The 144,179-nt window shown below is 42.4% G+C and overlaps 1 protein-coding gene and 1 long non-coding RNA gene across 2 annotated transcripts; one reads left to right on the top strand and one right to left on the bottom strand.

Moving 5' to 3' along the window:
• Positions 1–40,823: 40,823 nt before the first annotated feature.
• LOC147630267 (uncharacterized) lies at positions 40,824–41,350 on the top strand. Its single transcript, XR_015267599.1, has 3 exons — positions 40,824–40,958; positions 41,042–41,125; positions 41,218–41,350. It is a non-coding gene; the product is annotated as an uncharacterized LOC147630267 (long non-coding RNA).
• Positions 41,351–81,770: 40,420 nt separating this feature from the next.
• Positions 81,771–132,112, bottom strand: LOC147630266 (U2 small nuclear ribonucleoprotein A'-like). The gene is made up of 8 exons (XM_086810108.1): positions 131,914–132,112; positions 98,998–99,038; positions 98,736–98,865; positions 98,412–98,617; positions 83,136–83,303; positions 82,956–83,006; positions 82,472–82,651; positions 81,771–82,270 (listed from the first exon to the last, which is right to left on the bottom strand). The coding sequence occupies exons 1-8, from the start codon at positions 131,993–131,995 to the stop codon at positions 82,265–82,267; spliced, it is 864 nt and encodes a 287-aa protein (XP_086666234.1). The 5' UTR covers positions 131,996–132,112; the 3' UTR covers positions 81,771–82,264.
• Between the last annotated feature and the right edge of the window lie 12,067 nt (positions 132,113–144,179).

Here is a 144,179-nt window from a genome sequence, read left to right as displayed (position 1 = left end):
GACTTGAGAGAACCAAATGCTTTTGTTACCTTCATAAAACCCTTGGGCCACTAGTATCGGGGTTGGCTGGTTGGTTTTCATTGCACTGCCTTGGGTAGCCATAGTTGTGTGTGATCGGCATAGTCACACCTGGGCTTCCAACAACTCCTTTTTGACAAACCATATTTTTTGGTTTGGGGTTGGGATTTGGTTTTTGCAACACGATCCGGATGATGGCATGGTTATTATTAGTGTATGTTGGACCTTTCTCTTGGGTATCTAGATTTTCTTTTGCCCTTCATAGTAACCATGTGCCTAGAGCATGTCTTTTAGTATCCACCATTTATCACCCCATCATAAAAACATTGGTGCTGCTGGGAACTTGTGAGTAGCACTTGTAGTTTTGATTCTGCAAGGTTAAATTTTTTTACAATGTTGGTGTTTGTTTGGTTAGCTCTTGGAGAGGCCACTTATGTCGGGCGGGTACTCAATGGTGAAGGTTAACCCTACGTGGGTGAGGTTTTTGATGGATCTTGGTTACTTACCCCTACAACCAAGTAAATGATATGCCTCGTTTTAAGTTGCATGGTCAAAGTGTGGGCTACCTTTCGATGGATTCTAGCATTTCTTTAATTGGAGAATGGTTCTCTAGTGTTGAGGTTTTGCAAGATATGGACTCCTCGTCTGCTGTCATCAAAATAGTTATCTATCCTAAGGCTAGTTGTTGAAAGGTAGAAATTTTTATTTGACATCAATGTGCCCCATCCATCCTCGTCCAAGAAGCACTTCTTCATGTATGGTACCTATACAGGCATGCCATAGGACTTCCCTTCCAAGGGATTATTTCCAATGTGAAACATTGCATGAATGAACCCATGCATGTGGTTTTTAATGCATTTACTCCTTCCACTCACACTTTTGTGGGAGCCAACAATGGTTTCTATAGTGCGCAGCACGAGGGCGTCTCTCATGGGACATTAGGTTATTGCTAGCACTTGTGTCAATGAGCACTAGCTTTTGTTCTAGACTAGTGTCAAGGGGCATACAAGAGACCATAAGCCAGAGCTGCTCCAATCTCACACACAAAATCATGGGTGAACAACCTATGTGGTGGCAACCCTACCTTGTCCAAGCCAAGTATTGGAAGGAGTAATACTATGCTCCCAAGTACCTCAAAATCAACCCTATTTATTTCCCAATCAAATGAAGATGGGCTTGGGACCTATTGGAGCAAGAGCTAAAGAAGAATCCAAAGCTATAGTTAAATTTTCCTTAGATACCTCCACCTTGACCACCCCTCCTTCTCCATGAAGACTAGATACTTCGGGGAATGCACAAGTTCATCTACGACTATGATGAGGTGCCTGACCCTCGCATGGTCATTACCATTCACCTTTTTTGGCTCATTATTGTCATTTTGGTGGAGTTCCTAGAATGGCATGCATTGGATGAAGGTCTCCAAGGCATGGTCTTTGACATCAACAAGGGCCCAAATCTTCGCTAGATACTTAGCTACTACAATGGATGCAAGGTTGGTGAATGCTCACATTGAAGATATGTTCAAAATAGCTTTTTGGCCATCTTATAAGGCCTTCCACCAAACCACCCAGTACACAAAGCCCCTCTTCAACTTCTACTAGAACTTCAGTGGCTTCTTGTTGTCACGTGCACGTCTGTGCCATGGCTAATCCGTGGCATGAATGTCAGTAATCCTTGATTAAGTTAAGACATCAAAAGCATTACCATCATTAGCATAAGGATCAACATCATCATCAGCACGGTCATCCACTTGATCATCATCACCATCAGCTATACAGCATAGGCATCTGCATGTAGGGATGGGGACCCTGTCGGCAGCCAGTAGAGCTACTGTCGGCGACAACCATCAAGGGTCCCACAACAGGCGACTAGAGCATCAGAAGACGGCAGGTGTGGGCAGCACAGATAGCAAGTGAAGTATTCAGCAAAAGGGCTTAAAAGACATGAAATATGTCCACATGATCAAGCCAACACACAGGCAGTTGGCTAACTAGGATCATAGCATAATATATAAGCATCTCAATCATTTTCAGCAAAGTCAAGTCATTATTCAATTATCATTCAGTCTAGTAGTCACAGTAGAATATCATGTAGAAGGGCCCAGGTTACCCCTACTACAGGGCTAACCATTGGCCTACATCATGTACAAGCAATAAGCAACCATTTTGTACCATAGTGATACAAGAAAACTTGAACACTAATCTCTCTCTTCTTCTCTCTCCTCTCTATCTTAATCATATGATAATTAGCATCAATGTTCTTAAGTATACTTAAGGCTGTGGATCAGTACAACAAGGCTTCCACGCATGCAACATTGTTATCAGAGCATTCAGGCTGAGCCCGTTAAGCTATGTCCCAAGGAAGGTGCACAGTTCCAGTAGGAAGGATGCAACAAGGTAGCAGATGGAGTGGTCTGCAGAGCAACAGGCGAAGCTAGAGGATGCAATCCCTGAGGGTAGGTACGCAGACCCAGTACTTCAGTAAGCTCTCAGATCAATTCCAAAGGCCTAGCAACATGCATCATTAGTTCTGGCAGGTGACCCGATGCTGTGTCAAGGTTAAGGGAAAAAAGCAAGCATGGGGACAATAGTGAACAGATGCTTAGCTCTTCATCAAAGACTTGGAAGTGAAGATCAAGAGTGAAGGTGTTCAGAACAAAAATATCAATTAGTAGAAGTCAGTAAGAAGTAGAAGTTAAAGCAATAGAAAAAGTTCAGTAGAAGTCCAGGGGGGGAAGGATGATAGGTCTCCACTCCATCATCAAGTTTACCATGAAGTTTACCAAAAGGGAATGTCAACACCTGTGCCATGGCTAATCCCTGGCATGAACGTCAGTAATCCCTGATTAAGTTAAGACATTAGAAGCATTACCATGAGTAGCATAAGGATTGACATCATCATCGGCATGGTCATCCACTTGATCATCATCAACTACATCATCATCACCATCAGCTATAGTATAGGCATTAGCATGTAGGGATGGGGACCTTGTCGACAGCCAATAGAGAGCTGTTGTTGGCAACCATCAAGGGTCCCACAGTAGGCGGCCAGAGAATCAGAAGGCGACAGGTGTGGGAAGAACAGATAGCAAGTGAAGTATTCAACAAAAGGGCTTAAAAGACATGAAATATGTCCACATGATCAGGCCAACACAGGGACAGCTGACCGATTGGGATCATAGCATAATAGATAAGCATCTCAAACATTTTTCAGTAAAGTCAAGTCATTATTCATTCATCATTCAGTCTAGTAGTCAATAAAATATCATGTAGAAGGACCCAGGTCACCCCTACGCGACTGACCATTGGCCTGCATCATGTATAAGAAGTAAGCAACCTTTTTGTACCATAGTAATACTACAAGTTCAAGGGTGAAAGCATGATAAGGTGGACTAAAAACCTGTGTCATGGTGGACAATGGTTTACAACTGGTTGTGAAACACTTTTATGTAGAGTTAGAGAATTAAAACATGGTTGTTTAATCTTGTTTCACATTTATTATATCTAAAAGGCACTAGATAAATTGCTAAATACATCTTATGATGATATTAAATCCACTAATATTGGTTGTCTTCAAGTATGGTAGCAACCAATGCAACTGGTAGAAAGTGTACCACCTTATCATGCTTTCAACCAGAAAACCTGAACACTAATCTCTCTCTTTTCTCTCTCCTCTCTGTCTTAATCATATGATAATTAGCATCAATGTTCTTAAGTATGCATAGGGTTGTGGATCAATATAGCAAGGCTTCTAGGCATGCAACTCTTCTACCACTAGCCTCCCATTGAGCTTCACTGTCAATTTTGAGGACGAAACCGTGATTAGGGAGGGAGGTATACTACCCACATTGGCTAACATTACTTCAAATGCATGGCAACATTTTGAGCCATATTTTTCATACTACACAATGCGCTTCATATAAAATGATTATGGAATATCTCTCAGCTTACGACTTGTGTAATGACAGAAGATAGTCAAAACCAAGCTTACAACTTGTGTAATGCCGGTAATGTATGCTTAGACTGGGGAATTAGCCTAGACTAGCTTATTGGGTCCAGGACATTACTGGCATCACATAAGTTGTAAGCTTGGTTTTTAATAATAAGAAAAGACATAATCCCATTCTCACAATTGAGTTTGAGCCTCTTGCTCTTGTGATTGAAGTTTCCTACATGCTTTCTCTTCTTTGTTGCATGCATGCTTAGGAATTGTGTGGGTGAGTGATATATGCTCTCTTCTCCCTGTTTCTCACTCACCATGGCATTGGAGTAGAGGTTAAGCCCCTCTCCCAATTGCAAAAGCTCCTTTGTGGTGACAAGAAAGAAGGCAAGGTTGAGGACCCTAGCTCTCCCTAAGAGAGGATTACTATACTGAGAGTGGCTTGAGGCTATTGTATTCTTCCTCTCCTTCTCCCTATCTTGCTTGTAAGGCTCAAGTTTTCTCAAATTGGTGAACACTTGGGTCAAGCCTCAAGAGGGATTGAAGACACTCTCCTACAATTTCTTGTGGAAAGAATTGATTTCAAACCCCTTATATGAAGAGGTTTGATACAATTAACTATACCTTGAACTCAAGATTTAAATTCATGACTACAAGGGTGCAAGCTATGGAGGATAAATTGGCTCACCCATAAGTCAACACCATGAATATTCTATTGAAGGGAGAATCGGTGGTATGTTCATGATGGCAAACAAGCTATACATGAAGCTTCTTCTTATGATGGTCATAGGGAAGGCAAGCAAACTATGCAAGAGACTCTGATGAAGACTATGCAAGGGGATTCTATGAAGACTTCTTCATTTGGATTCATGATGGATGCTAGTAGGCCTCTCATGAAGGATCTAAGGCCATCTTGATTTTAGCTTGGTCCATCTCATTTGAATGACAAGCGACTGAAAACTTCATTTAAGAAAATGGATTCATGATTTGGGGATGACACAAGAGGGTACCCACTCATCCAAAGGAAAATCAGCCCATAATAGGATGAAGAGATGTATTGGGATGAGGAAGAGGTTATGCATGATTGGGAGCATATGTCCTTCACACAAAGGCAAAGAGAAGCACATAATAGATGGATGGAGTTGCTTTCTTTCATAAAAAAGTAGTATAAGGACTTTGCCTAATTCATGAATACCTACATACAAATGCAAAAGTACAAACCCTCCATTCATCCTGGAAGTCCATCTTTACACAAAGGAAAAGAGAGGCACATGATAAATGGATGGACTTGACTTCTTTCATCAAAAAGGAGTATAAGGACTTTGCTTAATTTATGAATTCCTACATACAAATGCAAAAGTACAAACCGTCTATTCATCATGGAAGTCCATCTTCTAATACTTCAAAGGATATCAAATACAAGGTTTCCCTCTCCAAGTTTAAGGGGGATGGTTCAACTTTACATGAGCTGGAGGAGAGGATTACCAAGATGGAGACCTATTTTTAACTTTTTCCGAAGAGTGAGCAAGATAAGATACAATTTGCTTCATTGCACACATGGAGGATTTTTCTCACCAATGGTGGAGGCATATGATTAAACAAGGAAATATGTCTTATGGGAAGTTTGAAAAGGGAGATGAATTTGGCTTTCATTGCACACTTGGTGCTTGATAGATACCATAAGAAATGGTATATGAACTCTCTCAAAAGGGCATGGTGGTAAGAGAGTACATCAAGAGTTTCATGAAGCTATCCATGGATGTAGAGGGGCTAAATGAGGAAATGAAGATGAAGAAGTTTGTGTATGGATTGGATTCATTCATCGAGGTGGATGGGTCAGCTTAAAGGCCAAACACTCTCAAAGAGGCTATGAGATTGGTGGAACTTTGTGAGCTCAAATATAGGAAATCTCAGCCCATTTCACTCATGAAGTACTCACATAAGCCACCCATTACTTCTTCTAATATGGGTAGAAACTCTTGTCCTACACTACCATCTTTCATTCCCATCTATAGGGGTGGACAAGCCAAGAGAGTGGAGTTCATTTTGCCAACACTCCAGCAATAGTTGCATGGCAAAACCTAGTAAAGATGTTCTAGACAAATATAAAGGCAAGGAATCTGTAGCTAAAATAGGAAGCTTCATATAGTGGAGAAGAAAAACATGTCTATCCAAATGAGTATGCATTGAAGATTAAGGGTATTGTTGAATCCCTTGGATCTATTAATGTCACAGTGGAAGATGATGACTTGGTGATGAGTATCTATTTGAATGGGCTTGGCGACAAAGAATACAAGCCATTCAAGACCTCTATTGCTATTTAAGAGAGAATGTTCCCAACTTTTAGGATTTGGTGTCTATGTTAATCATAGAAGAGAACTCTTTAGGTGAAGACTCTTCCTCCCAAAGTAGAAACACTTTAGAACAGGCCTTCTACTCAAATTCAAGTAGAGGTCGTGGTTGAGGCCAAGGTGGTCATTGTGGAAAATCAAAATTATGGACATCAACAGTTTAATGATTCGCAGTGCAGCAGAAGCAGGCAAACACACATGCGGAAGAGACCAGTTTCAAGGTAGATGGAACCAAAGAGGTTGGGCAATTCGCAAAGACAGCAATCAGGATGCAACAAAGGGATTTTAGAATGCACATGTCCATGGGGGATGAGCCTAGCACATGGGGCTTAGGGACATTTACACATGTGTTAGGGCATGTGGACCTTGGGACTATAAAAGACACCAACCATAGGACTATTGTATGCTTTTTGCTATATTCTTGATCATTTGATATGATAGACATCTTGTCTTCTTAGAGTACTTCCACCCTTGGGCTTTCATGGGATCTAGCCTATAACCTTTCGTATGTAGGTTAACACATGGCTTGGGCTTTCATGGGAGCTCGCCTGTAACCTTTCACCTGTGAGTTAACACATGGATTCTCATGGATATGGGTTAGATCCATTTCCCATATCTCATCTTGGTTATGATCCCTTATTTACGAGATCAGGTTCAAAGGATTGCTTTAATTGTTGCAAACTAGGTCACTTTGCAGAATGCGTAAGAAGCAGAGTGACATAAGAAGTGACAGGTTGCAGCAAAACAATTATGGATCTTCAAGCAAGCAGGTTGAAGATAGATGTGAGCAGTTATTTGTTATACAACACGTTGAATTTTACAGATGTATCCACAAACGGTGATGATGTATGGTATATGGATTTGGGAGCCTCTAACCACATGGCTTGTCATGGTGGTGAGTGGTTTAAAGATGTCAAGAATTTGAAAAAACTAGGTTATGTAGAGATGGGGGATGTGCCATTCTCATCCTATTGCTCATATTGGGAATGTGTCATTGGCTATGCACGATGGCAAGATGAGGTACTTGGCTGATGTACTTCATGTGCCTAACATAACAAAGAATTTGGTTTCTATTGGGTAGATGGGTGAGCAAGGCTTGCAGGTACGCTTTAACCTTGAGGGATGCTATGTTGAGGACTTTAACAACAAATGTCAGTTGGTTGCAAAGGGAAAAAGAGTGGACATAATGTTCACTTTGGATGTAAGCATGCATGAGGTAAAAGCTGCTATGTTTGCACAAGGTGCAGGTGTTGTGGCCGATATAGATATCTGGCACAAACGTATTGGTCATGTAAATGAGCAACAATTGAGATATTGTCTATGTAGAATTTAAAAATTGTTACAAGTTTGCCAAAGTTTAATGTGGATGGAATGCATAAAGTATGTGAAGCATGTCAGTTTGGAAAGCAAACAAAGAATGTATTTTCACATGACAGGAACGTAAGTAAGAGAGTGCTTGATGTGGTGCACTAAGATGTATGGGGGCTGACAAAGACAATATCAATGGGAAGATTTCATTACTATGTATCTTTCATTGATGACCACACAAGAAAGGTGCGGATTTATTGCATGAAAGAGAAAAGTGAACTGTTTACTCACTTTCAAAATTTTAGAATGTTGGCCAAAGTGCCTAAGGTCAGACGGATGGGGAAAGTACTTCTCCAATGAGTACAATGAGTACTTGAGAAAGCATGGAATTTAGAGGCAATTCACATGTAGGTACACTTTGCAGCAAAATGGTATTGCTAAGAGGAAGAATATGCACATGCAGAGGTTGATCATGCATTGATGATGGTTGGGAAGAGCATGCCTCACCATTATTGGGCTAAAGTAGCACGACTACAATTTATATTATGAACAAGACCCCCACATGTAGTGCATGGTGTGACTCTAGAGGAGATGTACACTAGTAGAAAACTAGATTTTTCACACTTAAAAGTGTTTGGATGCATTGCATATGTCATATTCCTGATGAACTACACAGTAAGTTGGATCCAAAGGCTAAAAAATGTGTGTTCATTGGTTACTCCCTTTAGCAAAAAGGGTACAAATGTTATAACCGTGTTACACGTAGATGAGGGTGAGTAGGGATGTTGTCTTTGATGAAATGAGCAGTTGGTATGATGCTATAAAGACTTGATTGGGGATGATGCACATAAGCAGGTGGTTGCACAAAATACAGGTCAGAAAACCACAGTCATTGAGTGGATCGAGAGAGTCCTCTAGCAATGGGTCTATTGATAGACCATGAAGGGCATGCTATGCGAGAAAAAATAGTCCTACATGTTCAGTAAGTGTATCACATAAAGGTAAAGAGAAGATTGATGAGTCTCTTGGTATGCCTGACATTTCAATATGGCATTCATATGATGATGGAGAGTCTACTGGCTCAAAGCAAAGCCTTGATGAGGAGTTTGAGATTCCAAATATCAGGACACCTGGTGTAAAGAAGGCTACGAACAGCAGCCTGCAAGGACAACACCAAGGACCACGCAGGTCGAGTAGGGTCAAAAACCTTGTTCAGAGATTGATATATAATGGTTATGTAGCTCAGTATTATGCATACATGGCAAAGGTTGTGTAGGAGATTGAACCCACTTGTTTTGAGGATGTTGTTGGGCATGTATATTGGGAGAAAGGCATGGATGAATAAATGGTTGCATTGGATGCAAATAAGAAATGGAAATTGGTGCCCTTTCCTGAGGGTAAAAAGGCTATTGGAAAGTGAAGCACAACTTAGATGGAATCATTAGTAGGTAGTACAAGGTGCCAAAGGTTATGCTCAGACCTACGGTATTGACTATGAGAAGACATTCAGCCCCGTTGCCAAAATGGCAACTGTGAGAGCTGTTATTACAATAGCTATGTCATAAGGTTGGATTTTGCATCAAATAGATGTAAAGACTACGTTCTTGCATGGTGAGTTGTAAGAAGAAGTATATTTGGAACAACCACTTGGTTATAAGAATTTGAGTCACCTAGATTATGTGTGCAGGCTATGTAAAGCCTTGTATGGCTTGAAGCAGACACTAAGAGCATGGCATGATAAGATTACACAATATCTTATCACCATTGGCTTTCATATGGTAGAGATCATTCACTCTATGTGCAAAAGAGTTTTAAGGGGATTGTGGTTATCACCATCTATGTGGATGACTTAATTGTTGGGGGTGACAAATGAAGAGGAAGTTGAGAATGCAAGGATCTCCTCAAGACAAAGTTTGACATGAAGGATTTGGGTGACTTGAAATACTTTCTTGGCATTGAGGTCATCAGGACACCTGAGGGCATATAGCTATCACATCAGAGACATAATATATTGGACATGTTGTCCAAATATAGTATGGCTCGCTGTAAGCCCATCTTTGTACTGTTGGATCAGAATGGCAAGTTGAGTGCAAACGCAGGTGATATTTTGGAGAATGCCACTATGTACAAGAAGATAGTGGGTAGCTTTATTTACATGACGATCACCAGGTTATACATGAACTACACAGTTGGGTTGGAGATCCAGTTTATGCAAGTTCCTCGAAAGCCACATTTGGATAGTGAAAGATGCACACAACGCTATGCGAGGTCCACAGTGGATTATAGCCTCTTCTATGAGGTTGTAAGGATACACTGATGTAGATTGGGCTAGTAGCATCTTGGACAGAAGATCTACTAGTTGGTTTATGTTTTTATTTGGGAGTGGTGCTGTTACATGGGGAGAAGCAAGAAGCAGCCGATAGTTGCATTGTCAAGTACAGAGGCAAAGTACATGGTTGCAATGGTAGCATGTGAGGTAGCTCGGTTAGGTAAGCTACTTGGAGATTTGTGGGGCTGCACATGTGGACAAGCAGGTTGTAATTTATTGCAACAACCTTAGTAGCATACAGTTGGCTAGGAACCCAATGTGTTATACACGCGGACCAAACACATAGAGGTCCATTATCACTTCATTAGAGAGAAGGTCTTGGCACAGGAGATGTTGATCTCGTGTACATCAGCACAGAGGAGCAGGTGGTGGCTGACATTTTCACCAAGGCCTTAGGAGCAGAGATGCTTTGCAGATTCTTCACTATGCTTGGAGTCTTGGAGATGGAGTTGAGCTTGAGGGGGAGTGTTAAGATGTCAAGCTCAACACAAGCTGAGACTCATGACGCTTTGGGTGTATTGTTTTCCACATTTACACCACTAGCGTGTTTGATAGCTGACATGATGGATCTTCACCAGTGATTCTACAGCTAGACTACACCTACCTAGTCTAATCGAGTTGTGGCACATACTTATCTTGCCAGCTCGCCATGTTCACATTATGGACCGCTTGTACGTAGTCCTCTAGTACTTATGTTGGTTTTCACTTATCTTTCATAGACGTCTTTTGAAAGCAACAAGAAGAAGAAGATTCTAGCCTTCCATCTTTATGTGTGTGTTATCCATTGTTGTGTGGTATTTAGCCTTTGTACTGGATAAAACAACATTAGGTTGCTTCTTACTGCTCCAACTCACCACTGCACTTCCAAATGTAAAGGCATAACCAGTAGTGGACCTCTTGTCATACGAGATACCTGCCCAATCTGCGTCTATGTAGCTGTGTACATCCAAGCCTTTACCATGCTCATAAAGAAGACTATAATGTGCAGTGGTCTTTACATAGCGCATAATGCGTCTCACTGCATCCAAATGATGTTTTCTGGGGCTTTGCATAAATTGGCTTACTATTCCCACAGCATAACTTAGATCCGATCGTGTGATAGTCATGTAAATAAGACAGCCAACCATCTTTCTATACATAGATGGATCATCTAACTCCACCAAAATTAGCCCTCGCAGCTTCACATTGTGCTCCAAAGGTGTACTCATTGGCTTACACCCTGTCATCCCATATCTTGCCAACATATCCAATGCATATTGGCGTTGCACTACCCATGTTCTTGCATGGTCTTTGATCACTTCAATCCTATGAGATATTTTGATCCTGTGCATACCCAACAAAATTGCACTTTTCTGCCTTAGGATCTAGCTTCTTTCTTCTCTCATCTGGCACATGCACATAAGCTATGCTACCAAACACTTTGAGGTGTTGAATTTCTAGCCTAAAACCTATAAGATGCATCTCTAGGTGTAATTCCATGTATGGCAGCTGTGGGTGTCTTATTAAGTACATACACTACTGTGGTACACGCTTCTGTCGAATAATAGTCTGGCATGCTCTTTTCATTAAGCATTGCCCTAGGCACATCACCAAACAATGACTCTATTTTTCCTCTCAGCAACACCATTTTGCTGAGGTGTGTACCTACAAGTTAGCTGCCTTCTTATGCCATTCTTTCTCAATAAGTTCTTAAAAGCATGTGAGGTGTATTCACACCACCTCCATCTATCCTCAAACATTTTATCCAATAGCCATACTGCTTCTCTACAAAAGCTTTGAAGTCCAATAGCCATACTGCTTCTCTACAAAAGCTTTGAAGTCCATAAACTTTCCCAACACTTCACTCTTCTTTTTGAGAAAGCAAATCCAAGTCATTCTGCTAAAATCATCAATGAATGTCACATAGTACATGCTGCCTTTAATGGATGGGTTTTGTGAAGGACCCCATATATCACTATGAACAATCTCAAGTGGCCTGCTACTCATGTTGCCTTCTTTAGGAAATGGCAACCTTGCTTGCTTTCCAAACTGGCAAAATCATCACATACATGCATACTCCCATCATACTTGAATCTAGGCAGCCCACCAACAATGCCTCTTGCTTGCATGTTCTTTAACTTTTGTATGTTCACATGTCCAATCCTTTTATGCCAAATGTCAATGTCTTGTACCACATTTTGGCTTTTAGAGAACATAGCCGATTTCAACTCAGGAATCCCAGCATCCAATTTGAATAACCTGCCTTCTTTCTTGCCTTTGGCAATGACTCTACATCCATTTTTGAAATCCTCAACAAAGCAACCATGCTTGTTGGAAACGAACCTGTAAACCTTGCTCAACCATTTGACCAATTGAGACCAAACTCTTTGTAATATAAGGCACATATAAGATGTCTGATATAGACTTCATTTCACCATTGTGCAGCAGCATCACCAATGGCACACTCCCAACATGAGTGATAGCATGCTGAGAATCATGAGTGATAGCATGCTGAGAATCATCACTGTCTCCACACTCCCAACATGATTGAGTGATAGCATGCTGAGAATCATCACCTGTCTCCACATAGCCATTAGGGAAAATTTGGACTAAAAAAGGGGCCTTGTAAGAGATCCCTTGGGATGGTGATGTGGACAAACCAAGCAAATAAACCCACATATAATATTGGAGGGTACGTGCATCATTTTTGAGTTCTTTATTCCATTAACTGACATGTAGGGTGTTTTTTAATTCAAAACAATGCCTCTGAAGTATAGTTTTTTATTCCCACTATGGTGCCTTATTTTATTGAAAAAAGTCACCACTCTCTTTCTTCATTACACTTTTGAATGGAACCAAGCCAACTTTGCTTACCAAAATTGAACCAAACTTGGTCCCTGCAACCCATCATCTTGCATTGTCTCCCTCATTGTCTTCCCGACTCCACAACCACAACCACTCCAAATCCGAATTGTTTTGAGCGGGAAGTTTTTGATTTTCTCTTCTTCTCAAGGCGGCAAGTTTTTGGATGGAAAAGTATTTGTTCTTCATGCGCCATACCTGCTTGTGCATGAATAACAATCCCATTTCTTACCTTTTTCAAGTGAGGGTTGTGCTTACAAGTATTGTTTACATTTTGGTGCATCCAGGATAACAAAAATTTTGTTTGATGGACAAGGAGGTATTATTTAGTGATGTTGTCTTTTGGTTTTAATGAAGCAATCTTCTTCACGGGAGATAAGTGTAATATCTTTGGTTTCTTTTGGTTAAAGTGTAAGTTCATGATGCTTTTTGGTGTTGTTAAAGCACAGAACAATGCAATGGAACCTGTGAAACAAAAGAAGAAAAAGGTGGACATCCACTTCCAAGTAGAAGCCGATTATGCTCCCTGCAATAAGAGAAATTGGTCTAGGCTAGCATGCGAAGCCCACATTACTGAGCTTCGAAATGAAGGAAAGAAAAATATGGACCTATGGTTGGATGGTAGTATTTACCCACTAGATCCAACCTCCTCTCAATCTCCATCATTCTTTGGGTTGACAAGTTTCTTCAAGTTTGTGTGTGAGGGTGAAAATGGATTGCTTGGATATTGCAAAAGATTGTTTGGCCAATGTCAAAGTATCTTTGAAAGACATTTGAGTGATAGAGATGCCAGAATAAAAATGCTTCAAGGTGCGAATTTTTACTTGGCATCGATCACAACAGCTTTGCAAGCTTCAAATGAGGACAAAGCAAAAGTTTGTTCTGGGTTACAAAAAGAGATTGATCATTTGCAGCAGACTATTTTAGGCAGTTCGAGAAATCAATAATTTCACATTGGAGAGTGAGAATGCACACCTTCGAAAACAACTTGAAAAGTTCAACAAAAAATTACAATATTTAAAAGACACGCCATTGGGTGCTCGATTACGCAAGAGACAGATCAAACCATTGGAAGAACTCAATGTTGGAGGTGGCCAATGGAAGCGTTGTGTAAAAGCTTGCAGGTATTGGGATCTATAATTTCTTTGAGCACTCACTTTTCATTTTCATCTTTAATTCATTTTTTGGAGATGGGGGATCGAGTCTGGGGGTGGTATAGTTAGATGAATGATGGATTGAAATAGCTATCGTTGTTGCTTCAGGATGGTCACAGATGTTGTGGGTCCAAAAGAGCAAGGTTCTGATATATTTGGCAAAGTTCTGACAAAAGACATTGTGGAGTCAGCAATACATTATCCTAAGTTTGCAAGACTTCGATCAGACATAGCAAAGTAATCCTTGCAGGAGGTGAGTGAAGCATTCACTCCTGCAGATGCACAAGGTATATGTGACATGGCTGGCATAAGCACAAAGTCTTACAGGATGTTGTTTAATAAAGTTAAAAGAAGGTTTCAATTCTAAGCTTGGAAAAAAAACAGTAATTCCCATTCCAAAACCATTTCACATGAACAAAGCTCAAAATATTCTCAACTTGGGAATGGTCGAACTTGTTGGAGAGCCTTGTCACGTGTCTAGTACATTGACAGTGACTAAAAAGAGCGGGGAATAGAAAATCATAGAGCTTACAGAGTTCAACAATTTCATTATGGATGTTCAGAAATTACAAATGGCTATGGTGAAATTTTATGACATCAGCGTACATGAGTGCAATGGAAGGTTGATATTTGTTTTAAAACTTGATGAGAGTGAGGTGATCAAAGGACACAAGCTGGAAAGGGTTAGCATGACTTTAATGAATAGAGCTTTGGATGCAAGTATTAGTAATGCTGATGAGAGGCACTTTAGTGTACAATCCAAAAATGAGATTTGGTGGGGGCTGGCTGCATTTGAGGTGACGTGCTATCCATTTTTAAAAAAAGTATATTATGTTGCTATCCTCTTGTTATGATGTTGTAGACAATTTAACTGGCCTCTTGTTAACAGGTTCCAACAGAGACCCATGAAATTCTAAAGTGGTACTTTAACTAGACTGAGCTTCCTTCCACTATCCAGCAGTCGAATGGCGAAAAGCTTTATGTAGAAGGATATGGTGAATATGAGGTTGAATGGCACCTGGCTGTAGATCTTAAAACCTTGAAATGCATGTTTGGTATTTCCCAAGGAGCAATGGCCAAGTATCCTTGCCTGTATTGCATGACCGACGAGGTGTCTCCAAAGGAGGAAAAGAGAGAGAATGGAAATGCCTAAATGCAATCAGTAATAGGCGTGAAGCCGCAAATCGTGATGCTCCAGGAGTGGATCCTAATTGGGATCCACTTCTTCCTATCCCTTTGATCAGAGTTCATATTTGTGTTTTGCATGTGCTGGTTAGAATAATTGAGAAACTAGTCTACATGTACATCGAATTTTCATGGAATATGAAACCAGCATTAGAGAGTGAAAGAACTATTAAAAAAATAGAGCAAGTGCTTTCAGATGCAGGTTTACATTGTGGTCAAGTGAAGATGCAGGTTTACATTGTGGTCAAGTGAAGATTGAGAAGGACTTGAGAATATTAGGGAAGACCGGAAATGTTCCTAGCAAACCATGTTTTGGAGGTGCAAAAGCCAGAAAGTTCTTATCTAATCATACCCAGAGAGGTCATCTGGGTACAGATTTTGAGGTGTGGAGGAAGCTTCATGCAGCTGTACCTGATCGAAGCTCTTCAGGACAAGCAAGGGTGGCAAAGGCCAAAGCGTGGTTGGCACTTGATCGCCTAGCACCTTTGTTACAAAAAGCAAGGTTTGAAGATGGGGATGTTAAGAAATTTGAGGCAGTTGTGACAGAGTTCTACACTAGCTATGAAAAGGCATGGGGTGCGACAAACTTGACACAATACATGATTATTACTTGAATACCTACAGCTTTGAGTTTTTATTGTTGTTCAAAATATATTGTATGATACTAAATGTCTTGTTGTTGTTGAGCATTTGTAGCACATTTTGCATGCACATGGAACCTTTTTTGCGGAAGAGTTTGGAAGCCTTGGGATTTGGTCTACCCAAGGCATGGAAAGATCTCATTCGCAAGCACATTGTGCCTATCAAAGGGGCACTCAACATGGAGGAGGAGTGAAGAAAAGTAATCCCATGAAGCAACTATCTCAGTGGTGGTATAGGCGGATTCAAGTGAGGGCTCGTGTGAAGATCAAATAGTCTGAATCAGCTGTGTCATGTGCAATAAGAAAGATGCATGCTGAACGGAGACGATCAATATATGTCTCCTCATCATAGGGAAGGCAGAATCATGCTGAATGGCTAAGACAACAACAAAGACAATGCAGAGTGTGGAAGAAAATTGATCATTGAAATACATATTATAAAACAATGATGTAAGTGTAAAAGATTTTTAAAGAACAAGAGCTTTCATCTATGTCCCATATAAATGTTTTCAATATATATACATTTCATAGTTTTTAATGGTAAGCAAGAAGAGTTTGAGAAATATGAAGAAACTTCTTAGCAGCTAGAACAATCTAAATCTGTTAATCTGGAGCAGAGACTTCCCCCAGCCAAGCCCTTTTTGATGAAGTTTCTACATCTTCTTCATCCTCTATCAATGGCACAACAGGGACCTTTGGCCTTGCTGTTCTAAGAAGATGCTTCTTCTCGCAATCATTCAACAGATTAGGATCTGTGAATCCACATGCCAAGCCATAAGCAGCATATGTTAAATAATATTTATATCTCAACGAATATACTCCAGGTCCCTCCCCAAAAATTCGAACAGCTGCTTGCCGCTCCAGAAGTATTGCCTTGTTTGCATTCAGCCTTAAGTGATAGCCACCTAAATACCTGGATAGAGTCTTTATCGCCATCAGAGGAAAACTTGCATTGTCCTTGGAGAAGCCAGCGTGAAATATCACAATTTGAGGGAATTTTAGGCGATGTATATATGTTCCTAGTGTCGAATCGTGGCCCAATCCCGCCATACGCTTGCCTGAAGCATGTTTGAGGAATGTGTCTTCATATATTTCCAACTGAAAAAACAAAGGAGCATTAGCCAGAAACAACATCACCAAACATTTTAAGACAAAGTTTATAAAGCCAAATCCGCAACAAAAGTATGAAAACACAACAAAAAAAAACTAACCTCTTGGTTCTCATCTGCTTCAAGCAAGGCGTCTTGTCATAAATTAGTGCTCAAACTAGGAACAGTTTCCGCTGTCTTACTTGGCACATCCCTAAACCCTCCCATGTTGGTAATATTCAGTCTTTCCCTTGCTTCTTGTAGCTCTTCCTCTGTGGCATCTTTTCCTTCATATTTAAGGGCATCAGCATAGATCATCTTTAGTGTTGCTGCACAGCAGATAGGAACTCGGTGTCTTTCACATGGCTATCCACTAGTAAGTACTTATCTATCCCATCATCATCTATAAAATTATCATCGACCTCCAGATTTTGGGCTATGAAAGCTATGCAATGGTCCTCCCTTAAGTTAAATACATGTTGTATGTCTGTCAGCCATATATACTCTGAATCTCCTACTTGGTAGGAGGGGAGTAATGGCGTTGGAATGGGGGAGAAGTCATCTGATTCAATCACAAGTTGACCTACATCAGTGTTTTGTTCTCTCACTGCCCCAATATCAACCGCCGAACTGAGTTTCCTCTCTTCTTCAACATTGAACTCCTCAATCACATAAGGAGTGTCCTCCTCTTCAGCAACATCCTCAACGGTGGGACTAGCCTGACGAGAAACCGTGTCTTCACTTTCATTTGTTGCATGATGCGGCTCTGTACATTCTTCATCTGTTAATTGCACGTTCATGTGCAAGAAGCATAAGAAGGCATAAGAGTATTCCATCAAGCGACATTTTCTTTTGTGAAAAGGGCATGGCAAAGCTCTCTTCTTATCACATGGTACCTTGTGCCCATCCCTGTTTAACCTCTGCTTCTTCTCCGGCGACACCTTGAGATTAAAATGAATGTGATTTTTCCCATCAATCATCACTGGATCTTCATTTGTGAGCTCATCAAACTCTTGCTTTGCCTCTTCAAAGTATCCGGGATGGCTAGAAAATGTATCCTCCAGAGAAAAATCGCAATTGAACATCAACGAAATTGAAGGGTGCAAATCATGACGTCGACATTTGTAGAGGAAGTCATACAACAGAGTTGCAGGTGTTTCTTTAATCTCTTCGTCCACATCAAACTCGACTTGAACATGTGCCATGGCTGAATTCAAGGGTGTAGATAAGACATGGAAAATATTAGTTCAAGCAATGAATCAAGAGACAGTCGGTCTTAAACACCAAATCTCTGTGTGGTGAATGGATTCAACATAACGCAAGAGGAGATGCCAGAGGAATCCAGGTATTCCTCCTCACGTTGTCGTGAATCAATTTTCCCTAAAGCAAATAAAATTGCAGCTTCGTCAAGAACCTCTTCTCGCATTATGGTGAATTGATTCACCATAATGCAAGGAGGAATATTGTGCTTCCTATGGGACCTTCGCTCGCATTATGGTGAATTGATTCACCGCAACATGATGACTTTTTCATCCTTTGGCGCCGCCTCTCACGTTATGGTGAATTACAAATAAAGATACTTCTCATGTACCCATACTGCGAGAGGAGGTGCCAAACGAATTCAAATAGTCTTCCTCGCAGTCAATTCACCATAATGCAAGGAGTCATAGGTTTTCAATTCACCTTAACGCGATGAAAAGACAAAGCAAGGAGTTCTGCAAGAATGAAACCAAAAGAACGAAATAACAAAAGAAGAAGGAAGCACAAAAGAGATAAAAATACCAGGAAAACGAATTGTATACAAACATCACAGGAGATGGAGATGAAGGAGGTTGTCGTTATCTTTGTCTTTGTCGTTTGATACAGGAGGATGAAGGAGGATGATTGATGAAGGAGGGTTGGAGGAGATAGTCGTCGTTGATAGAGATGAAGGTTGTTGGTGGGGAGATAAATGAGAATATGAACTCCAAGAGAGGCAATAAATGAGATGGGTATCCTAGAGAAGCAATTAAAAACCGTTTTTAATGCTATGCGACACTTCAGCGCGCGTTTTCACCCGCCATTCTATGAATGCCACGTGGTAGCCCGCCGTGTACCTAACATGTGTACACGCTATAAAGACTAATCAAAGCAAGAGAGGCAATTAAAAACCCTTTTTAATGCTATGCGACATGTCAGCGTTGCCTAGTCGCCCTGGCAGCCCGCCAGCACGTGTGTTTGCTCTAAAGACTAATCAAAGCCGTTAATCACGCCACCTTTTCGTCCTCTTATCGATTTCGCCTTGTCCGTCCTCTTGCTTGCCTCCAGGTGACTTCTGACTACCCCCACAGTATTGAACCAATATTCCACCTCCTACACGACAGTCTCCATCCATTCCCATGCATGAAATGTGAGTTTTTGTATATTACTTGATTGTTTTGTAAGTTTCTTGTATATTGCTTGATTGTTTTGTTTTTTCTTCGACTGTTTGCCCTCTGCCATTGTTTTTTCTTCGACTGTTTGCCTTCTGCCATGGTGATTCGATTCACCTTAAAGCACACGACGGGCCATTAGAATCTCAATACGGCTCCATGTGTTATGGTGAATCAAATCACCAAAATGCAAGATGGAATGGTAAGAGATTCGCGATAATCCTCCTCCCGTTGTAGTAAATCGATTCACTATAATGCGAGGAGGATTGTTTTGCTTTGACTGGCCCTTAGTCTCGCGTTATGGTGAATCAATTCACTATAACGCAAGATCAAAGGGCAAAGGATTCACGATAATCCAATTCGTGTCAATTTATTCACCTCTGTGATGGACATGTATTACTTGATTGTTTTGTGAGTTTCTTTTATATTCCTTGATTGTTTTGTTTTTCCTTCGACTGTTTGCCCTCTGCCATTGTTTTCTCTTCTACTGTTTGCCCTTTGCCACGGTGATTCGATTCACCTTAAAGCAGACGACGAGCCATTAGAATCTCAATACGGCTCTATGTGTTATGGTGAATCGAATCACCAAAATGCAAGATAGAATGGTAAGAGATTCGTGATAATCCTCCTCCCGTTGTAGTAAATCGATTCACTATAACGCGAGGAGGATTGTTTTGCTTTAACTGGCTCTAAGTCTCGCGTTATGGTGAATCAATTCACTATAACGCAAGACCAAAGCTCAAAGGATGCACCACCTTATCATCATCATCTACTGAAACGCCAATAGATGCAAGGGATTCCACAATACCCTTGATCTTCAATGCATAGTCATTCACAGACATACTCTTTTTCTCCACAGTATGAAGTTCATTCTTCAATTGTATCTTTCGTGCCTTGGTATTTGTTTCATAGAGTTTTACCAAGGTGTCCCACGCCTCCTTGGGGGACTTGGCATCCTCCTGTATGTGCCCAATCATGGTGTCCTCTATACTAATACAGAGCCAATACATAACTTTTCTGGCTCCTTGGTTCCAATCCTTGAACTCTTTCACATCTGTAGTAGTCGAATTGATCTCCGGTATCTCCGGTGCCTCTTCATGCTCACCTTCTATGTAGTCCCAGTAACCCTTTCCCATCAGGAAATTTGTCAACCTAAAACCTCCAAGCATGGAAGTTGTTCTTATCAAGCTTCTCAGTAACAATCTGGTTTATGCCATCATTTGACATCTTGCCAAACACACAAATTTACAAGAAAGCACTAAGGTTTATCCTGTACAAATTGCTGTATTTTCTGCAGCGGTACTGTACTAGACTCAAATGTCACACAAGTACCTCAATGTGCATACATACACCCAATGGCAAACTGTTGACCTCCTTGCAGCACACACAATGTCTGCACAACCAATCTTTCTTCTCGTAGTTCTTAAAACAGAGTTTTGCAGAGAATCGATGACTTACCCCGCAGTGCTCGAAATCGCCTGCTTTCCGAAAAAAATGGAGGTCCTAACGTGCCCGAATCGCGTTTTCGGCCTGAAAAATTTATCCAATAGGACGCTATAGTTGCCCTATAGCTTTACTCCCGTGAAGAAAGCTCCTCAATTAGAGATCGTTTGTCGATGCCTCCCGTAGAGCTCCCGACAAGGGTGTAGTCGCCAACACAAATAGGGAAGAGTAGATGCAGCTTTTCCCCTCGTACCGCTTCTTGTGCTTCTTTTGCTTGCAGCTCAGCCCTTACCATGAACCAGGCTCTGATACCATGAAAAGATGTAGGGAAGATGAGAGCTTGAGGTCTTGCAAGCACACACATACTCACAAAACCCTAAAAGAGAACACACAAGGTGAGAGGCTGAAAATCTTCTTCTTCTTCACACAACACTCAACACACCATATACAAAGATAAGAGTACACACAATGAAAAGGTACTCAACCAAATACATACTAGGATTCTCTATAGTGTGAACCCAACTAAATGAGCTGGCGCTATAACTATGCCAGTCTCTAGAATGGCTGTCACACAACCTGTCATCCCACTGGCCGCATATCACCCATGATCTCACCAACCATGCCAGTGGTGTAAGTGTGGGGCCTATCCCCCAGGCGGGTCATCAGTGTCCACCGCCTCACTAGATGAGCTCTATATCTCAACAGACATATGGTTAGTGCTTATGTGTGTTGACCCTTTTCTTGCTAAGATACATTGAAATCAAACTTCAGAATAATCACACTTTGTGATCCGCCCTTGTGTGGTACATGGTTTATTCACCAAATAGAGTAAGGCTTGATGGTCAACAAAAAATACAAATTTATTTGTCAAAAGATAATGGCAAAACTTCTTCATAGCATATACCATCAACAATTCTTCCCTCTCAGTGGTGGTCATATAGTTATTCTTTGGCTCGTTCAATTACCTATGCCTACTAGCATAGCAAACTAGGAAGTCCGTGTTCTTTTCTCTTGGTCAAGCTAATATGCATCCTATGGAATAAGCTAATGCATCAATGCACACATGGAAAATAATATCCCATCTTGGAGCTCTTAGAATTAGAATTGAGACCAAAGCTTGCTTTAACTTATGGAATGCTTCCTTGCATTCCTCTGTCCACATAACACATACTAACATGTTGTATATAGAGGCCTAGAAATTTTAGCATACATTAATATAAACCTCCTATAGTTCCCCATAAATCTTTGGAAAAACTTTGGGCTTTCTCGTCTAATTTTTGCTTTTTTTTTTTGGGTTTGGGCATAGCCTAATCGTTGCATTGTTGTTGATGTGGAATATGCTTTCTTGTCAACTTTTTCACATAGAGGTCATCCATGGAGACCTTTGGGCTTTCTTGTCTTTTTTTTTTTGGGTTTGCTAATCCCTTCATTGTTGTGGATGTGGAATATGCTTTCTTGTCAACTTTCTCACATAGAGGTCATCCATGAAGACCTCTAAATGTTTGTGTAAAAAATCCTTATATGTAGACTTCAATTATCATTGAAATGTAGTTGGTGTGTCTATGAGTCTAAACAACATCACTTTAAAAGAAAACGTCCCATCCTCTGTAGCAAAGGTGGTCTTATGTTGGTCTTTAGGATCAATGGATACTTATTTGTACCTAAAAAATCTATCCAAGAACTCTACTACCTTTCAAGCACATGTGCATTGTAAGAGGTGGTGGGTAGTGATCCCTCACTATGCAACATTTACCTTTTTCAAGTTCACACATATGTGGATCAAGCACATGTTTAGTGTGAGGTAGTGAGTAGTAGTGATCCCTCTCACTATGCAACATTTACCTTTTTCAAGTTCACACATATGTGGATCAAACACATAGTGTAAGGCAATGGGTAGCAATCCCTCGCTATGTAGCATTTACCTTTTTCAAGTTCACACATACGCAGATCTTGTCATTATTTTTTGAGTAACGTTGTTAATTATGTATCCTCCTCCTCAAGGATTAAGTCAATAGAGATCCAAACTCTTTTGGACACTTCCCTTGGTAGTGCTAAGTCAATTTGTTTGGCATCTTTTGGTCCATCATAAGATATTGGTCCATCTTTTGGTCCATCATAAGATATTGGTCCATCTTTTGGTCCATCATAAGATATTGGTGTTTCTTTTGGTCCATCTTTTGGTCCATCATAAGATATTGGTGTTTCTTTTGGTTTTTCTCTTTTTGGTGTTGGTGTGCACATATTGTAGTTCCTATAAAGTGAGAAGACTTGTCTCTTATCCTCTTCTTGGTCACTCTTCTTGGTCATTGTCTCACTAGAACTAACTTCTTGAGATTTATCATTGGTTTGTGCCTTGCGTATAGCTTTTTTCTGTCTTCTTGTTCCAAACTTGGAAGTCAACTGAGGCTAAATCAATGGAATTCTCCTTTGCTAAGGTTTTATCAATTTTAGGATCTATTTTCAAGACATCATAACATTTTTTCTTCAATGTATTCTTCCAATTAGAACATAACTTCTCTATAGCTCTCTCTTGGTGAATTAACGTCATTTAATGCATAAAAGGGCATCCAAGAATGACATCATAATTAGTGGGCCTTCCAACGTCAACAATAGCAAAGGCATGTTCATAAGCTAGGCTCCACGACATTACTCCCACTTCCTTTAGGATTCCTATAGGCATTCCTAAATTCTTCACCACATGTTTTTGGTGGCTATGCTCACTCCTACTCTCCCATCTTGTGGTCATGCCCTCCATTTTGATCAGAATAATGGCATTCATACGATCACCTTTGTAGTACTTATCCACTACATTGGTAGTTATCTCTTTGTATAACTTCAATAGGTTTTCCTCGGTTTCTTGGCCAGTCTCACTTGTATCTTCTAATGGCTTGTTTTGATTTTTTATCCATTGGGTTGGAGTTCTTTCTAGGCTTTCTATTACCCTTTTAAGTACTCAGCCATTCATAGGAATATAGAGAATTGCTCTAAAGGCTCTCATTAATTCTTTAAGCTTTGGCCTTATTGAAGGAATGTTGGCTATGGTCATAGAATCATCTCTTGAGCCGATGTACGAAGGCATGGTCCTTAATACATTTGATTTAGACTGTCGTGGCACCTGCGCACACTTTGACTCAATTTTCTCTGTGCTCTCTCCTATCATCATAGACTCTTTGAGCACAAGCTACGTCTTGTGAATCTCTCGTTTTCTCTAGACATGTTATTAGCGCTCTCAAGTTCCCTATGTCTTCTAGCTCTAAGGCTCATTATAAGTTTTCTCTTTGGTTCTAAGCTCATTTTGTGCTTCCCTATTTTCCCATTGTTATCCTGTGAGTGATCTATTTGTGATTCTTAGCTTGTGACACTACCCTCATGAGATGCTTCTATGATTGGCTCTAGGGGTCTCAATGTAGGAATCTTTTGTGGAAACGTCATGATAGGTCATGCTCATCTATTTATTTTTAGCGAGGCCCACAATACCAAGTCATGTGCTTCACTCAACCTCAAGTTCTCCTCTCTTGGTTTAGGGTATTCTTGTAGCTTCTTGGGAAGGGGTTCCTCATACCTTGATGAAAAACTGGTAGAGGGAGAGGGAACACACACACAGGAGCAAACCCTAATGTATTACTCAAACCTTAGCCATAGAGGGAAGCCATGTCCCATCACCCACAATGCATAAAGCCATAATCCAAAAGCTACAACGTGATACATGTGTACCTGCATCATTCCTTAACCTGCCTGACCATGGGCTAACGTTGGATCCACTGCTCGAGGACTCCCCAGGTACACTCAGCACCTGTGATTGCTGCTCTTCATGTGGTGCGACATCAGCACTTCTTACATCTGCATCTTCTGTTGCCTTCACTACTAGTGCATACCAGCTACTCATCTCATCGAAGACAACATCTTTGCTTACTCGCATCTCACGAGTGGTAGGGTTATAGCATCTATAACCTTTTTGCTCCATAGCATAACCAATGAAGATGCATTTCTCTGCCTTTGGATCCAACTTTGTTCTCACTTCAACAAGAACATATACATATGCAATACACCCAAACACTTTCAAGTGAGACACATCCGGTCTTATGCCTGTAAACTTCTGTTCAGGAGTCATACCATGAACAGTTGCAGTGGGTGTCCTATTCATAATGTACACAACAGTTGCTACTGCTTCTGCCCAAAAGTAATGTGGCATATTCTTTTCAGCCATTAAGGCATGTGCCACTTCTGCAATATGCCTGCTTTTCCTTTCTGCAGTACCATTCTGTTGTGCGGAGTGTACTTGCACGTAAACTGCCTCTTGATTCCCTGCCTTCTCAGGAAATCACACTGAACTCATTGGAGAATTATTTTCCCCCACCATCTAATCCTAGGCATTTTATTTGCATGCCTTTTTCCTTCTCGACCAAGGCTTTAAATCTCTAAAAATGAGCAAACACCTCACTTTTCTCCTTCATGAAATAAACCCACAGTTTCCTAGTGTGGTCTCATCAATGAATGTAACATAATACTTGCAACCTACAATTGTTGCAGTCTTGGTCGGTCTCCATACATCTGAATGTATGACATCCAATGGCCTTGCACTGACATGCTTTTCATGTGGGAAAGCATGTTTGGCCTTCTTACCAAGTTGGCATGCTTCACATACCTTATGCATACCGTTAACCTTAAACTTTGGCAAACTTGCAATAATATTTTGGACCTGCATAGACTTCAATCATTGTATATTCACACGACCAATGCGCTTGTGCCATATATCAATATCTTCAATGACACCTGTTCCATGCGCAAACATGGCTACCTTTATCTCAGGCATGTTCATATCCAAAGTAAACATGCGCAAACATGGCTACCTTTATCTCAGGCATGTTCATATCCAAAGTAAACATCCTGCCATTTCTGTTATCCTTTGCAACCAAACGACACTTATTTTTAAAGTCTTCCACAAAACATCCTTAAGGATCAAACCTCACTTGCAGACCCTACTCAACCATATGCTCCACAAAACATTCTTAAGGATCAAACCTCACTTGCAGACCCTACTCAACCATATGTTCCACAAAACATCCTTAAGGATCAAACCTCACTTGCAGACCCTACTCAACCATATGTTCAACAGAAACCATGTTCTTTGTAATATTCGAAACATGAAGTACATCAGTCAAATACTTCATTTTACCATTCTGCATAGACAATGGCACTTTACCAACATGCACAGTGGGATGCGTAGTATCATCACCTGTTTCTACTTAACCTGGTTTTTCTATTTTCTGCATATCTCTAAACCACTCAGCATGAGTGGTCATGTGATTAGAGGCACTAGAATCCACATACTATATATCTTGATATCCTGACACATCCCCCGTTATGGAACTAAGCATGTGCTGCATCATAAACAGCTGCTTACTTCTGTCATCACCTCCATGTTTGGATGCATAGTTGCCTTGCTGTAACTTCCCACTTTTAATGTCATTCTTCTTTTTGTAGCAGTCCTTTGCCATGTGTCCTGGTTTGCCATAGTAATAGCACTCTATGCTATTTGCATTTTGATTTCTTTGCCAACCACCTCGGCCTCTTTGGCTCCCCCTGCCTCTAGACTGGCCTCTTCCACGTGTGTATGATTGCTGCTGTGAATCATTGGACTATTGTTGTCTAGAATTCTGATTTCCTTGTCGGCCACCACCTTGGCCTCGACCACGGCCTCTACCTCTTCTTCAACCTGAATTAGAGTAGAAGGCATGTTTCGATGGCCTATTCTGATGACCTATTCTTGCGATGTGAAGAAGAATCCTCACCTAAAGCCTTTTCTTCTATGATCAGCATAGATATCAAGTCCCGAAAGTTGGGAATATTCTCCCTAACTGCAATGGAGGTCTTGAATGGCTTTTGTATTTTGCCAAGGCTATTCAGACAGAAACTCACCAAATCATCATCGTCCACCACTGATACATTGATAGACCCAAGGGATTCAACAATGTCCTTGATCTTTAAGGCATATTCATTGATGGACATGCTTTTCTTTTCCACAGTATGCAACTCTTGCTTTAACTGCAACTTCCTTGCCTTTGTGTTAGTCTGGAACATTTGAACAAGATTATGTCATGCAACTATTGGAGTGTTTGCATCCTGTATGTGTCCTATCATAGTGTCTGTGACACTAATTGAAAGCCAGTACATGACTTTCTTGCACCCTGATTCCAATCCTTGAATGCCTTTATATCTGCAAAAGTGGCATTCTCCTCAGATAACTCTAGAGGCGCCTCATTGTCTCCTTCTACATAATCCCAAAATCCTTTAGAAAATTGGTCATTTTGAACTTCTAGGCATGGAAGTTATTCTTATCTAGCTTCTCACTAACAATCTGATTAATTATGTCAAACATGTTTTCCTGCAGCAAATCAAATAATCTGCAAACAGACAACTTCTATATGCAACCTGTAATACAACAGTATCTCCCCTAACTGTTGCATAGCGATACTTCAACATAGCTTGTGTGTCACCAAATGTGACCAGAGTACATGTACATACACCCAGTATCAATAATACATGTGCAAACTCTGTCTGCACTTCCAAAATGCACTGTTGCACTGCAATAACTAGATTTCGAGCAAAAACAGTTCTCTACCAGAACTTCCAGAAAACTGTAAAAAATACCTTGCAGTGACGAAATGGGCCCATAACGCGCCCGAAACGTGAATCTGGCTGAAAAACTTTGCCCAATAAGAAAATATACCTACCCTTTAGCTCCGCTCCTGCGAAGACAGCTCCTCAATCGGAGATGTGTAGCTCCCAGAGCTACTGAGGGGGTGTTGTACCTAAACCAAGAAGGGGAAAGAGATGATGGTGCTCTTACTCGTGTAGTATCGCTTCTTTCCTTGCTTGTTCTTGCCTCCTTAGCTCTCACACGAACTAGGCTCGGATACCATAAAGAGAATGTGGGGGAGAGGGAGAGCTTCAAACCCTAGCAAACAATCACACACACACACAAGAGAGAGTAAGACACAAGAGAGAGATGGATAGCTAAATTTTCTTCTATCTTCTTCTTCTCTACTCAACCAACATAACATAAAGATAAGAGTACACACTATATAGGTTAATACTCAACTACTATAACATACAAGGGTCGGTCCATAATGTGAACCCGACTAAATGAGCTGGTGCTATAACTATGCCAGTCTATAGTAATCCAAAATGGCTGTCACACAGCCTGTCATCCCATTGGCCGCATATCACCCATAATCTCACCAACCATGCCAGTGGTCTAGATGCGGAAGCTATCACCCATAACATAAAGATAAGAGTACACACTATATGGGTTAATACTCAACTACTATAACATACAAGGGTCGGTCCATAATGTGAACCCGACTAAATGAGCTGGCGCTATAACTATGCCAGTCTATAGTAATCCAAAATGGCTGTCACACAGCCTGTCATCCCATTGGCCGCGTATCACCCATAATCTCACCAACCATGCCAGTGGTCTAGATGCGGAAGCTATCACCCAGCGGGTCATCAATGTCCTCGTAGCACTAGTTGAGCTCCATATCTCAACACACAATCCTAGTCATAGAGTACTTGAGTGATAGCAAAGATGCTAGCTTGAGTGAGACCTACTACTGGGACCTTGTCGCTTCAGAGCCTTATATGGACCAAAGAAGTTGGTATACTTGACTCTCCTATAACCACTCAAAGGAGTTTCATGGACATGATTAGAGACATTATCACCAGGAGGTCCAACCATTGAAGGAGTATGGTTAAAGAGTCTCATGGCTGATTTGGGTGAGCCTATTGATGGTTGTCATTCATTGTGACACGAGCAGAGCATACAGTTAGCCAGAATCCGGTCTTTCATGTGTGAACCAAACATATAGAGGTCCACTATCATTTTGTCAGAAAGAGTGTTGGATAGTACAATGGATTTACAGTATGTGAAGACTGAAGAGCAGGTGGCCGACATCTTTACAAAGCAGGAAAAGGTAGATCAACCTTTTGTGCCTGATCTATCAACAGGTCACTCATATGTGGAGCTTGGCATTTCGTTTGTGGTTACTCCTGGTGTAAGGAGAACCAGGGTTGTTTTGAGGACACCTAGCAGGGGTCCAAGTGTGCGCAGGTCTACAAGGGTTAGATACCATGTTGACAGGTTGAGATATGATGGATATACAGTCCATCATTATGCTTACATGGTAAAAGCAATACAAGAGGTTGAGCCCACTTGCTTTGAGCAGGCAATTAGAAATAAGAAATGGAAAGATACCATGGATGAGGAGATGGCAGCATTGGATGCAAATGCAACATGGGAGTTAGTGCCTTTGCCTAAGGAAAAGAAGGCAATTGGATGTAAGTGGGTGTATAAAGTCAAGCACAATGCTAATGGTTCAGTGAGCAGGTACAAGGCAAGATTGGTTGCCAAGGGCTATGCACAAACTTATGGCATAGACTATGAGAAGACATTCAGCCAGTTGCAAGAATGGCAACCGTGAGAGCTGTCATTGCTATGGCTGCAAAGCGAAGGGTTGGTCTCTACATCAAATGGATATAAAGAATGCTTTCTTGTATGCTGATTTGCAAGAAGAAGTGGACATGATGCAGCCACCAGGTTATGAGAGTGATGCACATCCAGATTTTGTGTAGGTTACGCAAAGCCTTGTATGGCTTGAAGCAGGCACCTAGAGCATGGTCAAACAAGATCGGGGAGTATCTTGTTACCATTGGATTTCAGATATCCAATGTAGATTTTTTACTATATGTGAAAAAGACAGATAGAGGAATCATGCTATTAGTCATCTATGTGGATGACTTGATTATCACTGGTGATAGTGATGTAGACATACGTGATGTCAAGATGCTTTTGAAGCAGAAGTTTGAGATGAAGGGTTTGGGTGAGCTGCGGTATTTCTTGGGCATAGAGGTGGTGAGATAACCTCATGGCATTTTGCTATTACGGAGACAATGTGGCTTGGACATGTTGTCCAAGTATGGTATGACAGGCTGTAAGTCTATTTCAGTGCCATTGGAGCAGAACACAGAGATTTCCGCAGATATATGTGAGCTTTTGGAGGGCCCCATTACATACAGGCGCATAGTGGGTAGTTTGATCTACATGACCATTACAAGGCCAGACTTGAGCTATACTGTTGGACTTGTGAGTTAGTTTATGCATCCCCCTAGGAAGCCACACTTGGATGTGGCTAGACGGATCCTCAGGTACATAAAGTCCACAGTTGATTATGGACTTTTCTATGAGGTTGGTTGGTGCAGAGATACAATTGCATGGATACACATATGCTGATTGGGCTAGTAGTATTGCAGACAGGAGATCTACTAGTGGTTTTATGTTCTCATTTGGGAGTGTTGCTGTGAGTTGGAGCAGTAAGAAGCAGCCAACAGTTGCCTTGTCGAGTACAGAGGCAGAGTACAGGGGTGCTGCTATGGCAGCTTGTGAGATAGCTTGGTTTCAAAAGCTACTTGGTGACATAGGAGAGCCCGTGGATAGGACAGTTGTCATATATTGTAACAACATGAGCAGCATACAGTTGGCCAATAACCTAGTGTATCATGCTAGAACGAAGCTTATTGAGTGCATTATCACTTTGTGAGGGAGAAGGTTCTAGCAGGAGATGTAGATCTGGTATATGTCAGCATAAAGGATCAGGTGGCTGACATCTTCACGAAGGCATTGGGCACAAAGAAGCTCCACAAGTTTAGGAGCTTACTTGGAGTGCAGTGTATGGAGTTGAGCTCGAGGGGGAGTGTTGAGATATCGAGCTCAACTAGTGCTGAAGGTGCTCTTGATTCAGTGTCATTTGAGGTACTCTCTTCAAACAAGTGAGGGATCGAGTCCAAAAATCCTTTTTGACCTTGTGTACATGTAAGCGTGATTGGCTTAGAGCACACCCTTTACTGACATAAGTCACATGGTAGCCCAAGATGTGCCTAATCTTGTCCTATGAAGATCCTGCTATTTATGTTGATACGCAAGTCGTATTTTCTTACACAGCAAAGAATGCCATCCCGCCAGTTCCAAAACTAAGGTCATCCCGCCAGTTCCAAAACTAAGGCAAGTAGCCAATCTCCTTGCATCTAAGACACCATCTTGGAAGCCTCGCCCGCCCCTCCCTTCGGTGGAACAATGTACCATTGTTCTTAAAAATAATCCCCAAGGGGAGAAGTCGGCTAGTCACTTCCTTCAAGAGAACCAATGCCATGGCGTTGAGTGACTCTTGCACCATGTCAAGCCATGGTCCTGCTACCATTACCAAGGGAGTACAAACACTAAATTTTGCCCCGAATACAAAGAATTCCTCTAAAGCCGAGCTGCGTAGTGTCCAGCATCATGAATCGAAGGAAACCTCAACAAGCACAGACGGTGACAGAAACGCCCAAAACGTCCCCTACTACAGCCCTGTCTAGGAGATATTGTACTACTTTCTTAACATGTTGCTTGTCCTGAGGCACAAGCGCAACCTTGACAACAGTGGGGATCGATGGAGTGGCCACAAAAGCCCCTTTGGAGGCATCGTACAAGACTACTCTTGCTGCTTGGAAAAAGAGTTGGTGGTAAGGCGGGGAGAAGAAGAGGGAACAACCCGATAGTAGGCAGCTCAGCAATAAGGCAAGCGAACATACCACAGGTGGGGAAGAGGCTGGCTGGAGGGGAAGTGCAAAACGCAGACATGAAGAGAGAGTAGAGAGAGAGATATATGCTGGAAACTCAGCATATTCATATAGTGGAAAAAGGTACTCCTAATCTACAACCCTTGGCTGCCTTCATAAAAAGGTGGGAAACACCCAAAATCTGGTCCTAATGCTGGACCCTAGGACCCATTCCCTAGAGGAATGAATGAGTTACTCAATGAGCACACTTGCCCTTTTATAGGCATGTTGGACAACTGCAACGTTGGCTGACTGCTGTCGGACCAACTGACTGGGCATGAACTCCAACAAATCGCTGGTCGGCGGGCTGTGCCTCTCCATGGACTGAAGCGCCTGCTGCAGCCGACCCCTTCTGGTACAGTTGACTCCATTTTCCTTGCAGCCGACTGAGTCCTCCAAGTTCTCCAAGCCTTGCATTGTCCACTTTTGTATCTTGTACTCCAAGTCCTAGCTCTAATGGTCTTTTTCTGGATGCCCCTTCTAGATTAGCCCTGAGAAGGTACATGAACATGTCATGCACATGACAAAAAGGAGGGGGGATGGTGGTGGCGAACAGTCCACAAGGTGTAGGAAAAGGCCGTCGGCTGGCATTTCCCGGGAGGAAGGGGCGCCACCGGTGGAGGCCGGGAGCCCCCTTCCAACCAGAAAGGCCTCTCGATGGCCTCTCCCCGTTGTCATGCATCCAGGGGAGCCAATTAGAAATGTCCAGACTAGCAAGAATGAATGAGGGCATGACCATTCAGCGCTTAGAATGAATAGCAAAAGCTCAAACTTTCCGAGTGTGACGCATCAGCAGGCGGAAGTGATGGTGACATGCAAGTGAAGGAGATTTGAGTTCTCATTCAGAATGGTGACTTGATTGTATGGTCCGGATCTGCTCTCTGGCGACCCTGGACCATGACGGGGATGGGACAGATAGAAAGGGTGGGGCAGGGGAGGTTTGGAGGAGGGATGCTGCACAGCTGAAAGAGGGAGGGGCAAGCCTGAAAGGGGGGGGGGGGGTAAAACTGAGTACGGAGAGGAGGGCGGAGCTAACTGGGAGGCAGAGCTAGGAATCGAGAGGAAGATTGACCTCAAAGTGGTATAAAATCTAAGAAAAAAATAACAGCCAACCCTAAAGACTAGAAAGAAGGTGGGTTTTGAACCCCTCTAGATAATTTTTAATTGTGTTTGATGATGTAAAGAATACAACAGAAAACATGGAAGATAGAATAAGATCCATTGCATTGAAATCACAATTATAGCAACCAAGGACATGGATCTTCGTCTTCTAGACTTTGTATTATACTAAACCTCAGTATAACAACCATATGAAGCTCATCCCCCAGGCAGCTCAAATCAGTTCTTTCCTGCTCATATCTTGTCAATTCAGTCAGCCTTATAACATAGCAAGGTCCCTGCTGGTGATTATATTATCCGCTGATCAGTACCAACACAATCTCCTGTCTCAGGATGAAAGAAATGTCTCTGTTGTACTGCACTGGCAATTATGTTGAATTGCAGCTACAGTTAGATCATGCGGGATATGTTGAAGTGCTACTGGACTAAGGCATTTTTTGGCTGCAATGGCATCTATAGCTATGCTGTGGGACAGTGGTTGATGCACACAGGAAATTTGGTTGTCCTTTTGGACCTACTAGTGGATGAGGCAGAACATGACTGCATTGGAGGTATAGTTCCTACTACATTTGCGTTCTAAAATCTAAGGTGCTGCAAGGAAATAAGAGTTGAGAAGATAAGCGAGTTGTGATGGTGAGGCAAAGGGAGACGAGTGAGGCCTGTAGCAGGTTGAGATTTTTTTAATTGCCTCCACATCATCCCCCTAGCGCCATTACTATTTAGACCAAATTCAAAAGGCCATCAGGTATCAACTCTCCAAATCCACTCACAGTCAATCTCTCCCATTCTACTGACTCTAGATCATCTTTCCATTCTGCCTCAAGTTCTTCTTCCTCAGCGTTCGATTCTTCCTCCTCCTCAACTTCTGAATCTTCATCTCCATTTTCCTCCTCAACATTCAACTCTTCTTCTTCATCTTCCATCTTAAACTCTGAGTCCTCTGTTGCTTCCACATTTTCCCACCCAGGCCCATTAAATAAGAGTCCAATTTTATGTAGATTGAATTCATTTTCACCCATGCATATCATAAACAAGCCATAGGGCTGTGAGCCTCGTGACAATTGATCTCGTCCTAATCGAAGGAGCCATACACTGAATGACAATGTTTTTAAGTAATTGCAAACCTCAACGGCTTTCAGGCGCATGTGGCAGTTAGGACGAGCTCCACTGTAAAAGAGTATTTCATCACCATTGTGATCATACTCTATCCAAAGTAGCACTGAGTAATGTTCTCTATCTACATCAAGCACAAAATCTGTGATGGAATCCTCCTCTGCAGACGGGTACTTACCTTTATAAGACCTGCATATGCTACAAGTATTGCACTTTTTCCTGTGTCGTACAAATGGGAGAACCTTACCCTTCATGACGGGACATCGGAGGGTCAAACCAGACTCACTTACATCTTCAACAACTGCTACATCTGAGAAACGCTTCAGCATTGAAAGATTCTGCAGGTAGGTGGCTGCTGGGACGCGTTCACGAGTGAGAGAAGGGGCCCATGACATAGCCACTCTAGGGTTGCCATAAAATTGAGCAAGACATAGCAGTACTAGCAGAATGTCCCCCCCTTCAGATCTTCTCAAGCTGCTTCTGGGACTGATGAGATCCTCATTATGCAGAGGCAGCCTCTTGCCCTTCAGCAAACCCTTTGCTACATCCAACATCTGCTCTTCCAAGCTTCTCCCTGACCTCAATTGCACTTTTCCTTCCACTTCCAGGAGTCCCAGAATCGACAACAATCGATCCTCATCATGACCTTCAGAACAGTCACGCTCACTGATCTCCCGCAAAGCCATCAATGCACGCTGGTTCCTTGTTCTCTCCATAACCAGCATATTTTCGAGGCGCTGTATTGAAATGCAATCAGATTCCAAGAAGCTGCCCCATATCCTATTTTCCAAGATTGAAACCGAGCTGCTGTCAAACATCAGCTTCACATATTGATCCCTTTCAACGTAATACAAATCATGACTGCAATGTGGATAAGAAAGAACGGTGGGCCAAGACTGATGAGCGGAGGGACAAAACATCTTGTACGAGCACAAGGGAGCACGCCCTTCTTTGTCCATCGCCACTATGAAAGCCAGCTTCTTGGGCAGCAAGAACTCCTGCAGAGTCCATACCCTAAAGAACCAACGCGGCAATCGAGACTCGTCTTCTCCTTCTTCCTCCTCCTTCCACAGACTGAAGCCTCCACCCACACCATGAGCCCAGACATAACAACCTGAGCTGCCTGAGTAGTATGCGCCCATGTGCGCTATTTCCCTGTCCTTCTCCATGCAGTCCTCTTGGTTGATACACAGAGCGTCAAACCAAACCTTCTGCACCCCATCTGCTTCCAGGATCCTCAAAAATTCGAGGAAGTCGCAGTAGCCGTTCTTTTCCTTGAAACTATCCAGCTCAAAGAGCTCAGCGTAAGGATCATCAGTCCCATGCTTCTTCTCACTTCCCTTTCCCTCGTCTCTCGGATTCTTGGTCATCCTGGCGATGTCACAGGACCACTCGCGAAGAACCTTGGACCATGTATGAGAAATGACATGGAAATCTCAATCCTTCGGCACCGTGAAGCAAATCCCCCCGGCACTAGCAAGAGTATCTACTATACTGATTAATCTGAGCGGAAGCACATGCTCCTGCGCCTCATCACTCATGGCTGCAATAGATTTTGGAGCCCTTTTTCGGGATTGGCAGGTAGAGGTGCTCGCAGCGTAGGCAAAGGGCAACCCGCGGGCTCAGGGGTTGCTGACAACCAAGCCGACCAAGAAGACCCTGCAGTTCCGCGCCTTTATTAGAGCAAAATTCCCGCAATCATATTTCTCACTTCCGTGAGATTCAGAATGTATTTCTGTAGTTCTCAGTCTTTGAAATGCACATCTATTTCCTGTCTTTTTCTAGGCGTTCTTTGTGGATTTGTGGATTTGGCTGATCTTATCTTGAAAATCCTCTTGAACCCTGTTCATTTGAATCAGCTCTTCCATCGCATTCTTTGAGTATTGTGCTTTGACTACTTGCATGCTGCCTTTGTGAAGAGTTCTCATCTGCAAATTCAGACCATCTCTCAGACTAGGCATCAGATTGATAAATTTATGATTAAAAATGCATTCATTTCGGTTTATCCAAACATCCCACGATATTCAGCACAAATAGTATTCCATAACTCTATAGAACACTTAATTGGCTTTGTGAAGAGTTCTCATCTGCAAATTCAGACCATCTCTCAGACTAGGCATCAGATTGATAAATTTATGATTAAAAATGCATTCATTTCGGTTTATCCAAACATCCCACAGATACTCAGCACGAATAGTATTCCATAACTCTATAGAACACTTAATTGGTTGACCTAGGAGGATCTCTATCCAAGTCAAGTCCCAAGATTGGACCAGTGAAATACACTAATTCAAAAATTTTAGAGCACCCGCATTGCATGCACACCCAACAAACAAATAAGCAATTGTTTCCGGCTCCTTTTTACATCTTAGGCATAGACCGTCTCCATATCCAAAGCTATGCGCACGTGCATTTGTCCACAGTGCTTTATGCATGATCATCCACAATAGACAAGATTTCTTTGGTGGGATGATGGGTGACCAGATTTTTGAGAATTTACACCTCCATTGTTTCCTGTCGTCCCATAGCAGGTTCCATCTATTGTTTAGTTTGCAATGCAATGGAGGATCTTGAGAAGGGAGAGAAGGAATAGGTAGCAGGTTCCGTTTGGATTTCCAAGAGAAGGCCTTGTAGGACAGAGGGCCTTTGAGTTGGAGAAAGACTAATCTCTCATCAGGCCAAAGATGCATTCTATCCTTAATTAGAAGCAAATCCCCTGCAGAGAGTCTGTACATTATACATAGGTCTCTATCCGATTTCCATCTACCCTCTGTACTGCACCACAAGTCATCCCAAGTTTGTACTCCCTTTTTGTGGAATTTAAATGCATGTTTATACCGGATCTGCAAGGATAATATTCGATATAGTAATCGAGAACCACACCAAATCCCAATGTAAAACATGTGCATGTTTTCTAGATTTACTGGGCAATTGCAAACTTGTCCTGTTTACATCTATTCCATGCTCTCCACATTGCTTGGATCAAGGGATTGCCATACGGTTTTATTTTGATCGTACTGAAGAATATCATCAACTCTAGGAGTTTCTTCTATTTGGGGAAGTCTGCAATACTGTATTGATCTACATTTCTTTTGAGCAAGATGGCCCAGTCTTCATGAGGTGATAAAAAGCTTCTGATGATCTATTTAGCTGCCATTCGATCCGCAAAATCCACAATATTAGGAATTCCCAGTCCTCCCTGCTTTTTGGGTTTGGTGCATACCTTCCAAGCTACTTTGGGAAATTTCACCTCCTCTACATTACCTGACCACAGAAAATTTCTGCACATTTTCTCTAATTGTTTCAAGTTAGAAGTTGATGGGCGCCAACAAGACATAAAGTATATCGCGGCGGTTGGGAAAAGAATATGTTTGAGGACTAAAATTCTACCTTGCCATTGTTGATGCATAGAGACCCCAAAACCCATTTGAATACTAGAAGTCTCAAAATTTGTCCTTCATTCAGAAGTTTACATGCTTGATCAAAAAGCCACTGTGGTGGATCTGCTAGCATAGTTCTGATTCCTATTTTAGAGTGGTTTATAAACGGACCCTAAAGCCAAACAAAATACATGAAGGCATTCCCAAAAAGTGCTAATTGAGCCGGGGTCATTGTGGATAAGATTGTTGGAGGCATGTCTGTCCTTTGTTGTTTGGGAGTTGGATTCCCCTCATTAGACTTTTTCCATGGCATTTTGAACTAGCCATCCTAAAGCATCAGCAGCAATTGCAAAGAGGAGTGGAGCTAAAGGGCACCCTTGCCATATGGAACAGGTTAATTTAAAGGATTCAGTAAGATTCCCATTAACAATTACCCTTGCCATTGCATTTCCAAAGAGCACTTGGACCAAGGTCCCAGTCCCATATCTTTAAGAGATTGCAATATGAAGTCCCATTCAAGCTTATCATAGGCTTTGTCAAAGTCTATTTTGAAGAAGATAAAGTCCTGCTGGGTGTGTTGAGCATGTTCTACTCCCTCCCAAAGCGCAATAATTGCGTCAAGAATATATCTGCCCTTTGATAAAAACCTTTTTGCTCGAGTCTTATCCAATCTTTCAGATGACCCGTGAGCCGGCTAGCTAGTGCTTTGGCATAAATTTTGTAAGCTGTAGCATGGTGATCAGTCGCTAATTAGATATCTTCTCTTTGGAACCTCTCTTGTGTATAAGCTTGATGACTCCTTCATTTATGCAAAGAGGAAGAGCCCCGAATCTTACTGATTCTTTCCAAACTTCTAGGAGAGGAGCAAGCAGGAATTCTTTAAATGTTTTAAAGAATTCTGCTGGAAGGCCATCAAGCCTAGGGCTTTTACCATACTTCATGGACATAATGGCATTTTCCAATTCTCCACAGGAGAGGTCAGCCTCTAAAGTGCCTGCAATACTTTGGGGGACTGTTTTTTCCTTGCAATCTGCGATTCTTTGCATAGGTGTTTTTCTTTCTTCTGACATCCCTGTGTCAGATAGAAAAATAGCAGAACAGTGCTCCTTTACTGTGTTAAGATTTTCTGCCTGATTCTGAATAAATACCGTTAGTACCTTTAAGCATCGGGACATGGTCTGCCACCACTGTCTTCTTTTTGAGGATGGAGAACATCTCCTTTGAGGGTCGATCTATTTTTTCTGCCCACCACTCTCTAGAGAAGAGTTTAATATGTTGGCATTGGATTTCATCCTCTCTCTTTAAATCTTAAGTTTATTTTGATCAGATGGTCTTGAAGATTTATTTGCCCTTGATTTATTTTTTGTTCAATCCTCTATAGCTCTAAGCATTTAAGGGCTCTTCTCTTAGTCCTAATTCTAGTAACCTCCTTCTTTATGTCTATAAGCAAATTTTTGTGAGCCTCTTACCACGTGAACACAAGCCTTGGTAGGGAATCTAAATTTTTTGAAGTGGGTTGACCAGATCAGTTCGAGATTTGTACAAACCGTTGGGAGCTAAAATAGTTTGGGGTCTGTATGGAACCAGCCTATTCTGATGTTCTGAGAACCTTGTGAGAAGGAGCAGAGAATAGGGTAATGATCCGAGAGAGTTATATTTATTTGAGGTTTCACTTTGGTGTTGAGGAAGTAGTTGTGCTGATGGTTGCAAACGAATAGCATCTATCCAATCTTGCCTTCCTCAGCAACTGGGTACTTTGTCTCCCATTACCCCAAGTGTAATCATGATCACAAGACAGATCCTGAAGGGTGTGTATACCTTTCAGTTCCATCCAGCTTTTCCTTTCTGCACTTCTGAGACAGTGTGACCCATCTTTAGTAGTCTGTCTTGAGGAGATTCAACCATGTTAAAGTCTCCAATAAAGATGATGGGATCTATGAAGTGCATTAGAGATTCCCATAATTGGGCTTTGGAGAGGTGGCCGAAACTGTTGCATAAACTGAGACTAGAACAAACACTTGAAATTAAGATGATCCAGATGGATAGCCACCCATTGATTGTTAGGATCAATCTCATGGGATTTATAGTAGGGAATCCAAGAATTATGGAGACCTACAACAGTACCCCCAAATCCCTGAGCATGGTTGGTATGGAACCACTTTGCTGTTTAGATATATTTGCAAGGTTCTATCGGAGGAGGTTGCCAGCCGCATTAGGGAAAAAGGGAGCTCATTTTGGGGCCTTTTACGGTTTGGAAAAATAAGCTCTCCAACCAATGAACAGAGGGCCAACGTAACGTTGGAAATTCACAAAAATAAAAGAAAATAGATAAAAGAAACAATATTTTATGTAGGTACAAGCGTGCTACATTAATGTGGAGATTGGTTTTTTATTCTCACAAGATCTTTGGACATGAAGATAGAATCTAGTCTGACATTTTCTCTGACAAGGGCCTTCCCGCTTCCACCTCCCTTTGAACTTTGAATTGTTGTGCTGCCTTTCCTTCGAAAGGTCTACCATTCTACACCACTACCTCATTGTGCAGCAACCTCTTCTTTTCCAAAACTGCTCCCTTGATCCAGTTTGGCTTAGAGTAAGATGTTTCTTGTCAACTATCTGTCTGCCTACTTTCTCTTTCTTGAAACTTCACTTTGCTATCTTGTTTACATTGCTTTGCTGTGGTTACAGATTCACAAGGTATCTATGGTGAATAAAAACTATGGTCGTTCTTGTGGAAGACGCTCTGTGGATGATAATGCTATGAAGGCAGAATTATACCACACATCCTTACCCCGTCGACCTGCTTCTTCTATTTCTTCGGTAGAGAATTCAAGTACAGTCAAAACGGAAGGAACTTGGGAAAGGTTTACTGTTTCGAAAGGAGCATGGGTGCTCATGCAACCTAGTAAAAGAAAGAGACCCCAGACAAAAAATATTTTCTTGGCATCATGGAAGGGAAGAGTACGAGATTTTAAAATCACCAGAGGAAAGATATCGGTGAAAGAAGTTTTGATTCAGCATGTGTACATGCATAAAGAACTTGTCTTGCGAGACTATCCAAATGATCTTCCGCAACACAGGCCTAATTGTATATTTTTCTATTGTGGTTTTGTTCTTTATGAGGTGTATGGATTTTTAAGACAAAGCTTTCTTTCTTTGCTTACTGATATTCTTGTGTTGTTTTATTTCAGATTTATACCCTTCATCGTATGAGACATGGCAAAACATCGATTGTATTCTGGGATTTATAGATGTTTTGCATGGATCGATAGGAGAACAACAATACGAAGGTCGATGTGCAACAGAGCTAGCTCAATCCGGTATATTTTTTACTGATCATTTTTATCAGTTGCTGGACAATGCAAACACACATGGTGTGTTAAGAAAACAAGACCTTCCAGCATGGAATTCAGTGGATTGGCCTCTCCCACATTTTAGTGTTACAGAGGCATATAGAGCCAAGCTTTTCAAAGAAGTACAGAAAGCTCTGAGGCCCAATATTGCCACAAGGATAATAAAAATTTCTTTGTGCATGCCTCTCTCAGTTTTTGTAGACTTGTTTAATACCTTTCCAGTGAAGGTTTCAAAAACAATGTTCACAGTTAAAGCAACAAGTCTGGCATGCATGCCACAATTTTTGGATAAAGGTTGGGATAAGAAGACATGTAGTTCAGTGTTTTGTGAGGTTGTCCAACCTTCTATGCAACTGAAGTACATGGTTGCATCACAAAATTTCATTTTTTCTTTTTATTATAAGCGCAGTCGAATGCTAGGTACAAAACTAGTCCCTATGGATCAAGATGAAGATTCTTTTGGTGCAGAAAATAAACTTCTTGATATTGATGTTGTTGAGAATGGTGATGTGCTAGTCAATATCACATTAAGACAATGTTGCTCCCTAGCTTAATTGCGCAATGACATTCTATTTGAGACAGAAGGTTCTATTTCAAAGGACTTTTTATTTATCTACAACAATAAGAAGGTATACCATGTGACTTATCCTAGTCTCATTAAGCACTGCTATTAGTTTACTTTACCCTATTGTTTCATATTGCTTTTTTGCAGGTGCTCAAAAGAAGAGAGAGATCAATAAAATGCAAAGACATTGAAAATTTTAAAATTGAGATAACACAGACTCCATAAACAAAGGTATTATATTCAGAAATGTAAAATTCTGTACAGAAGTGTTTAATTACATATGTAGAACATATTCTTGACAACAATTTTCTATTTATCCACAGGCTGATCTAGAGGCTACTCTACATGGTCCAAGCTCACCGTATCATCTTTGTTTGGAGAATCTACTTTCTGTTGCTCCATCTTGTCGTGTACAGTCTCTTGGTGCCGCTCCATTGTCTCCTCTACTACCCCTGGAGCATCTGTTTGCTGTTGCTCCATCATTTCCTCAATAACATCAGCAGCAACAGGTCCTTGTTCTTGTGGCTTCTCCTCATCAGCACTAGGTCCTTGTTCTTGTGGCACCACATCTGCATCATCTGTGTCATCAAGGTGTATGACACCTTCTCGGACTTTAGAGATCTCACCTAACTCGACAGTAGCTGGTACAATAGGTTTGGGGAAGGCATACTTCAAAAACTTCCAAATTATATCAGCTCTGAAACTATACACATAGCTCGAGTTGAAGCTATCTTCTCTCATCTGCAATGAGATATGATGATTTAGAACACTTTGTACCAATATCAAATTTTTTGAAGCTAAATGAAAATTATTTTTTCTTACAAGCTCTGGTTGTCCTATCTCAAAATAGCTTGAAAGTATATATTTGGCACTAATCAGCACTCTCCAGCCACAGCTACTTGAATCATCTTGTTGTGGTGTCTGGATAGTTGAAAAGATATGTTAGAAACTGTTAATGTCTGAACAAAATAAAATTATTCAATAAGTTCAAAGGCATAGCATGAAATAGACATCAGTAGAGGGAGCAACTTTCTACCTCTAAATCTATTGGCTCTATTGAATCCAAAAGATTGACATTAGGAGGACACTGATCTAATGCATCTAGAAGTCTTCTAATACAACTGCAATACATATAATTCAGTTAGTGTGCATTAAATCCAAATAATGAAGTTTAAAGTTAAAAATAGCACACAAACCACTTACAATTTAACCTCTCTGTGTGTGTTTCTAAGAGAGTTGAATAAAAAGCATTGCTTCTGCTGGATGTCAATAGAAGCAAAGCTCCAGTGGTCACTGCATAAGGAAAAAAGCATTAAGAAATCAAAGGCTACAAGAGTACTCAATCTTGAAGGAAAATCCCAAAAGAAGCAGCCACACACATACTTGTTATGGTATGGAAGTAGCAAAATATCAACATGATCAAAATCACAGTGTCTGAACCAATTGGAAATATCCATGGGAGTTTCCTTTGGATCTCTTAACTTGAAGGAAATTGCAGGATCAATAATATAAACTGTATGCTGTACAGCATGGTTCAGCCAGCTTCTCATCATGCTACATTGGACAAAACAATAATTAAGGTAAGGTGTAAGGGAGGAGGTACAATAAGGATTGTTTTGCAAACAAATGTAAAATAAAAGACACTTACTAGAGCATTGCAAGAATGATAGTATCTGAGCAATACTCATTCTTATGAGCCAATGCTGCCAAGCATGCTCTTGTCAAGTCAAAATTATTCTCTGAAAAATCATCTTCAATATGGACAACTATGTTAGGGCCCAGCTCCTGCAACCTTCTCTGTATCTGTAGCTCCATCTGTATAGTCTCCACATTTATAGCAGATTTGGATTCCTCTATTTGCTGCTTCAGTGACTCCTCATAAGCAGCTTTCCCTCTGGTGCTCATTGAGTGGGTCACTTCAACAACCTTCACCTTGTCTGCCTTCAATTTCCTTGTAGGTGGAATTAATAATATGTCTCTCATTTTAATGTCCTGCCATTCCACAGGATGGACCAGCTTGTCATACCTCCACCTCACTCTGGACAATGTGTTGAAGTCCTTGGCCATCAGAGTTACCCTGTGAGCATGGGCTGCTACAAGCATTGCATCTTCAAAGTACTTCTCCAAGTAATCCTCTGCCATTTCCTGTAAGGAAAGAATGGCAGTCCTGTTCCACCTGAAACCAAGGTGCCAGCTATCACAAATTTCTCTCACTAGCCTCTGAAAAGGTGCCTTGGGGATTGCAAAGCCTATAGCTTTTTGCTGTTTCCTGATCTCCTTTAGCACACCAGCAGAATGCTTTAACCTCTTGGACTTTTGCTGCAGCATGCTCATTGGCTTCCCCTTCCTGCCATGTGCAACTCTTCCTTTTGTAGGCACACTAGATTCCTTGACATCAGCCCCAGCTGCTGCTGCTGCAAGCCCTGGCCCCTTGCCAGACCTCCTTGCAGTTGCCTTGGTTCTTGCCATCACTCTGAAAAGGTCCATACAAAGCAATAGTAAAAGATTAGAAACATGGAGAACATAGAATGATTAAAGAAGGTGATGACAAATTGGATGAAGCAAAATTGAACAATTTGCAACAAAAGGCGATTATGATGATTTGAAATTTGTAACAGCTTAAAATCGCATTTTTCTGCAAATACTTGAAACAACATGCTATTGCATTCATATGATGAATTCTCTATCTTTCCAACTATAAACAATATGTATTGTGTTTATAGAAGAACTATGCAGGCTTGAAATGGGTGGATGAAGAAGCATTTGAAAATTTGCAACAAAATGCGATTTGGACTATTTTGAGATTTCTAAAATCCTCTCCTCGCGTTTTGCTGCAAATTCTAGAGACAACATACTTCAGCATGCCTTTAGTCATTTCAGTGTGTATGCAGCTTGGTGCAACATGGATTGAGCCTATGGACATCAAGAAGTGATCAGACTCTCATTCAACAGGCCCAAATAAAAAGTCTTCCTGCTTCTACATGCAGTGGAGAAAATCTAAAAAATGCATATAATATTTATCATAATATGTAACCTACATCACATCAATCAATTCCTTACCCTAATATACTATTAAACAAGAAGAAAAGGAAAAAGATTTTCTTGCTAACCTGGAAGCTATCTGCAAGTGTGCTATGCTGATGATGAGTATCCTGTGCTGGGTATGAACCTCTGCTGCTGGTCTGGATGCTGATGGTGTAGAGTAGGGAGGTAGAGATGCAAGAGAACTGAGTTAGGAGAGTAGATTATTACAAAATACAAATAATGGAGTTATTAAATACCACACGTGTGAGATATAGTCGTTTTTTAACACGTGTGGGTCCCACCAGATCTTTTGGGATTTGAAATTTGTGGGTCACTTTTTGCCTTGGAAATTGTGCCAATTATGATTTCATAATTAGATCCATTAACACTTTTCCCTCCCCGTATTCCATCCCTGCCAGCACCCTCCCATCATCCTTTTCTTTCCCACTTTGACCACTTTCTACCCAACACACTCCATCCACTCTGCAACCTGTCTGAAGACTACTACCATTACCAGATCTCCAGGTTACCAGTGCTACAGCTCAGTTTTGGAAGAGAGCAGGAGAATCTCCAAGGCTATTCCAATAGTATGGAAGAGGAAAAGAAAGGTCAGAGATCTATACCCTTTCCAATGTTTTCTGATATATATTTCTTCCATCTGTAGAATTCTTAAATCTCAGTGCCTAGAAATCTAGCAGATCACCCTAGGATTTGATTTGAGATGGATATGAGTAGGATTTAGAATTTTGCAACAAAATGCGATTATAGTGGTTTACATTTTCCAAATGCTCCAAATCGCGTTTTCCTGCAAATTCTGATATTTGTTTTAGTTTTTATTTTTTCCTCCTTCTTTTAATCTCTTTTGCACTGGAGAATTCCTCCTTGCATCATTTACTGTCCTGAACATTGTAAGATATCCCTAGCATTTGATTGGAAATGGATGTCAGTAGAAATTCAGAATTTGCAACAAAATGCGAGGAGAGCACTTTACATTTTTCAAATGGATCTGCATCGCGTTTTGTTGCAAAGTCTTGTGTCTCTTTTGGTTTTTACTGTTTGCTCATTGTTTTTGCTTTCTGTGTCCATGGAGATGTCTTTCTTGATGATGAGAAATGTTTTTGCTTTGGAACAGTTGATCCTCAGGCCCCTCCTTTCAAGAGGAAGTTGGACTTTTCTGCTGCTGTACTCAGACCACAGCAATCACCAGGTGATTCATGTGTGCTTATGAAGAGTTTTGTTTGGTGATATCCTATACATTATCTGATTGCATATGTGAGCATATAGAATTCATGTTATATAAATTTTGCTTCAGGCAAAAGCAAGAGACTAGAGCAGAAAGGTGAGTCTTCCCTTTCAAAACAAAGGGAACCAGAAGAGGACAAATCTCCAGATTTGCTCCTATTTGACTTTCTTCACAAGTGCAAGGCTCAAAGGAACTTCCACATATACCACAGTATTTTCAACAGGGAGTTCACTATGAGCTCTCTTTTGGACCATCACAGAGATTTCCTTTCAGACCATTGGGATACCTTCAAACAACTGACAGAGGCAGGAAGGATTGTGGAAGGTGAAAAGGTTTTTGTGCATTTAAATCATATTGTCTCCATTGACAAGCTGAGGTACCATGTGAATAGAAGGTTTGACAGCCTGCCTGAGGAATATAAATTCAGCTGTAACTTGCACACCAAAAAGTGTAGAGTGCTTGAGGAAAACATGGCATTCCTTATGTACATTGTCTTTCAACAGCAATCTCTAGAAGAGCAAGGGCAGGAGACTGAAGAAGAAGATATATCTGTCGCGGAGGTAAAAGAGGATATTCCTATGGCAACAGATATGGCAGAGCAGGAAGAAGATATCAACCTCGAGGATGAGGGGCTGCAAGTGGCTGCTCTTGACCTTGTTCAACTGAGGACTGAAACTCTTAGGGCAGCACAGCCAGTTGAAGACTTTGATGTTCAGAGCAGCAACTATGCAGTGCCCATGCTTCCAGGTGTCTTGATTGGTGGTAAAGATTATGTTTTCCTCCATGATATAGAGTGTATGTTCAATTTGAGGGAGGACTATGCCATTTCCCTTATTGCCCAGGCTTCAAGGCTTGACAAGGAGGTTGGCATAGAGGATGACCATTCACTGCTAGCTTTGGAAACAACCTTTGATCCTGCAGAGGCCCTTACTATTTGTTTCAAAGAGGCTAAAAGTTTCCAAGAGCCAGATGAAGCTACCTTCCAGCTCACCCAGGAAGCTATGAATCTCTCATCACTTCATAAGGAAAAACTTAAAGAAGAGACTGGACTGGAGAGGAGAGGAATAAATCTTTGGAAAGATGAACTTCTTGTTGCTGATGAAAATGAGAGGGTATGATATTATTACTTCAAATCAAATACTTTATGTTGTGTTTAAATGTTTTGTAGTTATGTATCATTGTCTCACTATAATCTTTTGATACATGGCAGCTACAAATTGAGGATGACACATTCCTCCAGAGATCAAGTGGAAGCAGGCCAGCTGGGTTTGGCAAAATGTCAAGCCTAGCTCATTATATTCATGATCTAGGCAGTGCTAAGATCTTGATTTACCATAGGCAGTTGAGCAACAATGGAGAAGCCATTGTTTACTTCTTTAAATGTTTGTCTAGGGTATTAGGTGGACATGATCTTCCATGGCAAAAGGAAAAGATCATTTTAATAGAGAGGTTGTCCGCCATAGATATATTTGGGGATTATGTGAATAAGCAGGCCTCTAGGGCCTCTTACTTTTTGTCTTACACTTCTTATGCATTAGCATGTGGTGTTAAGGAGCCCAAATGTCTAGAGGGCTATGGAAAACACAAGCTCATAAGGTTTCGAGAGCCACCCATGATTGCATCAGGCCACACAATCCAAGAAGAAGAACACGTGGAGATAGCTGAAGACAAGGATACCCCTCTCAGACAAGCAACAGAGGCAAGCATTGATAAACAGAAAGTCGACATCAAGCCAATAAGGAAGAAAAAGAGTCCAATCAAGTTCAAAAAGAGAGTTCCGACTCGCAAGCCTTGGGAGTAATAGGATTTAGTCATCAAATATAGCACAAACATTATGTTGAAGTTGAACTGATTTGTACAAAGTCTTTGATCCTCATCAGTTCCTTGTCCGTACGGACGATCAGTACCCTTTTGCATTTGTCCCATCACCGTACGACACTTCAGTACTCTTCCCACACTCAAAAGCTTCTAAAAGTGTTTGACACTCAGTATTTTATTGGTAAGGATCAACAGTATGTCTAGCATAATTAAGTAGTATTGATTGAATTTTTTGTGTGTTAATATATAGATGTATTGATGCTTGTTAATATAGATCACATGTTTCACAAAAGACTTACTTTTGATGGAGTCTCAAAACATATAGGCATTACACCAAGAGTCACTTGTTCCACAGAATAAAAATCTATTGATTGAGTTTGAAAACATGTGGACATAACACCAATAAGTTACAAACTGCTATTCATGTTTACTTGTCTATTTATGGTTTCTAAATATCTTCGAATCCCTCCACTGTCTATGTCTCTCTGCTGCCATTGAATTGTCCAAAGTTTGTCTTCGTCTTTGCTTTTGGGCTAGAATAAAAGCAAGCTTGACTTTGGAGCTAGCAACTTTTCTTTTAGCATGCAGCCTTTGTAGAATGCCTCGGTAAAACCATTGGAAGACTTCCTTCAGACTATTTGCCTTTTGACTCCCTCCATAGTGTTGTGTGTGTCTGAAAAATGCATTACGTGCCATGTAGTGAGACTTCTCCATGCCTTGGGTAGACCAAATTGCTGGGCATCCATACCTTTTGACAAAATAGGGAAGGTGGTTGTAGATGATATGCTGTTTTCACAAAGACATAAGAATGCATAGTAAGTTATAAAAGAAAAGAGGATCACACTTAAGTAAAAGAAGAAGACATCACTTTACCATGTAGTGAGTTATATTGCAGGCTGTCCATGCGTCTCTCATTGACTTCCCAAAATGTTTTATTGCCTCTTCAAAGTTCTTGTAATCACTCTTTGTCCATGTTACATTGTCACAGAACATGAAGAGTTGATCAAGAGACCTCCACACCTCTGCCTTCACATTTCGTGCTTCCCCATCTGCCTCATGATCTTTCACGGCATTATGGACTTGCTTCCACAATCCATAACTAATCCTTGAAACTGTTCTACCTTGCCTTACTTGCTTACTATTGTGTTTGGGTCGAGACAAGAATCTTCTTGTCTTAACACCACCAATAGAGGGCTTGATTGGTACCTCCTTGCCATTGCTAGACTTTTTAAAATCCTTTGTGATATGAACATCACCTCCATGCAGACCTATATCGGATAACACTTTTTCCAATGCATGAAGAGCATCCTTTCTATTTCTTTCGGGATGGAGTTTCCAAGCAAATCCAATATACAAAAATACCAATTTCTCAATAATTCGACATAGAGCATGCAATGTGCATATGTGAACATTACATAGTGGAATGTCAAGAATGGCCTTGAAGTCAGGGTCAACTTTATCTCTATTAGGTGCTCTCTTCCACCATTTAGAATCCATTACTTGCGCTGATTCTTTGCAGTAAAGACAAGGAGACTTTGAGTTACCTCCTTTACTAACGTTATACATGCACTTAAGTGTTTTAAGATCCCCCGCCATGTGCCACTCTACTTGAAAATCACATTTTCCTGCAACATGGAGATTCTCTCCTTGCACCTGTCTTTTAATTATTCTTGGTATTTCCGTGTGGTGAAACACCCAATCTAGTGTTTCATGGTCTTCTGTCTTTACCTGTGATTATACAAAACAAAAGTCTTACTATAAAAGATTTGAAAACATTGACTAAAATCAAGTACGAAATAAAAAATGATCATACCTGGAATGAGCCCAACCACCATATGTGTTTCTCCGACTGCACACTAAAATACTTCGAACTCGCTTCATTCAATGATGTATCAAGTGCTCCATTCATCAATGTGATAGTAATCCTTTCCATTTTCTTTTCCTTTACAACCTCACACTCATCCAGTTTGATAACAAATTTCAAAATGCCTTTGCACTCTTCAAATGTTATTCCATAAAACTCGACCATTCTTCTTTGAAGTTGTTGTAGATCTACAAATATATTGTTCCAAGGGTCATACACAGTGGTTCCTTTAGCACCATGAAATATATCTTCAATATGGATATATGGTCCAATAAACTCATCTATACTTTCATTCAAATGACCTCTTATCTTCCACACTGTTGCTGGATTTGGCAGTAAAACTCGTTTAATCCTTTGATCTCTCAAAGTTGAGGATATCGCATGGAAAATCGAACTATATCCCTTCCTGCTAACTCCACTAACATCAAGAGCCTCTTGGATTGTAGTACCATCAACTTGATTATTGGATATAAAGTCCTCTACAACATTGCGTTTGATTGTTTTGTATTTTTTTTCTTCAATCAAACCTTTTGCTACACCACAAGAAAGCAATCCTTTCATTTGTTTAACTGGAAGAAGGTTGGGATCCATATTTTCTTTTGCAGGCTCCAATAATTTCCTATAGTAACAATATAGTAACAACACAATATGCCTATATTATTCAACACTTCCAATCCTGTTTTGCATTAATGGACAAAATACATATAGTCATTTGAGAGTATTTTTGAGTTTAAAAAATAAAAAATTGCAAACTAACCTTGCTTCCTGAATTCTTCGCTTGCATCCACCAGTCCCAGCCTTCAAATTTGCAATGTTTTTAATCTTCCTACTTCGTTGTCTGTCTCCAAGCATGGTTCTCTTCCTTCTTGATCTTGTTAACTCTTTTTTACTCTTTGAATGCTCCTCAATTTCATTCTGCAACTGCTGCTCCAATTTTGCACGAATAGCTATCTCTTGAATCCTGGCTCCCTTTTCTTGTATGTACATTGTTTTATATGTTTCTGCAAATGCAGACTGTGCTGAAATATAACCAAGAAGTCCATTTTGTCCATCGCCCGCAAACCTCAATAGTGTGGTTGGATTGACAAATGGAGGTGTAGAGTTTTGTACTAGACATTTTGGATATATACTTCCATCACACCATAAGTCAATATGTTGGAGCCCTTCTCTTCTCATATTTTCCCGTTGTTGAGCATTTAGCACCGTATCCTTTCGTCTTTTTTGTGCTGGAGCATATTGTTCTTCTAAGTCGATGTGAAGATGATATAATCGCTTCTTCTGAGATTGTACTTCACTAGTATCGGCCATTTTTGTGCTTCTGAGGTTGCAAAGTTGGCTTGTCAATCTCATAGTCTTTTTGTAACATGAATTGTGGAAGTGCGGCGGTATCCATACAATCATTAAGTTCAGTGATGGATTCTTTATGAGAGGCCTGCACACGTCGTCAAAAGAGATGCGAAATCTTCGAGAAACAAAAAAAAATTAAGGAGATATTTAATGCAAAATCGTGTTAGTTAGACAAAAGATTATCGTATTCTTTTCTGAACTGACAGTTCAGTGGTCCTTACTGACAGTTCTGAGCCACGTTTCCATATTTTATTATTTTTGAGATCTTTTAGAAGAGAAATAAATCGAAAAATAGTGAATTTCTTACAGGGTCCCAAAATGAGCTCCGTTTTTCCCTAATGCTAGAAGACAAAAGATATCCACTTGGATATTGGTTTGAAACATCCAATTCTTTATTTTTCTAGCTCTAATAGCATTTGTGAGACCTTTGGTGTTATAAGACAGTATGGAGAAGTCTGTCATAATTTTTGATTTTTTTTTGGGGGGTGGGGGGTTCGACTCTTGAGGTCTTTTTTATGTGGGAAGAGGGGAGGCCATCCCACCAACTTGAGATTGTCTCCTTTTTTGCGCAATTGACTCAGTCTTGGATTTTGACTAGCAATTCTAATAGTTTGTTTTACTACTGCCAAGGATGTTGGCTTCCTATTTTTTTCTGGAAGGGATTCTTCCTCAGCTTGAGAGGGGCCAAGGTCGAGGTTAAATTTGGACGCATCTTGGAAGTCCATTTAAATACGGTCCCAAACTCGCAGAGCTAAGGCAGTATATATGCCCTTTCACTCCACCACCTTTGTTGCGAACCAATTTTTTTGTGCTTTTAAGAGCCACTAAAGCATCAAGCTCTACTAATATTGGCCCATGATGCATAGCTCCCACTTTCAAGCACCTCCCTTATGAACGGATAGTTCTTCCTCTGCCTAGATTTTCCCCTAGCCTAAAACACATATATGCCCAAAATACCATTTCATAATTTTTAAATTAAGCTCCAATCCCTTCTTAATTGTTACTAATTTAGGATCCTAAACTAGTCCCTACATTAACTTTTATGAGTCCCTCATCAATGTGTCTTTTGGCGGCATGGTGGCTCTAGCTAGTGCTTTATCCAGTTGAAATCCACCTTCATGATTTTATGTACATTCAAATGGATAACAAGTCTTGGAAGTAGACTCTATCTCTTTAAAGGTCTTTCCACTCGTTCAACACTTTCATTATGTCCTTATTCTCAGGTAAGTACTCTATTAAAAGAAGACTCAAGCATAAACCATGACTCTATGTTGAAGGAATAGGAATTAAAATGTGAGACCCCTACCCCTTTATCTAAACAATAATCTAGCAAAGGAAATCACTCTAACCGTAGAGTGACTCACTCGTCTCACAGGACCCCCCATATCACAATATCCCAATGTTTGGCTATCCCATCAACTCTCCTCAGTCTAACTGGAACAATCCTTATATAAGGAAATGTGAATGATTCCACCATGTATTTTCCCTTCATAATTCTCATCTTTCCATATGTAAGGAAAGGTGAATGATTCCACTAGGTATTTCCCGTTTATAATTCTCACAACAAGCAGGTCACATCTAGCAACTCCCAAAGGCTCAACAAGATGTCATGATGCCTCGATTATGAAGGTGATTTCTAGATCCCTTTTTCATGATCCCTAATCTAATCTACTCTTCCCAAGTTCTCGATTTAATCTAATCTACTCTTCCCAAGTTCTCGATTTAATCTAAGCTACTCTTCTCAAGTTCTCAATTTAATCTAAGCTACTCTTCCCAAGTTCTCAATTTAATCTAAGCTACTCTTCTCAAGTTCTCGATTTAAAATATAATTTGGTCTCGTTTGAAAAGTACTCATAAGCTCAGGTCCACCCTGCCACCACTTTCTAGTGTTTGATCCTTTTCTACTTAAATCAATTCCACAAACTCATCAGCTTATCCCCATCAATTCCCATGGGTCTATCCTTACACCTAACCAGCTCCGTAGACTCAGCTTAGCCCCATCCAATCCCATGGGTCTAGCCTTACACCTGACTACTAGGCCCATGAACTCACACACCCATAATTGAAATCCCCATTTAACTCACATACACCAAGTCTTAGCATTTCTTTTCATAAAAAACATAACATCATACAAAAAATTCACATAACTTCTATAGTTCCATATGCCCAAATTATAATCACAATCACATGTCACAAGGTAGCACATCAGTGTCACATTATTAAGAAGAATGCAGGGGAGAGGGCGAGCTTGATCTCCTTGTTGTTGCAAGCAAACACACACACACACAAGAGTAGACAAGCACTTAAGAGAGAAGGATGGATTTTCTTTTATTCTCTTCTCTTCTCTACAAGATGGATGGCTAGATTTTCTTCTATTCTCTTCTTTTCTCTACAACCGTAATATAAAGATAAGAGTACACACTATAAGGGAAAGAACTCTCCTACTATAAGGCTAGTCCATAGTGTAAACCAGACTACATGAACTGGCACCATAACTTAATATACCAAAGTGAGTGTCACATAACTTGTAAACCACTAGAGACATATCACCCATAATCCCACCAACCATACTAGTGGTTTACAGGCATATAGCCTGTAAACCACTAGAGACATATTACGCATAATCTCACCAACCATACTAGTGGTATAAGTGCGGAAATGTCATCCTAGCATGTCACCCATATTCGCACTAGTTGAGCTCAATATTTCAACACTCCCCCTTGAGCTTAACTCCATACCTTGCACTCGATACCCCTTGAGCTTAACTCTATACCCTGCACTCCAAGTAAGATCCTAAACCTACGGAGCTTCTTTGTACCAAACGCCTCTATATGAAGATGTTAGTCCTCCCACAAAGTGATAACACACCTCTATGTGCTTTGTCCTAGCATGGTACATCGGGTTACTAACCAATTGTATGTTGCTCATATGAATGACAATAGCCCTATCCATGATATCTGATGTTGCTACCAATAGCTTCTGCTACCAAGCTACCTCACATGATGCCATAACAATACCCCTATACTTAGCCTCTATTCTTGACAAAGCAATTGTTGATTGTTTCTTGCTGCTCCACCTACTCCCAAAAGTAAACATAAAACCGCTATAGTAGATCCAGTGTCTAAGACACTACCAGCCCAATCCGTATATGTATATCCATGTACATGTACCTATACTCAAGCCTTGTACAAAAGTCCATAGTGTACTATGGACTTTGCATGCCTAATCCTCCTATCTGCATCCAAGTGTGGCTTTCTTTGAGCCTGCATAAATTGACTCACCAACCTAACAACATAGTCTCAACATAGCTCAAATATGTCCTGATGATAGACATGTAGATCAAACTCCCTACAATACACTTGTACATGGTAGGGTCCTCCAAAAGATCACCTACATCTACAGCCAACTTTGTGATCTACTCCAATGGCATTGAGATCAACCTGTTATCTCATACTTAGACAACATGTCCAAAGAATACTACCTTTGTAGCCAAATCCCATCATGTGGTCTTATCACCTCTTCACAAAAAGGACAAGGGGTTACACATTCTTATAAGCAACCATTTGTGTAATTATGCTCTTAATTAATGAAATAATTCTAAGAGGTCCTCTTGAAATTTTCATAATTATTATTCTAGCTTACTAACTAAGAATTAACTATTCTAAATCCATTGTAAGGGTTCCATCCTTAAAATAATGAACCTTTTTATGTATACAAAAAGGAATATTAGGCTAAATTATGCATATGTACTAATGCTTCTCTCTCTATAAAATTATAATTTAATCATAGATTAATTTATTAATTAATTTTCTCTAGGGTTGGGCCAAATCATCCTTGCCTATCCTATCCCATCCATGCCTTTGATTAATCTAGGTGTAGAAGAGTATACATAAATTTACATGATATCCCTATGGTCATAAACCTATATTATACTAAGGTTTATTAATCATTTTAGACCTTTGAATCTCTAGGGTACTATGCAACAATTTAATAAAGAATTATTCATTTTTATATTTGACTCAAAAGAAAAGTATTTAGACCATTCATTTGCAAGAATAGATAAGAAAATGCATGAAATTGAATATTTGTACAATGTTGTACCAACTTGATGGCCTAGCTTTGGGATTGATGGAGATGCTAAAATGGCTGATGGTGATGCTCCTTTGCTCTTTAGAAAAAAACACGCCTACTTTTAAGCCCTCCAATGTGCAACAAAACAATCCCCATGTGTACAGAAAATGATGTGGATGAAGTACCTTATGGGTACCTTATGCACTAGACTTGTATAAAACCTAGTCTACACACTACTTTTGATGCAAAATTTTGATGCAAAATGTACTCTCCAACCTATAAGAAAAACTCTTTGGAAAAATGAAGGGGAGGAGATATTTATATAACTTAATAGTGACAACATGGCACTAACAATACACCCCCACTTAACTAATATAGCCCACGTAATCCAATGCAACTAGACCTTATTTCATATGCATCAGATCACTTTTCACCACTTTTCATGCAATTAACCACCTCCTCATGGAATGTTCTTTTTTTTTTGTGAGCGTCTGCATGTGATCTGTTTTCCAATTTTTGTGAGATTTTTTTTCAACTCTCGTGTTACATAATGTCCACTCTTTGGCTAAACAAGGACGCCTAATGGCGCTAGTGTGCCATGCTAGTGAATTAGTATCATGGCTAACCGTACATTAAATGCTAGTTCCCTAGTGTTATTGGTATAGCTTGAGACCATGCTTGACGGGTGTATATTGCTGAAGTGTAACAATTAGTGCCATGCTTGATAACTGTTTGTTGTCAAAGTGAAACAAATGGACTACACTAGACAACTGTACATGGTTAAGTTTAGGTAAATAACATGCCATGCTAGATGATGTGTATAGTGATACGCTCATTGAAGTGTAATAAGTGGTGAGACACGCCATGCTAGATGATGTGTATAATGATACTCTCATCAAAGTGTAACAAGTGGCGAGTGTATGTTGTGTTTGTGTCTATTAATATTTCGTATTGGGATTAATTATTATGATAGAAATTAATTAGAACAACTAATGTGTTTACGTTTATGAGATAGGTAATGAGCAGTGCGTGTGTCGCACATAGAGGATCTTGTCTATATTATCTCGGATTATTATTATTTCATATGAGTTATTTTGTTGGCCACATGCCAAATGATTATAAATATTATTTATGCACGCTTGTGCATAGTGTTGTTATTTTACTAGCATGTGTGTTAGAGGAATTTCAGTTATTTTACACTTAGTGTGTGAACAAGCACTAATTCTTGAGTTATTTTTGTAAAAGTAGAGAAACAAAGACTATTTTGTATGCACAACTATTATTAGCTCCTTGGGCTATATTTTGAATACAATTCTCAAAATACTCATGTTGTGAAAAGGGGAGCTGCACGATGAGGGGGGAGATTGTACCTAATAGTGTGTTGATGGTGATGTTTTACTCTATCTCATGTTTTTTATATTATACTTTAATCTTATCAATTTAATTCAAGTTTATGCTTTGTTCCTTGATGTGTATGTGAGTTTAATTAATTCTTTAAGAAGTACATGAGGTCTCATGACAGTGGTATGAAAGCTATGGGTACTTGCACTTAAAGAAAAGGGAGAAGCTCACAAAAATCTAGAGGATAAAGAAGACAAAATCTTACTCTTGGACAAAGGTTGAATGGTTTATGGGAACTTTGTGGACCATTGGATGGACAACAGGATCAAAGGCTTGCAATTCATGTCACCTTTCTCCCAAAACCACCTTTGTGGAAGCAAAAACCACGCTTCTCTAAGTAAAAGTGGTTTTGAAAATTTATACAAGGTTTGAAGATCCATATTTACTAATGTGAAGGGAAAGGTTTAAGAATCATTCTCCCACTCTGAGATTTCAAGACAATGGCAAGGGCAAGATTTGTATAATGGTATGACAAGCTGTAAGGTTGTTTCAGTGCCATTGGAGTAGAACACAAATCTTTCCACATATACAGGTGAGCTTTCGGAGGACCCCCTACAACACTAGATCTTTCACCGAATGGAAAAAAAAGAACACAAATCTTTCCACATATACAGGTGAGCTTTCGGAGGACCCCCTACAACACTAGATCTTTCACCGAATGGAAAAAAAAGAAAACAAACCCTACACAAGAGTCTAAACAAACACTAAGAAAAGCAGTCATGCTCCCTTGCAGTGGGTGGTGGGTCAAACTATTGTGGAGAGAACTATTACTTAAGGCAAGAAACTTGGTCCAGCAAAAGTGTGCACCTCCATGCATTCTCATCTAGGGCTACCATGGCTAGCAAATGCACGAGGGAAAGGATATACGGTAGTGATGACCACAAGTCTTGCATCCAATTTACCTGTGGGATACTTCTCTTGGGCAGAGTATGATTTGATGGCTCCTCCAAAGAACTAAACTCAAAAGGCCACTGCAGTAGTTTTCATTGTGGGGGTCATAACTTCCTACTCAAAGATATCAAAGTCAAGGACATGGTTCTCATATACAGCATAAAGAACCAAAAGATCAAGATAAAGTAAAAAGGGATAGGACTGTTTCTTGTGTGCGAACTCACCTTGCAAGGATCCACATGACCTCACGGGTGAGCAACATATGTGGCGGCGCGACCCTACCTTCTCGAGGCCAAGTATTGGAAGGAGTAGTGCTATGCTCCAAGGTACCTCAAGATCAGCCCTATTTATTTCCCAATCAAATGCAAATGGGCATGGGACCTATTCACGAAAGAGCTTGAGGAGAACCCAAAGTTGCATTTTAATTTCCCTTGGATACCTCCACCGCGACCACCCCTCCTTTTGTACGAAGAATGGATGCTTCGCACATAATGCACAAGTTTATCCAAGATTATGATGCAGTGCCTGACCTTGACATGGTCATTACCATTTGCTTTTTTTGGCTCATCATCATCCTTTTGGTGGAGTTTCTAGAATGGCATGAATTTGATGAAGCTCTCCCGAGGACATGGCCTTCGACATATACAAGGACAACTCTTTGCCAAATACTCGACTACTATAAGTGAGTATGGATGCAAGGTTGGAAAATTCTCACATTCACAAGATATGTTAAAAACATCCTTGACCTACAAAGACTTTCATCGAAACACCCAATATACGAAGTCGCGCTTCGAATTCTACTGGAACTTCAATGACTTCTACCACCTAACCTCCCACTAGGATTTAGTACCAATTTCGAAGGATAGAATCATGATTTGGGAGGGGGGTACATTAATCATATTGGCTAACGTTACTTTGAATGCACAACAACACTTTCAAGCCATATTTTTGTACTACACAATACACCTTTGGATAGATGGTGTCCAAAGTGTGGCATTGATCACTTGATCAGTGATGAAATCACTTGATCAATGACATGATTGCCCTCTCAAGCTAGTAATTTAAAATTCCTTGATGAGTACACTATCGCCTACCCACAGGGATGGGAATAATTAGTGTGTCGTTGTCTGATGTCCTCTTTAGATGATGAAAAAGAAATACCATTGAATGTTATGACAAGGGACCAAGCCCAAAAATTATAAGATCAGGCAGCCCTGTCCATAACTTCATCCAGATTAGAAATTCCCTAAAAGCAAAAAAGAGAAAAGAAAGAATAGGGACTATAACAAAGGGAAGGCACAAGCAGTGCCCAAATGAGCCTATAAAAAGCAGAGTCATTGAGCGCTTAAATAAACCTATGCAAGCCTCATTTAGGTACATTCAATGCCCAAATGAGCCTAAAACAAAGTCATTCAAGCCAAGAACTTCCCAAAGTTCTAAGGTGGTAAGGGGGAAAAAAGGAAAGAGACGCTAAGGACCTACTAGGCTATTTTGAGATTGAGGACATTCTAGATTCCTCTACTCAAATTACCTTAGCAAAAGAGTATGAAAAATCTTGAAGAGCTAATTCTCATGGGTGGATAGAACATACGAACTTAGGGAGAAACCGAAAGAGCATCGCAAGCCCAAAAGAGGCATGAATAAACTAGGAATCCGATGGATGATCCATGATACATTGAGATTGACGATGTTTCAAGAACCTCTAATTCAAATCACTTTGGACAAGAAACGAGGGACAGAAAGTAATGATGGATCAATCCTAATGGATAGAATAGATGAGCTCCTCGAAATGGCAAAGAAGAGTGTGGAAGTGTGATATAATCCAAGACCTAAGTATTGTTGAGATTCAAGCTCAACAGTTTGTGCAAGTTGCACTATGTGCTAGCATGTTAGGTAGTAGCATGTGTGAGACATAAATGACCGCATCCAGCTGGTCATAGTTATGTGGACAGTAGCTAGGGTTAGCAGTATGTGGACACAACACAAGTAGCTTTTGGATTATGGCTTTATGCATTGTGGGTGATGGGACATGGCTTCCCTCTATGGCTAGGGTTTAGGGTTTGCTCCTATGTGTGTGTTCCTTCTCCCTCTACCTATTTTTCGTCATGGTATCAAAGCTTGGTGCTCTCTATTAGGGTTTATGAGTGAGTAAGAGAAGAGGGAGAAGAAGCTGTGGAGCTTGCCATTGGAGTTGTGAAGCTTGGAGCACACCAATTTTCACCAAATCTGAGAGCTTGGCCTACTGAGTAAGGAAAACTAAACACCCTTGAGTGGATTGCAGGTGCAAAATCACAAACAATATCATATTTGAGTTGCCCAAAGCAAAGAAAAATTCTGTTTTGCAAGCTCTCTATTGAAGCTTGATAGTGTGGTGAATGTATGATGCGCAAATGGTTACAAATCTGGCAAAGGTTCATGTATCTGGCAATGGGAATGTGTTGGCAACTCATGTGCAAGCCCTAGAGTGATTTTGGAGCAAGTGTGATACATTGAAGTGATTGGAAAATTTCTATTTTGAAGCCCTCACAAAAACAGTGATGAATAGATGCTCATTTTTTTATTGGAGCCGGTTTTTTGCAAAAATCATAAGGTTGATGGCTTGGGTGCATGCTTAGGGGTGTTGGCAACTCCTATATACCATCATTAGCCACACATACTCTCAATCCCCCTAATTGCAGGCAGCGCAACAGAGCAGATTTTACATTTTTTACTTGGTTGAGGTCAAATTAAGGCTTGGTTTGCACAATTTCTTACCAATACTATGATACACATAGAGGAGAAGGATGCTATGTGTTTTGTTGGAGCAATTATGCATTTGGGAGCCAATCATGACCTGATTAAGAGTGTTGTCAACTATGATTACTGAAACAGAGGGTCGTTAATCGACTAATTACTCTCAATTTTGATAATTGGTCTAATTCATTTTACATGGAGTTAGTAGACATCAGTGCTAAGCTAATGAATGCCTGGTCCCTCAATTTGGACAAGAATTGAAGAAATTAGAGCACTTTTTCTATTGGTTTTATTGTTTTTTCTCAAAACAGAGAAGGGGATTTGATATTTTTGGTATGTATGCACCTTGGTTGGTGTTAATATGCAACATTGAGCTTGTTCGGTGTCAATGCAAGTTATCCACACTTGATTGAACCACTATATTACAATTTGAAGCATTTGGAAACCTTGGAAAGTGTACCATAACAGGGTATTTTGGATTGTGTATGCTAGTTCAATTTGAATGCACTCTGTGTGATTTTCTACATCAACAGTGAAGTTGGTTGAGTACTTTGGAGTATTTGGGACACTTATTAGAGTATGGTTGAGCTAAGGAAGGCTTATTTACAGGATTGGACATGTGGAGAAGGTGCATTTGCATTGAGCAAATATGTTAGACAACCCAGTACAGATTGTGGGTGAGAAGTTGGATAGAAAGAACTTCCAGGCATGGAAGTACAAGATCAAAGGCTTTCCAAAAGAAAAAGGATTTTGGAATCTTGTTTACAGGTGGCGGAGCCAGCAGATCGACCCCGACAACCTACACAACAACAAGTTGTAGCTCATAAACAATGGTCAGAGAGAGCACAAAAAGTTTTGCATTACTTGTCTATATGTATCTCGGATGCTATGCTCATACACATACATGATGCTGAGAATCCCAAGGATGCATGGGATACTTTGGTAAAGTTGTTTGATATACAAATACTAGTGCTCGTAAGTCTCAGTTGAGACAACAAATTCACAATGTGAAGCGGAAAGGAAAGAGTATTCATGATTATGTACAAGAGATTAAGAAGTATGCAGATGCATTGGCAACTATCAATGCCCCCATGCCTGATGATGATTTGGTAGACATTGCCTTGCGTGGTCTTGGCAAGGAGGACAAGTCTTTTGATACATCTATCTCTGTTCAGAGTACAGGTTTACCAAATTTTGATGAGTTGGTTTCACTCTTGCGCTTGTTGAGGAAATCAAACTCAGTGACCCTTTTCATGATGCATCTACTAGCCATGATCATGGTATGAATCAGGTTTTCTATTCACAAAGGGGATTTAGAGGCAGGGGGAGATTTGCATCACGAGGTCATGGTGTTGGTCGTGGATGGTAGGATAGGTCACCACAACAGAATTTTCAGCCTTCATATGGTGCTAGAGGTGGTCGTGGATATACACCTCAAAGAGGTAGAGGTAATTCTCGTGGAAGAGGACGTTGGAAAGGCCAACAAGCATCTATGCAAAATGTGGAATTCCATTACTGTGGAAAGTTTGGTCATATGGCACGTGATTGTTACCGCAAACAAAATGATTTGAGAGGGGGCAGAGCACAACATGGTGGAAATTATGCAAATAGTGGAAATTTTGGAAGCACAACATGGTGGAAATTATGCAAATAGTGGAAGTTTTACATCAAGCAGTCCATGATGGTAGCGCGAACCACTTGTTTGCCATGAAACATGTCGTGGGGTCTATGATGACACATGGTGACAGTGATGACACTTGGTATATGGACTCTGGATTATCAAACCATATGACTTGTCATGGCGAATGGTTTGAACATATGAAGCCAATGGATGTGAAAGGCTATGTGGAGACAGTGATGATTCTCAGCATGCTATCACTCATGTTGGGAGTGTGCCATTGGTGATGCTACACAATGGTGAAATGAAGTCTATGTTAGACGTCTTATGTGTACCTTCTATTACAAAGAGTTTGGCCTCAATTGGTCAAATGGTTGAGCAAGGTTTATAGGTTCGTTTCAACGTCTATGTCAGACGTCTTATGTGTACCTTCTATTACAAAGAGTTTGGCCTCAATTGGTCATGAGCAAGGTTTACAGGTTCGTTTCAACGAGCATGGTTGCTTTGTTGAGGATTTCAATAATGGATGTAGAGTCATTGCCAAAGGCAAGAAAGAAGGCAGGTTATTCATCAAATTGGATGCTGGGATTCCTGAGTTGAAATCGGCTATATTCTCTAAAAGCCGAAATGTGGTACGAGACTTTGACATTTAGCATAAAAGGATTGGACATGGGAACATACAAAAGTTAAATAACATGCAAGCAAGAGGCATTGTTGGTGGGCTACCTAGATTCAAGTATGATGGGAGTATGCATGTATATGATGCTTGCCAGTTTGGAAAGCAAGCAAGGTTGCCATTTCCTAAAGAAGGAAACATGAGTAGCACGCCACTTGAGATTGTTCATAGTGATGTATGGGGTCCTGCACAAAACCCGTCCATTAAAGGGAGCATGTACTATGTGGCATTCATTGATGATTTTAGCAGAATGACTTGGATTTACTTTCTCAAAGAGAAGAGTGAAGTGTTGGGAAAGTTCATAGACTTCAAAGCTTTTGCAGAGAAGCAGTATGGCTATTGGATAAAATGTTTGAGGATAGATAAAGGTGATGAATACACCTCACATGCTTTTAAGAACTTCTTGAGAAAGAATGGCATAAGAAGGCAGCTAACTTACAGATACACACCTCAGCAAAATGGTGTTGCTGAGAGAAGAAAAATAGAGTCATTGGTGATGTGGCTAGGGCAATGCTTAATAAAAAGAGCATGCCAGACTATTATTCGGCAGAAGCGTGTACCACAGTAGTGTATGTTGAAAATACAAGTGAATAGGGTGTGTGCGGGAACAAGCCCTTGGTTAGAGACTGTAAAAGAGGATGTGTAAATGTGAAAGAACCTGTGAAAAGGTGAGAAGAATCTACTGGGAGAGAATAAAAGGGTAGGTAGTGTATGTTGAAAATACAAGTGAATAGGGTGTGTGCGGGAACAAGCCCTTGGTTAGAGACTGTAAAAGAGGATGTGTAAATGTGAAAGAACCTGTGAAAAGGTGAGAAGAATCTACTGGGAGAGAATAAAGGGTAGCATGAGAAGATTTAGGAAGTGTGGAGATATTCTGGGAAGTGTGGAGATATTCTGGGAAAAGTGAAGAGGTGGAGAGAATCAGGGAAAGGAGGTGGAGTGAATCATGGAGAAATCAGTGGGATTAGATGCTTGGATGTAAACTCTATAAATTGAGGCATTGCCCTAATGAGAATTTGCTGGTTTTTGAGTATCCATGCCTACATTAATCTATTTGTTAATTACCCACTAATTTCATCTTAATTATTTTGCTAATCGCTTTGTTAATGATGTTGATTCTAGTGTTTGATCCATCATAGCTCATCACAATGCCCTAATTTCAACATGGTATCAGAGCCATGCTAATTTGTGAGCCCATTATCTTGCTAATTATTTTGCTAATTAGGATTAGTAGAAAATTATAATTTTCTCTCTTTTTTCAACTCACCTCTGTACCCCTAGCTAGTGGAGGGGCTCCCTCTCCTTGCACACATAAAATTAGGCCAAACCCTTCTAGCACATGATAGGTATCTCATAGCTCTTCAAGCTCATCCAAACAACGTAGCAAACCGCCGTCGGATGAAGGAGAAATCGCTATTTTAGCAGGCTACATTTTTCAGCACAAGATCTCAGATCTACACTCACTCAGGGTGAATCACTCTAATTCCTCTTAGCCCAAGGTGTTTTCAAGCATGCTCTACAAGCTGGTGAAGACAGAATTCAGTTTTATTAAGTCTACAATGAGATCCAAGCTCTTAATCAAATCTGCAGGTGACTTTGGAAACACAGAGATTAAGCTTTCAATATTTGGTCAAATCTTGTGTTTCTTGGCTTAATCCTCTACTAGACTCATTGCTATTGATGCCTTTGAAAGAATTTGAGCTCATTTGAAGTCTAAGGCACCAGATCTGGACTCCTCGCATACTCTGTTTTCTGCACACAAAACAATGGATTAATTTACTAATCAGTGATTAATCAATGCTAATCGCTATATTTTGGTGCAATTGAGGGTTCAAATTAACCATTAGGTATCTGATACAGATCCCTATAACTTCAGATTGCAATTCGGAGTTGGTTTGATACTCCAACCATTCCGTACAAATTGGTTACCCTTGATTTAATGTAATTTCTAGTAAAATTATGCTGATAAAATTGTGATAATCATCATTTTGCATTTAACCCTTGGTTAATGCCTGTAAATCTCACTCAAAATCAAGATTATTCACAGCCAAAGTTGCATTTGGGAATGTGCATAAGAATGAATGCTATACGCATTATGTATTGGGCACATTGCATCAGTGTAAATATGGGATCAAACACTGCCCTTGTCCAGAATAAGGCAAGAGGTAAGACCTCCCGCATAGATTTGGGTTTACATTGCATAATGACACAAGATAAACAGAAAAAGCCCAAAAGAACTGTCAACAAAATGTTTAAACATGTTGCTCACATGGAGCAAAAAGACCTGACGGACAAGCTCATGGCCCCAGCCATGAAAGAAGAAGAATATCTCTTTTCGAGAAGAAGATCCACACCAAGAAGATCTAGAGGAATCATTGAAGGAAGACATGGACATGAGAAGAGAAGCTGCCCCCACAAGAAGACTGAAAGAAGAGACGGACGCGTGGAGAGATGCTGCCACGACAAGAAGACTGAAGAAAAGAGAAGATGTGAGGCTCCAAAGAGTGAGGAGCCATGTGAAAATCTTTGAGAGAGAGAGAGAGAGACCCCACAACCCAATGTAACCTGCCCCAACAAAGTAAAACCACCTCTAAGCCACCGATGATGTAGGCCACGTGGTAGATGTATGTATGAGCACTTTAGTCAAGGTCGCGGGCAACTATAGTAAGCCTTGGACACATAGAGAGAGAGAGTGTCAAGGATTATGAGTTTAGGGACTCGAGGCACTGGTCGCAGGCTATCAAGTAAGAGAGAAACTTGGTATATGGTCCAGGTGTGCTAAGATAACTTGAGGGGAGGTGTAGACACTAGTCGCCGCGCGGGCTATCACATAAGGGGAGGCAAACTTGGTATAGGGTCTAGGTGTACTAGGAATATTCACTTGAGGGGAGGTGTTGAAAATACAAGTGAATAGGGTGTGTGCGGGAACAAGCCCTTGGTTAGAGACTGTAAAAGAGGATGTGTAAATGTGAAAGAACCTGTGAAAAGGTGAGAAGAATTTTCTGGGAGAGAATAAAGGGTAGCATGAGAAGATTTAGGAAGTGTGGAGATATTCTGGGAAGTGTGGAGATATTCTAGGAGATATTCTGGGAAAAGTGAAGAGGTGGAGAGAATCAGGGAAAAGAGGTGGAGTGAATCATGGAGAAATCACTGGGATTAGATGCTTGGATGTAAACTCTATAAATTGAGGCATTGCCCTAATGAGAATTTGTTGGTTTTTGAGTATCCATGCCTACATTAATCTATTTGTTAATCACCCACTAATTTCATCTTAATTATTTACTAATCACTTTGTTAATGATGTTGATTCTAGTGTTTGATCCACCATAGCTCATCACAATGCCCTAATTTCAACAGTGTATGTACTTAATAAGATACCCACAGCTGCCATACATGGAAGTATGTTGCCAGAGATGCGTCTTATAGGTTTTAGGCTAGAAATTGGACACCTCAAAGTGTTTGGTAGCATAGCTTATATGTGCATGTGCCAGATGAGAGAAGAAAGAAGCTAGATCCTAAGGCAGAAAAGTGCAATTTTGTTGGGTATGCACAGGATCGCAAGGCATATAAATGTTACAATTCATATACTAGGCAAGTGCTTATTTCACGAGATGTGGTGTTTGATGAACTTGCTAGAGCTGGTACAAGGCAAAGGATGAGGGTGTCATTGATTCCATTGATGCTGATGTGCATGTGAACTTGCCACAAACAAGTTCTACTTCTATGTCTGGGCCAGCAGAGTGTGAGAGTAGCACTATACGTCTATGATCAGGACGTTTGAGACATGATAGTGCAAGGACTGGGAGTAGTGCTGTGGATAAAGGGAAAAAGAAGGTTGAAGGAATTGGCATTACAGGTTATGAGTCGTCAAGTTCAGAAAGTTTGGATGAGAAACTTGGCATACCAGTTTTACGCATACCAAGTGCAAGAAGGCAGGATAGATATGTGCCTCCACATGCTAGAGTGTGACAGGTGTTCAGAGTGATCTGCATGCATTGCGGGGATCCCAAAGGGTCAGGTATCCAGTTGACAGGTTGGCATATTGTGACTTTGCTATGCATTACGTATATATGACCTCTTTCGTGAAGCATGTGGAACCTACATTCTATGCAGAAGCTATTGGGAAGCATGTATGGGAGAAGACAATGGATGTTGAGATGGACGCATTGGTCCATAATCACAAGGCAAAAATGTCATTGGTTGCAAATGGGTTTATAAGGTGATGCAAATGAGATGGTTCCATTGAGCGCCATAAAGCACGGATGGTAGCTAAGGGTTATGCACAAACCCAAGGCTTGGACTATGATGAAATATTTAGTCCAGTTGCAAAGATGGGAATAGTGAGAGCAATCATTGCTATGGCTGTAGCAAATGGTTGGGAAATGCATCAAATGGATGTGAAAAATGCATTTCTAAATGGTGATTTACAAGAGGAAGTTTATATGGCACAGCCAGAAGGATATGTACACCCGAGGTACCCCACTCATGTGTGCAAGTTAAAGAAAGCATTATATGCTTTGAAGCAAGCACCTCGTTGCTTGGAGTGATAAGATAAGCCGATATCTTATCTCCATTGGATTTCAGGTTTCTTCAACAGATTCTTCACTCTATGTGAAGAAAACAGATCATGGGATTGTCTTGCTTGTCATCTATGTGGTGGATAACTTGATTCTCACAAGATATCATGCTACAGATATTATGCATGTTAAGAAGGCATTGAGTGGGCAGTTTGATATGAAAGACCTGGGTGAATTGAGATATTTTCTTGGGATTGAAGTGATCAAAGACCATGCAAGAACATGGTTAGTCCAACGCCAATATGCATTGGATATGTTGGCAAGATATGAGATGACAGGGTGTAAGCCAATGAGTACACCTTTGGAGCAGAATGTGAAGCTGTAGGGACTAATTTTGGTGAAGAGTTGGATGATCCATCTATGTATAGAAAGATGGTTGGCAGTCTTATTTACATATCACATGATCGGCGGATCTAAGTTATGATGTGGGGCTAGTTAGCCAATTTATGCAGAGCCCCAGAAAACATCATTTGGATGCAGTGAGATGCATTATGTGCTATGTAAAGACCACACGATCGACGGATCTAAGTTATGCTGTGGGGCTAGTAAGCCAATTTATGCAAAGCCCCAGAAAACATCATTTGGATGCAGCGAGACGCATTATGTGCTATGTAAAGACCACTGCACATTATAGTCTTCTTTATGAGCATGGTAAAGGCTTGGATGTACACGGCTACACAGACGCAGATTGGGCAGGTAGCTCGTATGACAGGAGGTCCACTAGTGGTTTTTATGCCTTTACATTTGGAAGTGCAGTGGTGAGTTGGAGCAGTAAGAAGCAACCTAATGTTGCTTTATCCAGTACAAAGGCTGAATACAAGGGTGCAGCCATAGCTGCATGTGAAGGAGTATGGTTAAAGAGTCTCTTGGTTGATTTGGATGAGCCTATTGATGGTGGCAAGGTTGTCATTCATTGCGACAACATGAGCAGAGCATACAGTTAGCTAGGAATCCGGTCTTTCATGCGTGAACCAAACATATAGAGGTCCACTATCATTTTGTCAGAGAGAAAGTGTTGGGATGGTACAGTGGATTTGCAGTATGTGAAGACTGAAGAGCAGGTGGCCGACATCTTTACAAAGCCACTTAGCAGGGAGAAGTTTGAGTACTTCCGTACTATGTTGGGAGTACATGGGATGAGCTTGAGGGGGAGTGTTGAGAGCTTTGAGCCCAAGCTCATCTACATCTTCATCTATGGCAGTACATCATGAGCTTGAGAGAGGCTGTTGAGATTCAAGCTCGATGACAACTTGTGCCAGTTGCACTATGTGCTGGCATATATAGGTAGTAGCATGTGTGAGACATAAATGACCACGTCCAATTGGTCATAGTTGTGTGGACAGTAGAGCTAGGGTTAGCAGTGTTGTGTGGACACAACACAAGTAGTGTGTTGTAGCTTTTGGATTATGGCTTTATGCATTGTGGGTGATGGGACATGGCTTCCCTCTATGGCTAGGGTTTGAGTAATACATTAGGGTTTGCTCCTTTGTGTGTGTTCCCTCTCCCTCTACCTGTTTTTCATCAAGTATGAGGAACCCCTTCCCAAGAAGCTACAAGAATACCCTAAACCAAGAGAGGAGAACTTGAGGTTTGAGTGAAGCACATGACTTGGTATTGTGGGCCTTGCTAAAAATAAATAGATGAGCAGCATGACCTATCATGACGTTTCCACAAAAGATTCCTACATTGAGACCCCCAGAGCCAATCATAGAAGCATCTCACGAGGGTAGTGTCACAAGCTAAGAATCACAAATAGATCACTCATAGGATAACAATGGGAAAATAGGAAAGCACAAAATGAGCTTAGAACCAAAGAGAAAACTTATAATGAGCCTTAGAGCCAGAAGACATAGGGAACTTGAGAGCGCTAATAACATGTCTAGAGGAAACGAGAGATTCACGAGAGGTAGCTTGTGCTCAAAGAATCTATGATGATAGGAGAAAGCGCAGAGAAAATTGAGTCAAAGTGTGCACAGGTGCCACGACAGTCTAAATCAAATGTATTAAGGACCATGCCTTAGTACATCAGCTTAAGAGATGATTCTATGACCATAGACAACATTCCTTCAATAAGGCCAAAGCTTAAAGAATTAATGAGAGCCTTTAGAGCAATTCTCTATATTCCTATGAATGGCTGAGTACTTAAAAGGGTAATTGAAAGCCTAGAAAGAAGTCCAACCCAATGGATAAAAAATCAGCACAAGCCATTAGAAGATACAAGTGAGACTGACCAAGAAACCGAGGAAAACCTATTGAAGTTATACAAAGAGATAACTACCAATGTAGTGGATAAGTACTACAAAGGTGATCGTATGAATGCCATTATTCTAATCAAAATGGAGGGCATGACCACAACAGCAATCATAGATGGGAGAGTAGGAGTGAGCATAGCCACCAAAAACATGTGGTGAAGAATTTAGGAATGCCTATAGGAATCCTAAAGGAAGTGGGAGTAATGTCGTGGAGCCTAGCTTATGAACATGCCTTTGCTATTGTTGACGTTGGAAGGCCCACTAATTATGATGTCATTCTTGGATGCCCTTTTATGCATTAAATGATGTTAATTCGCCAAGCATAGAGCTATAGAGAAGTTATTTAGAATACATTGAAGAAAAAATGTCATGATGTCTTGAAAATACATCCTAAAATTGATAAAACCTTAGCAAAGGAGAATTCCATTGATTCAGCCTCAGTTGACTTCCAAGTTTGGAACAAGAAGACAGAAAAAAGCTATACGCAATGACCAAGAAGAGGATAAGAGACAAGTCTTCTCACTTTATAGGAACTACAATATGTGCACACCAACACCAAAAAGAGAAAAACCAAAAGAAACACCAATATCTTATGATGGACCAAAAGATGCCAAACAAATTGATTTAATCCTTGAGGAGGAGGATACATAATTAACAATGTTACTCAAAAAATAATGGCAAGATTTGCATATGTGTGAACTTGAAAAAGGTAAATGCTACATAGCGAGGGATCGCTTTACCCATTGCCTTACACTATGTGTTTAATCCACGTGTGAACTTGAAAAAGGTAAATGCTGCATAGTGAGAGGGATCACTACTCACTACCTCACACTAAACATGTGCTTGATCCACATATGTGTGAACTTGAAAAAGGTAAATGTTGCAGTGAGGGATCACTACCCAACCACCTCTTACAATGTACATGTGCTTGAAAGGTAGTAGAGTTCTTGGATAGATTTTTCAGGTACAAATAAGTATCCATTGATCCTAAAGACCAACATAAGACCACCTTTGCTACTACAGAGGATGGGACGTTTTCTTTTAACGTGATGCTGTTTAGACTCATAGACACACCAACTACATTTCAATGATAATTGAAGTCTACATATAAGGATTTTTTACAAAAACATTTAGAGGTCTTCATGGATGACCTCTATGTGAAAAAGTTGACAAGAAAGCATATTCCACATCCACAACAATGCAATGATTACCCCCAAAAAAATGCAAATTAGACGAGAAAGCCCAAAGTTTTTCCATGGTTGGGAAACATTGAGTACTATAGGAGGTTTATATTAATGTATGCTAAAATTTCTAGGCCTCTATATACAACATGTTAGTATGTGTTATGTGGACAGAGGAATGTGAGGAAGCATTCCATAAGTTAAAGCAAGCTTTGGTCTCAATTCTAATTCTAAGAGCTCCAAGATGGGATATTGTTTTCCATGTGTACATTGATGCATTAGCTTATTCCATAGGATGCATATTAGCTTGACCAAGAGAAAAGAACACGGACTTCCTAGTTTGCTATGCTAGTAGGCATAGGTAATTGAACGAGCCAAAGAAGAACTATATGATCACCACTGAGAGGGAAGAATTGTTGATGGTATATGCTATGAAGAAGTTTTGCCATTATCTTTTGACAAATAAATTTGTATTTTTTGTTGACCATCAAGCCTTACTCTATTTGGTGAATAAACCATGTACCACAAGGGCGGATCACAAGGTGTGATTCTTCTTAAGTTTGATTTCAATGTATCTTAGCAAGAAAAGGGTCAACACACGTAAGAGCTAACCATATGTCTGTTGAGATATCGAGCTCATCTAGTGAGGCGGTGGACATTGATAACCCAGCCTGGGGGATAGGCCCCACACTTACACCACTGGCATGGTTGGTGAGATCATGGGTGATATGCGGCCAGTGGGATGATAGGTTGTGTGACAGCCATTCTAGAGACCGCTGGCATAGTTATAGCGCCAGCTCATTTAGTTGGTTTCACACTATAGAGAACCCTAGTATGTATTTGGTTGAGTACCTTTTCATTGTGTGTACTCTTATCTTTGTATATGGTGTGTTGAGTGTTGTGTGAAGAAGAAGAAGATTTTCAGCCTCTACCTTGTGTGTTCTCTTTTAGGGTTTTGTGAGTGTGTGTGTGCTTGCAAGAGCTCAAGCTCTCATCTCCCCTGCATCTTTTCATGGTATCAGAGCCTGGTTCATGCTAAGGGCTGAGCTGCAAGCAAGAGAAGCACAAGAAGCGGTACGAGGGTAAAAGCTTCATCTACTCCTCCCTATTTGTGTTGGCGACTACACCCTTGTCGGGAGCTCTACGGGAGGCACTGGCAAAACAATCTCTGATTGAGGAGCTTTCTTCGCAGGAGTAAAGCTATAGGGTAACTATAGAGTCCTATTGGACAGAATTCTTTGGGCCGAAAACGCGATTCGGGTGCGTTAGGACCTCCGTTTTTCGGAAAGCAGACGATTTCGAGCACTGCGGGTAAGTCATCGATTCTCTACAGAACTCTGTTTGCAGGAAGACAGATTGGTTGTGCAGACATTATGTGTGCTACAAGGAGGTCAACAGTTGCCATTGGGTGCATGTATGCACATTGAGGTCACTGGTTGTGGCATTTGAGTCTAGTACAGTACCGCTGCAAAAATTACAGCAGTTTGTGCAGGATAAACCAGAGTACTGTTTCTGGTAAATTTGTGTGTCTGGCAAGATGTCAAATGATGGCATAAACCAGATTGTTGCTGAGAAGCTTGATAAGAACAACTTCCATGCTTGGAGGTTCAGGTTGACAAATTTCCAGATGGGAAAGAGTTACTGGGACTACATAGAAGGTGAGACATGAGGAGGCACTGGAGATACCGGAGATCACCGACTGCTGCAGATGTGAAAGAGTTCAAGGATTGGAACCCCAAGAGCTAGAAAAGTTATGTATTGGCTCTCTATCAGTATACACAGGACACCATGATTGGGCACATACAAGAGGATGCCAAGTCCCCCAACAAGGAGGCATGGGAAACCTTGGTAAAACTCTATGAAACGAATACCAAGGCACGAAAGATACAGTTGAAGAATGAACTTCATACTGTGGAGAAAAAGAGTATGTCTGTGAATGACTATGCATTGAAGATCAAGGGTATTGTGGAATCCCTTGCATCTATTGGTGTTTCAGTAGATGATGATGATAAGGTGGAAATCTGTCTACATGGTCTCGGGCCACAATACAAGGCGTTCAAGACGTCTAATCAGACTCGAGAAAACATTTCCAATTTCACAGATTTAGTGTCTATGTTGATTATAGAAGAGAAGAGCTTGGGTGAAGACCAACAGTCTTCACAAAACAAGAACAGTTCAGAGCAACAGGCCTTCTACACAAGTTCAGGAAGAGGACGAGGTAGAGGAGGCCATGGACGCGGCCAAGGAGGTGGCCAAACAGATAATCAGAATTATGGCCAGCAGAGCAGCAGCAACAACAACAGTCCCTGAAAACACAACAACAACAACACGCAAGTGGAAGAGGCCAATTCAGAGGCAGGGGGAGTCAAAGAGGTCGTGGAAATCGGCAAAGGCAGTATAACGATACACGTGGATGCTTTTATTGTGGGTAAGCCTGGACATGTGCAGGCAGATTGTTTATAAGAAGCAGGCTGACATGCAAAATGGAAAATTGCAGCAAAATAACTATGCATCCTCGAGCAGAAACAATGAGGATAATGAAAGGTTGTTTGTTATATGCAGCATGTCGTTAATGCCATGTATGAAAATGTTGAAGCAAAGATGATGTATGGTACGTTGATTCAGGTACTTCGAACCACATGACAAGTCATGGGGAGTGGTTCAAGGAGTTGAAAAACCTTGAAAGACCAGGTTTTGTGGAAACAGGGGATGACACTGCTCATCTAATTGCCCATGTTGGAGATGTGCCATTGTCTATGCAGGATGGCAAAGTGAAGTACCTTGTAGATGTACTTCATGTTTCAAACATAACAAAGAATCTAGTTTCAGTTGGCCAGATGATTGAGCAAGGTTTGCAGGTTCGGTTTAACCCTGATGGTTGTTATGTTGAAGACTTTAAAGACAAGTGCAGGTTGGTTGCAAAAGGCAACAGAGTGGGCAGAATGTTTACATTGAATGTAAACATGCCTGAAGTGAGTGCTGTGATGTTTGCAAATGGTTCAGGAATTGTTACACACACAGACATTCGGCATAAAAGAATTGGACATGTGAATGTGTAGAGAATGAAGTCTATGCAGACTAAAGGAATTGTGACAGGGCTGCCAAAGTTTAAAGTTGAAGGTATGTAGAAAATATGTGAAGCATGCCAATTTGGAAAGCAAACAAAGCATGTATTTCCACATAACAAAAATGTGAGCAAAAATGCACTAGATGTTGTGCATTCACATGTATGGGGTCGTACGAAGACCATGTCTATGGGAGGCTGCAGGTATTATGTGACATTTATTGATGACCACACAAGGAAAGTGTGGGTATACTTCATGAAGGAGAAGAGTGAGGTGTTCACTCATTTTCAAAATTTTTGAGTTATGGTTGAAAAGCAAACAGGGAAACATATAAAGTGCCTAAGGTCAGATGGAGGGGGAGAGTACTTCTCCAATGAGTTCTCTGAATTTTTGAAGAAGAATGGTATTCAGAGACAGTTTATATGCAGATACACTCCGTAGCAAAATGGAGTTGCTGAGCGGAAAAACAGGCACATTGCTAAGATTACGCGAGCATTGATGGGAGAGAAGAATATGCCGCATAGCTATTGGACTGAGGCTGTTTTTACAGCAGTTCACATCATGAATAGGACTCCAACTACAGCCATACATGATGTAACTCCAGAGGAGAGGTTTACTGGTAGAAACCTAATTTGTCTCATCTCTGAAAGTCTTTGGATGCATTGCATATGTGCATGTGCCAGATGAGCTAAGAACTAAGCTGGATCCAAAAGCTGAAAAATGTGTGTTTATTGGGTATTCCCTTGAGCAAAAGGGATACAGGTATTATAACCCTGCTACACGTGAGTTGAGGGTAAGCAGGGATGTTGTTTTTTATGAGATGAGCAGCCTGGTATGCTGCTGAAAAAGAAGCTATTTTGGGACTGATGTGAGTGGAAATGTGGTTGCACAGAATACGAGTCAGCAATCACAGTCTTTGAGTGGACCAGGAGAGTCCTCATCTAGTGGTTCAGTTGTTGATAGACCATGGAGTGGCAGGCTGCGTCATAATACCAGTCCTGCAAATGTGATTAGTACATCACATATAAAGGTAAAGAGAAAGTGGTTGAGCCCCTTAGTATGCCTGACATTCTGCAGGGCATTCTCATGTTGATGGAGAGTCTAGTGGCTCAGAGATGAAGGACAAATCAATCAATATCTCAACTTCCAAGATGCTATCACTGTGGAAAACTTGGTTATACCAAGAATGAATGTCACAATAAAGATAAACCAAAGCTTGTTTATGACTATTGTGGAAAAATTGGTCACCTAGAAGAAGATTGCTCTATCAAAAAAAGAAGTAGGCAAACTACATTGAGGCCAAAGCTGTCCCCAACTAAAGACGTGCTCTTCATGAGGGAATCCAAATTGGTGCATGATTGGGCATTAGATCATGTATATGTTCATATAGGGATTCGCAAATTTTAAAGATAGGTCTAAGAACATGGAGAGCACACCCCATGGAAGGGCAATTGTTTTCGATAATGATTCGGTCACAACGGAGCAAACCACATCCATACAAATATGCCAGCCCAAGGTGGAAAATTCCAAGGAAGAAGAGGAAACGGAAATGTATGCATCACTTCCTCCTTCGGACTTCAATGAAAACTGAATGCATGTGCTAGCTACCATAGATGTGATGCAACCCAGGGGGACCCAATATGTGGAATCTGGAACTATCCCTATGACCTCTATCTCTATGGTTAATTGGCAAATCATTGATGAAGAATCAAGAGGAGACCTCTAGCATAGAAGGGTCCATAACACAATGCCGTACCAACGCTCAACGCCTCAGAAGATGGCGAAAACAGAAACGATATATTGCCCGACGAAATGCCCTATTACGAAGAAAACCCACAAATGCCCAGTGATGGCTGAGATACCTTGAGGCCACTAAGGTACACGATGAGTTTTCCAAGGATTGGGGTGAGGAATTGAGTAAGATACCACTAGAGGGAAAACACAAGGAGAAAGTCACCCTTCAAGATCTAGAAATACTTAAGCTTACGAAAGTTGGGAATTTTTTTTGTAAAAGTGTTACTTTCATCATTTTTGATTTTTATGCATAAATAGATGCATAAAAGAATATTTTTTTATTATAAAAGAGTTACTTTCATCAAAATGGATTTTTATGCATAAATAGATGCATAAAAGAATTTTTTTTAATTGTAAAAGTGTTACTTTTACTAATATTGATTTTTATTGATAAAATGATGCATAAAAGATTTTTTTTATTATAAAAGTGTTACTTTCATCATTATTGATTTTTATGCATAAATAGATGCATAAAAGAATATTTTTTTATTATAAAAGTGTTACTTTCATCAAAATGGATTTTTATGTATAAATAGATGCAGAAAAGAATATTTTTTTATTATAAAAGTATTACTTTTATCATTATTGATTTTTATGCATAAAATGATGCATAAAAGATTTTTTTTTAAATTATAAAGTGTTACTTTCATCAATATTGATTTTTATGCATAAACTGATGCATAAAAGAATATTTTTATTATAAAAGTGTTACTTTCATTAAAATTGAATTTTATGCATAAAATGATGCATAAAAGAATTTTTTTATTATAAAAGTGTTACTTTCATCAATATTGATTTTTATGCATAAAATGATGCATAAAAGATTTTTTTTTTATTATAAAAGTGTTACTTTCATCAAAATGGATTTTACGCATAAATAGATGCATAAAAGATTTTTTTTAATTATAAAAGTGTTACTTTGATCAAAATGGATTTTTATGCATAGATAGATGTATAAAAGAATATTTTTATTATAAAAGTGTTACTTTCATTAAAATGGATTTTTATGCATAAAATGATGCATAAAAGATTTTTTTTAAATTATAAAAGTGTTACTTTCACGAATATTGATTTTTATGCATAAAATGATGCATAAAAGAAATTTTTTTATTACAAAAGTGTTACTTTCACCAATATTGATTTCTATGCATAAAAGATTTTTTTTATCAAAATAAGAGTTCACTTTAATCCTATGTTTAAATCCCATGAATATTGGAAAAATGAATAAGTAAATACTCAGTGAAGGAAAATTATACTGTTTTATATTCTCTAGGATGGTAAAATGAAAAAAATTCAGAAAAACTATCGAAGTCGGAATTTTAGATAAATGACATATTTATTCCTCATAGGAATTCGTGTTTAGTTTTGAATTCAGTAAAGTAGTAATTGAAATATTACCTTCGAGAAAGATAGTTCAGGGAGAACCTTTCCTGAATTAGACTATGACCAAGACGTAACTCCTTCGTCAATTTCAAGAAATGACAATGTGACCAGTTCAGTAATCTACTCTCAAATCACCCACCGAATCTGAAACTAAGTTGAGACCTTTGATTTTGATCTGAGGATCAAGAATTCAGAATTCGAGAAATTCTGCTTAGGAATCCAGACCTGTGATCTAGAAGTCTTGGGATACAGAATTAAGATATACTCATTGTATTCAAAAGAAAATCAAAAGGATGTAGAAAGAAGGATTGCAAGAGTGTCATTTTTTAGGGAGCTTGGTGGAGGGAGCTTTTCTTGGGTGTCCTCTCTCTCTACTTTAACAATCTCTCTCTAACTATTGCCACCACCATCTCTGCCCACCACCACCCAGCCCAGCCTAGCCTAGTCCAGTAGCCCACACCACCCTCTATCTCCTTCTCCCACCCTCTTCCCTCCCCCTCTCTCTTCCCTCCCTTTCACTCTCCCACCCTCCCTCTCTCTCCTTCTCTCACCCTCCCTCTCTCTCCCTCCCTTTCACCCACCCTCCCTCTCCTTCTCCCACCCTCCCTCTCTCTCCTCTCTCCCTCCCTTTCGCTCTCCCCCCTCCCTCTCTATCCTCTCCACCCTCTTCCCTCTCTCTCTCCCTCTCTTTCACTCTCCCACCCTCCCTATGCATAATCTCTTCTTCCACCTCGTTTCTCCCTCATCTTCACATGCATTTGCATAGCATTGCATGTGAGTTTATTTTCTACATTTGTTTTTTTGCATTTGCATGACATGGGCTAATCAAAAATACCGCTTTCAATTACAGATAAAACCAAGCTCATTCACATACACTTTCCAAATACAACTCTTCTATTATAACTTTTATTCAAAACATACAATAAACCCATAATTTGACATAATTAATAAAAACAACAAACCCAAAATTTGCCAAAGAAATTAATACAAAATTCAAGGCGATCTATAGTTGAGACCACTTTATTCCAAAAAAGGTTATTATATGGGCTACTGTAATCTAACACTGTTTAAAATTGAAAACATATCATAACTAACTCTACGGATCCTACAACTATACACTTTTTTGGGCTACTCTATTCTTTAACTCCTCCCGTAGGGGCTCCTCCATCTCTTCGGCAATATATGTGAAACTTTGCCAAGTGCCAATGGCGCTTCCAATATTCATATTCCACAATAACAAATCTCCATAATCAATAGGCTCATCCACTAGCATCTCCGTCCAAAGATTGCGAGCCTCTACCGTGATTCTGAGATGTTATGTTTATCCACTTTATTTAAAAAAATTAGATGAATGGAATGAACATATTCAAGCCATTGACATATGACCATATTAATTATCCTGCTAAAACATTAAAAAAATGAAAAGTAAATAGTCTTTGCTAGAGAATTGAGACAAAGGACGTTTTATTATTACAACATGAAGGATCTTTTCAAAACTACAGTACAATGTCATCAACAGTACTAGGTCATTTTCACATTGTTCTCCTATTGAACATTCTCACTAGGTCCTCCTTTTTTAGAATGGGTTGATATATAAACATATTATGATTCACATCTAACCCAAAGATACGCAAATATACAAAATAAATGTGCTTGCATGTACAATATAGTTCGTCCAGCACCTACCCTGATTTGAAAACCGAGACATGTGCATGATGGATTCTGTCCCATAGTCACCCGGTATTTTTTATTGCGTACTAGTGATTCCTTAGTCTCAATTACAAACACTTCCATATGCCCGACCTTAATGACCAAATGCTCAAAGACTGTAGCTGTACTTAAAATTACCGAATCTATTCTCTTGGCTACCATATCTGATATGCCACGTTCGTACCTTGTTGACCGTTGGCCTACATCATTTGCTTCTTGCATTGTCCCTTTTGCAACACAAACCCACCAGCCTCCAATGTTCGAATCTCATCCACAGTCAAGTTTGTACCTCGTTCCACTAGCCAAACAACCAGGGGTCTAACAGGTGATTGACAGATGGTGTTACATACTCTCCAAGTATGATCCATACTACTATTACAAAAGCACATGAACTAACGCTTTGCCCCCCAGACCATTCTCTCATACCATAGAAAGAAGAGCTAGAACACCTTGACCGCAATTCTTGATGCTCTTTTTGCACTTTCCATCTTGGCCACCTAACCATCCTTGGCAAGTTACCTTGCTATGTAGAGATGTTCAATGTATATAGCGAACATTGAATCGTGTATATGTAAGCACTTGCGATTGGTGCCTTACATATGGGATATCATCATTACTTCTTACATATTTATCTTCAGTTGCCTTCACCTGGTGCATACCAACTACTCATCAAAGATAACATCTCTACTTACTCACATCTCACGAGTGATAGGGTTATAACCTTTCTACTCCAAAGCATGACCAATGAAGAAGATGCATTTATCTACATACATTTTTTCTTCTCAACCAAGGCTTTAAATCTATGAAACTAAGCACTTCACTTTTCTCCTAATATATTAAGTAAACACACACTTTTCTAGTGTGATGATCAATGAATGTAACATAATATGTGCAACCTGCAATTGTTGTAGTCTTGGTTTGTCCCCATACATCAGAATGTATAACATCCAATAGCCTTACAAACTGACATGTTTTCCATGTGGGAAAGCATATTTGGCTTGCTTTACCAAGCTGGTGTGCTTCACACATACTTTGTACATACCATTAACCTTAAATTTTGGTGATATTTTAGGCTTGCATAGACTTTAGCTGCTATATATTCACGTGACCAATGCACTCGTGCCATATGTCAATATTTGCAATGGCACTCATCCCATATCAATAAACATGACCGGCTACCTTCACCTCATGCATAACATCTAAATTAAACATCTTACCATTTATGTTACCCTTTGCCAACCGAGCGGCATTGATTTATGAAGTCTTCCACAAAGCACTCGTGCCATATGTCAATATTTGCAATGGCACTCATCCCATATCAATAAACATGACCGGCTACCTTCACCTCATGCATAACATCTAAATTAAACATCTAACCATTTATGTTACCCTTTGCCAACCGAGCGGCATTGATTTATGAAGTCTTCCACAAAGCACCTTAGGATTAAACCTCGCCCGCTTTTGCAGAGTCTATGCTTAACCATCTATCTAACAGAAACTAGGTTTTTTCATAATATTAGGAATATCAAGTACATCTTCTAGGTACTCTATTTTTCCATCCTTGCATAGACAATATGGCACTTTACCAACATGCGCAATAGGGTGTAATATCATCACTTGTTTCCACATCCTTGGTTTTTCCATTTCTACATATCTATAAACCACTCACCGTAAACTGGTCATGTGGTTAGAGGCGCTAGAATCCTCATACCAAGTATCTCCCGATCTTGACACATCTCCCATCGTGAAACTGAGCATGTGGTATTGCATCATAAACAACTGCTCCCTTTTATCGTCAGCTTGTTTACTTGATGCATAGTTGCCTTATTGTAACTTTTCATTTTTATAGCATTCTATTGTTTATAGTTGTAATGTGCCCTGGTTTGCCATAGTAAATCACTCCAAGTTATTTTATATTTTGATTTCTTTGACATGTTGCTTATAGTTTTGATTTCCACAACTAGCTAGAATCCAAACTTTTTAGTAACTTTTTACGTTTTGGACGCCCAAGTGTAAATAAGAGCCAGTTGTATATGTCACTTTTCTCATAATGAAAGACAATCTCCCTTTGTGCCAAGAGAGTCTTTCTCTTCTACTTGCTCTCTCTTACCTATGTGTGTGTGTGTTGAGAGAGTTGAGAGTATATAGTGTTTGATTCTTGGTGCATGTTCCTTACCCTCTTTGTGAGAGAGAGAGTGGTGAGTTGAGAGAGGTGAGAGTCCTTGCAGAATAGAAAGTGGAGCACCCTCCTTAGTGATAGCTTGAAAGGGGAGCACCCTCCTTGGTGATAGCTTGGAAGAGGTGAGAGTCCTTACAGGCTCCTTGGTGATAGCTTGGAAGGGGATGCAATGGAGCTAAAAGCTAGCAACCAACGATTGAGCATGGCCGATTACAGAGTCGTGGACTCGGCAACAATAAGTTTCCTAAGGACAACGGTTGTAGCTTGCTTCTCTTTCTTCTAGGTTGTGGAAATTTGGAAGAGGGTGAAATGGGCCGTAACATGTTTGGTGCTGCTCTATCGACGGTGAAACTACCTAGCTTCATCCATGCTCACATTAGCATCGGTTCCTTCTTATGAGTTGAATTTGAGTGTTCTATGAAGTGGTTAAAGTTTATTACAATGAGGAGAAATTCGTGTTTTTTATTGTTTTTATTATGTTTGAAGGATAGTGAGTACTCAAGAAACCAAGAGAAAAGTGTCTTTGGTGTTGTTTTTCCGATTTGGAAAAGTGTAGGATGCAAGAAACTTGAGTCATGAAGTTTTGTTTTCCTTTCTGTTATTTTTTATGTTTTCCATAAAAACTTACAAATTAATAAAAGCTAGAGCCATTGAGTCTAATTGGAGTTAGTATAGCATCCCCCATGAACATTAAGCTCAATTTGGAAACTTTGGACTAGTAAGAAACTCGTTAGGAAGCTCAAATTTGTAAAATCAACAAAACTTGAGTTTTCCCAACCAAAGAGTTTCTCCCATCGTGAAGCACATTTTTCATTGGGAAAACTTGAAGATAATCACACACAAATTTTGAGATTGCTCTCCTATCGTAAGACGCTTTGCCATCTTATCCGCATGAACAAACACTTAAAATGTTATAGGACGACGACGGAACATACAACGTAACCTTACCATGCGCTTAATGTCAAATAGAAAAAGTCTACACCACAGTTGATAAAAACTAGTAATAGAGACCAAGCCATTTTTAAGTTTGATCAATCTAATGTACAAACTAGTCATTTGTATATAAGCAAGATACAATCATTCCCTTGCAATAGTTTTTTAACGAGCTCTCCTTCCCTCTTCTTATTTGCTTGCATACTATTGTATTCTTACTTGATGGAAGCTTGTTTGAATAGGTGTAATTGTAGGTTTCTCTCTTGCATTAGCTTCTTCATTTCTCGCCTTTCGTGAGAGAGAACCATTGCGAAGGACATCTCTTCTTATCTATTCAGAGCTCTCCCTTCACACCCTTGACAAAGAGTATTGCAATGTGACAACGGAGTGAGGATGCGACAAATGCGATCGCGCATCCTTAATGGACAGTTACATTTGCAACTCGAAGGCAAGACCCAACAACACATGCTTCGACAAGACAAAGATAAGCTCTTGGCAACTTGAAGGCAAGACCCAACAACACATGCTTCGGCAAGACTAAGGTAAGCTCTTGGCTTGAAAACAAGCAAACCTCATTTTTCTACAATTTGGAAAAGAGTGTGGCCCATGTATTTATTAGCGACAATGTATTTAGCGACAATGTATCAAGTAACAGTTGATTGTGTGTGTATTTTCACACTACTAGAAACTCCTGGTTTTGCTGCATTCGATGACAATGAGACCTCAATTCCTTTTCCACACTTGGTGGCCTTCCTGAAACTTTTGGCTACTTCCATTTGTAGATTCCTAACAATAAAGCACTCAATATTGACCAAGTGGAGGAGCGCTCGATGTCGGCCAACAGTTAGTCATGCAAGGGTGCTAATTTCCTAGTTCTAGCTAATTTACATGTGCTTAGTGTTAATTGTCGATTTCTTCATGATACAAGCATGACACCCAAGATGTGATAATCATTGCAACACTTAAGCAATATAACGACGAAATGACAAAGATATCTTTGACGGAATCAAGCCAGATCCATGCTGCTGAAGCTCTTCTTGTTAACCAAAGCAGTTAACGCTACTACAAGTCCTCTTCATTGTATGACAAAACCTCTCATAGTACCACACAAGTTGCTTCAACATTCAACCCACCAGCATTCTTCCAACTACTCATTAATGCCGGCAAATTATTCAACTGATAGCATACTGCAATTCAAAGACACTAACTTTGACTGGACACGATGATGTAGCAGACTCTAAAATGTCACTTGCTGTAGTACCAACCTTCATACACAGTTGAGAGTCAACAAAAGCTGTCCTTGAAGTGGAAAGTAATAGCTTAGCCATGGGTGAGAGCACCAGCCCAGGCAAAGGAATACACTCCCAAATCTCAACGAAGCTAGTGCAAATCAAATACCAACAACAGATGTCTTATCTGTGAAAAGCTAACGTAACTCTCTGAAGCTCGAGGCTACTATTACAAAATTTCTTCCAAGACGGCCTCTTGGTTAAAAACACTAATTTAACCCTGTTGATGTTGGCTTGACACAATAAGACCTGTTCGCTCCCAATATTCACACAGCCTGCTTCACTTTCTCCAAGAACCAACCGCTCACAACAACCAAGACCTCAACCCTGTAAACAAGACCAATTTCAGCGGCATCCTTTGCAGCAACATCACCAAAAACGAGTGCAAGAATCCACATGCCTGTTTCCCAAATTATTGCTTTGTATTTAGGCTCCACAAGTAGGAAGAATGGCTCTCAAGGTATATATGACTTGTCTGTATATACCTTTCATCAGCTGAAGAAATACAAAAGAGAGAAACTACCATACCTGATCCATAGCTTCGCTGCCACTTTGAAGGATCTGCAACGGGCCTGTAGGTTCCTCCATCATCATAACATCCTTTTGAGCAGTGTTAGGTGGATCCACATCTTGACCAGAAAATGTTTTTGCCACATTCTCATCATCCTTTATCCTGAGATCTGCTGGCAGTTGGCCTGACTTCAAGGCCTTCAAAACAAAGCAGCTAATGTTATCAGTATTCATATGGGCATTAGTGTCCTCCTGAGTCCTAAATCCATAAACGAAAACATGCATACATACACATGTACATGCATGCAACCATCTATGTATCCATCCATGCATGCATACATGCCCCGTCTATCCATGTCTGTCCATCCATCTATGCTAGCACGCATGCATGCATACACACATATCTACATTGTTTGAGCTCTTAGCAGTGACCAAGAGGACAAGTTTCTTAAATATAGAATGATGTATTTCTTTAACTTCTCTATAAACCAAATACACCTACCTTTTCGAGCCTGGCAACCTCTTCAAGGGTTTGAGAGCTTGCAATGGCAGCCTGCATACAATGTTTAAAATGTCCGAGTCAGAAAAACAGATCCTAAAGTTAACATGGTTCAGTCAACCACTGTCATACAAAATTTTCATGCGAGCAGTTCGAGACACTGGAGCACTTAAGGAAGCATACCTTAATTGCCAGAATTTGCTCTTGAGTTGGACCAACTTGTTGCACCTCTTCTTCAGCATTTGATAGAGGTGTTTCTTCAGGTATTTCACCTGGAACAAAAGTATTTGCCAGCTCCTTTAATGCTTCTGCCTCCTTAGACCCAAAAAGTGCACGTGCTTCCTGCCTCTCCTGTGCTCAACAAAGCTGTTAGATTTGTCATTCAAAAGATCAGAAAAACATTCAGACAACAGTCATTCTTTCGAAGTCCAAGCGAGATAGGTAGGTAGCCAGTCTTGAAAATATCAATCACCAAAGAGTTATAGGCTCCACCATTCCCCATGTTCTTGCTTAGTTTGTTTGCAGAGTCTTGTCGTTGCCTGCGAACGAGCCCATGTGTAGCTGCAATCAATCTCTCTCTATCCCTCATGTTGTGCAGTCTGTCATTCTTTCTTCTTCAAGCACACACCAAAGATAGCGCTTTATCTAGACTAAACTAATATCAAGCAAGCATATTAATGTATCCAGTACCTAGCATTATCTTTATGGTGCCCCAAAAAAAAAAGGTTTTTCAATAATCATATGTTCTCAAATGTAAGACAAAAAAGAGCAGAGAGTCTAACTGTTATGGACCCACAAGACAACTACACTGGCTATACCAATGAGGTTAGGCTAGTGCTGATTCGAGGCTAAATTATGGGACACCTGGTACTAATTGAGTATTAGTGAGTTATGAGCTAGTGCAAAATGGCCTTAAACACTCGGGCTTGGGTGAGGAGTCCGAGAGAAGAGAATAGAAATGAAGTAGGCGACATAGTACTAGGTCCCAATTACCCAGTCACCCCCACCCCCCCCCCCCCTCTTCCTGCAAGCAAGAGTATTTGCTTATATTAATTCTTTGGAGAATGCTGTACAATGCTAAGCGATATGACTGCCCAACGCAAGGACGAGGAAGACCGTACGTCGGCTAAGTATCCACCAATCCAAGGCACTGCAGAAGACTCATCGGGCCACGTATACAAGTCCAGATAGCTATAGGACTGCGCATATGCTGGCAGAATGCTGAAGAGGTGCTTCAACAATTTGCCTAGAGAGAGTAGGATGCTGAATAATGCTTGAACTGCTGAATGCTCTTGCTGAAAACTGAGGGACTGATGCGCCTGTTTATAAATGTCCTCAGGCTGCTGGTCGGCCAGCAGAAGCTGTCGGCCAGTTCCATGTTGGACAAAAATGCCGAAAAAATAGCATGTAATGCTGTTTAAATGCTACGCATAGTTTGTTTGCTGCCCCACCTGCTGGCTGTTTGCACAAAGCCCAAGACAGGCTGCAGACCATGTCCTATGGCTGCCCCTGCTGCTGACCGACAGAGACATGCTGTCCCTGTATGCTGTCGGCTGCCTCACATAGAGGGTATGGGCTGTCAAACAGCCTTTGACCAAGCCTTGTGACAGAGCCACCAGCCATGGGCTAACCTTTGGCTAGCCCATGAGCATGCCATCTTAACCTAAATGCTGTCTAATGCAAGACCTAGTGCTAAGGCTGAATTCTACATGCTTTATTTGATGAATTCTCCAAGTGGGTTAAGAGGACTGACTCCAGATTGACCTCTATGGCTCGGAGACTGACCTATGTAGCTCGTGCCTGACTGTCCCTGGACTGAGGGCTCACAATGGGGTCACAGCATACAACAAATATTCCTAGAAAAGGTACTATTCTGTACAAAGATATCGTCAAGATAAATTATCACAAACTTAGCCAGAAATGGTCGAAAAAAATTATTCATGAGACTCATAAAAGTTGTCGGGTTATTCGTTAACCCCAAAGACATGACCAAATACTCATGAAGTCCATACTACGTGCGGAAGGCAATCTTGTGCTCATCACCTTCGCGAATATAGATCTCACAATATCCAGACTTTAAATCAATCTTCGAAAATACTTTGACATGAAGCAACTGATCAAATAATTCATGAATATGAGGAAGAGGGTATTTATTCTTGATAGTGAGTTTGTTGAGGGCACAATAATCAATGTAAAGTCGCATTGACTTATCTTTCTTTTTCACAAGCAAAACTAGTGCACCAACTGGGGCTCTTACTGGGACGAATATGGCTTTTGTCCAAGAGCTCCGTTAACTCGCATTGAATTTCTTGTGATTCACTAAAAGAGACTCGATATGGAGCACGAGTTGGTGGTGAATTGCCACAAAGTAGGTCAATTGGATGATCCACTGGTCGTCAAGGAGGTAAAACTAGGAATAATTCTGCAAGAAAAAGATCCAAATGTCGGGCAAAGAAGAGTTGAGCTAAATATGCCACCTTGGAATTATGGTCATGCAACGTCTCCTCTGGAATAAACCATTAAAAGTGTCGAAGAACACTTTCGAACCCACCGCTTCGCTTGAAGTGTAGACAAGGTTGGTGTGGCAGGTTGACCATGAACACCCTGGAGATCGATGTCCATGCCATTTTGGACAAACTGTAAGGTGTGGCTGCGAAAACTGATGAGAGGGTCATGCTGTTATAACCATTGCTAACGCAAGATCATGTTGTATCTCGATAGAGACATAACCTCAAAGTCCAACTTATCGCAATATTGGTGAATGCAAAAGAAAATCTAGGAGCCATGGTGTTGCACTTGAATCCAGACCTATCTGCCAACTCTATCTCATAAGTGTGGGAGTTGTGAGTGATGCGTATTTTCAAACGTTGAACCATCATCGTGACCACAAAGTTGGAAGAACATCTACTGTCGATTAGAACACTACTTGGACAGCCAAGAAATTGAGCCAATAAGTGTCAACACTGTTAGTAATCATCTCCTGTCTGTACCACAGTGCTCACAGAGGGCCTTTGTTGTGGGTGTGCCCGCCTAGGAGCTCTCATCTTTTTCCCCATTTTTTTCGTGGTTTTTTCCATTTTTTAATGGGTCATAGGGCTGCTATTTGCTGGCCGACTTAGGCTGTATTGGCCGACCTAAGTGTTTTGTACCTGGCCGACTGCTCTTTTGCTGGCCAACTGCATGATTGCAGTCGTGGACATGACCAGCAGCCTGTCGGCTATTTTTGCTAGGCCAACCAGCGGTATAAATACCACCCATGGTCCCCCATGCCTTTTGTGCGGATCTTGCATATAGATCTGATGGGAGAAGGAACAGAATTAGGGTTAGAGTTCATTCATGGGAGACATACACAGAGAAGCAAGGGAGAGAGAGAGAGAGAGAGTTGTGGGGATAAGTCAACTCATCAATAGCATGAGTGTGTGACTCCCCTATCACACATGTATATTGCACTAGTACACATAGTGCACTTAGTACATTAAAAGTACTAAGTGTACTATGTACTATAACTTATGGGCTTGTACACACTATAAGGGTGGGCATAACGCCTTTACCCCAACAACCTCCCACTTAAAGGCAAAGTGCCCTTAAATGAAGGAAAAGAAAAAATCAGCATGTACATGATAATATACAAGGCCATATCAAGGCTGAAACTGGCCTCATCCAATGCCCATCAAGTGTCTGCAATGAGCAAACCGCTCCGGAGGCAAACTCTTCGTCAACAGATCAGCCGGGTTGTCATCCGTGTGAATCTTAACAAGCTGAATTTGCTTGTTCTCTATCACCTCTCTGATGAAGTGATACTTCACATCCACATGCTTCGTCTTTGCATGAAAGACAGGGTTCTTTGCCAACTGGATGGCACTCTGACTGTCACAATGCAACAATGGAATATCCCCTGTATAACCCAAATCAACCACTAACCGAGATAGCCATAATGCCTCCTTGCAAGCCTCTGTGGCTGCAATATACTCGGCCTCTGTAGTAGATAAGGCAATGCACTTCTGCATCCTGGATATCCATGACACAGCACCTCCTGTGAATGTAAACACATAACCGGTAGTAGACTTCCGGTTATCTGGATGACCGGCATAATCCGAATCCGTGTAACCATGCACTAATGCATCCTGTTTGCCAAAGCAAATGCACAAATCCTGTGTGCCCTTCAGGTATCTCATGACACCTTTCACTGCTTCCCAATGCTTCTTGCCAGGGTTGGCCATGTATCTAGAAACCACTCCCACTGCAAATGCAATGTCCGGCCTAGTAGCAACCATGGCATACATGAGACTGCCACAAGCTGAAGCATACGGAATCTTGGCCATATCAGCCCTGTCTCTATCTGACTGTGGGCTGTCCATAGCACTGAGTTTCACATATGGAGGCAAAGGAGTACTAGCTTTCTTCCCCCCGTCCATATTGAACCTCTGCAAGACTTTGCCAATGTATTCCTTCTGAGACAAATACAACACATGCTGATTTCTGTCCCGAAGTATCCGCATACCCAAGATGTGATTAGCATCACCCAAATCCTTCATATCAAAGGTTTGATGCAGCCTCTGCTTCAAAGCATCCATCTCTTTACGAGATTTCCCGGCAATCAACATATCATCAACATACAAAATGAGAATCAATAGACTGCCATCCAAAGCTTTCTTGGTGTACAAGCAGTGATCTATGTCACTTCTCCTGAATTTCTGAGATTTCATGAATGTATCAAATTTATGATACCATTCCCTTGGTGCCTGTTTGAGCCCATAAAGACTCTTTTTCAGCTTGCATACAAGCTTCTCCTTTCCACTCACTGCATAACCCTCTGGCTGCTGCATATATATCTCCTCATGGAGATCACCGTGAAGAAAAGCAGTCTTCACATCCATCTGAATCAAGTCCAGATCATCATGCGCAACCAAAGCCAACACAGCTCTAAGTGTGGTTATTTTGACCACTGGAGAGAAGATCTCATCAAAGTCCACACCATATTCCTGCTTGAAGCCCTTAGCCACTAACCTGGCTTTGTATCTTGGCTTTGCATCTGATGCAACTTTGAGCCTGTATACCCACTTGCATGGCAAAACCTTCTTGCCTGCAGGCAAAGGCACCAACTTCCAAGTTCCATTTTTATGCAGAGAATCCATCTCTGACTTCATGGCACGCTCCCATAGAGCCTTGTCTGCCCTCTGTAAAGCCTCCTTATAACATGAGGGCTCCCCACAGTCAGTGAGCATCAAGTAGTCAACCCATGGAACAAACCTGTCAGGGACTCTGGAGGGTCTAGTGGACCTCCGTACCCAATGACCATCATTTGCAGGTTGCTGTCCAGCCTGCATATCACCCATTGGTGGCTCCTGTTCCATGCCATAAGGCTGAAATATCATGCCCGGTATCTCCTCCAACTGTGGTATATCCATAGGGATATCTTCTGCCATCTCTGGCTGTCCATTTGGACCATTTTCAGCACCATTTAAGGGCTGGTTTTCCTGCTGTAATGGCTGATTTACAGCCCTTTGTTGTTGTTCATGATGTCCATCATCATCAAAGATGACTCTGCCAGGCTCCTGTTGCCTTGCAGGCTCCTTATACATGCATGTTTCATCAAAAAAGACATCATTGCTGCGTATGATCTTTCTATTCATGGGATCCCAAAGTCTATACCCCATTTCACCTCTGTCACCATATCCTAGGAATATGCATTTGTGAGACTTAGGATCAAGTTTGGTGCGCATTTCCCTGCGTATGTGCACGTACGCAACGCAACCAAACACTCTCAAGTGCTTGTATGACGGAGGCTTCCCTGTCCATACTTCTTCTGGCACTTTCCCACCAAGCCTCGTGTTAGGTGACCTATTTATAAGGTGAACGGCTGTCATAACAGCTTCAGCCCAAAAACCATGAGGTAATGCAGCATGTGACAACATAGAACGGACCTTCTCCTGTATGGTCCTGTTCATCCTCTCTGCTGTCCCGTTTTGTGGAGGATCATAAGGAGTAGAGAGCTCCCTCTTGATGCCTTTAGCATCACAAAAGTCCTGAAATTGTTTGGACGTATACTCTCCACCATTGTCGGAACGCAAAGACTTCAGTGTTTTGCCAGTTTGATTCTCAACATGAGCAACAAACTTCTGAAACACTGAGAATGTATCACTCTTCAAACGAAGAGGATAAACCCACACCTTGCGTGTGGCATCATCAATAAAAGACACAAAGTATTTTGCCCCTCCCAAAGAAAGCTGAGGCATCTCACATACATCTGTATGCACAAGCTCTAACTGAGCATCTTTCTGTCCAAGAGCTTTCTTGTGGGGGCACTGTAGTTGCCTACCATATATACAATGCTCACAAAATTGAAAACTGGAAAACTTTAGAGAAGGCAAGTAACCCAAACGAGACAATTGCTCCATTCCTTTGACACTCATGTGTCCCAACCGGCTATGCCACATAGAGATTTCCGGCAGCTCGGTTGCATTTACATTAGCATGGTGACAAACACCTGCATGCATAAAGTAAAGAGTGTCCACCTTAGAGCCTCTGGCAACAACCAGTGAGCCCTTACTAATTTTCCACTTTCCACGACCAAATGTGGTAACATAATCAGCATCATCAAGCTGTCCAGTAGAAAGCAGATTCTTCTTGATCTCAGGCACATGCCTGACATCATGGAGCATAAGCTGTGAGCCATCTGAAACTACAAGCCTCACATCACCTCTGCCAAGAATTTTGCATGCATGGTTATCACCCAAATAAACCACTCCTTCATTGCCAGCAGTGTACCTGACAAACAAGTCTCTGCAACCTGTGACATGAAAGGAGGCACCTGAATCAATGATCCATGAGTGCATACCATGACCACCTGTAAGAAGTGAATGGGCATCAAGTGAAGAAGTAAATAGGACCTCATCCTCACTGCCACCTGCATGTGACACATTGATTTCTTCAATCTTGACTCCACTTTTGCCCTTTGGCTTTACATCTTTGGCTTCATCCTTCTCTTTGTCTTTGCCTTTTCCCTTTTCCTTTTGATCATTTTTCCATTTGTAGCATTGCTTTTTGATGTGTCCCTTCTTGCCACAATAATGGCATTCCAAATCCTTTTTGGAGCGAGACTTGCTCCTTCCCCTTTCTTGGCTTTTCCCCCTTTGCTGGGATCTCCCACGTGCATTCATTGCATTGGACTTTCCAACAGAGTTGTTCTTCCTGTTCATCTCTTCTTGAAGAAGAGCACCCTCAACATCTGCATATGACAGCATAGCATTCGAATTGCTAGTGGCTGTCCTGAATGTGTCCCAACTCTCTGGCAAAGTGCATAACAAAAAAGTGGCTTTGAACTCATCGTCCATTGCCAACTTTTGATTAATGACCTGGCTGACAATACCATTAAACTCATTTAGATGGGCTGTCATAGAAGCCCCTTCCTTCATCTGAAGACCTATGAGTTTCTTCAACCAATACACTTTGCTTGAGGCACTTTGTTGGGCATACAAGTCCTGCAATCTCTGCCACATTCCCCAAGCTGTCTTCTCTTCACGAATGCTGAAAAGTAATGAGTCTGACACAGACAACATGATAGTAGATCTTGCCAGCTCATCCATATCTTCCCACTCTTCAGCCGTAAGAGAAGCCGGCATCACACCCCTTTCTTTGATAGGCTTGTGCTGCTTTTTCTGGAGCAACACATTGTAGCACTGGGTTTGCCAAATATCATAGTTATGCGAGCCTTCAAGCTTCTTGATGTGAAGCAATGAAGAGCTCTCACCTGTGGTTGCCATAGCAAAATGCAACCTGTAATGCCTGACTCCCTGCAAATGTGCAAACACTGCACCCAAAATGTGCAAACACTGCACCCAAAGCACACAAAGTGCTCACAAATGTTCTCCCAAGCTTTATCTCCCACTGCGGAAGCAAGAATGCAACTTTTCTCCCAATTTTTGTGATGAAAACACCAAAATCTGGTTGCTGCAGATTTTGGACAGCACCTTAAATGTGCTCTTTTGCCCTTCCAAAGTACTGTACAACAGTACCAAGTGCTTACAAATGATGTACCAAACCTGTACCGGCAATTTCAGCAGCTGAAATTGAATCTTTTGGTCACTCAAAACAGTGTACAGCCATGCCAAAACATGCACAAAGCTGTGCCAAATCTGTACCAACAGGTACAATAGCAATAAATGCTCTCCTGGCTGTCCAAATGAGTGAAAATCAGACTTTTACAGTCACGAACACTGCATAAAACAGTCCCGAACAGAAATTGGGCAAAAGCCCCTTGACTGCAAGCTGATTTTTGAGGATTCAAGGCATAAAAGTCTTGCCTGCTACTTTGCCAAGCTCAACAAGCATACAAACTTGAAAAGCCCCTTGATTTGAGATCAATTTCTGATCATACATGGTACATTGACGCACATGAAGGCATCCAGAGTGTTCACGATGCTTCCCCCTGGCCACATATACATCCAATACATGAAAGCCCCTTGATTTACAGGCACATTGAGTGCTTGTAAGGCATCAACACATTATCCACAGCATCAAATGCGATTGCCTGCATGCAAATCAACTCAATCGGCACAAAAGCCCCTTGATTTGCACTGCAATTTGCTGCAATTTGCTGCAATTTTGCCCAAATGTGCGATTTTTCACATCATACAGCATGTATGAGTGCTTAATTGCACAATTACATCAAAAGCCCCAAATTTGGACATCCAATTTCCTGCAAATTGATCCTGATTTGACCAATTTCCTGCAAATTGATCCTGATTGTGACCAATGTCACCCAATTTTGCCAATTTTGCTCAAAAATTGAGCAATTGGGCACCTGTACCTGCTCAATTGTTGATTGTACTTGCTCAATTGCAAATCCCAAAAAAAATTTGAGGAAAATACCTTGTAATTTTCTGATTTTTCTCTGATTTGCAGGCGGGTTTTGTTGTTGCAGAAAAAAGGGGTTGATGATTTGGTGCTATTCTGCAGAAAACTGATGCAGATAAGGGACTCCATTGCAGACCCCAAGTTCCCAGCCCTGCTTTTCCTGTGACAAACCCATTTCAATTCTGGCCAGCTCTCAGATTTATCTCTGCGATTAGTGCCCAAAATTAGAGCTCAGCCAGTTGATTAGGTTGCCGCAATCGCAGAGGTTGAACACAATCACTAGTGTCTGGATTTAGCATGGCTATGGCTGTTTTGGCGAGAACGCTTAGCCTGAAGCGAGCCAATGCGAGGGCGAAGACTTTCAGAAGGACGGACGGCAGCGCAACTTTGCCGGAGCAGAATTTCGTCAACTCCCTGAGCTTCTTACTCGCTCGTGCATTCGCCAGGCTGCTGTGCGCTTCGCTCGCCTAGCGCCTTCTATGCCCCGTGCGTGCTTTTGCGCTTCTTCTCCAGTCAACTTTCACGTGTTCGATTCACGTCGGGTCCAGCGCTTGCTGATGCGATGGATTTGCCTTCGCCTAGTAGCGCTTGAGCGCTTAGCTACCACAGCCGAACTTGTGTGTAGCCTTTGCTTCACGCAGTATGACAGCAGCAAAGCAAGCAGCTCGTTCAGCTATCAAGGAGAAGAGGGAAGAGGGAGGGATACCAGTTGACGGGGAAGAGGGAGGGATCAAGAAAGCTCTGATACCAGTTGATGGGAGAAGGAACAGAATTAGGGTTAGAGTTCATTCATGGGAGACATACACAGAGAAGCAAGGGAGAGAGAGAGAGAGAGAGTTGTGGGGATAAGTCAACTCATCAATAGCATGAGTGTGTGACTCCCCTATCACACATGTATATTGCACTAGTACACATAGTGCACTTAGTACATTAAAAGTACTAAGTGTACTATGTACTATAACTTATGGGCTTGTACACACTATAAGGGTGGGCATAACGCCTTTACCCCAACAAGATCAGAGTTTATACAAATTCTCTCTCCCTCTCTCTTCTGCATTTTGTTCTCTACAGCAATTGTCTCTTATTTCCGTTGTGCATTCTGACATGGTATCAGAGCCCCATGTGGCTTGAAGCTTGGAGACTGGGGGAGCTTGCGGGTTTGCTGATTTGTGTGCTGATTGGAGATTGCTTGGGTTGTTCAGGACTTGGAGATCGGGTAGAAGGCGGCCATCACCGTTGGACAGCCACCTTGCATATTATTTGCAGCCTCTTCTTCACTTTTTGTCCCACCCACCCTCCCTTCACAAGACCTTGTGAACCCTTGAGATGGCAGACTTGCTTGAGATGGTTAAGAAGCACGTGAAGATCCCTACTCTCCCCACATTCCCGGTGGATCGACAGTTGGACGGGACCAACTATGGCATATGGAAGGTAATGATGGAGTCTATCTTGGAGTCTTATGACTTGGCTGATTTCATTGTGATTGGTGTTCCACAACCAGAGTTGGAGGACGGGGAGCTCATACCCTCTACTCGGAAAGAACGGGAGGCTCAGGCACAGTTGTGGGATCGTGTCAATGCCCGTGTGCGTTCTTTCATCTTCCTTAATTGCACACCACAGGTGATTAATCATATCAAACATATGACGCTGGCCAGAGGGATTTGGCAGCATTGGCTTCTCCATATAACAGGGTACCACCCATGAAACGGATCTCCTTGGAAGTGCAGATGCAGGTGATAAATCCTCCAAAGTCTTCGACAATGCGAGAGCACATCAACAAGTTGCATATACCTTCATAAGGTCAGAAAAATCTGAACTTACGAATTGAGAGATTTGTTGCAGGCTCCTCAATAAGAGGTTCTTTAGGCTGGGAAGGAGATATCTTTAGAGGACATGGCCATCACTTTGTTGTCTCATCTGACAGCTCAGTACTCAGCTTTCTACTCCTCTTTGTTCACCAGTGGCAGGCTCAACACCATCACATGGGAGGAGCTTGTGCCTATGATCTTGGACCAGAAATAGTGTTTTACGAACCCTCCACAAGGCGGAGGTCTTAAGGCCTTGACTGGCCAGCGGTCGAAAGACCGTAACAACAACAATAAAGGCAAAGAGAGGTCTTCATCGGAGAATGTCACGTGCACTTTGCACTCAGTGCACGGTGACAAACTGGCTCATCATCAGCAGTGCAACATTTGTACAGTATTAGAACCCAGTAGGATGATAATTGTCGTACGCCGTGACCCCATTGTACATCCTCAGTCCAGGATAAGTCAGGCACGAGCTACGTAGGCCATTCCTCAGCCTTAGCGGGTCAGTCAGTCAGTCAAGTCCCTTAACCCACTTGGAGAGAATCATTCATGCATGTAGAGTCAGTAGAAGCCTTAGGGTTTGCATTAGAAAGCACTCTGCATCCTGCATAATATGCATTCATATGCCTGTGCATCAGTTAGAACATCCCAGAAGCCTTAGGGAATTTACTAGGATTTATCTGGTATTTTTTCCATATTTTATAGTATTTATTTAGCATTTATTATCATTTATAAATATAAACTTTATTAAATGACCAGCCAACTTGACCAACCTCTAGTTAGTATAAATAGGCTTGCATAGGGCTTAGTTTCCCATTCAGTCTTCAGTGTGCTAAGAGCTTTCCTCCTCAGCCCTAGAAGTTCCCTTGCCTTCAGCACTAGACTAGTCTCATCCAGCCCTTGGAGTGCTTGAGTTTGCTTCAGCCAGCCCTGGTTCTCCAACGCATGCACTTCAGCAGTCCCTACAACCATAAGGGCAGCAGTTCAGCAGTACTAACACAGCCAATCAGCAAGTACAGTCTGCGTTTTCTGTCCAGCAACCCCTACAGTCTGCGTTTTCTGTCCAGCATCAGCCTACAGTCTGCGTTTCAGTCCAGCATCATCCCTACAGATCTGCGTTTCAGTCTACAACGGTTCTCAGCCTTGATTCATCAGTTTACATCAGTATCCAGCCTTCAGTGCATCATCCACATCTGCCCCAGCCATCTGGTGAAGGTAACACAGCATTCATAAGCATTTACAGCATTCTAACATAGCTTAGAATAGTCCACCGCCTTCTTTCTCAGCCTCAGGTGTGCAGCCCTTCCTCATGCCCTTGGGAAGAGTGCATAGGCTCGAGATCAATTCATCGAGGTGTTTCTACAGCCGTGTACAGTTCAACCAAGCTTCCGATCCTCCGAGATCTTGCGTTTGGCTTATCTACAGTCCACAGTCATTCTCTCTAAAGTAATAAAGCAAATACTATCTCGTTATCGGGATAGGGGGCCCTTCAATGGGTAATTCGGGACCCAATCTGGTGTACAGTTCTCATATATTTCTCTCTCATCTCTTTAAAGTTTGAAGTATTAAAATGGATTGCTAAACTCACGAAACTCAGGATACAGAAGACAGTGTGAGCATTTGTGTGACAGGATCTTCCAATATAAAGACTTCCGCTGCATATCACAGAGAAGCTTTTTGAGAAGCAGCTCGATTCAGAGCGTGATAATTTGAAGGCCGACCGGACCTGTAACAATTGAGGCGAGAAAGGCCACTATCGGAGGAAATGTCCTACGAGGAGTACCGAGAAGAATGCTGATTCTTCAGCTTCAGCTACCAAGACTCCAACTTTTGCGCACTTCGGAGATTTTGGACACAGATGCTTCATCTTCTTCGAGCAAGGAGGCAGTTGGTTTCAACGCCAGGGATACTCGGGAGTGGATTCTTAATAGTGGTGCTTCCAAGCACATGACTCCTTCCCAAGAGTTATTACCGAATCTCAAACAGCAGTCAAGTCGCATTTTCATTGGCGACAATTCCACTGTACCGATTCATAGTGAGAACAGGATGGAGATTATTCGATGGCAAAGGGGGGAAGTATTCCTCTCGTGTTCTTTACGTCCTAGCACTTGGTTTTCATCTATTGTCAATGCATGAGGTTTGCAAGACTAGTTTCCAGGTGGAGTTTGAGGAGCATTATGTTGCTCTACGGGACAAAGCAACAGGCCAAGTTGTTTGGAAAGGCAGGGTGGAGAATGGTATCTACAAACTCTCAGTACTCTCTTCTCTGACAGGCACTCAACTCGGTGAGTTGTGGCACTTCCGTTTTGGCCACTTGAATGTGGATGTGCTACAGCGGGCTTTCCGGGACCAAATGGTGGATGGCTTGCCTAATGTTGGCAGCAGGCAGGGACGTCTTGTGTTTGGGAATAATGCCTATGTTCACATTCCAAAGAAGCAGAGGAGAAGGCTTGCCTTGAAGTCCTAGAAGCTTGTATTTGTGGGATATAACTCTCTTTCCAAAGGATACAAGTTGTATGACCTGGAGCAGAACAAGGTTGTTGTCAACAAAGATGTCTTTGATGAGCATGTTCCAACTTCCATTGTTGATAAGCCGCCACTTCTTGGAGAACCAAATGAGTCTGAAGATGATTCCCAGTCTATTGTTTCCGTTGTGCATTCTGACAAACGCGTGGACATCGAGGCCGGAACTGTGGAGGTAGACTATGCTTGCGTCACAGAGGTAATTACACATGCTTGTGCATGTTGAGACAAGACCATAGCACGCTTTCCTTTGGGATTTTTTGAATACTGAACCTGGGACTTGTCTTCGGAGGTGAAAGGTTCCACGTTGGAGTTTTGTCGATTATTAGGAAGTTTAGGGCATTCAAACCAACGATATGTAGTCCCAATTTTTGTTGTTCTTGAGAAGAGAATTAGGTAACCTGCTTCGAGTTACGGGATTGGTCGCATCCACGGTCGGATCCTTGTGGTTGATAAGACTGTTGGCACCATGGCCGGCACCATGGCCAATCGGAAGACGACCCATCTCGTCGGCGAGGCTTTTGGAAGGATTGCTACTGAGAATTGGGTCGAGGTTAGGGAAGGTCACGAGCTAATTTATTACCATTACCAAAACTAAAAGAGCCTGAGTGACCTTGTGTCGAAGATCACTGAGGTGTGAAGGGGACATTGGCTATGCGTTCGGCATAGCGAATGGAAGAGGCCAAATCAACTGGATCGTATTTGTGGAGATCCATACGCAACGTGGGTGTAAGTCCCTCGACAAAAGCATGTAGCTTGCCTTCTGGGGACAATGTAGAAATCTCCTGTACCAAGCTAATAAACTGCAAGATGTAAGAGGCCAATGATCCAATTTGAATCATGGGATCGTGCTTGAAAGTCCGCATTGGCAAGTATAAATTGCTTACAAATCATGCGCCCAAATTTCTCCCACGTGCTAACGGTTTTCCCATCAAACAGTCGTCATTGCCACCATAAAAATGCATTGTCTTTCAACAAAGACGAGGCAAAGGTAATCGTTTTTGCATCAGTGAGGTGCAGGGATTCGAAGTATAAGCGGAGCTTGTAAAACCATTGGTCAAGAACACGTTTGTTGTGTTAGCCAAAATAAGGATAAGGGGGTTTAATGTCCACTTTCTTAGCTTTAGATGCTTGTAAAAGACGATAAATAACCTTTAGGTCATCGGCTTCTACCTCTCGGGCTATGATGTCAGTATCTAGCACCGGTTTATCAATCAAAGCCATAGAACTTGCCGGTTGAGAATGTCGGGACTGCAACCACTGCATCTGGGAAGTAAGGGTCTCCAAAGTCTTTTAGAATTGAGTTTGCATGCCCCATCTCAGTCTACATCTCCTGCTGCCATTGGGAAAGAGCTGGTTCGCCAATAGGTTCATCCACCATGGTAAAAGATGGAACCTGGTTGCGCTGCTGCAACTCCTAAAGATGCTTTGCTGCCAATTTGCTCATAGCTCGGGGCCACCTCAAGCCAGCCCTCACACAATTACCCCCGACCTCGGATGAGAGCAGACTCCACCAGCCTTTGATTTGGGGCACTCACTCTCACATTGCATGGGGGGCCCTCAGCACCAGTCCTCCAGCTCCTCCAGGAGACACAGGACAGACACCTTGTAGGGATACGGGGCTGCGATCAGATTACCCTCGTCATCAACTCAGCCATCCCCCCCAATCGGTGGACCCCCCTCCAAGATCCTTCCCCCCAAAGTGGCTTGGCGCTTTCACTCAACATGATTTCCCTCTAGCAATCCTCGTTTCTAATGGAGAGCACGCACTCATTTTCTCAGTTGGTCCCCCGGGCCAGCTGACCCTCTCCCCCACAGAGGGCCAAATCACATGCATAGAAGACGAGAGGCCTTCCTGCCACTTGGCGCACGGGTCCCTTTCTCAATGATCAGGCCAGTGAGATTACTTGGCATTACAAGCCACCGGTTTGGCGCTCCCCCTCACCCCCCCCCCCCACCTCCCTCCTCCTCCTCCTCTTGTATGAGGTAGTTTAGCAGCCAGCCATGGAGGTACAACCCTCCCGAGTTTGTATTTTGCCTCCTTTGAGGGTTCTGAGCATGTACATCTAGCCCTCAGGCTGCTATTTTTTTAACTAATAGAAGGAGCTTTTTCCTGGAACAAAAAAAAGGGTACAAGTCAGTCCCTTGTGTTCATGTTTCAGAAACAAAGAGGCACAAACTAGAACAAGCACTAATATGTACTCCCAACTGACTCAGCAAGCATGTTTCAGAAAAAGAAGGCAAAATTAGGATTTAATGAAGTATAACTTACCCTCAGCTTAACTTTTCTGAAATCCAGCAGGCGTAATTTTGGCAGCTTGTGTATGACATAAAGCCGATAGTGTGTTTTCTTTGTGACCATGTTGTCCAGTAAAGAGAGGGTCTGCAAATTCAAAAGTGCAGCAATAGGGTCAAGGTCCCCTAAGTTCACTAGGCGATTGTTTGTGAGCACCAAAGTGTGAAGCTTCGGCAAAAAAGCTGCACAAAACACAACACATCAGAGAATGAACCTTGAGAGTGTTCATATGCAGTGCATGTGAGGCTTTAAAATTGTGCGCTCAAGCTGCTTGCACAAGAATAAAATTACAAGTGATACCTCCAAGATTGGGGTTTATACGTGCTATTCTGTTGTTGTTAACCAGCAGTGTGGTAAGCCTTTTGAGATAAGGAAACCCCTCCAGCTTGACTAGCTCATTGTCAGAAAGATCAATACTGTCAAACTGGTCCTGTAATGCAAAAGAGCACAGGCAAAGGAGAGACTGTCAATGACACCCAACTCAAGCGTAATACTGAATATAACCTACATAGCTAGTCTGTGTGGCAGGGTAAACATTTTCTGCACACAGATTATTACAAACCTCAGTGGCACCAAGATTTTCTACCACAGCAATCTTATTCCCTGCAAAACCCGAAATAACACCAAATAAGATTTAGAACCATGTTCTCAAAATATACATTTGGACATTGAGGTTCCAAAACATACAACCGCACGCAATTTCCTTCAAAACAGCTAAGTTAATTTGGATGGCACTCACACAATCAACATGCCTATGAAACACAGCCACAACTTAGATCCTACTCATACATGCCTACCTACCGATGCATACGAAAGGTATCTTGCTGAATTCACAGCTTCTTCAGTGATCCAGATGCCTTGACTGCTGCTGCTTTCTGACCATCTGTCAAGGCTGACATTGCTTCCAAATCACAATTTGGGTTGCTCAACTTGGCCTGAGTGAATGGCAGAGGGGCTGTCGCTAATGACCCTAGGTGAAATGGAGTTAATTGTCCACCTTCCTACTCGCTAACCATTATCAACGAGATAGGGTACTCTGGGTCTTGGGAGAAGGGCTATCATGGACCAAGTTTTCTTTTTAAAATACCACTAAGGCAATCCATCCCAGAATGTTATTGTGGACAAGGAAGTGTTTCGAGTTTCTACACCAATGGACCGACACAAGGACTCCTCTACGCAACAGAAATTTTGAAATATCCCCACTCACTTAGCATCACTGCTACATTTGTACGTCAGTAAGAACCTTTTAGGGATATATTTGTCGTATGTTGTGACCCATTGTGAGCCCTAGTCCAAGGACATGTCAATCAAGGTCACATTTGAAGCCTTAGGTGTTAGTATGTGTCACTTAACCCACTTGGAGAATAGAGCATTTAGGTCATCTTAGGATAGCTGCATGTAGCAAGCATGTAGGAGCAAAGGCTTTAGGCTTGGTCTGGGCTCCCACAAGAGCCACCAAGGGCCACCAAGGGACCAACATGGCCAAGCCTGGGAGGGCAGCTTCCAGTCGGCCAGCATCCCCGCTCAGCCAGCAATAGAAGCCACATGTGTGAAAGGCATCTGCATAAATGTTATTTTCCGCATGTGGTGGGCATGAATAAAACAAGCTGAGAGCATATGAACAAACTGACTTGCAATAGGGTTGCATATATAAGCAGCCCCTCAGTCCCATTCATAAATCATCTCATTCTTACACGATTCAGCAGTGAAACACAGCAGCTATCATGTGTATTTGAGTCTTCTGACTTGTGCATACATCTCTGCAGCAGAGCACCTCCATGCGCTACAGTCCAAGGCAGCCAGAAGCTGTCTTCAGCATTCAGCCATCAGTCCCGCATCCCCTCAGCAGATCTGGGTGTGCTTATTTGCTTCCAAAGTGGATTTTAAGTTGTCTACACGCCGTATGATGGTTCAGCCGACGTTTGGTCTATCTCATCCTTGTGTTTGGCATTCCATTGTCAACCAGCGTCAATAAGTTCTTGGTAAAGTCTACATTGTAAAGAAAATCTCAAAAGTAAAGACTCTTGCTTGCGGGAAGGGCCCTTAAGTGGGTAGTTGGTGTTAGCAATCATCTCCTGTCTGTACACTATGTTAGGGCCTCTGTTGCGGGTGTGCCCGCCCGTATTTAGTGTCTTCCCATTTTTCCTCACTCTCCGTATTTTTCTCCTGTTTTTTCTGGAGGAGTGGATGGGCTGTCAGCTGCCCCCAGATGACTAGCCGACTGTGTCTGTGATGCCCGACTGATCTGGTGCTGCCCCCGGGGCCCGACTGTACTTCAGTGCTGGCCGACTGAGTATTTTACAGGTCATGGGCTGCCAGGGCTGCTGTCGGCTGATTCTAGGCTGGCCAACCAGCAGCCAGGGGCCCCTTGCCCCCACACTTCATCATGTATATTTTCCGGGATTTATTGGTGTATATAGCAGAGTTACACAGCTTCTCTCTCTCTTTCATCTGCGTATTGCTCTCTACAACAGTTGTCTTCATTTCTGTTGTGCATTCTGACATGGTATCAAAGCCCCAGGTGGCTTGAAGCTTGGACACAGTGGGACGTCAAGGGTTTGCTGATTGAGGTGCGGATTAGAGACTGTTTGGGCTGTTCGGGACTTGGAGATCGGGTAGAAGGCAGCCATCACCGTTGGACAGCCACCTTGCATCCTATTTGCAGCCTCTTCCTCTTCTTTTTTCCCACCCACCCTCCCTCCCTTCACAAGACCTTGTGAACCCTTGAGATGCCAGATCTGCTCAAGATGGCTGAGAAGCACGTGAAGATCCCGACACTCCCCACATTCCCGGTGGACCGGCAGTTGGACGGGAACAACTACGGCATATGGAAGGTCATGATGAAATCTGTTTTGGCTGACTTCATTGTTGTTGGGGTTCCCCGGCTGGAGTTGGAAAATCGGGAGTTACCCTCTATACGAAAGGAACGGGAGGCACAGGCACAGGCACAGGCACAGGCACAGGCACAGGCACAGGCACAGGCACAGGCCCAGGCCCAGGCCCAGGCCCAGGCACAGTTATGGGATCGTGTTAATGCCAAAGTCCGTTCTTTCATCTTCCTCAATTGCACACCACAGGTGATCAATCACATAAAGCATATGACACTGGCCAGAGGGATTTAGCAGCATTTAGCTTCTCTCTACAACAAGGTATCACCCATGAAGAGGATCTCCTTGGACGTTCAGATGCGGGTGATGAATCCTACAAAGTCGTCGACGATGTGGGAGCACATCAACAAGTTGCAGGCTCTTCAGCAAGAGGTTCTCCACGCCGCGAAAGAGAGATCGTCAAAGGATATGGCCATCACATTGTTGTCACACTTGCCCTCTCAGTACTCAACATTTTACTCCTCTTTGACCAGTTTGGCAGGCTCAACACCATCACGTGGGAGGAGCTTGTGCCCATGGTCTTGGATCAAGAAGAGCGATTCACGAACCCTCCACAAGGCGGAGGTTCTGAGGCCTTAACTGGCCAACGATCGAAAGGCCGTAACAACAACAACAAGGGCAAAGGGAAGCCTTCATCGGAGAAGTCTTCTGAGAAGAAGCCCGATTCAGACCAAGAGATATTGAAGGCCGAGAGGACCTGTAATGATTGTGGCGAGAAAGGCCACTATTGGAGGAAGTATCTCAAGCGGACTGGGAAGAGTGCTGATTCTTCAGCTTCAGCTGCAAAGACTCCAACCTTTGTGCACTTGGAGATGTTGGACACCGATGTTTCATCTTCTTCGAGCAAGGAGGCAATTGGCTTCACCGCCAAGGATACTCGAGAATGGATTCTTGATAGTGGTGCTTCCAGGCACATGACTCCTTCCCGTGACTTCTTTCAGGATCTGAAACGAAAGTCCAGTCGCATTTTCATTGGCGACAATTCCACCATACCGATTCATAGTGAGGGCCGGATGGAGATCATGCGGAAATGATAACCAAACTTGAGACCACAAGAGCAAGTAGAGTGCAGAAAATAGACAGCACAAGAGAAGGAGAGAGATAGGCGTATAACTCTTCTCTATACACAAGATCCCGAGGAAAACTGAATGAATACAATGTGGGGGCAATGGGGCCTATTTATATGGCCCCATGAGTGCAGTCGGCCAGTAGATGGACAGCCGACTAGACCTGAAATGCCCACGACTTGAAAATACAGCAATCGGCCAGCATATCAAAGTCAGCCATCACACGTGTGCAGTCGGCACAGGGAGCAACTGGGACTGCCTGTGACCAGTCGGCCAGCATCTGGTACAGCCGACAGGTCCTACACTGCCTCCCACACCCTGGAAAGATAGAGAAAAATGGGAAAAAAATACAGGGAGTGAGGAAAAATGATAAAACACCTATACAGGGCGGGCACACCCACAACAGAGGCCCTGGTGTCTGATAAAGACAGGAGACGACTTCTAACACCCCCTCTCAGCTCCTGGCTGTGAAATCAACCCAAGGGAGCTGGAGTGCCGCCTGAGCATAGCCTGAGGTAGAGACTTCGTGAAGAGGTCCGCCACATTGTCCTCCGTCGAACAATAAAGTAGCAAGATGTCACCAGCCAAGATCTTCTCACGTACAAAGTGATACTGTATCTCTATGTGCTTGGTCCGAGCATGGAAGACCGGGTTCCGAGCAATAGCTATACAACTCTGGTTATCGCACTGGATGACTGTGGGCTCCTTCTGTGGAAACCCAATCTCGCCTTGCAGCCTCCGCAACCACACAACCTCGCAAGCAGCACCACAAGTAGCCCGGTACTCTGCCTCTGTCGAAGATAGGGCAATAGTTGGCTGCCTCTTACTGCTCCAAGAAACTGCTCCTGAGCCGAGGGTAAAACTGTAACCTGAAGTAGATCTCCTCGTGTCTGGATCTCCTCCCCAATCTGAGTCACTCCAACCTTGGAGCTGACTCCATCCCCTCCTGTGTAAAAGAGTCCTAGATCCTTTGTACTTTGCAGATACCGCAAGATCCGCAATCCTGCGTCCCAATGAGACTTCAATGGCGTCTGCATAAAAGAGCTCAACAGCCCCACGGAGAAGCTCAAGTCCAATCTGGTGTTTAACAACCAAATCAATGAACCAACCAACTTCCGATACTGCGAGGCATCAACTGGCTCACAAGGATCATTAACGGTTAACTTTGTGTTTGGGTCTGTCGGCGAAGTAATAGGCTTGCAGTTCTCCATCCCAAAGGCCTCAAGCAACTCATGAACATACCGCTGCTGAGAGACAAAAAACCCCCTCTGGGTCTGCCAGATCTCCAATCCCAAAAAGAAGTGGAGTAAGCCTAAGTCGGTCATCTCAAACTCCTTTGACAAGGCAGCCTTCGTCACGCTAATGTGCTCCACATGACCGCCGGTGAGAATGAGATCATCCACATAAAGGATGATAATCGTAACCATGCCGCGTTCCCAAAAGAGATACAGGTTAGGATCTGCAACCGATCTCTGAAATCCAGTCCGAACAAAGAAGGAATCAATCTTCTGATTCCAAGCCCTGGGAGCCTGCTCAAGACCATACAAGGCCTTACGTAACCTGTAAACCATCCCTTCTGATCCTGGAACAACAAAGCGTGGAGGCCGCTCAACATACACCTCCTCCTGCAGGTCACCATTACGGAACGCAGATTTTACATCCATTTGATACACGGGCCACCTCTGAGAAGAAACAAGGGCAGGAACGGTCCGAATCGTGGACATCTGTGCTGTCGGTGCAAAGGTATTCTCGTAGTCGATGCTTGGCCGCTGAGCATAACCTTTATGCCACAAGTCTAGCTTTGTGTTTGTCCACCGACCCATCTGACACATATTTGGTCTTAAAGACCCATTTGACACCAATGACTGACCATTTCGACGGCCTCGGTACCAACTCCCATGTGTTGTTCTTATCTATGGCATCAAGTCCACCTGCATGGCTTTCCTCCAAGTATCCTGTGAGAGGGCTTCCTTGATGGAAGTGGGCTCCTTGTCCCGCATAATACGAGACATCAGAGCATAGTTTACCTGAAGAAGCTCCGTTGTATTGCTTTTGTCTCGGACTCTGTGTGATCTTCGAGGGCCGTTCTCTGTGGTCCACTCGGAGGGTAACTCCGTGACACCCGACTCCCGAAGCGTGTCCAACAACCACCTAGGTACTCGAATAGATTGTGGAGCCTCTTACTGTTGCGGAGGCTCTACTCCAGCTGCGAGTTCAACCTCCTGTGTTGACTGAGGGTGATCAACTGGAGCAATCGTCTGGGAATCATCATCAGACTCTTCTGGATCTCCAATAAATGGCGGCTCCTCGACAATGGATACTGGAACATGCTCATCAAAGACCACATCCCAGCTGACAACAATCTCATTCCTGTCTGGATCATACAATCTGTATCCCTTGGAAAGAGAATTATACCCCACGAATATAAGCTTGCGGGACTTGGAGTCAAGCTTCCCCCTCTGCTTCTTCGGAATATGTACATACGCATCACTCCCAAAAACACAGAAGTGCAAGACATCAGGTTTCCTGCCAAAGTATGCCTCAAACGGAGTCATATTAGGTACTGAAGTCGTTGGAGACCGGTTGAGGGTATGGACAGCCGTTGCCACAGCCTCTCCCCAAAGTGGACGAGGAAGATCACAATGCTCCAGCATGGTCCTCGCCATCTCCACTACAGTCCTGTTTTTGTGTTCTACAACTCCATTCTCTGAAGGCGATCCGGTATTGGCCAGTTTCCTCTTGATGCCATGGTCTCCACAAAATCTAAGAAATACAGTCGAGGAGAATTCACCTCCTTTGTCAGCCCTGAGAGTCTTTACCTACAATCCAGACTCTTTCTCCAGCCCTGAGAGTCTTTACCTGCAATCCAGACTCTTTCTCCACCATCACGTGCCAGTCCTTGAACCGTGCAAAAGCTTGGTCCTTCTGTGAAAGAAAGTAGACCCACGTGAATCTGGTACAGTCATCAACAAGCAGCATAAAATAGAGAGATCCTCCCAATGATGGTGTCTGCTGAGGTCCACACAAGTCAATGTGAATCAACTCTCAACGGTTTCAAAGCCCGCCTGGAAGCCTACTTCGGAAAGGATTCCCTATGCTACTTACCACGTATGCAAGAACTGCAACGTCCTTGCCTACTGCAAACATCTGGCAAGCCAACCACCATCTGGTCTCGGAAGCTCGCTGCAGTGCGTCCAAATTTAAGTGGCCAAAACGAAAGTGCCACAGACCTCCGACCTGCCTGTCAACGAGGAGAGTGCACAGAGCTTGTAGATACCATTCTCCACACCGCCTTCCCAAACAGCCTGGCCAGTCTCACGGTCCCGTAGAGCAACTGAATGCTCCTCAAATTCCACCCGAAAGCCAGTCTTGCATACTTCATGCACTGACAGAAGATGAAAACCCAGAGCAGGGACGTAAAGAACACGGGAAGCATGCTTGCCCCCCTTGCCGTCGGGAATAATCTCCATCCGGCCCTCACTGTGTATCGGAATAGTGGAGTTGTCGCCAATAAAAATGCAACCTGACTGCCGTTTCAGATCCAAAAAGAAGTCACGGGACGGAGTCATGTGCCTGGAAGCACCACTGTCAAGAATCCATTCCCGGGTATCCTTCACGGTGAAGCCAACTGCCTCCTCGCTCGAAGACGATGAAGCATCGGAGTCCATCATCTCTAAGTGCACAAATGCAGGAGTCTTTGCAGCTGAGGCTGAAGAATCAGCACTCTTCCCAGTCCGCTTAGGACACTTCCTCCAATAGTGGCCTTTCTCGGCACAATCATTGCAGGATCGTTCGGCCTTCAGCTTCTCTCGTTCTGTGTCGGGCTTCTTCTCAGAAGACTTCTCCGGTGAAGCCTTTCCTTTGCCCTTGTTGTTATTCCGGCCTTTCGACCGTTGGCCAGTTAAGGCCTCCGAACCTCCGCTATGAGGAGGGTTCGTGAAACGTTCCTCCTGGTCCAAGACCATGGGCACAAGCTCCTCCCAACAAGTAATGGTGCTGAGCCTGCCACTCGTAATCAAAGAGGAGTAGAAAGCGGAATACTGAGCAAGTAAGTGGGACAGCAAAGTAATGGCCATGTCTTCAAATGATATCTCCTTCCCAGCCTGGAGGACTTCCTGCTGAAGAGTCTGCAGCTTGTTAATGTGCTCCCGCATCGTCGATGACTTTGCAGGGTTCATAACCACTTCCAAGGAGATCCTCTTCATGTGTGATACCCTGTGATATGCAGCGGAAGTCTTTGTATTGGAAGATCCTGTCACACAGATGCTCACACCGTCTTCTGTATCCTGAGTTTCATGAGTTTAGCAATCCACTTTAATTACTTCAAACTTTAAAGAGATATGAGAGAGAGAGATGAGAACTGTACACCAGATTGGGTCCCGAATTACCCACTGAAGGGCCCCCTATCCCGATAACAAGATAGTATTTGCTTTATTTCTTTAGAGAGAATGACTGTGGACTGTAGATAAGCCAAACGCAAGATCTCGGAGGATCGGAGCTTGGCTGAACTGTACACCGCTGTAGAAACACCTCGATGAACTGATCTCGAGCCTATGCACTCTTCCCAAGGGCATGAGGAAGGGCTGCACACCTGAGGCTGAGAAAAGAAGAAGGTGGACTGTTCTACGCTATGTTAGAATGTTGTAAACACTTATGAATGCTGTGTTACCTTCACCAGATGACTGCTGCATGTATGGATGATGCACAGAAGGCTGGATACTGATGCAAACTGTTGATTCAGGGCTGGAAACTGCTGCAAACTGTTGATTCAGGGCTGGAAACTGCTGTGGACAGAAACGCAGACCTACAGAGAGATGCTGTTGGACTGAAACGCATGAGAAAACTGAGGCTGCAGGCTGCTGCTGTACGGCTGGACAGAAACGCAGAGAAGCTGCTGTACGGCTGGACAAAAATGCAGGTCTGCTGGGCTGATTGCTGGCGTTGAACTGAGGCTTGACTGTATGCTGAATCAAGGCTAATTTGGTGCTGAATCAGGGCTGCTTTGATGCTGAAGACAGGCGCCTAGGGCTGACTGAAGCAAGGGGTTCTCAAGGGCTGGAGAAGCAAGCTTATGAGCTCCAAGGAGGGCTGAGGAGGAGAGCTCTTAGCACAATGAAGACTGAATGAGAAACTAAGCCCTATGCAAGCCTATTTATACTAACTGGAGGTTGGTCATTTAATAAAGTTTATATTTATAAATGCCCAATAATGCAAATAATGCTAAATAAAAACTACTAAATATGGGAAAAATACCAGATAAATCCTAGTAAATTCCCTAAGGCTTCTGGGATGTTCTAAATGATGCACAGGCATATGAATGCATATTATGCAGGATGCAGAGTGCTTTCTGATGCAAACCCTAAGGCTTCTACTGACTCTACATGCATGAATGATTCTCTCCAAGTGGGTTAAGGGACTTGACTGACTGACTGACCCACTATGGCTGAGGAATGACCTACGTAGCTCGTGCCTGACTTATCCTCGATTGAGGATGTACAATGGGGTCACGGCGTACGACAATTATCATCCTATTGGGTTCTAAAACTGTACAACTGTTGCACTTCTGATGATGAGCCATCTTGTCACCATGCACTGAGTGCAGAGTGCATGTGACATTCCCTCCTGATTGGCGGCAGATTCATGGCTTCCAAGTAGTCCGCCAATAACTGGGGGTACTCCTGGAAGAACTCCTCGTCGAGCCAAACGGCTTCGTGGGTGCCTCGATCTCGGAATTTCGTATAGAACTGACGAATCCGTCGACCGAAACCATGCTTCCATCGATGAAGAAGGATCTGCTCATGCTCAATCACTTCTGCCTCGTCTACCACGTCTGGCTGTTGTTCATCTGAAACATCAAACACTTCTGGACCAACATATGGTTTTAGCCAAGAAACATGGAAAACATCATGCATTGTCCAACTGGCAGGCAACTTTAATTTCATGGAGACATCACTTAACTTCTTAACTATTGGAAAAGGGCCAAAACTACGGAATGAAAGCTTGGGACAACGTTTGCCCGCTTGTTTCAATCTTTGCTTCATGATACGCAGATAGACCCAATCCCCTTCTTTGAAGTGGACATCTCGTCTAGACTTATTTGCCTGTCTGCTATATGCTTCCTGAGCTTTGGTCAAGCGGTCCTTGACTGACTCAATGATCTCGGAAAATGCTTACGTGGTTTTATTAGCCTCTAAAGATGGAGACACCATTCTCGTCAAAAGAGAAGAAAAACGGCACCAAAGGCTGCTTCATATGGAGTCCGTCCGACACTGGATGAATGAGTGTCGTTTAAGATAGCTTGGACCAATGGAAGATAGTGCTCCCATTTGGACTGCTGGTCATGACAGTATGACTTGAGGACATCAAAGGCCAACTAGTTATAAATTTCTGTCTGGCCATCTGTCTGGGGATGGAATGCACTAGACAACTGCAACTTAGTTCCGAAGTTTTCAAATAATGCCCTCCAGAAATGCGCGGTAAACTTGGAATCTCTGTCTGATGTTATGGTGCTAGGCAAACCACAAATTGGATACCAATGCTTGAGAAGCAGACGGGCTACGTCCTCGACTGTGGCCGTATGCTTGCATGGGATGAGCATGCAGAATTTACTGAAGTGATCCACAATGGTAAAACACTGAGTGTTACGGGATCCAGTGGATGCTGGTAGAGGCCCTACAAAGTCCATAGATATGTCGATGAAAGGTCCGTCGGGGATAGGCAAAGGTTGAAGTAAACCTGCCTTCTTCGTATGGGGAACCTTGACTTTTTGACAAATCTTACAAGCTTGTACATGTGCATAGACATCACGCCTCATCTTTGGCCAATAAAAGGACCGTTCTAATTTCTCGAGGGTACTGTTGATACCCCTATGTCCTCCAACTAAGGAGTCATGGGCATCGTGGAGAAGAGCAGAACGCTTTTCTCGAGTAACACAGAGACGGTTCTTGTAGAACAACCAACCGTTCTGTACTGAATAGTGGCCAGGCTCAGAAGTGAGGGCCAAACTATACTAAGTACCAAACTCAGGGGAGTCGACATATTGGTCTTTGATACTATCCAAGTCCTTCCCCGTGATTTCGAGAATGGTAGCTTCTTGGACTGCCTAGATGCTGGACTTTCGACTGAGAGCATCTGCTAGTAGGTTATGCTTACCAGGGATGTATTCAATCATACCTCCAAACTGTTGGAAGATTTGACTCCACCTGGCCTGTCGATCACTCCACTGGGCACTTGGCATAGTCTGAAGCCACTTAAGTGCTTGGTGGTCTGTTTTCACTCTGAAAGCCTGTCCATAAAGAAAAGGCTTCCAATGTTTCAGCGCTGTGATCACACCCAAAAGCTCTTTGTCATATACCGAATAATTCTTTTCGGCGACATCCAACTTTCTGCTATAATATGCCACGGGTCTATTGTCCTGCTGGAGGACTGCACCTATGGCTACATTGCTGGCATCGGTGATGACCTCGAAAGGTTCGTCCCATGATGCTAACTTTAATACAGGTGCTTCTGAGGCAGCTTTCTGGAGTGCACAGAATGCATCAAGTGCCTTACCTGTAAAACTGAGACTTTCTGCTTGTTGCGAGTCTTGAGCAAGTCGGTAAGAGGTGCTGCAAGGCTGGAAAACTGATGGACATGTGTGCTATAGGCCTGACAAAGACCTACGAATGAACGGATTTCTTGGGCGGTCTTAGGAATGTCCCAATCTAAGATCTCCTGAACCTTTGATGGGTCCAGTCTAATCCCATCGGAACCGATGATGTAGCCCAAATACTGAACTTCCTTAACACCAAAGATAGACTTTTTGGCGTTTATGTAGAGCTGATTATCTCGCAAAAGTTGCAAGACTTTCTCCACATCTTTCTCATGCTGCTCCGCCGTGGCTGAGAAGACTAGTATGTCATCAAGGAATATGAAAACACACTTCCCAATGTGGACTGCGAAAATCCTAGACATCATCTTATTGAACGTTGCGGGTGCATTTGTAAGCCCAAAAGGCATGACTACGAACTCGTAGTGACCACGCTCTGTCCGGAAAGCTGTTTTTGGAATGTCAGCTTCAAAAATGCGGACCTGATGGTAACCACTCTTGAGGTCGATCTTAGTGAAAAACTTCGCACTGTCTAAACGCTCCAAAATGTACTCTATCTTGGGCATAGGAAACTTATTCTTGATAGTGAGTTTGTTTAATGCCCTGTAGTCTACACAAAGGCGTGCAGACATGTCCTTCTTTTGGACAAATAGGATAGGTGCAGCAAATGGGGAGAAAGAAGGCCGAATGAATCCAGCTCGGAGAAGCTCAGATAACTGCTTTTCTAACTCGCCCTCTAAAGTCTTGGAAAGACGATAGGAAAACCTGCTAGGAGGATCTGATCTAGGGACCAAATCAATGTGATGGTCCTCAAGGCGAGAGGGTGAGAGACTGGGCGGGAGATCGTCCCTAAGCATAATGTCCTGGTGTTTGGATAGGAGGTCTGCTAACTGAGGGATTGAAGATGTAAGGGATGCTACTAATGAGGGAGGGGCTGTTTGAGCACGAACATAAAGGAGTGCTCCTTCTGCTCCCTTGCGGATAGCTTGTCTGGCCTGGAGATGTGAAATCAATGGAATGCCAAGAATGCTTCTATCCCCACGAATCATGACAGGCTCAGGAAAACCTTTACAAATAGTAAAAGTGTCCTGTCCCCAATTGGGAATAGACTCATACCGACGGAACCACTGAATTCCTAAGATCATGTCACATCCCAACAGAGGTGAGACGATGAAATCTCGTTGAAATGAGGCCTTCTGAACTTCAAAGACAAATTGTTGTGCCTTCTGGGAAATGTGGGTGCGAAGACCAAGTGTAAACCCGTCCACATCCAGATGATATGGAACTAATGTGCAGTTCAATTTATTAGCCAACTGGGGAGAGATGGCATCTTCAGAACTACCCATATCGAAAAGGACTACAAACTGTCGGTCCTGGGCAGAGCCATAAGCTCGGATGAGGCTCTTTTGAGCAGCATCGCTCTCACCCTCCTGCTTAGCATCAAATACCACGGATGGCATAGGATGCATGGAAGGTAAAAGTTGAACTGCATTTGAGGTAGTAGGCGGGGCTGGAGGAGCTGGGGAGGCTGTGGCAACTGTGGCAGAAGGAGCTTTGGCGGCTTGTGCCGCTTGCCATTTGTGGCAATCCTTCTTACCATGCCCTATAATATGACAGAAAAAACATCTATTTTCTGACTGGTACTTCCTTTGCTCCTCTGGAGGAAGATAACCTCCAGTAGCATATGCCTGCTTTAGCCTTTTCATCAAGGGTTTTCTTAGGTTCTTTATCCTTCTTACCTCCTGAACTGGAGCTATTACTGCTGTCCTTCTTAGCATCTTTAGAAGATGCGTTACCTTTCCCTGTCTGTGCAGCTGATTGCTGCTGCTGGGGTTTGGTACTGGACTGAGATGCCTGCTTGGGCTTGCCCCCGTTAAGCTTCATTTCTTCATTCTGAGCGAGAGTCAGAGACCGGTCATATGTACTTGGTTCAAAGTTACGAACTGTGAACCGAATGTAGTCCAATCCACGAATGAATTGCTCCATCTTGGCCTGCTCAGATAACCCTAACTGATGTGCTAAAGTAATAACCTTACCGAAAAACTGAAGCACTGGGGATCCGTTCTGTCTGAGTCCATAGAACTCATCTTTCAGACCGGTCATGTACTGGGGCGGGAGAAATCTGGTCTTCAAGTCATGGACAAAGATGTCCCAGTCAAAGGCTGTGACACCTGTGGCCTGGTCTGTATGAATACTAGACCAACGATGCCACCAAGTGACTGCCTCACCAGTGAGATGGGGAGCCGCTAAGTGGACTGTGTCTTGTATGAATACTAGACCAATGATGCCACCAAGTGACTGCCTCACCAGTGAGATGGGGAGCCGCTAAGTGGACTTTGTCTTGTGGGTCTGTGATCCTAGCTAATGGAAAATGAGCATTAAACTGATGAACAAATTGATTAACTGATGAATGATCACACTTACCATCATACTTACTGAAGTTTGGTTGACTGCGAATGATGGTGGTTGATGCTGCTGCGGGCTGCTGGCTGGTGACACCTATGACTGGGGAGACTGAGGAGAGCTGCTGATACCTCAAGTGTATGGCCTCCTTTTCCCGTTGGTGTTCGAGTAACATACGTTCTCGATCAAGCTCACCTTGGTGTTCCCGAGCGGCGAGTTCAGCCTGACGCCGGTCTTCGTCGATCCTGCGTTGGGGTTCAGTCGGGTGCTGCTGGAGGTGTAGAAGGACGTGCTGCTGCTGCCTCCAAGAGTTGGAGACGCTCCATGAGCAGCTCGTTCTGAGATCTAAGAAGAGCTATGGTGTCTGCTGTAGGCGGAAGAACAAGGTCTCCTTCGGGGGAGACGTCTTCCGGTTGATGAGTACTCTCTCCTGTAGACAGGATGCTGAAGTCGGTGGTCGTGCCGGAATGCAATCTAACCATCCAAGGATGCCCCCACGCTAGGATACGGTGTGTGTGGACAATCTGAATCTGATACCAATGTGATATGCAGCGGAAGTCTTTGTATTGGAAGATCCTGTCACACAGATGCTCACACCGTCTTCTGTATCCTGAGTTTCGTGAGTTTAGCAATCCACTTTAATTACTTCAAACTTTAAAGAGATATGAGAACTGTACACCAGATTGGGTCCCGAATTACCCATTGAAGGGCCCCCTATCCTGATAACGAGATAGTATTTGCTTTATTTCTTTAGAGAGAATGACTGTGGACTGTAGATAAGCCAAACGCAAGATCTCGGAGGATCGGAGCTTGGCTGAACTGTACACGGCTGTAGAAACACCTCGATGAACTGATCTCGAGCCTATGCACTCTTCCCAAGGGCATGAGGAAGGGCTGCACACCTGAGGCTGAGAAAAGAAGAAGGTGGACTGTTCTACGCTATGTTAGAATGCTGCAAACACTTATGAATGCTGTGTTACCTTCACCAGATGACTGCTGCATGTATGGATGATGCACAGAAGGCTGGATACTGATGCAAACTGTTGATTCAGGGCTGGAAACTGCTGCAAACTGTTGATTCAGGGCTGGAAACTGCTGTGGACAGAAACGCAGACCTACAGAGATGCTGTTGGACTGAAACGCATGAGACAACTGAGGCTGCAGGCTGCTGCTGTACGGCTGGACAAAAACGCAGGTCTGCTGGGCTGATTGCTAGCGTTGAACTGAGGCTTGACTGTATGCTGAATCGAGGCTGATTTGGTGCTGAATCAGGGCTGCTTTGATGCTGAAGACATGCGCCTAGGGCTGACTGAAGCAAGGGTTCTCAAGGGCTGGAGAAGCAAGCTTATGAGCTCCAAGGGCTGGATTAGTCTAGGGCTGAAGGCAAGGATGCTCCTAGGGCTGAGGAGGAGAGCTCTTAGCACAATGAAGACTGAATGAGAAACTAAGCCCTATGCAAGCCTATTTATACTAACTGGAGGTTGGTCATTTAATAAAGTTTATATTTATAAATGCCCAATAATGCAAATAATGCTAAATAAATACTATTAAATATGGAAAAAATACCAGATAAATCCTAGTAAATTCCCTAAGGCTTCTGGGATGTTCTAAATGATGCACAAGCATATGAATGCATATTATGCAAGATGCAGAGTGCTTTCTGATGCAAACCCTAAGGCTTCTACCGACTCTACATGCATGAATGATTCTCTCCAAGTGGGTTAAGGGACTTGATTGACTGACTGACCCACTATGGCTGAGGAATGACCTACGTAGCTCGTGCTTGACTTATCCTGGACTGAGGATGTACAATGGGGTCACGGCGTACGACAATTATCATCCTATTGGGTTCTAAAACTGTACAACTGTTGCACTTCTGATGATGAGCCATCTTGTCACCATGCACTGAGTGCAGAGTGCATGTGACATACCCTGTTATAAAGAGAAGCCAAGTGCTGCCATATGCCTCTGGCCAACGTCATGTGCTTTACGTGATTGATTACTTGTGGTGTGCAATTGAGGAAAATAAATGACCGAACCTTGGTGTTGACATGATCCCACATCTGTGCCTGTGCCTCTCGGTCCTTCTTCATCGACAGTAACTACCCTTCCTCTGCTTCCGGCATTGGAACCCCGATAACGATGAAATCAACAAGGTCATACGACTCCAGCACAGACTCCATCATCACCTTCCAGATGTCGTAATTGTTCTCGTCCAACTGACGGTCCACTGGGAACGTGGGGAGAGTCGGGATCTTCGCATGCTTCTCAGCCATCTCTAACAAATCTGCCATCGCGGGGATGTAACTGAAAAGGATAGGTGGGTGGGAAAAAAAAACTCTAAACCTGCAAGTGGCTGTCCAGCACTTTAGCCCGCCTTCCTCTTGCAACTTCTTTTCCCGAACAGTCCAAACAGTCCACCAATTAGCAACGTAACTATCCCCCTCTTGCTTAGAAAACTCCCAAGATCTATCAAGAGCCTAGGGCTCTGATACCATGTCAAAATATGCAGCGGAAATGATAACCAAACTTGAGACCACAAGAGCAAGTAGAGTGCAGAAAATAGACAGCACAAGAGAAGGAGAGAGATAGGCGTAAAACTCTTCTCTATACACAAGATCCCGGGAAAACTGAATGAATACAATGTGGGGGCAATGGGGCCTATTTATATGGCCCCATGAGTGCAGTCGGCCAGTAGATGGACAGCCGACTGGACCTGAAATGCCCACGACCTGAAAATACAGCAGTCGGCCAGCATATCGAAGTCGGCCATCACTCGTGTGCAGTCGACCAGCCAGCATATCGAAGTCGGCCATCACTCGTGTGCAGTCTTGTGCAGTCGACTAGCCAGCAGGGAGCAACTAGGACTGCCTGTGACCAGTCGGCCAGCATCTGGTACAGTCGACAGGTCCTACACACCCTGGAAAAATAGGAAAAAATGGGAAAAAAATACGAGGAGTGAGGAAAAATGATAAAACACCTATACAGGGCGGGCACACCCACAACAGAGGCCCTGGTGTCTAATAAAGACAGGAGATGACTTCTAACAGATCATTCCCGATGGCAGAGGGGGAAGCACTCCTCTCGTGTTCTTTACGTCCCCGCACTTAGTTTTCATCAGTTGTCAGTGCATGAGGTGTGCAAGACTGGCTTCCCGGTGGAGTTTAAGGAGCATTCTGTTGCTCTACGGGACTGCGAGACTGGCCAGGTTGTTTGGGAAGGCGGAGTGGAGAATGGTATATACAAACTCTCAGCACTCTCCTCTTTGACAAGTTCTTAGATTGGTGATTTGTGGCACTTTCGGTTTGGCCACTTGAACCCTTCAGTGGGTGATTCGGGACCTAATCTGGTGTACAGTTCTCGTATCTCTTTACAATTTGAAGTATTAAAGTGGATTGCTAAACTCACAAAACTCACGATACAAAAGACGGTATGAGCATTTGTGTGACACGATCCTTCTAATACAAAGACTTCCGTTGCATATTACAATGATCCTTGTGAGCCAGTTGATGCCTCTCTGTACCGGAAGCTGGTTGGTTCATTGATCTAGTTGCTGAACACCAGATTGGACTTGAGCTTTCTTGTGGGGCTGTTGAGCTCGTTTATGCAGACGCCGTTGAAGTCTCATTGGGACGCAGGATTGCGGATCTTGCGGTATCTGCAGGGCACGAAGGATCTTGGACTCTTCTACACCACTGGAGGTGAAACGAAGGAACAAGGTGGACTCCAAGGTTGGAGTGACTCAGATTACGGAGGAGATCCAGAGAAGAGGAGATCTACATCAGGCTACAGTTTTACCCTCGGCTCAGGTTGCCTTGTCGTCTACAGAGGCAAAGCACCAGGCTTCTTGTGGTGCTGCTTGTGAGGTTGTGTGGCTGCGGAGGTTGCTTGGCGAGATTGGGTTTCCACAGAAGGAGCCCACGGTCATCCAGTGCAATAACTAGAGCTGTATCGCTATTGCTCGGAACCCGATCTTCCACGCCCAGACAAAGCACATAGAGATACAATATCACTTTGTTCGTGAGAAGATCTTGGCTGGTGACATCTTGCTTCTTTATTGTTCGACGGAGGACAATGCGCGAACCTCTTCACCAAGTCTCTACCTCAGGCTATGCTCCGGCAGCACTCCAACTCACTCCACACTCCATCATGTATATTTTCCAGGGTTTATTGGTGTATACAGCAAAGTTACACAGCTTCTCTCTCTCTCTTTCATCTGTGTATTGCTCTCTACAGCAGTTGTCTTCATTTCCGCTGTGCATTCTGACAGTTGGGACCCAATCTCGTGTCGACTCTCCATCTTCTATCCCTACAGCTCTATCACCTTGTTCAGAGAATAAAGTGGATTGCTTAAACTCACTCTAACAACATAAAGGTATAAAGAAGCCCTCGTTGTGTGTCACACGATCATACCGGCCACATGCTACATGATTGGACATGCCATAGCATGTATGCCTAAATCTTGCGAAAGATTGCTTTGATGCATAAATACTCAACTTGTGGGACCAACAACCACGAGTTGTCTAGCATTTGTGTCCCAACAGGTAGTTGGCCCAGTTACGAGACATAGTCACAAGAAACGTTTCGTTTCGAGGTTTTTGGGTTTTGTTTCAAAAGGTTTCGTCGCTCAGCTAAGAAACCATGAGGTTTCAAAAAATCAATAATTTCATAAAGTATAAATGCTTATAGTAGCAATCTAAAAACATAGTGTAATGATGAAAAAATGGTGTCTTCTCAAACATCTGGGGGAACCGTCCTTATTTTGGTGAGGCATTATGGCAATTTTGTGTTAGAAGTCATCTCCTGTCTAGTTTCATACACCAGGGCCTTTGTTGTGGGTGTGCCCGCCCTTATGAGATGTTTTCCCATTTTTCCCCACACTCCGTATTTTTCCCCTATTTTTTCCCATTTTTCTGAGGCTTGGGAGGGCTGCCAGGTGATGCCAGGAGCACTCTGAAACTGGCCGACTGGATCTACATCAGTCGTGGGCTGTCAGAGTGCTGGCCGACTTGTTCTGTCTAGGCGGAGGCATCTGTAGCTGGCCGACTGCTATTTTCAGCAGTCGTGGACATATTCCTCAGTCGTGGGCTTTCCTGATGCTGGCCGACTGCCCTCTAGGGGAGTATATATAGGTCCTCAGCCCCCATGCCTTATTTGTATCATATCTCGGGATCTTCTTGTGTATATAGAGCAGAGTTACACGCCTACATCTGTCTCTCTCTTGTGCTGTTTTTCTGCCTGCGTTTTTGCTTTTGCTCTTGTGTTCCAAGGCTTGGTCATCATCTCCGCTGCGTATTCTGACATGGTATCAGAGCCCTAGGCTCTAGATAGGTCTTGGGATTTGTGTGAGCAAGAGGGGGGCTGTTTTGTGGCTGATTGGTGGACTGTTCTGGACTGTTCGGGAAGAGGAGAAGCAAGAGGAAGGCGGGCTGATTTGCTCGACAGCCACTTGCAGGTATCAGTTCTTCTTTGTTCCCACCCACCCACCCTTTTCAGAGTACATCCCCGCTATGGCAGATCTGTTTGAGATGGCCGAGAGACATGTGAAGATCCCGACACTCCCCACGTTCCCGGTGGACCGTCAGTTGGACGGGAGCAACTACGGCATATGGAAGGTGATGATGGAATCCGTTCTGGAGTCCTACGATCTCGCCGATTTCGTCGTTGTTGGTGTTCCACGGCCGGAAGTAGAGGAAGGGGAGTTACCGTCAACCCGAAAGGACCGGGAGGCCCAGACGCAGATGTGGGATCGTGTCAACGCCAGGTCCGTTCGTTTATTTTCCTCAACTGCACACCACAGGTAATTAATCATGTAAAGCATATGACGCTGGCCAGAGGTATATGGCAGCATTTGGCCTCACTTTACAACAGGGTATCGCCCATGAAGAGGATTTCCTTGAGAGTACAGATGCGGGTTATGAGCCCTGCAAAGTCGTCGACGATGCGGGAGCATATTAACAAGCTGCAGGCTCTTCAGCAGGAAGTTCTTCAGGCTGGGAAGGAGATATCGTCAGAGGACATGGCCATCACGTTGCTGTCACATTTGCCCTCTTCGTACTCAGCATTTTACTCGTCTTTGATTACCAGTGGCAGGCTCAGCACCATCACGTGGGAGGAGCTTGTGCCCATGGTCCTGGACCAGGAGGAACGATTCACGAACCCTCCTCAGGGTGGAGGTTCGGAGGCCTTTACTGGCCAACGGTCGAAAGGCCGTAACTCGGGCAAAGGGAAGGCTTCATCGGAGAAGTCTTCTGAGAAGAAGTCCGATGCTGACCGCGAGAAGCTGAAGGCAGAGAGGACCTGTAATGATTGTGGCGAGAAAGGCCACTACTGGAGACAGTGTCCCAAGCGGAAGATCGAGAAGGGTGAAGACTCCTCAGCAATCATGAAGACTCCGGCTTTTGTGCACCTGGAGGTGATGGACACCGATGCTTCATTTTCTTCAGGCAGGGAGGAGATTGGAGGACTCTCCGCAACGGATACTCGGGAGTGGATTCTCGATAGTGGTGCTTCCAGGCACATGACTCCTTCCCGTTCCGGTTTACAGGATCTCTGCAGGCTTTCTGGTCAGATACTTACTGGGGATACGTCCACTATCCCAGTTCACAGTGAGGGCAGGATGGAGATAGTTCCCGATGGCAGAGGGGGGAAGCATTCCTCCCAGGTGTTGTATGTTCCGGCACTTGGTTTTCATCTGTTGTCAGTGCATCAGGTTTGCAAGACTAGCGTACGGGTGGAGTTTGATGAGCATTTTGTTGCTCTCCGGGACAAAGCATCAGGCCAAGTGGTTTGGGAAGGAGAAGTGGAGAATGGAGTTTACAGGCTTTCAGCACTCTCTCTCCCAAGTCCTCAAGATTGTGATGAGTGGCAGTGTGGTAATAGCTACTCAAGTGTGGATACGCTGCAGGTGCGGGCTTTCCGGGACCAGATGGTGGATAGCTTGCCAGTAGATGGCAGCAGTTGGCAGGAACTTTCCAGTACTGAGGTTGGTAGTTCTTGTGTTCGTGAGTCAGAGGAAGCTGAACAGGTCACTTATGCTCTGATGTCTCGTCGTGTTCAGGACATAGCACTTCCAGTAGTTAAGGATGTTCTTTCCACGGGGACCTTTCGAAAAGCCAGGCAGGTGACAGGTGATTACTTGCAGAAGGAGGTGGTTTCTCCAGGCTTTGTGGTTCCGGATTCAGAGGGGGTGGTTGACAGGTTTCATCAGGCTTCCAGGACTTGTTTGTGCACCGTAACAGGTGTTGATCCTTGTGAGCAGTGTGATGTCTCTGTGATTCAGAAGCTGTATGGTTCATGGATCTGGTTGATGGACACCGGATTGGACGGGAGCTTCCTGATGAGGCAGTTGAGCTCTTGGTTGCAGATGTCTCTTTGGGAGGCAGGATTGCGTTTCCTGTGGTTTCTGCGGCATGCGAAGGATCATGGACTCTTGTACACAAGAGGGGGATTGCTGGATGGAGTCCGACTCCGCGGTTGGAGTGACTCGGTTTGGGGAGGAGATTCGGACACGAGGGGATCTACTTATGGCCCAGGAGCAGTTTTACGGAGCAGGAGGAGGTTACATTGCAGGTTTGGGCTTCCACTGGAGGAACCCATGGTCATCCAGAGGCACTTTGTTCGTGAACAGATCGTTGCTGATGACATCTTGCTGGAGTTCTGTTCGACGGAGGACAGTACGGTGGACCTCTTCACGAAGTCGCTCTCAGGATTTGCTCAGGCGGCACCCCAGCTCCCAGTGGTTGGTTACACAGCCAGGAGCTGAGAGGGGGTGTTAGAAGTCATCTCCTGTCTAGTTTCATACACCAGGGCCTTTGTTGTGGGTGTGCCCGCCCTTATGAGGTGTTTTCCCATTTTTCCCCACACTCCGTATTTTTCCCCTATTTTTTCCCATTTTTCTGAGGCTTGGGAGGGCTGCCAGGTGATGCCAGGAGCACTCTGAAGCTGGCCGACTGGATCTACATCAGTCGTGGGCTGTCAGAGTGCTGGCCGACTTGTTCTGTCTAGGCGGAGGCATCTGTAGCTGGCCGACTGCTATTTTCAGCAGTCGTGGACATATTCCTCAGTCGTGGGCTTTCCTGATGCTGGCCGACTGCCCTCTAGGGGAGTATATATAGGTCCTCAGCCCCCATGCCTTATTTGTATCATATCTCGGGATCTTCTTGTGTATATAGAGCAGAGTTACACGCCTACATCTGTCTCTCTCTTGTGCTGTTTTTCTGCCTGCGTTTTTGCTTTTGCTCTTGTGTTCCAAGACTTGGTCATCATCTCCGCTGCGTATTCTGACATTTTGCTTGATTAGATGCCACAAGTGATTCAATCAAGGACTCTTAAGAAATTGAAGAAGAGAAGGTAGAAATTGGAAAAGATTTAAGACATTGAAGGATGGTGTATGAAAAAAAAGAGGTAAGAAGACAAGAGAAGAAGAGAAAAGAACAAGAAGAGAAGAGGAGAGAAGAAGAGAAAGGAAGAAGAAGAGAGAAGAAGAAGAAGAGAGAAGAAGAGAATGAAGGAAGGAGGAGTAGAGGTGAAAGAAGTGGCAGAAGATGGAAAACGAGAGGAGGGAGGCAAGAGAAGAAGAGGGAAGGAAGGTAATGAGAAGGATATGGAAGAAAAACAAAAATAAAAAAGAATTTCAAAAAAATCAAGGGGGGGAAGAGAGAGAGAGAGAGAGAGAGAGAGAGAGAGAGAGAGAGAGAGAGAGAACGAAACCTAAAATTCGGGCGAAACTATCGTACTAGAGAGGTTTCGAGGTTTTTAAAAACCGTTTCAAGGTTTCCAAAGCTAGAAACAAGGTTTTTTGTTACTATGGTTGGAGGATAGTTATTCTTTTTTCAAGCTTTGAAGATCGTATTCAATGCCTTCATCAATAGTCCCGTACTCCAACACAAGCAAAGATCGACAAACTGTGCCTGTATAGATGGAGTCATGCAATGGATGATGATAAGACGAGCCCGAGCATCCAATATGCTTCTCAAAGCAGGGTCCACCAAGTGAGGTGTGGAGATAGCCATCCACACGCCGGCTCCTTCCAGCAATAACTGAGTGTAGAAAGACCATGTGTGATAGTTGATTGCTGTAAGCTTCATGGAGTCACAGACTTGGGAAGGATTGTAGGAAGGTATATGGGTAGGGATGGGAGCAAGACCCGGATGAAAGAAACTCAGAGAAGAAAGATTGGGAAGAGAAACCACCTGGGGAGCGAGAGCAAGGGATCCAGGCAATGAAGGAGCTGGAGTATCAACAGGAGAAGGACCAGCACAAGACAAATCTCTTGAAGCCATGTCCTCTGACAAGAAACCTTCTCTAAAGAAAGAGGGCTGTAAAAAAAATAGCAAATAGCCTCCTCTCAACCTGTGCACAACAAGGGGGGAGAAAAGAAGAAAGGGTGGGAGGGTGGGAAAAGAGAAATAGAGAAAGAAAATCTCTCAAGAACCCTGTCCTCAGCACCGAGAAGAGAGCTTCAGCCTCCAACATAAAAAATGCAGCAATTCAGCAATGCAGATGCAGATGCAAAAAATGCAGCACAATGATGAAGCCTCTGCTCCAATCAGAAAGCAACAGTTTCTTACCTGTGGATCAGCGTTTGGCTCTAATACCATGAAAGAAAGAGCATCACACGTTGTAGGCCCAAAGCACAAACTGTAGAAGGCTGGAAACCATTGATTATTGCTGAAAATGAGCACGAGGGAAGCCCGTAGGTGCTTACAAGCATAAGAGACTGTTGCTACAACCAATGACCTCCAACACATACGCAAGAATGGGATGAAAAGTGAGGGGAAGGGTTAGCACCCTTATATATCCCTCCAGAAAGCTAGTAGGCCAGCTGTAGTAGGCTGACAGCTGTCCAGTAGCATAAAATGCTATAAAATGACTTTAAAAATGGTAGAAAAATCTCAAATAATATCTGCTAAATATGCCATTGCAAGGTCTCATAAAATGAGCATGAAAAAAGGTGATGTCAACCCTCTAGAGATGATGTCATGTGCACAGTGGGTATCTACCGTGTGCTATACGCATGCAAGACTAGTTTCGAGGCTTGGGGAAGCTTGGAACTAGGCAGGCTGATTGACGAGCTGAGTTAGGGATATACTAACGAGCGGGCACCCAAGTATGGACGGGCGGGCGGCCAAGTGTGGACGCCCGATGACCGGCCAAGAGCCTATAAAAGGGTGGCCAAGGTTAGTTATTGTATTATAGAGAGTCTCGCGAGTTTGTGAGAGCTCTATGGTCTTGGAGCCTGGATCTAGTGCAGACGTGCACCTGCTTTATGCAGCCAAGGCCGGCAGCAGTCTCGAGGCCCGCGAGGGCAGTTTCGTGGCGGTATGGGACGTCGCGAGGAGGAGATTGGTCGGTACGTCAACCTAGTTAGCTCAGCTCGTGGCTCGGTGGGGACAGCCAAGATTGTGGGCTTGCCCACGGCTGTCATGGTTGGGAGGTGAGTCAGGCCTGCACCCCCATGCTTGTTTGTGTTCGTTTGTTTGCAGGATTCGAGTTTCGAACCAAGATCGATCACGAGGGATGATCCGTGGGGATTTGACAGTGGTATCAGAGCATACCTCGTGAACGAGCAAGTCGGTAGGTAGAGAAGAAGAGGTCGAAGTACGGTATGTGTTAAAAAAGCTTGCTGTTTTTTCTATGCATACTGCAGTTTTCAGTTTTGATATGTGTTTTTTCTTCATCAAAGTACCCCATGTTGATGGGAGATGGTAGTGTAATAGGGTTGATTTCTTTTTCAAAGAAGAGGCCTTGTGTGCAGTCGCATATCTTGCAGGAAGAGAAAACAGAAAAAAAAAAAGAAGAAGAAAAAAGCACGTTTATTGTTTTCATTGCTTTTTGGCGCATGAGAGAGAGAGCGAGCGTAGAACTGCTGGCGGGTGTGAGTCTGTGCAGGAGATTCATTTGGCAGGCGGCTCAGTGTGTGTGGGCAGCCAGCCACGTGGCCAGGCGGCCATGTCTACCAGGCAGCGCCTAGGCCAGGCGGGCTGGTGCCCAGGCCAGGCCGGCGCACAGGCCAGGCGGGCAGCGCCCAGGCCTACGCAGGCGTCCCAGCCAGGCCCTGTAGGCGGCCAGCTTACGTTAGCAGGCGCCGATTTCCAGCAGCTGATGTCAGGCGCAGGCTGGCGTGCAGCGCAACTACCAGCAGCCGACGGCGGCAGGCAGGGTCACGCCTCCAGTACTCGCCGTCAGCAGGCAGACGTCAGCGCTGAGAGGAAAAGCATGCGCCTACAGAGGACTGACGGGGGCGAATCCAGGGGAGAAAAAAAAACAAGAAAAGCTACGTTTTTTTTAGCTTTCGTTTTTTTGAGTTTAAATTTATTTTTTTTTTTAAAGTTTAACAGTCCTCCCCTCTCCAAGGTTTCCAAAGGTGTTTATTTTTTTTAAGAAAAGCGAATATATATATCCATATATATATATATTAAAATATATATATATATATATTTATTCCAGAAAAAAAAAAGAGAAAAAAAAACACAAAAGCTAAAGCAAAAGCTAAGCATAGCTTTTCGAGTTTTTTTTTTTTTGGCTTTTGGGAAACCTTTATTAACCCCCTCTAGTGGGCTTCTTGCCACACATCTCTCGAGTTCTCAAGTTTTCAAGCTCTCAAGCTCTCGAGTTCGCTCGCACTTTCATTGTGCAAAGATCGACTTTTCTCTCCGCGTACCCTCTTCACGATGTCAACCCAAGAATCAGAGTTGGAGCCCCTCGTGGAACGCGAAGGCTTGCCGGCTACGGAAGGCACTGACGCCGATCTTTTTGACGAGTTTGTGTCAAAATCAGATTTCCAAGAGTTCAAAGTAGCTCTCGAAGCTTCTTCAGCGGAACGTCAGGCACAAATCGCAGCCCAGATGCAGGCTTTGCAGAACTCCATCGCTCTATTAACCACTACCCTCTCTACTTTTTCGGGAATGGATACCTTGGCTTCTGCTTTAGGCCCCAATATTACTCCGGAACCGTTCGGGGGCGAGCAAAAGTAGCAAACCAAGGAGATCGTGGACACTTGGCTACACAAGTGGCAAGTTCACTTTCAGTTTCATCCATATGATGATGGAAAGAAGATACAGTTAGCAGCAGGTTTCCTGTCCGGCAAAGCTTTGCTTTGGTGGAAGGAACTGAATCCAAAGCCAATGACTTGGGCGCAATTTGAAGATATTTTCAAGAAAGAATTCCTCAAGAAAGAGGATGACTACGATGTTGTTGCCCGGTTTTCAGCTTTGACCATGACCTCGCAGCACCTCACTTATGAGGTCTACCTCCAGAAGTTTCGTGACTTGCAGATGAAGGCTACAAAGATGGATCCCACTACTCTGTTGGGGTTTTTCGTAGCTGGTTTACCCGACTCGTACCGATTACAGGTTAAAAATAACAAATGTAAAACATTGGACGAGGCCATTCATTCAGCTCGTATCTATGATGATACGATGGTCTCTTCCAAGTCAAAACCCGTTACCGAGCAGGGGAACAAGCATAAAAGAAAGTTCTCCGCATCTATGGCTAACACGAATGAAGGCAAGTCTTCGGACCAACCTTCGAAGAATACAAGTTCGACACCAGCGAAGAAGAAACGACTCCTTAGGGCTTTGAAGCTCAAGAAGGAAGGACGTTGTTTTATCTGCGAAGAAAAAGGACACATGCGTAATGAGTGCCCGAAGCAAAAGGGTACCAAGTCAAACGCAGGACCCAAGCCAAAGGCAGCTAACCAGTTGTCTTTGACAGGTACGTCAATTACTGTACTTTCTCGCCCTAGTACTTGTTCTGATTGTCTGTTCAATTCTAAGGTATTTGGCATACATGATCTTCTCCGAGTTTATGGAGAAGTGAATGGCCATAAAATTCACATTCTTTTAGACCTTGGCAGTTCGCATAATTTTGTTAACTACAAACTTGTGCAGAAATTGAGTCTTGACACGACACTCAGCGACCATACCTATGAGGTACGTCTACCTGCGGGCAGACAAGTTTGGGATCGCAAGGTCGAGATGCTTCCAATCCAGATTCAGGACTACAAAGATACTCTGGAATGCTATGTCATGCATCTGGAAAATGTAGACTTGTTATTAGGGATTGAGTGGTTTAAGACTCTTGATGTCCAGATAGATTGGTCTAGTCATATTTTTTCTTTTCAGCATAGGGACACCAAGTATAGTATTTTAGGTGATTGTATCCATCCCTCTCAGGGACCTCTTGTAAATACAATTGATTTTGGAAATATAATGAATTCTTCTTTGTATACCGCTTTCCATTGTGTCTTGATTCCACTTTCTTCTTTTCTCATCCCTTCATTGGATGTGAATGAATTAAGTGTGTTTGAAAGCAAAGAATTACAGAAGATACTTGATTCGTTTCAAGATGTATTTCCTAAGGAATTGCCACCGGGTTTACCACCTGAACGGGCAGTAGATCATCGTATTGACTTGATCCCTGGTGCTCATCCTGTGAGTATTCCACCTTATAGGATGAGCCAAGCTGAGGAAGATGAGTTGGCTAAACAACTCGAAGATTATTTGAGGATGGGCCAAATCCGTCCAAGTAAATCACCTTGGGGTGCACCTGTGTTGCTTAGGAGAAAGAAGGACAATACTTGGCGAATGTGTATAGATTACAAAAGATTGAACAAGCTGACCATTAAGAACCGTTATCCTCTCCCTAGATCAGATGACCTAATTGACCGGTTAGCAGGAGCGAAATATTTCACGAAGATAGATTTGCGTACTGGCTATCACCAGATACGTATTCATGAAAGGCATGTCGAAAGAACCGCCTTTCGGACTAGGTATGGCCATTACGAGTTTCTCGTATTACCTTTTGGGTTAACCAATGCTCCAGCCACTTTCCAGCAAATGATGAACGATCTTTTTCGTGAACATTTGGGAAAATTTGTGGTGGTGTTCCTGGATGATATTTTGATTTATAGTCGTACTCTTGAGGATCATGTCAGACACCTCACGATTGTCTTAGCTAATTTAAGACAGAATCGACTATATGCCAAGATGAGTAAATGTGAGTTCTTTATGACCGACATCATTTACTTGGGACACAAGATCACTAGAGATGGATTGAGCATTGACTATGACCGAGTTCAGAAGGTTTTGGACTGGCCTATACCGCGAACAGTGAAACAACTTCGTTCTTTTCTCGGTTTTGTTGTTTTTCTTAGGAAATCTGTACGGGAGTACTCTCAGCTCACACTACCGATGACCGACTTATTGAAAGGTCGTGGACGTAAGTCCAATCAGCCTATCACTTGGAATAACGATTTGGATATGGCCTTCAGACTTTTGAAAGATAAAGTCAAGGAAGCACCTATCTTAGCATTGCCTGATCCTAGTCGGCCTTATGTTCTTGAAACTCATGCCAGTGACTATGCTATTGGGGCTGCTTTATTTCAAGATGGTAGACCGGTTGCTTTTGAAAGTAAAAAGCTAGACGACACTCAATCTCGTTGGCCAACCCTTGAGAAGGAGCTTTATGCTGTGATTCATGCTCTCAAGGTTTGGAGACATTATTTATATGGCTCCAAGTTTGTGGTATTGACTGATCATCAGTCAATCAAGTATGTGTGTGATGCGGATGATTTGAGAGGAAGGAAAGCTCGTTGGGCAGAGTTAATGCAAGATTTTGATTTTGAGATCCGTTATCGGAAAGGGTCCATGAATAATATTGCAGATGCGCTTAGTCGGATTAGAGAGGTGAATTCTTTGTCGTTCACCGAGATTTCTACTGACTTATTTCAGTCATTGAGAGGGCTTTGCAGGACTGATAGTTATTTTGGTCCATTTTGGCAGAAGATCCAGGACGGGAGCTCATTGATTGACCAAGACTCGGTGACTGCGCAGTCTACCATTCAGGCTGCAGGAGGTCAGTGGATGATTCGGAATGGTTTACTATTCCGTAATGACAAAATTTGTGTACCACAGATCCCGGACATTAGGTCCAAGATTCTGAGGGAGTGTCATGACGCCCCTTCTGCCGGACACCCTGGGGTACACAGGACACTATCATTAGTGAAACACACTTTTTATTGGCCGAAGATGAAAGGTTATGTAGAAGATTATGTTCTCAAGTGTCAGATTTGTCAGGCAAATAAAGCTGAATGCTTTAGACAGGCTGGGTTGTTGCATCCTTTGCAAATCCCAGGTAATAAGTGGGAAAGTATTTCCATGGATTTTATTACCGGATTGCCAAGAACACATCAAGGCCACGATTCTATTTGGGTTGTGGTAGATCGCTTGACAAAGATGGCTAGATTTTTACCGACCCGGAAGACTATTACAGCTACGCAATTAGCTCGGCAGTTTATCGAGCAATTGTTTAGACTGTACGGGTTACCGCAGGACATAGTCAGTGATAGGGACTCTAAGTTTACGAGTGACTTTTGGAAACTTGTTTTCGAGAAATTGGAAACAACTTTGAATTTGAGTTCCTCTGATCATCCTCAATCTGATGGCCAGACTGAAAGAGTGAATCAGATTTTGGAGGATATGCTTCGAGCATATGTATCCAAAAGACAAAGTTCATGGGAGGATTATCTTCCTATGTTAGAATTTGCATACAACAGTACTAAGCATACGAGTACAGGGTTTAGTCCTTTCATGCTTATGTACGGTTTTCAACCAAGATCACCTGTTACAGTAGGATTCTCAGGACTTCAGCATGATGCAGCACGTAATTTTTTGCAAGATATGCAGGAAATGTTACAAGTTGCAAAGGAATCTATTAGAAGTGCTCAAGACCGAGACAGGTTTTATTCTAATAGACATCGTTCACCTAGAGAGTTCTCTGAAGGAACGATGGTGTATTTGCGAGTTCCGAAAGATTCCGAGACTTTACGGACAGGTAGATCTCCGAAATTATCCCCTAGATACTGTGGACCATTTCGTGTTACACGACGGATTGGTTCAGTTGCATATGAATTGGATTTGCCTTCTCATGTGAAAGTTCATCCTGTATTTCATGTCAGTAGACTTAAGGAAGTGCTGGGTGGAGCAGATCAGTTAGTTACTCCTCAAGAAATTATAGATGTCCAGGACATGACATTTGTTCCGCACGAACCTGAAAAGATTCTTGGCTTTCGTGAACGAAGATTGCGTCATACGCTTATCACGGAATACAAGATCAAGTGGAAGGATCGTGTTGAGGAGGACGCTACATGGGAGACATTGACTTCTCTTCAGAGAGATTACCCTGGCTTTTTAGTGAGCTCAGGAGTGAGCTCTTAGAGGAAGGGGAGTATGTCATGTGCACAGTGGGTATCTACCGTGTGCTATACGCATGCAAGACTAGTTTCGAGGCTTGGGGAAGCTTGGAACTAGGCAGGCTGATTGACGAGCTGAGTTAGGGATATACTAACGGGCGGGCACCCAAGTATGGACGGGCGGGCGGCCAAGTGTGGACGCCCGATGACCGGCCAAGAGCCTATAAAAGGGTGGCCAAGGTTAGTTATTGTATTATAGAGAGTCTCGCGAGTTTGTGAGAGCTCTATGGTCTTGGAGCCTGGATCTAGTGCAGACGTGCACCTGCTTTATGCAGCCAAGGCCGGCAGCAGTCTCGAGGCCCGCGAGGGCAGTTTCGTGGCGGTATGGGACGTCGCGAGGAGGAGATTGGTCGGTACGTCAACCTAGTTAGCTCAGCTCGTGGCTCGGTGGGGACAGCCAAGATTGTGGGCTTGCCCACGGCTGTCATGGTTGGGAGGTGAGTCAGGCCTGCACCCCCATGCTTGTTTGTGTTCGTTTGTTTGCAGGATTCGAGTTTCGAACCAAGATCGATCACGAGGGATGATCCGTGGGGATTTGACAGATGATATGTTCGAATAGAACTAGAAAGTCGCCCAGTCATAAGCAACATTGAGAAGTCTAGGGGTTGGATACTACGAAGCAGCTTTGTCCACAACTAAGTCAAATCAAGGAGGAGTCCGCCATCTACCAATGGATACCAATGAAGAAGAAGAATCGAAAGGGATCTTTGCATGCAAGTCAAGTTAAGAAGGCGACAATTTCAGATCCCGTTGTAGACAACCCTCCAAAAGTTTACAAGAAGTTCTACAAGAAAGATCCAACATTGTTAATGGCTTGTCCAGAAGCAACGATAGTCTCGTCAACAACATAAGTAGGATGGGATGTCACATGCACACCTGTTGTACTAGGATGCCACGTGGACATTCTGCTTAGTCAGTACGCTTAGGACACCATTTTGACGGGCACTATGCATGATCGGAGCCCTTGTCCAGGGACAAGCACCACCTAGGTCTAGGGTCCCGTCAATATAAGGACTCAAAAGTCATATTCAAGTCCCGCACAAGTCATATGTAACCCACTTGCAAGCTGTAATGATGTACACATGTCCCTAGGCAATTTATTATACCATTGATCAGGAGAACAATAATCGGGTTGGTAAGTGTTTAGTTGTGCGAAAGCCTTTTCCATCCAACATCAATAAGACTACTAATTATTATTTGAGGGGCCATGTGCCATCGTCAAACGCAGCCCATGCGAACCCAATTGGGTGCACAAAATACATGGAAAAAGAGGCTACTAGTGAAAGAAAGAAGCTCACAAAAAAAGGAGAAAAAAATACTTTTACATACTTTGTCCAATTTGCCGAAAATAGCCTATAGGACTAGCCTAACATCATCTTCAGGTCCTATATATAGGTGCCTTGCTGCCCATCATACTATCTCCTCAAGACAATGTGCATGCTTCAGTCCCAAGGCAAGCAATTGAAGCAAAACACAAGCAAGGACAGCACAGGGTTTTTCACTCTTTTGGATGCAGGTAAGGATGTACTAAAGGGAGCTTCGCTCTTGGGACATAAGTCATCACACACCTGTGTAGTGGTAGGCGAGACACCACTTGCATCATCAGCGGTCTCCTTTGCAAAGACCCTTCCAACTAAAATTTCCAGCAGCAGAAGAGCAAGGAGATTCCTATAGAAGGAGTTGTTAAGGCCATGGAGGATAACAACAATTCTAGAGGGAAAGTGTCAAGAAGAGTTCCGAGATGCATGTACTAGAGGGAGCTTCGCTCTTGGTCCATAAGTCATCATTCTACACTTGCATGTAGCGGTAGGAGAGACGCTGCTTGCATCATCGACAGTATTCTTTCCAGAGACCCTTCCACCACATTTTCTAGCATTAGAAAAGCAAGGAGATTCCTATAGAAGAAGTTGTTATGGCCATGGAGGATAACAACAATTCTAGTGGGAAAGTGTGGAGGACATGACTCTTAAGAAGAGTTCCGAGTGCTGCTCGTGCTTAGCAGCAATGCTCTTGTTGATGGGTGGCTTGCTGATTGTAGATGATGTCTTGAGTTTTCCACTCCAGCATTGCTAGTTGAAAACATATACCAAAAAATTTCGCCACTTCATTCGCAGGATCATCATGCCCTTGCTGAAAAGCACGAGCCTCAATAGACTCCAAATTTGGAACACTAAGAGCTCAGGGTATCCTAGCAAGACAAGTAGACATGGGCGCCATAACTGCATCAATACGGGATAGCATGCCGTTGAATTCATGATGAAGAGCTAGAACCAACACCAATGAGAAAGAGATGGTGAGTGTTGCAACCCTTCGCACTAAGGGAGTGTGGGAGGGATATAGAGGACACCAAGCACCTATACACCAGAAGAACCCAAATAGTGTATCGAGTCTGTTCTAAGTCCAAGCCATGCATCAAGAAACCAACAACAAGCTGCTAATCCCAAGCTCCATGGCAAGATCTTTCTATGGATTTGTTGGTTGGGATGCCGAAGAGCCGGTAATTCCCGAATAATTGCATTTTGACATTGGTGGATCAGTTGAATAAGAAAACACACCTCATCCCCTCCAAATCAAATGCCCAAGAGGTGGCCAAGTTTTTCATCCGTGAGTTGTTACAATGCACGGGCTTTTGATGCGGATCATCTCGAACAAGGATCCAAAGTTCACAAGAGCATAAATAAGAGGGAAAGTACAACCGACCTGGTGATTGATGTTGGTGCCATAACAGGTGGTTCTTCACCAGTACAAAAGAGGCTCTCATCAAAAGCAACTCCAAGCAATTGAAGACAGACCCACCTACGCGGGATGGACCGGCCTATGTTTTCCGTCAACAGGAAAGCCATGTTCTAGTCTTGATAAAGAAAACTGCAGTAGACACAAGGAGAGACCATAGAAGACGGTAGAATACAGAGCCACAATGGACGATCTATTCAAGATTACAAATAACTTACACAGAGGCACAAGCATAACGCATGGTGATTTTTAAAGAAAGGAAAAACATGCTCATGATCTCAAGCTAAAACTCAGCTTGGCTTTTACAAGTTTAAAGCATAAGCTAAGTGCAAATGGAGATGGGGTCTACATGGAAAGACCATACAAAAATACCATTAACCATTTTTTTCGTTCAGCCACGGCCACTGAGGTGCAAGTAAATCCTAGTTTTCGTGTTCTCGCCATATATAGGCACTGATGTATTTCGCAGCATGACTAATCTCTGTCGCGAAACCCTAGACCTAGTTTTCGAGACGCTAACTCTAATTTCTGAAGCAAAAGCTACCTCGAAGGTCGATTTCTCTCTCCCGCACAGCATTGAAGTACTGGGGGGAGCCCAAGATGAGGTCGGCTGTCAATCGCACCATGGTCGTACCCTAGGTAACAGCTCTGCAATCGATTCAAAATACCACCACAGCTCTGCGCTACCTTTACGGCGATATTATTTTCTAAATACAAGAATTTCTATCTCTTATTACTCAAGCTATTTTCTTCTTTTTTTGTTAAAGAGCTGCCAAAGCAGAAACTGGCAAGCGTGACCATCACACCTGGTCACGCCTGCCAAGTGTGAAGAGGCTCTATTGGTCATTGGTCATTGGTCAAAAGCTATATTTGTTAGAAGCTACACCGTTGTGTATGTAGCCTGACTACACTAGTCGCGAGCAGGACGATAGATTGCAGGTGTGTGTAAATCGTGTGATAGAGAGAGAGTCTAAGTGCCCTCTCTTTGCAAGCACCATCCCATTCCCAGACTGATAGAGAGCGAGTCTACATGCAGCTACGTTTGCAAGCTCCATCCCATTCCCAGCCTGATAGAGAGAGAGTCTATAGGGATCCTTACCGTCGGCAATAGCCTAGTCGCCGAAGAGGGTGCCCCTGCGCTCAAGAGGGGGAGGCCGCCTACTGCTCCTAACGTTTTAGTCTCCTCCTACTAGGGCTACTTGTTACAGGACCATGGTACATGGAGATTAGATTATTTCACAAATTAAATAATAAAAGAAATAAACCATAAATCAAGAGCATGAAATCAAAGAACACAATATTGGGTGGAATCTCCCACCCAACATGTCTGGCTCCACTCCCACACGCGGTATTTAAATCATATTAATAAATTTAGCCCTTGGAGCCATAAATAGCATAGCTTTTCCAAAATTGGGCTTTTTACAAAATTGAACCTTATTCCAATGCTTTTAAAGCATCTCATAAAAAATAAACCTTGCCCAACATATGTACAATGGGCTAAACCATACAAAATTAAATATTTAGCACACATGTGCTTGGCTAGATAATTACGTCCAATGTCCACCTTGGTTGTCTCGAACTCATGATCTATACTCAACATAGTCTACAATGTTAGATCACAATTACTTTGGAATCACTCACAAAAATAATTCTAACAAATGGAAATCATTCACTACCATGCTTTACACATGAACCATGCATGCATCACACATAATTAATTGGATTCACTCCCATAATAAAATATTCTGAAAAATCTCACTCCCGTGAGATAGTCCTCCCATTTGAGAAGACAATCGTCCTCGGTTGTAACTATCAGCACACAACACGAGTGATCAAACACATTAATTGTTTCCACATTGGATTCACTCACAATGTCATTATGTATTTAAGTGGATTCACTCCCACATATCCTCACATGTATCACACGTGTCTTAAAGTTGATCAGATTCACTCACAATCAAACTCACAGAACCTTTACACGCATCACACGTGTCTTAGAGTTAATCAGATTCACTCACCAATCAAATTCCTATATTGGATTCACTCACAATGTTTTCATACGCGTCACACGTATTCACAAAGTATACCACATGTTTCACACGTGTCACAGCTGGTTGGATTCACTAACCCTCATTAATTCAAAAGAGTTGATTGGATTCACTCACAATCAAACTCACACATTCTTACATGCATCACACATGTCACAGTTGGTTGGATTCACTCACAACCAAATTAATCACACTTGGGTCACCCAAGATATTCTTTTTACTTATTAGATCATCCAATAATAAATTAATTACCATAATATTCCCTCGTATTCCGGTTGTAACTGACCTCAGTTGCGTATTTAATTAGCAAGTGAAGAGAGTCAGAATATAAATTCGTCATAAATAGAATCCCTCTCAACACTAGATTGTGATAAGTTATCCGTACAGATAAATATCACTTAGATTATCCATCTCGGACATCAAAAGAGTATCCTTGACATACACCAGTATGAGTATCTTTCACAAACACTGACACAAGTATCTCTCACAGACACCAATACAAGTATCTTTCACAGACACCTAGTTAACCTTATTTGAAATAGAAAAGAGAATGATTTGAAGAAAGTGTATTAAATGAGATGTTAAAGTTTAAAGATTGAATAACAATAAGTTACATATATTCTTCGGGGTGATCAGTCGAAAAACATATGTGCATCATTGTTAGTTCACTCAAATCCTGATAGTGAATGGTCTAATATGTATTTTCTTCTGTGTATAGAAAGTACATATCAATCATTGCACCATCTTGACCATTATATTTGAATTTAACTATATATATAATAAAATTAAACAATGCATAAGTATGAGTTTTAGGCTTACCTCTCTAGTGGTAAAAATCATGGTTGAGAGTACCTCTTGTTTAGGTTGGTTGCCTTTGTCTTTGTCTTCTACAACGTTTACGACCGTAACTCGATTCTTTTTCTTTTCTGGGTACTCATCTGCATAATGTTCTTCTTTGTTGCATCTGTAGCATGTAATCACACGCAATTTTTGATCTCCATTATTGGTCTTTTTGTTTAGGTTGGTTGCCTTTGTCTTCGTCTCAACAACGTTTATGACCGTAACTCGATTTTTTTTCTTTTCTAGGTACTCATCTGCATAATGTCCTTCTTTGTCGCATCTGTAGCATGTAATCACACGCAATTTTTTATCTCCATTATTGGTCTTCTTTGCAGCTTCAGTATTCTTTCCATTCACTTGTGGACCATTGTGTTTCTCTATTTTATCTTTGTGCTGAAGCTTCTCAAAATGTGTAGATCGAGAAGACGGAAGAATATGAGAATCTGTCACTGTAGTATCCCTCGGAAATCTATTTTTTTTCTCGCAGTATGTTGCTAGAGAGACGGCATTGCTAAGAGAACGAGAATGAAACATGTTCACTTCTGCTCTAATAAAACTGGCTTGAGACCTGCGGCTATGAACTTTCTCCTTTGCTCTTTTTCATGCCCTTTCTCTATAGCTTGAAGTTGCAATAAAGTTTGCCAAAATCTATAAACATACGCTAATATGTTCTCCTTTTCGAGCTGTCTAAAAATATCCCATTACTGTCTGGCTTTACTCTTATATGATGGAGGTAAGAAATCCTTCTTGATTAGCTTATGGAAGTCTTTCCATGACTTTGGTTTGCATTTGCCCTGTCTAATAACATTCCACCAAAGAGCTGCACTGCCTACCAAATGATTAGTAGCACATTTAACCTTATCCTTCTCAAAAAAAATTTCTCCAGAAAAATAATCATCATGCTGGCTCAACCATGCAACTATGACGTGTACGTCCTTTTTGCCATCATAATCATGAAAAATAAAAGCCTTTCTGTTAATCTTATGTCCCTTTCAAGACTCTTGAGCTTTGAGAGTAGCTCGCAGAGTCCTTTGGATAGGGTCCTTCTCAAAATCCAAAGAATCAGATTCGGAATATGCACGTCTTCGCTTCTTGCCGAGTAAATTTTCGTTCAAAATCTTCTCTTTGCCTTTTCTCACTTGACAACTGAGCTTGAAGTGCGTTTACTTGATCTTGGATAATAGTAGGGGGTTGTGGATAGATTGCCATTTAAAAAAAAGCAAGTAAAATAATATGGAAATGCAAAAATAAAATAGAAAAGATAGTAAGCTTATGTGACTCCCGTGTATTTCGAAAGAAGTCTTGTTGAAGCACTTGAAGTCGATGGTGTCCAATAAAAATAATAATCCAATTATCGCCTTGATGTCAACAATTCAAAAAGAAGCCCGTTCAAAGTTGCTTCGAAAAATCCTTAAAAATATTGCCGAGAAATAACGCCGAAAACATTTGTTGCAAGACGCTTCCAAATAATATGAAGAAGTTTCATTTAAAAAAAAAATTTACAATCTTGATAATACTTAACTTTCCCCAATAGCTGAACTCCCTTTCTTCTTTAATATCTTGAAAGCTTTTGAGTTTAAGAATTATAAAGCTTGTATAAGCTTATCAATTAAGCTTTTTTTTTAACTATTAAAGCTTTAAATTGTAAAGCTTTTAAGTGTGAACTTTATTCAAATCTTTACTAACAAAGCTTTGTAATAAGCTTCATCTAATCAATAGCTACCCTCATGGGCTGAACGGCGCATCGTGTACTGCAGAAAACAAACAAAACAAAAAAAAGAATTTCACCCCTGCGCATAGCGTGATTTGGAGAGAAGGGGAAAATGATAATAATATTAATAATTTATAAAGCTTAATTTATATTAAGCTTTATAAATGATCCATCCCCTAGCATGCATTTGCGGCCTGCACAGAAGGAAATCACCCTTCAACATGTAGCGCAAATTGGAGGGAGGAAGGAGGAGTCATCGCCCATGAATTGAAGAGAGGGAGAGAAGAAGTATAAATAAATAAAATTTTGGCCTTTTAAATTCTTCAATTTTTCTTGATTTCCTGCAAGTGTGAGAAGAGAAAAGCGGATTAATTTCTATGCTTGTAAAGCACTTTTGAGCCCACTATAGCCATCCATTATCGAAATTGGATGTTTTCACTGGCTTACTAATCCAAAATTTGGACCAAAGCCTCCTTCTCATGCCCGTTTCATACGTACAGACAGATTAGGAAGAGCTTGAGAATCCATGAAAACCACTTTTTGATGAAGAGGGTAGTTTATGCAAATCAACTTGTGGTTTTCCACCTTCTTTCCTTGCCCTTGATCTTCAATCACATCCAAGGGTGTACAAAATTCACATAACCATGCCTTCTTTTGCCCAAAGGTCTTCCACACCTTCTGTTCTTTATCTCCTAGATTTTTGAATGAATCTTGTCTTTGTCTAAAGCCTTTGTACCCTTGCTGCAAATTGTGCTCTTCTTGTGCAAGTATTTTGAATTTGTTGAAAAGCCTTCAAATTTTCTCCAAGCTAATAACCTTTGAGTAAAAATCAATTTCTTGATTTTTCTTCAACTCTCCCATGACCCAAATTCAATACTTGAATTTTTCGTGCTCTCATACCGCTGTTACAGGACCATGGTACATGGAGATTAGATTATTCCACAAATTAAATAATAAAAGAAATAAACCATAACATCAAAGCATAAATCAAGAGCATAAAATCAAAGAACACAAGATTGGGTGCAATCTCCCCCCCGACATGTGTGGTTCCACTCCCATACATGGTATTTAAATTATATTAATAAATTTAGACCTTGGAGCTATAAATAGCATAGCTTTTCCAAAATTGGGCTTTTTACAAAATTGAACCTTAGTCCAATGCTTTTAAAGCATCTCATAAAAAATAAACCTTGCCTAACATATGTATAATAATTACGTCCAATGTCCACCTTGGTTGTCTCGATCTCATGATCTATACTCAACATAGTCCACAATGTTAGATCACAATTACTTTGGAATCACTCATAAAAATAATTCTAACAAATGGAAATCATTCACTACTACCATGCTTCACACATGAACCATACATGCATCACACATAATTAATTGGATTCACTCCCATGATAAAATATTATGAAAAATCTCACTCCCGTGATAGTCTTCCCATTTGAGAAGACAATTGTCCTCGGTTGTAACTATCAGCACACACGAGTGATCAAACACATTAATTGTTCCCACATTGGATTCACTCACAGTGTCATTATGTATTTAAGTGGATTCACTCCCACATATCCTCACATGCATCACACGTGTCTTAAAGTTGATCGGATTCACTCACAATCAAACTCACAAAACCTTTACATGCATCACACGTGTCTTAGAGTTAATTGGATTCACTCACAATCAAACTCCTACATTGGATTCACTCAGTGTTTTCATACGCGTCACACGTATTCACAAAGTATACCACATGTTTCGAGCTGGTTGGATTCACTCACAACTAACCCTCATTAATTCAAAAGAGTTGATTGGATTCACTCACAATCAAAACTCATACATTCTTATATGCGTCACACATGTCACAGTTGGTTGGATTCACTCACAACCAAATTAATCACACTTGGGTCACCCAAGATATTCTTTTTACTTATTGGACACCCAATAATAATTTAATTACCGTAACACTACTATAGAGTCATCGATGACATCGAGGCCCTTACAAGGGCTCATCCGCCTATGCCCATTACTTGCGTTGCAGAGAGGGATCTAAAGGGGAAAGAAAAGGAGCGCCATAGACGATTTTGGTTGTCCTACTACAAGGAATGTAGTGGTGTTTCACCCGTGGGTGGAGTAGCGCGAGACGGCCTATTCGATGGCGAACGTTGTGCAGCATGTGCTGGTGACCTATCAGTAATAGTAGCAACATTTGCAGGCAGTGTGGTATCATGAAGGTGGCCAAGCTTATCAACATGTACTTTGCTGAGATGGGCCCGCCGATCGGACACTAACCTCAAAGCCTCCAAGTTTATGTACCTTATTGACCTCCTTCATGAATATGCCCCCTGATTGATGATGGCGAGACAGAAGGGAGGAGATGGAGGAAGTGGATGTTGCACCCATGGGTCGCCTCCTACTCTTACCACCAACCACACTCTTAAACTCTTGCTCCTTCATGGTGGCAAAGATGATGTTGCGTTTCTTCTTGTTGTTGCGAGGGAGCTTGGAGGTAAAGGCCTCTCCTTCTCTTAGTGTCTAGATTGATGTCCACGCTCTCCATGAAGAAGTGGCAACTAGAGTCCTCATGAAGTTGGAGTCCAGGCTGACGTCGTCCATGCTATATTGGCTCTTCCTCCTCCATGCTATATCGGCTCTTCCTCCTCCATGAGAGTGGCGCAATGGCGAGGGCAAATTTTGACAGCGGGGGGGGGGGGGGGGGGATAAACTGAGAGACCCCTAATAGCCCCTTTCATATGCACTGGAACATCTCAAGGGCCATGAGAGGACGGAGCTATGAGGAGGGATCTTTAAACTTGGAAAAACGAGTTTTTTGTAGCTGAGATGGGAGCAAGGTCAAGTGGCACCCCGTGACAACTACTACTGTAGTCAAGGGCCTATGCCCTTGACCGTATCAACTGCATCGCACATTCACAGGCTATGTGGACTGTGAGAGCCTAGGGAGTTGTTGGGCCTATTCTTCGCTGTAATGTGTATTTTATCCCCCCGCCCCACCCAACCAAAAAAACTATTTCTTTGAAGCCCTAAATTGGATTGGTTTACTGTCTTCATGCATTATGTGTATACATTTATTTAATGTTGTTATTATTATATTGCACAAAAGGATTCATGTATCTAGGAAGGGAACATTGGTTTACCGTCTTCGTGCATTATGTGTGTACATTTATTTAATGTTGTTATTATTATATTGCATAAAAGGATTCATGTATCTGGGAAGGGAACATTGCAATATAGACTTTCCACCTAATTTTATTGGTTCTCATTGTATTTGTGCCTCTTTGTGTGAAGCTACATTTCCTAGCTATGTCTGACTGGCAATCTAGCCCCTTGTGTAGGGCTAAAAGGGCACAATTTAAGGTTAGGTGCATGCATGGGAGTCTAGGGATGGTCACCAAGCAAGCTTGGTGGAGGGAGCTTTTCTTGGCTACCCTCTCTCTCTCTCTCTCTCTACTTTGAACACTCTCTCTCTAACTCTTCCCACCACCTCCCACCCCAGCCTAGCTCCCTCCACCACTAACCTTGCTCCTCCCTTTCTCTCTCTAACTATTACTCTCTCTCTCTCTCTCTCTCTCTCTCTCTCTCTCTCTCTCTCTCTCTCCTACCATATCTTTCTATCTCTCTTCCCTCTCTCTCTTCTAGCACACTCTCTTCTCTCTCTCTCTCTCTCTCTCTCTCTCTCTCTCCAACCGTCTCACATCTCTTCGTCTCTTCCCTCTCTCTCCTCTAGCACACTGTCTTCTCTCCCTCTCCTCTCTCTCTCCAACTGTCTTACATCACTCTCTTCTCTTCCTCTCCTCTCTCTCTACAACCATTTGATTTCTCTGTTGCTTCTCTATCTCCCAATTTCTCTCTCTCTCTCTCTCTCTCTCTCTCTCTCTCTCTCTCTCTCTCTTACCATGTGTTTCTCTTGCCCTCTCCCACCCTCATATCTCTCTACTACCATCTTTCTCTCCCTCTCCTCTCTCTCTCCAACCATCTCTCTCTCTCTCTCTCTCCCCCTTGCCTCTCCTCTCTCTTGTCTCACTCTCCCCTATCTCTCTTTCTCTCTCTATATATATCTTCTCTTTGCTCACATCTCTCTCTCTCTCTCTCTCTCTCTCTCTCTCTCTCCTTTTTGCTCACTTTCTTTCCTCCCTTCTCCTTGTCTCCGTGACCCTTAACCCTCTTTGCTCACATCTCTCTCTCTCTCTCTCTCTCTCTCTCTCTCTCCCCCTTTTTGCTCACTCTCTCTTTCCTCCCTTCTCCTTGTCTCCGTGACCCTTAACCCTCTTTCCTCATCTATTTCATTAATTCTCTCTCTCTCTCTCTCTCTCTCTCTCTCTCTCTCTCTCTCTCTCTCTCTCTCTCTCTCCTTCTCTTTGCTCACTCTCTCTTTCCTCCCTCCTCCTTGTCTCCGTGACCCTTAACCCTCTTTCCTCATCTATTTAATTAGTATTCTATCACTACCTCTCTCATTTTTTCTAATCCTTCTTATCACTCGTTTCTTAACACAGCTCACTTAACTCATTTTTTACGTATAGATCCTTCGAGTCTACAAGCTTAACACTACCTTATTCATCCACACAATACAAAAAATGTTAATTTTTTATTACTTTGTATGACATGTTGAGCACAAAACATTATTGAGACTGTTAGTCATATCTAATTGCAAAACCCCAACAAGCATTGCACTCACCCTCTCTCTCTCTCTCTCTCTCTCTCTCTCTCTCTCTCTCTTTCTCTTCATAGTAAATTAAGATCATAACATAATCATAAACAATTGTTAACTCAATCACTTGAATATTCGTAAACAAATATGTTCATTACACTACAATGATATATTCATCAAGACACCCTCCACAACATCCTCTTCGGGGATCAATACAAATAATGTTCATGCCTAATTTGCACGCTACCATAGCATAATCTCCACATCCTACATAAAGCTCTACTATTACTTTCCCTTCTTTTGTGTTGCTTCAATAGGCTATCCCAAAAGTCATATCCACGTTGACATCCACCTGTAGAAAAAACATTTCTCTAAATTCCACATAATATGAAACACCCATAATTTGGAGAACTTATATGTTTATAGCATACCTTGCTATGTTGTCCCATCTGGGCGTCTTTCCCAATGCATCATGGTGCAAGGATCAATGATATAATTAGGTGAGAGAAGTTGTGCATCATGGTGCAAGGATCAATGATATAATTAGGTGAGAAAAGTTGTGCATGGTTTATTCCAACTATGCTAATGAAGGTAGCAGGCAAGGGTATATGTATGCACAAGAGTATGAGATGATTTATTATAACAGAAAGTGATGTTTAATGGCAACCTTTTATGAGAATCATAAGCACCTCTATGGTTAGTGATACTCACCTCTTGTCCAAATGCCTTTTCAATCTTCGTTGTGCACTGCAACAACAAGGGAGCTATTGTCGGCTAGGATGGTCTCACAAATCTTAAGCAATAAAGTCAATGCAATGCAATGCAATGCAGCTATATTACATTTAATGGTTACAAATAAGATCTATAAATAGATCTATGCTATCTTAGATGTATATCTATCTTGGGAAGAGAGAGATACGATGAATGCTGATGATGATTGTTCCTGTCTCCAATGCTCAGGTGGGTCCACCCTTGGAATGTTGGCTTCCCTCTATGTAGAAGGTAGGAGATGACTTGAATGCTGAATGTGATGTTGATTTGCTTCCCTTGTCTACTAGGTTACAAATGAGATCTATAAATAAATCTATGCTGTCTTAGATGTATATCTATCTTGGGAAGAGAGAGAGATACGATGAATGATGTCCTAGATATATTACATTTAATGGTTACAAACGAGATCTATAAATAGATCTATGCTATCCTAGATGTATATCTATCTTGGGAAGAGAGAGATACGATGAATGCTGATGATGATTGTTCCTATCTCCAATGCTGAAGTCCACCCTTGGAATGCTGGCTTCCCTCTATGTAGGAGGTAGGAGATGACTTGAATGCTGAATATGCTGCTGATTTGCTTCCCTTGTCTCCTAGGAAGGAAACACTCAAGAGAAGATGAGATATGATGTTGATTGTATGCTGAACTGTATCCCCTTATCTCTTAGGAAGGAAAACGCTAAGAAGATTCAGATGCCCTATGTTGAAGTGATGTGATTGCTTATATATGGGTGAATGCTGCTGGTCAGTTACCTTTACTGTAGTCGACTGCCTTTTGTACATTCACGACCCTATAATAAATGCTTATAAACTACTATAGGCTTCCAATAGCATGCTGTCGACTGGTCATAACAGCCCTAACCTGATGAGATGTATGTACTAAATTCTTCTATATGCCTCCTAATTGTTGTTGGTGATGTACAAGCCCCAAACACTGATGTTCATGCTGTGAATGCCTGGATAATACTTGGATTAATGCTTGAATGTCTTGCTGAGTGCTTATGGATGCTATGATATGCCATGTCACTAGTACACCTGATGTATGTGCACGTGACATTCCCCTTTGCTAAACTGTTACTGGGTGGTACACCTTGCAGCCTTTCGGCTCCTCTACCGATCCTCCTCCACTAAAACCACTGCCCCACTTCTTCTTCTATCGAGACTGAGGTGGATTGCAGGAGTTGAATCTTTTGAGCCAAAGACTTGTCTATTGCGGGAACTACATGGGCAAATACAGCTAAAATTGGTTGGAAATACCTGAGTCACCCATGCCCTATCTGTGGAATCCTTTCACACAGCATCTCTGTCGTTCTTGAACCTCTAAACCTCCTGAGACGATTTCGACTTCTTATGTGGAAAAGAACTCCTTGTTGTTGCCAGTTGAAGCCCAAAACTCTAATCTCCTTTGATGATGGATGTCATTCTTCCCTAGAGAACTCATGGGTTAAACCTGTATGCCTTGCAGATGCAAGATGCTAGACTGACTGCTAGGATGACTACTATGCTGATGCAAGCCTTGTGCAACCCTATATGTTGTGCAAGAATGTAGATGGATGGGTTACTGATGCATGCCTAAGGGGAAAACCCTAAGGGTGGCTTGCAAGATCTTGAGAACTGGATTTAACTAAGCAGAAGCAACTAACATGATGACTTATTGAATGACTTTTGGAATGAAAATGATCTAAGGCTTGTAACGCTCTGATACCAATGTGACATGCGGGGGATTGATCGTAGTAATCACAACCTTAGGCTAACTAAACTTCACTTAATGATGCTTAAGAGATAAGACAAAGTTGTCAATGCAATCAATGCAGCTATATTATATGCAATGGTTACAAATGAGATCTATAAATAGATTTATGTTATCCTAGATGTATATCTATCTCGGGAAGAGAGAGATATACATCTAGATCTATGTTATCCTAGATGTATATCTATCTCGGGAAGAGATATGATGAATGCTGATGATGATTTTTCCCATCTCCAATGCTGAGGTCCACCCTTGGAATGTTGACTTCCCTCTATGTAGGAGGTAGGAGATGACTTGAATGCTAAATTGCTTCCCTTGTCTCCTAGGAAGGAAATGCTGAAGAGAAGATGAGATATGGTGCTGACTGTATGCTTAACTGTATCCCCTTTTCTCCTAGGAAGGAAAACACTAGGAAGATTCAGATGCCTTACGTTGAAGTGATGTGATTGCTTATATACGGGTGAATGCTACTGGACGGTTAACTTTACTGTAGAGTCAGCTGCAATAAATGCTTATATATGGGTGAATGCTACTGGACGGTTACCTTTACTGTATAGTCAGCTGCAATAAATGCTTATATATGGGTGAATGCTACTGGACGGTTACCTTTACTATAGTCATCTGCAATATTCAGATGCCTTACGTTGAAGTGATGCGATTGCTTATATATGGGTGAATGCTACTGGACGGTTACCTTTACTGTAGTCAGCTGCAATAAATGCTTATATATGGGTGAATGCTACTGGACGGTTACCTTTATTGTAGTCGGCTGCCTTATGTACCTTCAGGTGTTGCAATAAATGCTTATAAACTGCTGTCGACTGCCAAAAACATGTTGTCGGCTGGTCATAACAACCTCGACCTGATGAGATGTATGCACTAAATGCTCCTATATGCTTGGTAGCTACTGTTGGTGCTGTACAAGCCCCAAACACTGCTGTGGATGTCTAGATAATACTTGGATTAATGCTTGAATATCCTGCTAAATGCTTATGGATGCTATCATATGCCATGTCACTGGTAC

Source organism: Cibotium barometz, chromosome 16 (genome assembly GCF_041138505.1).
Source record: "Cibotium barometz isolate CiBa-2024 chromosome 16, ASM4113850v1, whole genome shotgun sequence".
Lineage (NCBI taxonomy): Eukaryota > Viridiplantae > Streptophyta > Polypodiopsida > Cyatheales > Cibotiaceae > Cibotium > Cibotium barometz.
This window is presented reverse-complemented; position numbering and strand designations above follow the sequence as displayed.

Bases quoted from the DNA above. Each gene is read 5' to 3' on its own strand.
- LOC147630266 (XM_086810108.1), bottom strand. From the start codon at position 131,995: ATGGTGCGATTGACAGCCGACCTCATCTTGGGCTCCCCCCAGTACTTC. The intron at 98,618-98,735 runs GTATCACTTGTA...TGTTTTGTGCAG, and splicing joins TATAAACCCCAATCTTGGAG to CTTTTTTGCCGAAGCTTCAC. The intron at 82,652-82,955 runs GTAGGTGTATTT...TTTGTTTTGAAG, and splicing joins AGGTTGCCAGGCTCGAAAAG to GCCTTGAAGTCAGGCCAACT.